At 38.0% G+C, this 121,896-nt stretch overlaps 1 protein-coding gene and 1 non-coding gene across 3 annotated transcripts; one reads left to right on the top strand and one right to left on the bottom strand.

Moving 5' to 3' along the window:
- Positions 1-23,061: 23,061 nt before the first annotated feature.
- Positions 23,062-76,598, bottom strand: EDNRA (endothelin receptor type A). Of its 2 annotated transcripts, XM_063108311.1 has the most exons (7): positions 76,179-76,598; positions 45,512-45,639; positions 33,706-33,904; positions 29,768-29,920; positions 25,986-26,119; positions 25,460-25,568; positions 23,062-23,686 (listed from the first exon to the last, which is right to left on the bottom strand). In XM_063108311.1, exons 1-7 carry the CDS (start codon positions 76,596-76,598, stop codon positions 23,546-23,548), a joined length of 1,284 nt encoding a protein of 427 aa, XP_062964381.1. In that variant the 3' UTR covers positions 23,062-23,545. The 2 variants fall into 2 exon arrangements, with proteins under 2 accessions (XP_062964381.1, XP_062964382.1); XM_063108312.1 differs by lacking the exons at positions 33,706-33,904; positions 45,512-45,639.
- Positions 76,599-94,572: 17,974 nt separating this feature from the next.
- Positions 94,573-94,694, top strand: LOC134386707 (small nucleolar RNA SNORA32). Its single transcript, XR_010024532.1, has one exon. It is a non-coding gene; the product is annotated as a small nucleolar RNA SNORA32 (small nucleolar RNA).
- The last annotated feature ends 27,202 nt before the right edge of the window (positions 94,695-121,896 follow it).

Raw genomic sequence — 121,896 nt, 5'->3', positions numbered from 1 at the left:
CTCTGCTGGCCCCTGAAGCCACATATCTATGTTGCCAAAAGGACAGTTATGTGGTTAGTTATTTGTTCTTTGGAGTACTGGGATGGATAGCATCCCCGCAAAATCCATGTCTACCAAGAACCTCAGAATGTGATCTTATTTGGAAATAGGGTCTTTGCAGATGTGATCAAGTTAAGATGAGGCCATACTGAATTAGAGTGGGCTCTAATCCAATAACTGGTGTCCTTATAAGAAGATGGAAATTTGGACACAGAAACACAGACATACACAGGGAAGAATGCCATGTGAAGACAGTTAGAGGCTGAAGCGATGTATCTATAACCAAAGGTCACCAAGGATTGCCTGCGACCACTACAAGCTAGGAGAGAGACATGAGATGGTTTTTCCTTCAGAGCTTCCGGAAGGAACTGATCTTGCTGACACCTTGGTTTTGGACTTCTAACATCCAGATACATTTCTGTGGTTTTAAGCCACCCAATTCATAGTAATTTGTTATGGCAGCCCTAAGAAATTAATACAAAGCCTTTAATAAGCTCTCCTGGTCCTCGGTCCTCTCCATGATATCCTTTCACTCCTTCCATGAATCCAATACCTCATGCAGTCCCTCCCCTGTCCTCTATCAGAATCTCTTCTTGGTTAAGCCTTGAGCTGGGTCTGTCAGTTTCTTTTTCAAGGGGTCTTGGATATGAAGTTGCATTTCCACTAGGTGAAAGTCATTTCTGACTTCACAAAGCTGTGGGAGAGGTCCATTGTTTAGCCATGGAGGCTTTCTGGTACCCTTCTGAAAATGCCCTGTGGGAGTGGATGCTTTATTCTATGCCTTTATTAGTCTGGCATGGTAGAGAAGGGGCCCCAAGTAAGAAGCCACGTAACTGAGTTTGATAAAGCTTGTGCTATTAGGTGTTTCTTAGGTTCACTAGAAGTATTAAGTATAAGAAGACTTGGGCATGTCATGTGGAAGTGTGGGGTAGCACCTTTGGGAGTAACCCTTAATAACAGAATGGGAGCTGGCAGATAAATACTCCAGCTTCCTGTTCTTTGGGAGGACAATTTACATGGTTCCTCAGAAAATTCACAGTGGGATTGAGCTCTGATTGCCTACCAATTAAAAATGTACCCTTTATTGACTCTTTTTTTCTTTCCTTTCTCTCTCTCACTGTAAGAAAATAGCTTTAGTGATTCATTTTCAAGAACAGTCTAACAAAAGCTACTTAAACAGCTTATAGTTATGACAACCCCAGAGAATGCATGTTCCCAGAAAGTCACTGAAACAGCACATTACCTTTGAGAAATAACTTCTCAAGATGGTGGCTGGTCACCAGCCCTTTGTTCTTTTCATTTCCTCATTCTCCCTGCTCAGGACTTTTTGGTGGGCCTTTTTTGCAGGCTTGTCTTGAGTCCATCCCTTTCTGTCAGCAGGAAGTGAACAATAAATACCTTATAAGGAAATAATGAAACTTAGGTGATGTTCGGGAAGATTGTACATCTCATAGTACTCAGCCAATGAGGAACTGGGGGAGGGACTTGTGCACTAGGGAATAAATTGCTCGGTGTAACTGTTTCAGGCATGCCTGCCATCAGATACCTGATCTTGCAAGGCTGAGATTAAAGTCTTGCTTTGCTGTACCTTGTGTCTCCGTGTCCATCCTCTGGCATTGGATGGGTTAGGGCATTTCTCACATCACTCCATTACTCGGCTTCCTGAGATCTCTTGCCAGATAAACTACCTGGACTTGCACTCAAGTCTATGTCTAAGGCAGAGGGTGCTGGAAGTGGCTCTAGAAAGTCAACAAACAGGCTGAGATTGTCTAGGGGAACTGGATCACTCAACAGCCAGATGGCAACAAAGATCTCATTGCTGGTGGTAGTAACATCATAATTCTCTGAGAAAATCTCAGCTAGGTTGATGGGGAGCCCTAGGGCAAATATTGCCCATTGGAGGAGTTCCATGATGGCTCAGAATAGGCCAGCTCTAGAACATCAGCTATGTTTAGTCTTTGACTAGGAGAAGCCTGGGGGCTTGGAATGAAGGCCTTTGGAATGAAAGGTGTGATAGATCTCAAAGTTGAGGCACCTGGAGGCTGTCAGCTAACTATAATTCCTCACAGTAATTTCTTTCTTCAAAGAAGATCTGACAGAGGTATTCTCATGGCTGGATTCCTAGGGTTCCATTCTGCATGGAACTGAATTCTACAGTGTCATGGGTGATGATGGAATTCCAGAATAGTATAGGTCAGGTGGTAGCGTGTAACCATCAGAGGCACAGTGGACATAAGTATCATGCCAAGCAGAAAGATCAGAGTTGCACACAGGCACTGAGACCTGCAGAGATCTGCAGCAATGTCTGCTATACTAATTCCTGGGGTGAATTAGATAAAGAGTGAGCTAGAGCATTGCTAGAACATTGTCTAATTAAAAAAAAAAATTAAGTGCTGCTGAGAAGAAAACTAATAGCAGCTACCACATTGAAAAATTACTATCTATTGTCCAGTCTCCATATCTTATCAATTCTCATAACCAGAGACTATCTCATAATCAGAGACTATTATGGATATTATGAAGGAGTGGCTGTGCCCCATTAAGGAAGGACCCTTCAATGCCACTGTAAACATATACAATAAATAGTCCCCCAATCCTACCTAAAAGGAAACTATGACTGAGAGTCTAGTTTCTACTCTATTACTATAAAGTAATTGTACACTATAGAAAGAAGATGGCTTTTAAGAGCTGTTGGATAGTGTCTGAAATGATACTGACATCAGGGAATCTGAAAACATCCACATGGCCCCATGATTAGAGTGGAAACATATGGTATCTAGGTGATAAATGAGATGCTGGTCCAGATCTATCTTACAATATGGGTCCATAGACCCAACCTGTGATCATTTCCCCAGTACTCTTGTGCATAATTGGGATTGATATTCTCAGGAACTGGAGGAATTCTCACATCATTTTTCTGACTCATGATGTAAGAACCATTATGGTAGGAAGGGCCAATTGGTTAAGTGCAAGTTCTTGGCTTCTGCTATTCTCATATCCTGTCATCACTGAAGTTATTTCTCCCAGACAAGACAATATATCAGGGCAATATGGAATCCTGAGTGGAACTGCAGAAATTAATGCCATTTTTGACTATTTGAAGAATGCAGAAGTGGTGGTCCCTGTCATATTCCCATTTGGTTCATTGCTGTCATCCCTGAAAAATGTCAGATTGGTCAAGATGGATAATGGTGAACTTAGCCAAATGGAGCCCCCAAAGCAGTGTCTGATTAGAACATAGAATAACACATCCAAGCCTAGCCTCTGGCCCTTGGTATGTGGCTGTTGATCTGGAAAATGTTTTCTTTTCCCATTTGGAAAGAGGACCAAAGCAAAGAAAATTTATACAGGAAAGACAACAATATATATTCCTTGTTGTAAGGTTATGTTAACTCTTCTGCTTTTCATCACAGTGTAGTAGGAAGGGACCTTGAGCATCTTGATATTCCATAGAACATCATAGTATTCATTATATTGATGATATAATGTTACTTGGGATGGTGCATAGGAAGTAGGAAGTACTCTGGATACACTGGTATGACCCATGGGTGCCATAACCTGGGAAATAAATCCTACATTGATTTAGAGCCCTGCCATATTTATGAAGTTTCTAGGGTCTCAATGGTTTGAACTATATAGGAATATCCCCTTTAAGGTAAAGCAAACATTATTGTACTTTGAATTTTCTATCACAAAAAAGAGCACAGTAGCAATGAGCCTTCTTGGACTTTGGAGGCAGTACATATTATACGTGACAATATTGCTCTGACCCATCATTAGGTAAGTTGGAAGACAATGTTTAACATGGAGCATAGAGAAGAAGAAAGATCAGAAACAGGTCCAGACTACAGTGCAAGGTACTTTATTGCTCAGGCCACAAGACCAGGCATATACAATGGAATTAGGGGTAATCATGCTAGGTAGGGATGATGTGTGGAATTTCTGGAAGGCCCCAATAAGAGGTTTACAGGAAAGACCTGTAGAATTAGCACAAATATAACTTATGCATCGGAGAAGTACTGAAGTACTCAACATTTGAAAAGAAGCTTCTAGAATGCTAATACAGTAGAAATCAAGTGCTTAATAATGGGGGCATCACATAACTATGGACTTTATCATGAATTGGATCCCCCAAGTCATAATGTCAGGGATAGGTGGCCCTGACCGTTATGTCACCTAACTTCTCTTGTACCCATCCGCTCCCTCAGCTCACCCCTATGGCTTCTTGAGGAATTCCCTAGGCCACCTGGGAGAAGAGAAAACTATCCAGCCAGGTTCATGAATAAGATGGCTAAGTGTGCTGGAGATACCTGGAAATGGACTGCAGCTGCACCAGGGCCCCACTTGGAGAGTACCCCAGTGGACAGTAATGAGCTGAAATCTTCCTAGTGGGTAGAGCTTTAAACAGCACACTTCTGTCAATTTTGTGGGACAGAAAATGACATACAAATGACTTGGCTGGTTGGTCAGGGCCTGAAAGGAACAAAATTGAAAGCTGAAGCAAAGGCAGTCTAGGGAAGAAGAAAGTGGTTGGACTTATGACAGTGGGCACAAAGATTTTTGTGCTCAGAACAGTGTCTACTAAGGAGCATCCATGGCAGAGGAGTCACTTGGCAACAGGGTGTGGACAAAATGATGCATCTGGTGGATGTCAGCCAGCCTCTGTTTGTGCTTGTGCTATGGGCTCATGAATGGAGTAAACCATGTGGTTCAGTGGTCTATTATGATGTTAACAAACCATACCAAAACTTAGGGGCTAAAAAAACAATGATTCTTTAAAAAACTTTCTCATGATTCTGCGGATTAACTATGTGGTTCTTTTGCACTACTGGATTCTAGTTGGGCTAGGGCTATTGGTTAGGGAACTTTGGAGCTCCTCCACAAAGCTTCTCTACTTAGCTAGCTTGGGCTTCCTTGCAGCATGGTGGTTTCAGAGCAGTTAAGTTAGATCTTTTACATGGTGGCTAGCTTCTAAGAGGAAGCATTCAAACAGCATTAAAACAGAAGCTACAGGCTTCTTGCTGTTAATAAATCATACCAAAACTTAGTGGCTTAAAACAAAAATGATTTATTGCTTCTCATCATCCCTTGGGTCAGGAATTTAGGCCAGGCTGGGATGGGTGGCTATTCTGCTCCACAGAGTGTCAGGACCAACCTTGATGGCAAAGGATGTGTGACCATGGGCTAAGACTGGAAGATCCACTAGTACTACGATATACAATTTCACTTGGAAGCAATGGCCTGATACAATCTGGGAATGGCCTGTTAAAGTCTCAGTTAAGATGAGAGCTTGGAAACAACATCCTGTGGGCTTGGGGCACTGTCTTCCAATTCTGAGATGCATAATACCAGGTTCTTCAGAAGGTCCCCAACAGGATCAGACTCCAGTTACCTACAAATGTGACAGCTCAAAATGGACCCATTAATGCCTTTTCTTTCTTCTCTCTCTTAACCTTCTATTGCTTTTACTCTGTTTCCTAGAGTTACTCTCAAATAAGCTACCTTCCCAAGTCTGTGTTTCAGGCTCTGTTTTAGAGGGAATCCGTACCCAGGCACTTTTTAGGATAGACTACTTTTTGCTATTATGACAAAGATGGAAATTAATATCTTTAGCACAGAACTTGCTTTCAGATTATTTTTTGGGTGGATTTCTAGAATTGGAATTATTGGATTAAAACGTATGAATTGCATTTAAGGCTCTTGCCAAAAATGTTCAGTGAAAATCCTTGCCAAAACTGTTCAATGAAAAAATATGATATTGTTATGTCTCACTTTCCTTGTCAATTTTCATTTCTGGAAGTTGTAAAAGAAAAACTTGTGAAGTCAATGACTTGTTATAAAAGTTACAAAGTAGGAGTGACTTGAAATGATGGTTCTCTTGCCACTTCATTAGTAAAGTTTACTTCTCCCTAATTGACTGAGTATAGCCAAAACCAGCTAAATTCAGTTGTTTTTCACAAAATAAAATTCTCAGAAAAAATATGGTAATGTCCAAGAAAGTTCTAGGACTAGGAACACTTCCTGATAAATTATCTCAATAAGATTGCAGTGGGTTTCAAATTAGCAAATGAAAGTTCTCTTCCCATTTATTAGGCTTTACTAGATAATAAAATATCTGTTAAACATTTCCTCTTTTGATGAGGATGGAATTTGTGAAGATGTGTGTATAGAAAGGATAAAATAATAAGCCATAATCAGAAAATTCCTTTTCCCTTCACAGATTAATACTGTTCATTTATCTTTCTGTATATAAACCACATTCTTTGGCTGAAGAAAAATGGACTTTAGAAAGAAATGACTTTCTTGATAAAGTGATGTTCCTTTTTATAATGGGAAACTCTACCAACTTTGAAGCCTGACAACTTAATTGTTACCAAAGGGTTATTTTAAAAATGAGTTTATATAAAAAATTATGTGAAAAATTTTAAGAGAAATTATACAAGTACTTCACCAGTGTATTATTTTAGTGCTTCTAAACTTAAGCTTTGGCTGCTACTGCTAAGGGTAACACATTAGATGGGACAGTGTAGTTTTAAAAACCAGTATGCCACCCACATATTTCTGATTACTTAAACATCTCCCATTAAAAAAAAAATGACACGTTTTGATTCAAATGGACATCTATTTACTCTTCTTCCCGAAGTCTCAGAATGATGGAAAATGTACCTTACAAAGTAACAAAACCGTAAAATTACTGGAAAGTGAAGAAATGTACCATCAGCAGGCCAGAGATCTGGAGAATTCCTGAATGATAGAAAGCAGAAGACGTGTTTGTGGAAAAAAGCAGAACAATAGACAAACAGAACAATAATAACAGCAAGAAGTTCAAGAGTTTTTGTTGGTAAAAGATCCCCGAGAACTGCCCCATGAGGAGTCAGAACCCTCTTTGTGGGCATGTGACCCATGCAGTTGCACAGGGCCGTGCTCAGTTTAATGCACCGCTGTTGTCTTGAAATTCTAAATAATTTTTGAAAAAGGAACCGTGCATTTTCGTTTTGCACAAAAGCCTGGAAATTATATACCTGGTCCTGCTTCTAATACTACTCTTTTACCCCCTAAATTGGGGCTGCTGGTAGGAGCTGCTTTACCCTTAGGCCCAAGTTAATAATAACTGTTTTTAACCCACAATAGACTTGCATGAGGCGCCTAGAGAGATTGAGCATGCTTGAGAAAAAACTAGCACAGAGTTTAAAATGACTCTAGATTTCTCAAACAAAACAAACAAAAAAAGAGGAGGAGGAAGAGGAGAAGAATGTTTTCTAGGGGTAAAATACAGTAAAAAGCCCTTTATAATCTGATATTTGAAAGGGTTCTTGGCTCCTCGCCGATACTGGCTGTCTGTAAACACAACTCTGTCCACTTATGTACTGGCAGCTTTCAAGGGAAAACCCACTGGCGAAATGGACCTACACAGCTAAAAAGAAAAGCTGCCTCAGGTCCCTGTGCTAATTCACCGCATCCATCACTGATAAATATGGATAGATAACAGAGCACTCAGGAAGAAGACAAACAATGTAAAATAGAAGACCAAAGGTGAAACAATAATTGATCCTGGAAAAAGTGTAATTCAGGACCAGAAGAGAATTTTTAAAATTCCAAATATTATCCTTACAGAGATTTAAGAAAATATTGCATCTGTCAAACAAAACCAGGCTACGATATAAAAGGTGAAGGCGGAGTTCAAAAAAGAACACTCAGAAAAAAATTTTTAAATGGCAAAATAAAAAAGTATGGATTAGGTGAATTATGAAATTTATGGGAAAGAAGATCTGATTAATAACCTAAAAGATAGAATGAGATAATCTTTCATAATTTAGAGTTGGAAGAAAAAGAGACAGAAAATATGAGAGATCTTTACCTTTAACTCTTATACTTTGCTGCCTTGAGTAAAATAAGAATGCAGATAAATAATACATTTCCCTGAATTTAAAAGACTCTAGTCTTCAGATGGAAAGGGCTCAGAGAGGTCCAAGCAGGTAGACTAACAAAACAAAAACAAAACAGAAAACAACAATTTAAGCTATTTTATTCACAGCTATATTTTTTGTTCTGCTATACCACCTGTTCAGCAAAAAGTTTTTGAATGAATGAACTAACAATTGGAAATAATCTGTGTAAAGCCTCAAAATTCCAAAGACATAGAGAGAAATCACACATGTGTGCAGAGAGAATAAAAGAACAGATCATCTCAAATGAATAAGAATTTGATTGTTAGTAGATGTCTCTTCAACAACTATGGATGCTGATGCCACAAGCAATACCTTCAAACTTTTGAGGGAAAATAATTTCCTATCAAGAATTCATTATCCAGTCAAATTATCAATCTAGTATGGGGGAAAATAAAGACATTTTCTGGAGGTTCATGAGAGAAGCGGGCCATGGGCCTCAGCCCCACCACTGCCACTGGCCACCAATGGAGCCAGCCTGTCACATGCCCAGAGGTCCTGAGAGACAGGGGCCGTGGGCCTCAGCCTCACGACTGCCGCTACTCATCTAGGCCAGCAGCAGAACCAGCCTGATGCCCAGGATCCTGAGATGGGGGGGAGGGGCATTGCTGAGCCAACCCCATCCCCGCCCGCAACCTGATCCTGGAATGTACTTATTAACCTTGTATGTTTCTTTGGGCTATGTGACTTATGTGCTCATGTCCTTCACCAAATATCTGCTTAGATTTTTCTAATCCATTTTTAGGAGTTCTCTTTGCAATAAGGATGTTAATCTGTGTGTGTGTGTGTGTGTGTGTGTGTGTGTGTGTGTTTGTTTAAGTAGAGAGTAGAATAATGGTTACCAGAGGCTGGGAGGGGTGGGGGGGGAGGATAAGGGTTGAACTAATGGGGTAAAATACTATACTATCTACCCTAAGTAAATCATTGTGCAGGATATGCATGTATTGAAACAACACACTGTACTGCACAAAAATAAATATAAATAAAATAAAATAAAAAAAAAAGACATGTTCCAATACTTTTAGAATAAAGTCATTTTCTTCCATCTAAAAAAATTATCCAAGGATATTCACTAGAAAAAAATAAATTTAGGAGGAAGATGCAGAATCCAGAAACAGTAGAAGCCAGAAAATGAAAAGCAGTTGCAGGATGACGGTTGTATAAAGACTTATAAAGCAATGGTCCATAACAGAACAGGAAGACAGAGGCTCTGCAGAAGACATCTCTAAGAAACAAATTGTTTCTATCCACGACTTGTATAATTAAAAACACGGAGCATCTTAATATTATGAAAGCATATTTCTCTTTAGTCATCAAAATAATAAAAGGAAAACAATTGGAATGTCAAAAGCTTTATGTCATACATAGTCAACATACAAAATTAAGCAAGGCTCACTGTTCTGCTTTTTCGTATGGAAATTTCTTAAGTTCTGTCTGTTCCCATTTTTGGTCAGAGGATGAGGCTTTTCCATTATGTTACTGTCATTCCACAAAGTGCTCAAGTTTCCAGAGATTGATGAGGATTATTGCAAACTGGATACTCTGATGATGGGTGGTAAATGGTCCTTGGACGGTAACTTGAGTGAGCTTGGGTTGAGTCAGGTTCCACTCAGTTCTTCTTACTGAAATGAAAAGTTTTCTTCCACCTGTTCCTTGAGGTTTGTCCAGTTCTTCTCACCTTTCTGATTGGCCTTTTGCTTTCATCCCTTCCTCCCCATCCCAGTCTCATGTAGTTTCTGGGAGTAGAAAGACAGATACTGCAAGCACACATCTAGATCTTTATAGCTGGCATTTTGTCCAGTGGCTTCAGTTTTACTCTATGAGTACTATAGTCTTCGTGGCTGCTTCCAAAGTGGCAGAAAGAGAACCCCCCCTTTTTAAATTTTGTAGCTGGCCAGTACAGGGACCCAAACACTTGACCTTGGTGTTATCAGCACCATGGCCTAACCAAGTGAGCTAACTGGCCAGTCGAGAATTTTCCTTTTGGCTCAGAATTTTTGCTAAACTCTCAAAGCAAAGGAAAATTGTTAAGTATTCCTACACTCTAAAGGAAGGTGTTAGAGACACATCACCATTTGCTAACGATTTGCTGTAGGGTAGCCAGACTGGTACAGCTACCACTTCCCCCAACAGCTTACTTAAGACTACTTGTAGAAGTGCAAGTGACTGTGGTGACTGCTCCCCATGGGACTCTCCCTGCCATCATCAAGTCTACAGCCATCCTTGACTGATGCTTTCTGAGCTGTAGTTATTACGAGCATGTTTGAAAGCAGCAGGAGAAGAATAAAGAAGCTATTCTCTTATTTTACCCAACAAATTCATCCTTTTAAGTAGACTGATTAATCCATATGGTGGGCCAGGGATGGGGAGGGAAGATAGACTCTAACTTTTCCTTTTATGTATTTTTAAAAAAATTAATTAATTTATTATTATTATTATTTTAAATTCTAAGATGTTGTTAGAGCAGTGGGAGGAGGAGGTGGTGGGGGTGCTGGCCCACGGCCGGCTCCTTCACTGATCTGGTTGTGGAGGGCAGGGTGGTGGGGCTGAGGCCTGTGGGCACCCTCCACTCCAGCTCGGTAGCCTGGGGGTTTTCTGGCAGTGGCTTGGTTGTGGCTGGGCTGGATACGAACATTCTCCTTTTATGTTTTTATAAAATATTTTCTTGCCATGTTCAGTGTATTCCTTTTATAAATCAGCAAATGCCATTGCAATAAGAAAAAATATCTTACAAAAGAAAATAAGAAAAATAGGGGTAGGATCTACATTTTTGTGTTTCCTACTGCAAAAGACTCTATACAAATTGCTATTGCTTACATTTGATGAAACTTTTGCATTTGATCCTTCACTACTATTTGTCTAAGCATTGATCTAACTCTTTGCAGGGTGGATAATAGTTTTTTTCTTTCGTTCTGTTTTCTGCTGTTGCTTAAGAGGGTTTTCAATGACCTAGGTACCATTGTTCACCCTAGTGTAATTGCCCTAGTATAATTTATCATCTTATCATTGGAAGAAGATCTAGCATGACTAGGGTGAACGTGCAATATGTCATCTTAAGCAGGACACATCTGAATGTGAAAGTGAGCACTGTTAATAATTACAAAGGGATGGCAGGCATAGACTGGAACAGTCTTGATCAAACTGAGACATATGTTCACCCTAAGCAAAGCTCTTCTTCAATGGATCCCCATTGTTTTAGGGATAAACTTCTAACTCTTTAGAAAGGCACACAGCCTTAAATGACCTAGCCCTAGGCTGTCTCTCATGTCAGTACATGCTTCCATTTTCTACTTGGGCAGCAGATAACAACTTGTAAGAGGCCTCCTTGCCCCATATACCACCACTACCTGCAAGCTGCACTCAACCCAATGTTTGCTTCTGGGATGTTGTTCATGTGGCCCTCCACCAGGATTGACCTCTCTTCATGTGGAGAATGCCTCTTTCTACTTTAAGATTTGTTAATTTCCTTCAGAAAAGCCTTGAGTGCCCTCATGTGCAACTCTGCAGTACCATGTGCTTATTTTTATTATACTCTGCTACATTGTTTACACTTGTCTACTTAGTTCTTGGTCCTTCCACTACAGCATGAGCTCATCCAGGGCAACAGCTGCCATAGTCTGCTTTCTATCATCAGCCTTGACACTTAGATGTTTGTTGAATGAATGAGTGAATGAATGAATAATACACTCCAGATCCATTTTCTTAAAAGCAGAGTCTTTAGAAGGCAGAATGACTTATTATTGTCCAGAAATTCTTGAGTGTATATATCTAGAATGTCTTTTTATCTTTTTCTTTTGGTTTTAGTTATATGATTAATGTAAAATGTGCTAACCAGATTAATTAATTACTTTGAGAGGATGGATAGTAACAACATTGAGATTTCAGACTTTGTGTTGAAGACCAGTTCTTTCTCTTATATATTTGTGTTTTTTACCCGTTTCACTTTTTTTCTGACAGACAGGATGACTCAGGGCTGAGGCTTTAAGTTTTTAATTTATTACTGTTTTTCCTGACATTCACAGTTTGAATTGTAGTGTGCTTCCCAGAAGCTGAGTTAACTATGTAGACAAATATGAAGACTATCTGGATTTAGAAGTAAGTTGAATGATTCTACAATTGCTGACAGAAGATAAAAAGACAGGAAAGGAATTAATAGGATTGGTAGAAATAAGTTTCTTTGATTTAGAGTAGAGGGATGTTGTCATATTGCCTGGCCTCTATTTTTATGACTCAAAGGAAAGTTTGAATTCTTCTGATGTCATAGAATACATAGTATCTAGAAAAGGAAACAAGTTAGTAAGGCAGTAGTTAAATAAATCCATTAGTAAGACACCAGTTAAATAAATCATAGTAAATCCATAGAGTGGAATATAGAGCAGACATTGAAATTAATGACCTAGATATGTAAGTGCTGACATTGAAATAGGTACAAAACAAATTAAATGGAAAAATGTAGAATAATCCATAAAGAATTGTACAATATTGTTTAAGTATATATAAATGTGACAAGATACAAACATTAAACTATTCAAATTATTTTTTAACTTTTAATTTTGAAATAATTGTAGATTTTCATGCCATTGTAAGAAATAACACAGAGATTCGATATGCCCTTCACCCAGTTTCCTCTGTCTTATATAATATTGTACAATATCACAACCATGAAATCGACATTAATACAATTCATCAAACTTATTCAGCTCAAACTATTTTAAATTAATTTTTATCTTTGTGAAAATAATACATATACATAGTTTAAAAATTAGTACTAAAGACTTAGCATTAGTATTAAAAGGCCTGTGTTCCAGTTATCTGTTGCTGCATGACAAAGCACCCCAATATGTACTGGGTTAAACCAACAACAATGTTATTATATCTCATGATTTTATAGATCTGGAATTCAGGCAGGGTTTGGCTGAGTGAGTTTTCTGTACCACACGGCATTGGTTGGGTATATTTTAACTGCTGGTTGGTCTGATCTTGTGGGTCCAAGATAGCTTTGTTTACATGCCTGGTGTCTTGGTGGGGTGGCTAGAAGATTGGGCTTAGCTGGTTCTTTCTCTTTGTCCAGTCTCTGGGCCTCTCCATGTGGTCTCTTGGGCAAGGTGGTTGGTCTTCTGACATGATGATTTAGGGATTCAAGAGACCACAGTAGAAGCTTCTAATCCTCTTAAAAAGCTCGGACTGATAATGGCAGAGTGTCATGTCCACTGGTGCATTATTGGTAAGCAGTAATAGGCCAGCCCAAGTTCATGTCTGGGGGAAATAGACCCTACCCCCCCATGGGGAGAGTGTCAAAGAATTTGTGGCTGTCATTAATCCACCACCGCTTATAATGAAAAACAGAAGTTCCTTGCCCTGTTCTTTACCTTTTCTAATTTCTGCTCCCCTGAGGCAACCACTTCCAACTTTTTAACTGGTTATGCTGGTATTTAACTCCATGTTTTTGAACAATGTGATTATGCTGCCATTTTCCTGGATTTATCCGTCTTGAACATTATTTATTGGCTTTCTTTCATGGTAAATGAGGTCTTACCTCAATCTCTCTCTCTCTGTCTCTCTTTTTCTTTCTCTCTCTGTTTCTTTTTCACCCTCTTAAACACACACATACACACTCTTTCCCTTCTCTGATGATCTCAATAAAGCAATGTTATAATTTGAACAGTGTTAGATAATCTACTAATTCCATCCCCCCCCCCCCCCCAGAGATCAGATACCCCTTCTGGAGCTTTCTGTCCTCCTGGTCTAAACTGGACTGGCTGCTCCAGGTCTGCTGCTGCTCAGCTGTCATCCTGGGGCTTCTCTTCACTATTATCCCAGGCAGTCCCTTTGCCTCCCTTTTGTGTTGAAGCCCCTGTTACCTTGGATCCCTGTTTTCTCTTTTTTGGTTAATCATTTTGTTTTACTGTAGTCATTACATTTCGACTTGAAAACTCATCTTGGGTTTGTCCCTTCCTTCCTTCCTTCCTTCCTTCCTTCCTTCCTTCCTTCCTTCCTTCCTTCCTTCCTTCCTTCCTCCCTCCCTCCCTCCCTCCCTCCCTCCCTCCCTCTCTCCCTCCCTCCCTCCCTCAGGGCACAACTCACCAGTCTGAGGCTCCTATCTTGTCTCTCTTCTCTGCCTGATTACTGACTCCATACTCAGCCCCTTAACTGGCCAAGTCTGAGGGCTGTGGGGTGGAAGCACTGAAATCCTAAAGGTCCCAGGTAAGACGTGCACCTTCTTGCCTCCTCGGCTCTCCCACTCTCAGTAGAAGAGCGTGCACTTTCCTCCGTCTGGTGGATACTTCTCTCATCATGTCCTCCACTGAGGACTTTGGTGCCCTAGGTGGTGCCTGACATTCCCTCTCCTGGGGTGATTAAGTCTTAATGGTGGGAGGGGCTTCAGAGATTAAAAAAAAAAATCTAGATTCCTAAAAAGGAAAAGGTTCTGAGAGGCATTTAAAATGATTTATCTCACACCTCTTTTAAACCCACTCTATAGATCTAGTTCTATACCTGCTCTGTTGAAATCTTGGGCCAGGTCTGTAGTTTTTCTGATTACTCTTACGTAGATATAATGTCCTTTGTTCAGAGGAACAGTCTCATTAATAATAAAAATGTTCAGGCCAGTGTAATGATCAAAAACCCATACTCTTGGCCAATTGCCATTATATATAGATTTCACCAAAAAATGACCTCCCCAGAGAGGATTTCCCAGACCATCCTATATTAAAGGTAGCCTCATGGAACCCCTAGGTAGCCTCCTAGACATTTTCTATTGTGTCAACTTGATTTAGTTCATGTAACTTTTACATACCAAGGGCTTACTATGTGCCATCCAGAATTATTCTAGGCACTGGGGATGTTATAATAAACAGTATAAGCCAGGTCCTTTATCTAGCGAGAAGAGACAGATAATACACAAAGTATTAAATGAGCAAGAAGAATCTTGTTTATGTGCTATGCAAAGAATTAAAACAGAGTGATGATGCAGTGACTGGGTGACTAATTTATATTGTGTGGTCAGATAAGGCCTCTCTGAGGAGCTGACATTTAAGCTGAAATCAGAATGGCAACTTTTACTTTTTGTACACTGCAATCAACAGAGGCAAGAGCTTGTAAGATTGTATGTCATGCAGCATAATTCCTGGATGAGTGTAACCACAAAATATTACCTGATGTACTGGGACAACCTGGTGGAATGACTAGTGATCCCCAAGAGTGGTCAGACGTTACACCATCATTTTGCCTCAACCAATTCACAGTTGAGTAGAATATTAAGATCCCATGATCCTTCAACATCTTATTGAAAAAGACCCTGGGATACCAAGCAAATTACAAAAGTGGGTGGCTGTACCACCACGCCAAGGAATTTTGCAATTTCAAATACAATTGTTGGATATCTGCAAATGATGCTGAATCAGAGAAACAGAAGGGCAATGTGGAGGAAGTAGTGAACTCAGGAAACTTTCTATCTATTGAATACTGGGCCCAAGCATATTTTGAAATTTAGCACTTGGGGGTGGGGGAGTTAGAAAAGTCTCCTGTTTTATAGATTCCCCATGGACACTCACGGGAATGGAAGATAAGCACATTAGATTGCCTTGGGGCTTTATCTCCTGCAGTCACCCTCACTGATGGATTTGGGACTAGAAAGACTTTTTATCGTAGAACATTATGAGATTGGGAGATGTCTGTAAAATAAGGCTTTAAGGCAAGTTATGTAAACAGTATACATCTTCAGCTTATTGAAAATTTATTTTCTCTGATTCTGTAAGAAAACATACACATATAATGAAATAATTTTGATTTATTTTGGGTATTTATTGTATAACCAATTTTAAATTTAGGAAACGGAATACCATTCTCATCAAAAATAATATATATATATATATTCTAATCACAAGAGCAACACATATTTATTATAGAAAAAAAGCCACACGGTTATGTTTCCACTGGTGCCCAAAGATAGCCTTGAGTGTGGAAGAGACCACTTCTAACTGCAGCTCCAGGTGGGTCTCCCCTGAGTCCTCCAGCAACGAGCTGGCCAAAGTGAGGAGTTTACACAGGTGCACTTGGATGGTTGTCTCTCCAGGATGCTCCTATAACGCAGTATTTTTAAATGGCACTGTTCCACCTGTAGTATGAGCAGGCCCTGTTCTTGTCTTTAAGCCTAAAATGTAGATGGAGGACATGGCACTAACTGGAAATCCTATGCCTGAAGAAACACTGGTGACAGTCAGTGAAGGAGAATCATTCTTCCTTTCCAAGACTGCTGTTTCCTCCTCCTCTCACCTCTTCTGGGACCTCGGTACATATCTTATCTTCTTTTTTTCATCCATATGTGATCTTTTCCTTTCACTGGCCTCAATTCTTCTGTCTTAAAAATGCTGAGATTGTTTTTCTCTTGAAGAAACAAAAGCCTTTCCTTGACCTTGCTTTTTCCCCCGGCTGCCATCTGAGTTCCCTAATGCTCTCGCTGTCCAACCCCTTGCGAGAGTTGCCTGTGTTTGCCCTCTGCACTTTTCCCCACCTCCAGCTGGCTACTCTTGTTACTCCTTCATTGGTTTCTTGCTTCATAAATGACCCAAACCTTCATTTGGCTGCTACTCGGGAGGTGCATGTTCTCTTAAGGGCCATGGCAGCCTATTTCTGATATGAGCAACATTTGGATACACAGAACAGCTCAACAGCCATGCTCCAGAGAGTCTGAAATGGAGTTCTTAGTGGAGTCAACGCAATGGCAAAGCCATGCTCTGTCACAGCTGCTGGCACTGAAGTTGAGCAAGAGGAGGTGTGGATTGCCAATGAGGAGAGAGGTCCCCTAGGTACTAAGATGCCCCAGATAAAGAAATTGAAAGAATGGTTTCAAATAGGAGCCCAAATTTAGTGTGCTGAAGAATCTAACATGTTCAATGTCTGCAATTTGTCATTTCTGTTAAGCAGTGAAATAGAAATGTGTGCTGTCTTTGGACAGGTTCTTCCAGAAGCCGACCATGAGCCAAGGATTTGGGTGTAAGTAGTTTGTTAAGGTACAGTTCTCAGAAGAAACCAGTAAGGGAGTAGAAGAGCAGTCTGGGAAAAGAGAAGCAGCTAAGTAAAGGTGCTATTTCAGGTGAAGTTCCAGATTCAGCCTAATCTCCTGGGGTGCTTAGTGTTGACCCCACCTTGAGGCACAAGAGCTGGGCTTTTGCACTCCCACACCAGTAAGTCATTGGCTACAGGACATGGTGGGAGTGAAGGAAGATGTGAAATTACCAGGGACTTCCTCTTCTCCTTACAGGCTAGGGGCTCCAAGTGTCTGAGGGCAGGCCACTGAAGGTTGTAGGTACAAATAGTTAGCAGCAGAAACACTGAAGATGGGAATGAATGAACAGAGCTGGTTAAAAGGATCCAAGGGGATCTAGTCAGTTCTCCAACAGTATCTGCAATGTGGACCTAAAAGCTACTCCAGGGTGATGGTTCCAGTGTAAAGTGGAGCAACTACAAAGCATACAGAGCTGCTGAAACCACTGAGCAACCTAGGACTAGTGTGGCCATTCTGGAGACAGTCTGGCTCTGCTTAGTGATATCAACTATGCACAAACCCATGATCCAGCAGCAGTCCTACTCCTCCTTAGATGTCCCAGAGAAATCATACAATTCTCCATGGAGACTTGCACAAAGATGTACAGTATAGCCTCATTTGTGGTAGCAAAGAAATGGATAAGTTAAATGTAAGAAATACATATTCCCGTATATAGTGATTTTTTTCTTACATAAATGGATCATTCATTATTTATTGTTCTGCAAGGGCTTTAAATATATTATAGATATATTTTATATATACTTTTTATAATATGAAGAAATAAATAATTTTAAAGAAAATTATAAAAATTGAGCGATTAACTAAGTTACAAATGTCAAAAAAGAGCAGAAATAAAAAGTAGCAGGATATACGGACAATATCCTCGAGGATGAAGAAAGGAAGAGGTGCAGCTGTGTCCCTCCCCCTTTGTGTGGAAAGTCACCACTTCCCCATCCCCAGCTCCAGGAGTTGGCCCTACTGGGCCTCGGCTGGTCAGCAGAATTTCATCCCTCCAAACAGGGTTTTGTTTGGGAAGGAGGGGAAGTATTCCAGGCCTAAACCCAGTAGGTTTAATAACAGAGAAAAAATTGGATGTAGGAGAACAGTTTTTCATTATGCACAAATGTATGCCCCCCAAAATCTAAAAGAGCACATATGGGTTCTCTTTACCTATTCACATTTAGTAGATTTTCTCATTTTAGGATACTTTAAAGCACAAGAACTTAACTGAAGTTAATCCTAATAGTCGTACTTTGACAGAAATAGAGATCTAAAGTTCATGGAGAAATGGCTTTATTCTGAAAAAGCATGTGTAAATGGAGTGAGTCAGGTCTGTGCCTGGTGGTGCCTGGGGCCTGTGATTCAGCTAAACACGTGCTACTGAGTAGACTGGGCAGGGTCATTGCTCCCATGTGGGTCAAATCTATCACGCAACACCAAATATACAACTGTATATACCTTCATACACTCAAATTCAAATAAAAGGTCATTTCCATGTAGTTAAACTAGATAAGGGAACTGTGGTTTAGGACCAAAAAGAAAAAAATTGTGGAATTTTCTATATTCCCCTAGGAAGATTCCGTGACTCTTCTGATTGTATCTAGGGTTGGCACTGCAGTTATTAACTTATTACCTCCAGGAAGAAACACATTTGACACAATCTACTGAATAATATTAATGCTGAAAGCTCAGGACACTAGGAGATATTAGGAGTTCTGCTTCATCAAATCAAAAGTGAACTATACTAGCATGCTTCACGGGGAAAGCCCAGCTTTGCAGGTACAGCGTTATTTTCGGTCCTTGATTATTTCCTGATTTTAAGAACTGAGGCCAGTCTCCTTTCAGTTTTAGAAACAAAAAAGTCAAAGAGTATCGGTGCTGCCCAAATATAGACACTGGTTTGACATTGTTACTACTTAGAGGAAAGCATGACAGAAGCTTTCCCAAATGTAGGATTACTTTAAAACCTACTGGGGTTTTTCAGTGAGAAGACCCCACCGGAATTCCAGAAACAATCAACTACATGTGGTGGATGTGTGCTCTGATGTAACTTTGCTTGTTTGAAGTATAGAGTAAAATCAACAAATACAGGGCTGGACTAGATTGTTTTATAAGAAAAGGAATCAAAGACTCAGAATCACAAGCCTGGTGGGGTTTGGGAAGACTGGTTCTACATTTCCTTCACTCCGTATATATATATAGTTTTCAGTACTTTATCTAGTAATACTGTTAAAAACAATAGAGGTAATAGGCTAGTCAAAGATTCACATTTGTCTTGGCTATTTCCTGGACTTAATCTCCAACTTGTTTCATTTCCTTAATAATTTAAAATGTACTGGGTGGGTTTATTTTTGAATGGATAATAACATGTATAGACTGACATAAAAAATCACAATGTAGAGACAATACTACATTGCTTGTTATAATGCCATTCTCCCAGCAGTGATATCATATTTATGTTGACTTAAATAAGAGTTGTGGAAGTGAGGGTCCTCACACTTTGTCCACTGATGTTCAGTAGCTGAAGATGAAAAAATCCTGACCACTTATTTCCTTTGTGCCTTTACCATACTCTCTGCTGATATCTACTGAGTCACCACCAAGCACTTCACTGCACTTATTTATTTATACATCTGACTTCATGTCCCCAGCAATCCATACAATGTAATATCATGAGTGTTCCCTATATCTGTGTTGAAAGAAAAGATAGATGAAGAGAGGGAAGGAGGGAGGAAAAGGTGGAGCACAGGGGCATTTTAGGGCACTGGGACTCTTCTGAATGGTACTGTATTGGTGGATACGTGACATTATACATGTGCCAAAACTCATAGAGTGTACAGCACAGAGTGAACCCTAATGTAATCTATGTACTTTAGTTAATAATATCACACCAGTATTGGTTCATTAACTGTAACAAATGTACCACACTAGTACAAGATGTAAACAATGGGGGAAACTGTGTGCAGGGAAGGGAAGAAAAGAACACTCTGTAATTTTGGATTAATTTTTCTGTAAACCTAAAACTGCTCTGAAAAACATAAAGTTTGTTAATTTAAGCAACAACATCAAAAGATGAATCAAGATGACTTAGATGGGCTGGTCTGAGAATGTGTGTATTACAAAAACAGAAAACCAAATTTAACTAGCATAGGCAAAAAGGTAAATGTGTTGGTTTCCTTCCTCAAGCTATAGGAAAGCATTGAGGAAAACTGAAACTGGGGACTTAAATGTTCTTTGTCACCTCTGTGACACTCTAGATCGACTTTCTTCATAATACCCGAACTATGGAGGCCAGCAGCTCCCAGGCTCACAACCTCCCAGCCCTGCCATAGTGAAAAATGGTTCTTTCTTGCTTAATTCTTAGTAGAAAAATCCCCAGAGGATGCAGGTCAGCCTAGTCTAACCTAACCACTTATGAGAGAGGAGAGAAAGGTTCCAATCAGAGTATGGCTATTTCAAGGTTGGAAACAAGTAGGCATGATAAGAGCCCACTGCAGTGATTTTAGCAAGAAATGATGGTGCTCAGAGTAGGGAGACAGAGACAGGTACTGAGAAGTGGGCAGGTTCTGAATATCCCAAAGATAGGGCTCTCAGGGTTTATGGAGATGTGAGGTGTAAGGTGTGAGAGAAAGGAATGAGGATGAAGCTGTCTTTCAGCAGAGAAATGTGGTGGTGGTGCAGGTTGGAGCTTCATATCAGGAGCTTCATTTGGGATCTATAATGGTCTATTAGCCACCCAACTGAAGATGTCAATGAAACAGTTGGATAAATAGGAGTCTCTTCTTACAGGTAGTCACCTGACATACTGTTTACTGCCGAACTCCTTCTTCTAGAATGCAAGCTCCACGAGAGCAGGGATTCTGCCTGTTTTGTTTACTGCTAGTTCCCCAATATCTAGAAGAATGCCTAGTGCATAGTAGATGCTCAGTAAAATTTACTGAAAAGGTAAATGAAGGAATGAATGAGAGAGTTAAATGTTTAGTACAACAATTTAGGCTGGCTGAGAATAGAGTACAGTTAGGAAGTATCTGTTTGAAAGTAAAATTGCTTGCCTGGCCATTACTAAGGAGAGGTTTGCAACAGGTGTTGTAACAGACATCTTTTTATGAAGAACTATGTAAAAAAGAAGAGACAGTTGTAAGGCTTCTGTAAACGTTTATTTCGTACTTATGGGCCACTGCCAACTCAGGGCCTTGGCTTCTGGCTCATTTCTACAAAGTTGCTTGTTGAAAAGATGTAGTAAAGGTATAAATTGGAAATATTCCTACTAGTAAACCACAGTTACTTACCAGTCCATAAACAAAATGCACATTAAAGCCTGTGTAGTTATTCAGAAATCTATGACTTTCTGAATTTACAAAATGCATTTTTTCATATGCAATAAACAAAGCATCTTTTTAAAAGAAGACAATTATCTAAACAAAATGGTGTGAACCTATGGCTTATCTTATAGGCATATATCACTGCAAATGATGCACCAGTGGTATACTGGAATTTGACTGCTAACACACAAAGGAGCAGTATTTCTTAGCCCTGCAATTCAAACAACTGGAACCTAATATCATTTTACTTGTGACTGTGCTAAAACATGGCCCAACAAATTAGCCTAGCTAATTTATCATCAGCATTCTGTCTGGTGAAGTCTGATGGAAATATCAGACAATTTGTCAATCTCATGTTCACACTGACTGGAGGATTAGGACAATACACTTCAATGTGTAATGACCTTTGCTTCAGCATGGGAAAATATATGACCCCAAATACTGCTTTATCAAGCCAACCAACCAACCACAGAAACAGTATAGTTGACCCATGGCTGATCCTCCTTCATGCTGCCTCCCATATTCCATTTATAATAGTAACATATTTACAAGATTTATGAATAAAGAAGATTATTACAGGTTAAAACTGTCTGGGGAGGGTTGTCATGATCAGCAATCACCTGGATTCCACTCAGATTATGTGCTTTGGCACAACTACAGGGCATTATTATCAGATTAGATTAAATCAATGCATACCATCACATACATATTTGTATCACACACACAAATACATTCCATAGAAACAATCACAGGAAAATTGGCTAAATTTACAATTGTTTATATATATATATACACACACACATACACACATAAACACACCAGTAAAAGATTTTCTGCTGTACTCACAGTCTGTAAACATCTAGCAAAATGCCCAGCAAATGTCACTGTGGGCCCTTTGAAATGGTGACCATAAGAGGACTGGGGGATGGGGTGGGATTTAGGTTCCTACTGGAAACACAGAGAAGTAAGTGAAGAATCATAAATTCATCATGGCGTTTGGGGATGACTATATTTTACTGACATGATAAACTCATCCAGCTACTTTGAAATTATGTTTTCTAAATGGGAAAGGGAATCACCAAAAAAGTCTTACTGCCAGTTACCATTTTAAGAGAAATTAAGAGAAAACGAGGTGATATGTATAATGTGTATATTACACGCATATACATACACATATGTCACTATTACAAAAAAACTCAGTGAATATTTCCAAATTTTTAAAAAATATTCAATCTCTTAGGTATGCTTTATATTTCTATACATTTCACAGAAAATATCAGGCATAGTTAAATGACACACACATTTCAAATTTGGTACATGATACTGATTTTACATCAAAACTTAACATTAAAAAAGATTGAGCTTTTGAAAAATAGAATTATTTAACCCAATCATTATTTTTGAGCTTAACATAAAAAATATGTTCATGATTTCCTGTAACAAAACACCATTACAAAAAGAAAATACAGGTTCTTAAAAATTCTTTGAATAGCAACTATTAAACTGCCATATGTGGTTGTCACTCTGCTTTAAGTATCTGTATTTGTTGTAGCTTTAGAATTTATGTTTTAAAAATAAAATAGTGACATGAGAAACATTAACCTAGTTACTCACCTAAATACTGCTTTTTTCTTTTGCAAAATATATGTAAATAAACTCAAATACTCAATTTTAGATTATTTATGCAATTAAAAAATATTGGCACTGGATAATGTTCCAAATAAAGATGACTTAAACCCATACTGTGTTTGATCCCCCCAAAAAATCACTTAAAAAAATAGAAAATCTTGTCATAATCTCTAAACTTCCATGGTGACCAGTTCTCATTGAGCATTTGATAGAACTGCCATGAAAGCTAGTCATGTCCTTGAAAACTCTATTTTCATGCAAAAGTAATACATTTCCTTCTGGTTTCATTTAACAGTCTCTGTTCTCCCCCAACTCCCACCATTTTTAGTGCTGAATATAACCTGCAGACTATGTAATTTAGATAAATTGCAGAAATCAGATTCATAGACTTTGTGGGTATATACCAGTCCACCCTCTGCTGTTTCAGAAAACAATTTTTTTTTCCAGGGTGGGACTGAGTTAAGAAGGATCATAGAAGAGATTTCTGGAGAGACAGTTGCTGTGTGATTTTTTTTTTCTTTGATAGGATTGGAAGGAATATTGATTAACATTTCTTAAAATGGTTAGTTAATACTGTCCTTATGGCTGCTCCTGTCGGTATTGTGGTTGTTTTGGTCGTGGTTCTTCCACTGGATGCTTGTTCCATTCATGGGAACCGAGGTCATCAGACTTTTGGACTGGTAACAGCAGCAACAGAGGCAGGACTGGGAGAAAGAACAGACGTTAAATAACATGAGCCTATAAGCCCAATCCCAGCCAAACACTGGGACCTTGGGCTCTCCCAACAAGGGGCAAATGTCCACATACACTGAGGACAGTGAGCCTTAACTTTATGTGGACTGTGGAGCCTGTCATCTCGAGGCAGAAGTTACACTGCACATTTCACTGTCCTCGTTTCTCATTTTAATTCTATTCACCAAGTGCAAGAGGAAGGGAAGGCAGTGTTGGCCAGAGGGAGGGTTCTGCACAGCTTGGGGCAGGTGTGGGTGGGAAGGGCCTGGGGGGGGGGCTGCCGGCTCTTCAGTGTGCACCGCCTGTGTGACTCTCTGCATCAGGTACCCCATCAGATCCTCATAACTGCCCTAGAGGGAAGGTGCTATGTCCCCTGTTTTAGGAATGAGGTCTACGAGGCCCAGAGAGGATAAGAAGAGGCAGACTTGGAATTAGAACCTAGGACTCTTTAGATTGGGCTCCTTTCCTTGGGTACACTGTCTTTTTAGGAAGAGACATCAAAAACTATATTAATTTCTGAGTATTTGTACCTCAATTTTTCCCTTCTCCCATAATTAATATGTAAATTAATTAGCAAGTGTTATCAATTCCAGCTTATATAATGTATGAGTTCTGACCTGCATGTTAGTCAATCCATTTTAGGCAGAACATTTTGTGACTGGTAAACATTTTCAAGGAGACCAAATTTCAAAAACATGGTAGCTAAAACTTCTATACCAAGTTTCATATTTGTGTGATTCTTTGGTTAATATATTTCTGTCTCCTTTTAGATTGTAAGTTCCATGAGGGCAGTTACTGTGTTCTTCCTCTCTACCATCTCCCTAATAATAATCAACTCATGACGAGCACTTATTGTTTCAAGTGCTTTACGTATGTAAACCCATTGAACCCTACACTTCTGAGAGAGATACTATGATCCTCCAATTTTATGGATGAGGAAACTGAGGAAGCAGGCAGGGCACTAACCAGACCTGGGTCACACAGTTAGCAAGTGCAGAGCCGTGATGTCAATTAAGGTTCTTTGCTTCTACAGCCTGTACCCTTAACCTCTACGCTACTCTGCCTAATACCTATCATGAACTAAAGTTAAACATCCTGGCCAAAGATAACAAAAGCCAGTTAGGGTTAAGTGTATGTTAAAATCATACCAGGAACTGGAAAAATAACACATCAATACGACATGCTTGGAGCTTCTGGAGGATGTGGGTGGCTTAGCTAAAAGGAGATTTGAAAACAGAAGGGAATAGATTTCAAATGAAATTATACTAGTTCAGATTTCCAGAGCAGTAAGCATTCACTATCCCTGAAGAGGCTATTACTAAATGTACTACTAAATAGTATTTAGCTAGAGTTTTTTAACAACAGAATTTGTTTTGTTGAGACAGTGGTTAAAGTCTAAGACATTATAAAGTGTGAATAGGTTTAATGTAGTTTGTGTGGCCTGGAGCTCACATCTGAGCATTTCTTTTTAAAGGAGCATGTAACTACATACTAAACTGGCATGTAACTAAGTTAGTCTGTTTAATTTTAACCTCTGAATATGTTGTTATTTGAATAGATACTGCTTTTTTGTTATGCTGACAATCTGACCCTCTTTCTGAGTAATAAAATATGATTTTCACTTCTTTACTGAAAAGGAGTACAGCTGATAAAAGTAATATTACAACTGGAATTGATGTGCCTGTTGGCTACTTAATATATTCTCATTTGGTTGTCCTTAAAAAGTGTTTATAACATAGTCTTACCTGGAAACAATTTTTAAATTTCTTGCTCACAAAATATAGAGCTATCGGGTTGATACATGAATTCATGGTTGCCAAGTTAATACCGATGTAATCCATGAGCAGCAAGAAACTAGAAGAAAAGAAAATAGTGTAGAATAATTAGAACATATTGTTTTAAAATATGTTAACTAGCATTTCTCTCTAGAATAAGCATTTTTCTTGCTCAGAAGCCATTTCTTATAGGTGGCAGTTAGAATCATGCAAAAAGTGCTCATTTAAATGGCAATTTCAGTTCTGCGGGATGGTTACAGATATATCAACCACTTGGTTAGCTCAAACCCTTGCACACAGCCTTAGGAGGGGAGTGGCAAGATAATCGACTTGCCTTGCACAAATTTTGGGATCAGTTATTGGCTATGTCAGCTGATAAAAAAATAATCATTTTGCAGTTTTAGGACAAATGAGAATGTAGACTCATTTTGTAAAAGTATTATAAATGTGAAAATCAGAGAAACTCCAACTTCCTAATGGATACAAAGAATCATACCTAAGTAATTCGCATCGGTTCTTGTCCATCTCATCATACACGGTTTTCTTCAAAATACGGCTTAAATGAAGAGGGAACCAGCAAAGAGCAAAAATTACGACCAAGCAGAAAACAGTTTTTGCCACTTCTCGACGCTAAAGGAAAGTGAGAAAAAAAAGGGTACAGTAAGTTTAGTGTTTTTATAGAGATGAAAGAACTGCTCAACAAGGAGGTGGTAGATATCAGGGAGAGAGTAACTCAAAGAAGAGCCAGGACAGTGGCCTGCCTTACGGTGCTTCCACCTCGTCAAGATTCTGAGTCCAACTTTCTAATCAAGGAGTTGTTAGTGATGTTTTTGGGGAGCCGCTGGGAAGGATGGGGGCCTCACTTGGTCATCAGGGCCAGTACAGAGGTTATATATCAGGATAGAGGTAGGAACTGACTGGAGGTGAGCCAACACTACAGCTGAGTCTGCCTCTGTGTGTGTAGGTGGGTGGTGTGTGAATGTATGGGGGAAAGCTTAGCAACAGGTAACTAACATGCATTCATGATGGCATGGCAGGAAAGGTGTCTGAACATAGCAAGATAATGAATGGACAAATCTACAAAGACCTTTGAAAAACAAGATAAGGGCAGGGAACAGAAATCTTGAAGATAGCTAGCTTTGGATTTTTTATTTGCTTTTTAAATTCATTTTTTAAGGACATATAGTTGCTAAAGATATATTGTTTATAAATAGAGGGATGCAGGTAAAGGATTATCATCAGGATGATTAGAAAATCTGGGACATGCTGACCCTGGACTGACTTCAATTGAAGGTTTACATGCCTTTGAGTCTGCTCAGGATCAGAAAAAACATACATTAGGAATGATCTGCAACCATTCTTTCGTGTGCATTGTGCTTGAGTGTTATACTGCATGCATATAGAAGTCTAACTAGGAACATAAAATGCAGACTGTCTGTAACTGGAATCAGTTAATGTCAAAATAAAACTGATTGAAAACAGGGTTTGGAGGGGTAATGTGGTTCAACCCAAAGCATGTAACATTAAGTCTGGGAAGCTTACAATAAACCCACATGATTAGTTGAGCCATTCAAAAAGATTCTGGGGCAGTTGTCACAAATTGCTGCTCTAGCCCAAAGAATTGGGAGTTCTTTAATCTTTCATAGTTACTGGGCTAGCTGGGATATGCTTCAGATTAGTGACTGAGGAAAGAAATAAAGGATTTCAATCTGTAGTTATGAGGGATCTTTTTAAAGGGTCATTTTGTGTACACAGAAAGACAGTGTGCCCAGAAAAACAGAAAAAGAGTGTAGCAGGGAGAGGCTTCCTCCCCTGAGCACATACTCACAGAAGATGACTCTTAAAAGGTCATATTAATACATTGCCATGATAGTCTGATATTTGCTTAACCAATATCTGTTCTCCTGTCTTCCTCACCATCACTCAGACCCTTGATTTTGTTATGGCAGCAGGGGAGCCTGGCAGAACCATCTCCCTGGCCACTGGACACAGTTCTGACCAATTAGATGAAGTTGAAATTGTTGTGCAGATTTCTGGAAAAGCTACTTTGGGGGGATACTCCCTTGTTACACACACATTGGTGTGGTATATGTTCTTCCCCTTTTGCTGCCTGGAGATCAGATGTAAGAACAGAGCTGCCACTGCTGTCTTCCAAGACTGAAGGAAAGATCAGCAGAACAGCAGACACCTGTCCTCTAGGTTCCCTGACAATTGACCCAACATCTGAACTTTTTGCTACAGGAGAAAGATAAATCCCTACTTGGTGAAATCAGTGTTACTTTGGGTTTTCTGTTTCTGGCATCCAAGCACAATCCCTAACTGATAATGTTGTTGTAATTACAAGGAAGAGGAACGAGAGACAACCAAGCAAGAAACAAGACCATGAATCCTACAGAATTTTTGCCACAGGATGGCAAGGCTGTCTTCTTTACATTTGCTCTCCCACATTCCCACTTGAAAAGCTTCCAGCCAGGCTTGCTTTTCTGTTGTTAGAACCTGCTACAGCTTTGAGTGTGACTGAGGATGACGTCTACTGCATGAGGACCAAATCTTGGGTTCTAATCTCCATCTGTTGAGCAAATCTCTTAACGATCCATATAATATGGATGATATCTGTCCTATCTATCCCACAGGGTGCTTGGAAAAATCAAACAAGAAAAAGACATGGAAATGCTCTTTAAAAACTTAAAAAATGCTATGTAAATGTGAAGCAGCATATTACTATTGTTCCCAATCTCTATTTAATTATTTTCAGAGGTACCACTCATAGCTTAAACAGGTTAAATTATGGTGCTAATGCAAAAATCTGTATTTTAAAACACGATTTTTTCACAAATCCATTCTAACTAATTACGTCCATTGCAGGAATAAAAGGTAATAATTGCTTCACATGTGTACATTTGGAGTATTTGAAACATTCATGCCTGAACAAAGTCATACTAAAGTTTTTCCATGCAATCTTCCTGCATAATGTCAATAAAAGATAATGGCTACTATTTATATGGCATGTTAGATTTTACAAAGTACATGTATGCACATTCATTCCTTTGAGTCTCATAATAACATTGATCCATATATTATTATGTACAATTTACAGATGAGGAGCTGAAGCTCAGAAAAATCTGTATCGTTGTTGAAAAGAGCTGTTGATGAGAAATGATGCTCATGCATGGTAATTATATAGGACAGATTTACAGACTCCATCACCAGCCCACATGAACTTTTGGTGTGGTTGGACGTCCTTATATTCTTTTCTGTTGTGACCTAGAATGTACCTGCAGTCTTAGTTTTACTCTTTGAATTCATATAAGTTAGTATTTGCTGAGTACTTACTAAAATCTGGGTACCATCAGGCACCTTACATGCCTTAGGTAATATTCATGATGTATTAATAAGGACTTTTTATGAGAAACCAGAAGTTCAGAGAGATTAAGCACTTTACCCAATGTCACAGGGCCAACAAGTATGGGAGTCAAATTTTACCTGCTAAAGCCCACAGCTTTATCTGTTCTATTTACTGCCCAGGAAGGACCAACATTAGCTTCCTAATGACATGTTTGAATTCTTTCTAGAACTTTAGGCCCTCCAAATTTTACCTCTTCTTATGTACATGATCCCATTTCCTATCATGAGTCTGACCTTCAATATTGCTCTTATGAGGTTCATCTCTTCTCCCCCACTCCCCAAATACATGGTGCCCATTCCACATTCTAACTAGACTCCCATCTTCCACCTGAAATGCCCTCTGCCTTCTTCTTTCCCATCAAATCCAATTTATCCTCCAGGGCCTGGTTCAATCCCCATAATCCCTGAACAGTTTCTCCAGACTCTGTCTCATATCCTCCCTGGCTTTCTACAGCACAGGCCACTTTTACCACACTTTGTGATTTTATTTTCCAGTTGTTTCATGTTTGCATTTTATTTCCACAACAAGACTGTAAAGCCTGCAAAGGAAGAAAGTCATATGCTTTTTTTTGTCCTGGCACAGTTGCAAGTCCAGTTAACATATAGACATACATACATACATGTTCAATATACTCTTGGCAACATAACTAAATTGTTCCTCTCTATTTGGGCCAGCCTCCAGGACCACCTGTTTCACAGGCAGTCTCCCCATTTCACAAAAGAAATTCCTAACACTAGGACTATAAAGAAAACAGTTTACAAGACAATATTTTGATTTTTAGGACACCAGACTAAATCTGCTAAATACAGTATTTGTAGGCTTGCTGTTGTCAAGGACAAAAGTCTTGGCTAGATTTTCATGATGGAATTTACCTGTTTAAGATGTTCACTGAGGGCGATTCTCAAGCTGCCATTCCTTCTGTTTAACATCTCACAAGTCATGAGGGTATAGAAGATCGCAGTGCACACCAAGGGCATGCAGAAATAGAACCCAAAGAGCCACCAGTCCTTTACATCTTGGTAGAACTATAAAGTGAAGAAAAGAGAGAGAAAGGAGAGGCAGAGTGATGTAAATCAACTGTGTACTGCCTCTGGTAGCTTCAAAATCCTTATACTTGCAGATATGTTTGTAAATTTGTGCTCTTTGGTTACAATAATGGGTTTGGGGGTGGTGCTCAAAACTCATTAAACTTGAAATTCCAAAAATTGCCCTACCTTTATAACAGCAAATGAAGAAACTGCATTTTAAAAAAAGTTATCCCAACAAGGGTACTTTATATAAACTGAAGTTGGTTGCAGGTACACAATGGAAGAGCCCTAATTAATAAAAAGAATTCCCTTCCAAAGCTCATAAAACATGAGTTTGAGACACGAAGAACATATATGCTTATCTTTATTTATGGATGAGCCTCAAAAGTTTGCTAGTGCCTGGTTTACTTTTGACCTTTATGGCTAAAGTGTACTTAACACGAACATCTTGTTTAGAAACAGTGAAGGTTATGGATGGCTTATCTGTGTAGCTTTGGCTAATGGGAGTTCACCCTTTGCTTGGTATGTCTGCTATGTGACCTCAAAGCCAGCCAGTGTGAGCCATCAATAAATATACTCTTTCTCCCTCTTTTAATTCTTACCACCTGGAAATTATTGAGGCAGCACACCTTTTCTGAAGGCATATTTAACATTATCTCCCTCTGGGCGGGATTTGTAAATTCCAAGATTATTCCATTTTATGTCTTTTTAAAGGAGAAAACTTAATACCCTATAAAAATGCAAGTTGGAAAATTATATCTAAATTGTTTTTCCTACTAAATTAATCACTAACTTGGAAGAGATGCTTTCTCTTTCCTTATAATGTTTCTCCAGATTGTTTATTTACAAGGACAGTGAAGGCTCCTGTAATATCTCAGTTCCCACAGTAAAAAATAATCATGCTGCTCTGTGAAAAACTGGACAGTTTCTGAATATAGAAAGAGGCCCAGTGGGCTACATTTATAATACATCTATTTAAATAACCTAAAAATGGCTCCTGAAGACAAAAATGTTTGGGGCAGGCATTTTTAACTATTTTTATGCTGCAGACACTTTTGGAAGTCTGGTGAAGATTATAATTCCTTCACAGAAAAATACTGTACATGCATAAAATGAAAGACTAAGATTACAATGGAAGCCAATTATATTGAAACACATCAATGAGAATATTACAAATAAAATTCTGATATAGTAATATATGTATTTATTAATAAATAAAACTCATGGTAGGTCTAATAACTACAAGAATGTTGATGTAGTGATGAGCATAAATGATATTTTGAGCTTATACAAGTGTTATGTGGTATGAAAATTCTGCTATTTCTATTAGTGAAAAAGTCATAGTACTGTTAAATGCTATTGTGGTTTGTTGGCTACATTCATAATTGAAGAAAATAATACATTTGAGTCAGAAGTTAGTGAAAATAAACATGTCATTTCTTTCCCATCTAAGTTCAGACCCCTGAATTTTATCTTCAGGTTAAGTGCAAACTTCCCAAGGAGTTGGTTTATTTTAGTCTGCTTCTACAAATATTTCCCTATCCCCATCACATTGTAGAAAGATTTCAGTACTGAACTTAAAAAAAAAAAAAAATCAGATGGACTCTTTTTTAAAAAAATTTTTTTATTTTTAAAAAGATGACGACCGGTAAGGGGATCTTAACCCTTGGCTTGGTGTTGTCAGCACCACGCTCAGCTAGTGAGCGAACCGGCCATCCCTGTATAGAATCCGAACCTGTGGCCTTGGTGTTATCAGCACCGCACTCTCCTGAGTGAGCCAGGGGCCGGCCCTCTTTTTTTTTTTTAAAGTGCAACACAAACACTCCTTTTATCACCCCCTTCTTTTGTAGCCCCTTCTTCCCGATGCATTGCTGGCTGGGTGGAAATGACCCAGAAGCAGCTGCAGAGGGTCTGGAAGCTGACCCCTGCCAGAGCTGGATGGAGTCTCTTGGCCACTCCATGGCAGAGGCCTATAGAGAAATGAGCCACACATTTCTTTTGAACTGATGACATTGGCAAGGGTATGGGGGGGGGCATCACATCAGTCTAGGATAGAGCAATGTTAATGAGGGAAGAGTGGAGAAAAGATGGGAAATAAAGTTAGAAAAAAGGGATGGGACTTTAGACTTGGAATTGGAATAAACTCTAAAAATTATTAGTTCCACTCACCCCTTTTACAGCAACCCTCTAGGCCACCCCTACCTGAAGGATAGTCACCTGTAGTGGATTGAATCATGTCCCCCCCAAACTCCTTGAAGCTTTAATTGTGTCCCCCAGGTTTTATGTATTAGAAACTTGGCTCTCACTGTGACTGTTAAGGGGGGGAATCCTATTATGGTAATTGAAAGGTGGAGCCTTGAAGAGGTGATTGAATTGTAGGACTGTGCAGTAGTGAATGGATTGTAAATGGTGGTCAGGGACCTGGTTCTGAGGACTTTAAAAGAAGAGGGGAGTCTCTCTCTCTGCTCTCTCTGCTTCCACCATCTTGCAATGTGAGACCCCTGGGTCACTGTCACCACTACCAGATGGACTTTGGACTTCCCAGCCTCAGAAACTGTAAGCAATAAATTTCGTTTTCTTTATAAATTACCCAGTTCCATGTATTTTTTTTTTATAAGCAACACAAAACGGACTAATACACCACTTGAAAACTTCTATGCATGGGACTCAGTCTTTGTGAAGTAACCCATTTCACTTTGTCCCGCTGTAATGACTAGTAAACTCCTTCTCACATGGAGCCTCTTTTCTCTAACATTTTAGTCTGGAACATCTAGATTGCTTACTCACACTGCCCACATTCTGGTAACCTCCTACCGTCTACTTTGTTATTCACTGTGGAGACTGACCTAATAAAAAAGTCCATTGATAAACAGAAGACTTCAATTTTAAGGTTGCCACTTTGGCAGTTTTCATGAGCATGTTTAATTTTAAAACAAGAATTTCCGAGGATAACAAATCAACTGTAAAACCACTAATTTTGTGAATTTTCCAAGCTAGGAAAACATACCTTGAGATGTCTGTAAACAATTAGATATGGAATCTGAGCTGCATGAAACTTACTTCAAAGCTAAATTATGCTGATTTAAGAGAAATAGTTATCCTTTTGGTTTTCCTCTTCAGTCCACATGTAACTAGTTTTGCAAAGAAAACATGCATTTTAAACAGGTTTCTGAAAGCACTTGGTTGTGTGATTTAGCTTTCCAAAGAAACATTAATGTGATCAAGTGTATTTAAAAAAAACTGAATTGGTTAAACCAGACATTCTTTTAAAAAGTTCTGCAATTTTATATTATTTGTATATTAGACATAGAATCTATACTAACGTAAGTAGGGTACGTGTAAATACTATTCCCTAGTTTAAATTAGAAGACCTATTTTTAAAAAATGTAAGTGAGCAATATACATCTCTCCAAGTGACACAAAATAAACATGAGCATGAGCGTCGCCGTGCTCCCAGCGCCGCACTCTCCCGAGTGCGCCATGGGCTCGGCCCCTCCCTCTTTCTTAATAAGTTTTCCTAAGAATTCTTAGTTGTTTGGTGCAGAACAGCAGTTGTGTCCACAGTTGTGCTACAATGCAAGTGTGAGAAGCAAAATAGTTGTTCTATTCAAGAAGCTAAACCTGGTTTAATGTCTACTTTTCATGCAACCGAGGGATATTTGACTGAACTGACAGAGTAAAGCACACTTGGCATTGTGGAGATGCCAGCAAGTCTTAAGATGGTGAAGTACAAATGAAGACCTCCTCCCCTCCCCAGCTAATTCCTTTTAAGCCATCAGTACCTCCATGAATTTTGATGTGGCATTGAGCATACAGGTCTTGTGCTGTTCACCCCTGTATTCAAAGGGCACCATGACGAAGCCAATAGCTTCAGGGATGGCCAGGATAAAGGAAAGGACCCAGATGGAGACAATTTCAATGGCAGTAATCAAGGGAATCCCAATTCCCTGAACACGACTCCAGGAGGCAACTGCTCTGTACCTGAAACAAAAAGGATGAAACCAAATTGTTGGCTATTTTAAGTTTATTTCAATTAAACAAAAATTTCAAGTTCTGGAAAGCTCTTCCCCTTGGCCAGTGACTGACTATTGGCTTTTGAAGAATTTTCTGAGTCTTGGTGTGAAAAACAAGTTGGGAGTTCCACGCATTTGTAGATTGATTGCCCAGCAGGTGTGAGTCTGCGATCTTTATTTGGGGTCTAGCAAAATCTCAGGAGAGTTTAGAGTGGCAGCAACAGATAAGTGTGCCTATGTTTTTTTAAGCTGGTGGAAGAGGTGGTGAAGGCTGCTGGTACTATTATCTTTTCCTCTTTACATATTGAAAAAGGAAACTTGAAACAGTACCTATGAAGTGGATCTAGATACCCTTGAGTGAATAGTGACCATAGATATTCCATCATTTCCTCCCTTCTTCTACTCTCAAAATATGATCACAGTGGGCTTGTACCACGTGGCAATAAAGGTAAATAGATACATCAAAGAATGACTATATCTCTCCCATTATGGTCCTGTGCTGCAGTATATAAAACCGAGTTAAGATATCTTGATTCCTAATCTTTACAGCTTACAGTCTAACAAAATAATAGTTCATACAGAATATAGGCTATAAATGTAACTGAACAATTATGTCAATCAAGAACTATCTGACATTAGGAATTATGCGTACCTTATTATACCTTATTTCTTACTTTACTTTTTTTTCATGATAATAGCCATATTTAAATGTGAAGTCTAAAGAAGGTTTGGTTTAGAAACTCTATGCTCCTTGACCTGATGTGATGGTCTGATGCTAACTGCTTTCAGACTTACTATAAAGAAGAAACCTGTGATGTGGCATGGTGTTTTTGTGGCTTCGTTCCTGACATTTTTTTTTGCTGTTGTAATGGAAAGGAAACATTTTCTTTTTATAGCTTTTATCAGATAGTGCCAGAAGAAAGCTGTAAAACAGACCAAGGCACTGGAGACAGGTGCACATGGGTTAGCAGGACATGCAACTTAATGTAGAAGATTAATCAATAAAGTCCAGGCAACATACAAGCTACCCATATCCAAGATGAGCCCCTATCACTTATATTTAGTGTATTGTCCCAGCGAGTCTACACAGTACATCTGTGAGCACACAAGTCCTAGATATTACACTGCCTAGTTCTTTGCTGGGAATTGCCTGTAGATTAGAGCCTATAGACTTGGGTATGTTATGATGACACCACATGGCATATATACAGCACAATTTTCTGAAGAAATGTTTTGCAAAAGATTTTTAGGGTAAATGAGATTGGTGTACAATAAAAGTCTCTAAAAAAGTCCAGATTAGTTTGGAATGGAATAAAATACAGCTATGCAAACAGACCAAGAAAATCCTTTTACGATATAGCCAAGATTGCATTTTTAAATTTATGGTTATTTCCAGTGGGATAAAGACTGTGGTTTATTTTGCTTTCCATTTCTGTTTACTTTTCTTTGTTACCTTATTAGACTGGCAGCCTGATGTCCAGTAAAAGCTAAAAGGAATGGAGACGGGATGTCTATATCTCAAGGCTGTCAACTGAATTACATTTATTTCTTTTCTCCTTCCCTCAGTGCATTTACCAGGAACAGTGATTTCAATAAAACACCTTTATTTATCATCAGAGTAGGAAAGCCAGATTTCTTAGCCAGAATTTGAGATGGAAGGTGGTTCAAGTAAGAAAATGTGGTCAGCATGTTCTTATAATGAATATATTCACAGACCAGCTTCATTTTATAATGTGCCACGAGTTCCCAGAATATTACACAGTCATAATCCAATGTAAATTCAACATTTTAAAATAAATAGAAGCATTTTTTTAGTCTCTAGTTTAACAAATGATTCATAATCAGTCTGCTCCATTAACACACATCACTGAGAATTATAATATTTTCCATTTGCAATCATGCTGATGTTGATAATATCTCCATGTTGTAAGGAAAAAACAACCCTAACAGCAATTAGAAATAATCATTTGTGAAGATGGAGGTGAGGAAAGGTGTGGAAAATATGAAATCCCACGTTTCAAAACTAAGTTCTATTTGGAATATAATAACACAAATATGCTCTTTTTACTAGGTGTTATTATAAATAGCCTTCAGTCAAGTCAGTGTATATATAGTCATACGTTGCCTAACAACAGGGATACATTCTGAGAAATGTGTTGTTAGGCAATTTTGTCATTTTACAAACATCATAGAGTGTCCCTACTGAAACCAAGATGGTGTAGGCTACTGCACATCTAGGCTATATGGTAAAGCCATTGTAATCTTATGGGACCACCATAGTATATGCAATCAATTGTTGACAGAAATGTCATTATGTGGCACATGAGTATATGACATCCTCACCAATATCAATTGGTGATGGCTGGATCTAGACTTGCGGATGGAATTTTCTATTGATATTCCAGAAATAATCCCTCCCTTTTGAAATGCGTTCTTCACTTGGCCTCCACCACATTCTCGCAGTTTTCCTCCTGCCCTACTAGCCACTCCTCATTTCCTTGGCTGGACCCTGCTCTGTCTTCAGATTCTTAGCACTGGATTTCTCCTAGTGCTTAGCCCTTGGGCCTCTTTTCTATCTACACTCTCTTGGTGATATCATCCAGTCTCATGCTTTTGTGTCATTTAGACTATCTATATGCTGATAATCTCCAAATTTGTAACTCTAGCCTGGAATCTCACCTCTAACTCTAGACTTGTGTAAACAACTGCCTACTTGACAGCTCCACCAGGACATCCAATAGGCTCTCAAACATCCCAAACCAGACTCCTGGTCTTCCTTCTCCCCAAACCTGTCCTTTCTCCAGTCTTTACCCATTTCAGCCCCCAAAACTTGGCATTAGCCTTTGTTCCTCTTCCACCACACATCCAATCCTTTAGCAAATCTTGCAACTCCTTCTTTCATGATATATTCAAATACAACCACTTCTCACCATCTCGCCTGTTATCCTGACTGGATTCTTGGAATAGCTTCCTAACTGGTCTCCCTGTGTCCACCTTGCCTTGCCACAGCCTACCTTGAACACAGCGACCAGAGTGAGCCTACCAAGTCAGATCACGGTGCTCCTCTTCTCAAGACCTCCCAGTAGTTTTCCACCCCTATGGGAGGACACACGTGTATCCTCAGAGCTGCTTCCTCACTTCTTTCAGGTCTTCACTCAATTGTATCTTTTCATGGACATTGTCCCTGGATGTCCTATATAAAACTGCCAACTGCCCCTCTAGAATTACCCTGTCCCACTCGCCCTGATTTATCTTTCTCCACAGCACTTACTACCATGTGACCAACCACATATTTTATTCATCTATGTAGTTTATTGTCTATGTCCACCCCGCCATTTAGAATATAAGCTCCATGACATTTTGCATTTTGTCACAATACCTAGAAAGGTAGGTGCCAAATAAATATCTGTTGAAATAGTTGTTGTACTTTGTTTGTTTCCTTATCATGTATCTATCTCACTTTATTGGCCAAAGCCAATAGCACACTACATTCTGAACATTTTCCAATTTTTCAGGCTAGTATTAGATTCGGCAACAGATAAAGAGTGAATACTTTGAGAAACCCAGAATCAAATAATTTAAAAACAAGGAGGGACTTCTGGGCTGATCTTTCTCCCTCTTGTGTTCCAGTTGGGGGCTTGAGCACTGGGAACCCAAGGACCAATGTGTTGTCACATCCCTGCCTGGTCTCCAGTGAATACGGCGAGCTTGGACCAGGGCTCTGATCTGCTAATGCTCAGTGGAGTCTTTTCCTATTACATTATTTTGTACCCTGTCACATGAAATGCCAAAATAAAAGTATAAATTATATGTTTTGCTCTTCTGGACAAGATGGCAAAATTGACAGTCCCGAGCATCACTCTCTCCCACAAATCAACCCATTTGCAACTATAAAAAAGCAACAACAGCCAGGCCAGGGCTGCTAGGGCTCAGGGGAAGAGGAGGAGAGACCTACAGAGGGCATGAAGGTGGGAGAAGCCACAGTAAGAGAAAGAAAAAACTGCTCCAACTGTTTGAAGTCTTGGCTACATCCAGGCTGGAGCTGCTGAGCACATGGAGCAGGAGCTGGCAAAAGCCGCAGCTGTGCCCTTCAGATGAAGTTGCTTGGAGGCGGCAGGGAAGAAGAGAGCCTTGGTGAACCCCAGGCCAGCAAGACCACTAATAGGGTTCCTGTGGACCCACATAGGAGCAAGGAGCCACAACAACTGAAAAAAAGGAGCCGCTCAGAGGCCGGTGAATCATAGCAAGGGACTGGAGCATGGCCTGCCCCATGGGAAGTGTTTGGAGCACGGTGTTGGCTGAGGGAGAACTGGGGCACAGCAAGGACAGCTGATCTGACCTCCAATCAGCACAGGACCACTCAGAGGAGATTGGTCAGGAATATAGAATTGCATGGGGTACAGATGGATGAAAAGACTCAGGCCCAGACCAGAGTTTCTGTACAACCCAGGTACACCAGATTTCAATAACCTGGAAGTTCCTATAAAGTCAACCATTAAAACCTGAGCTGCACAAAAAGCCTTCCCTAGGGAATCAGCAGCAAAGCAACAATTTAGCTCAACCACAGAGCTCAAGTACTGGTCCCCACAGGAAGTTCCCCCATTTTAGAAGTAAGCAAAGGACAACAAATTCGTTCCAGTGCACAGTTTAAGTGGTGGGAATAGCAAATAATCCAACACAGAACTGGAAGGAAAAACAAAGTACCCACAACCAGAGACAAAGTTTGATATTAACTAGTAAAGGTCTCATTTTACCAAAGAGCACCTATAACACTGAGAAGGAGTGGAAGTCCCCTGGGCTACCAAGTCAGAAAGCGGGGAGGGGATGGGGGCCTCAGCTATGCTCCTGGACACCCACAACCAGTCCTGAGGGTGGGGGCTGAGGGCCTTGGCCACACCTCCCTGACACACACAACCAGCCCAGTGATGACCACCAAGCTGCAGCAAGAAGGGCCCTGGGTTCACAAGCTAGGGTGGTGGGTGGGGGGAGAGGGCTTTTGCCACAACCTCCTGACATCTGCACCCAGCCCAGCGATGACCAAGACACCACTGGAAGCCCCCTGGTCTCCCCTGTGGGAATGAGAGGAGTGCCATAGGCCTCAATCCTATTCCTCCTCCTTCCTCCTTCTTCCATCTTGTTTCTTTCCCCTTTCCCCCCTCTCCCTCCCTCCCAACTGCTCCACAACAATATCCTACAATGTAAAAAAATAATACTAATAAAAAATAAAAAAAACAAAAGACGTTTTATTTATTTAAAGATATTTGTTACTGTGTGTGTCTATAAATAGATTTTCATACATTTTCAAGGTCCAAGGCATTTAATGAATCTTTAAGGTATGGTCTGGGACAGTCAGTCCAATTTAAAAATTTAATTATTGAAAGAACTTTAAAACACTACAAAATAAAACAAATTCAAAAGGTATAACTTCAACAAAATCTATTTTTTTTCTTCTTTTTGCCCACTGCTGTTTTCACAGGCATAGTTTGATTATATACTATAATCATACGAATTGCTATTTTACTTTTAGCTTTATTTACTTTAAAAAATTGCTCTCCCATGTTTCTATGTAGGCATGGCACTTACGAATTTAATGGCTACATAGTATAACGAGATACTGATATATTAACTTAAATCTTTCTGCTATGTTCACATTATTTCTAGTGTTTCACAGTTGTGAATAAAACACCTATAAATGTGTTTGTACATATATATATATATTTTGTCTTTCTGAATGATTTCCCTGGATTAATAATCTTGAGTGGGCTATCTGGATCAAGGGAATGAAAAGGTAGCTCAGGTACCTTTAAAAAATTTCCACCAAGTGCTTTTCAATGAAACCTTGCCTGCAATAGGATTTATTACTTTTCCTTCAATTTTGCCACTTACATCACCTATATGGTAATGTGGCACTTCTATCTCACCTCTGCACATCTTTAGTTAACAGCAAACTCGACCATTTGTAATGGTTGTTTGTGATGTGTAGCTCTGATGTGATAGACAAACCCATTGCCGTATAGAGGTTTGGAGGCAAAATACTAGCAGGAAGAATTTTATTTTATTTTAGATGTTAACAAATGTTTATTGAATGAATGAATGGTCAATGAATTATTGTTTTATTGAAATCTTGGAATCAACACAAATAGAATATTCAGTAAAGTTTAGATGAAGGCAATTTTACAAAGCTGAAAAAGTTTCTCAATATTATGGCCCAGCTTGTAGCTCATAATATCCAAAATATAAAAATTAACCATCAACAAGAGTGAGCAAGATTTTATTTTGTCATGTTTTGTAATGACTTCCCACTCTCTTGATTTAAACTGGTTTTACACGTAAACTTCCAAGAAAGACTATTCGCAGGAAGAATTTTAGAGAGAAACCAGATGTGGTGGATTAAAAGAGAGCGGCAAATGCACTAACACTTTACTGATCAAGCTTTCAGTTGGGCTGGCCTGTGATGGCTTTGGTCAATTGAGTACAGCTAGAACGATGCTTTGCCAGTGCCAGGCCTGGCCTCTGAAAGGAGTGACAGGTTCCACATTGGAGGCCGGAACCTGCTGGAGCAAACAATGTTGAGAGGCCTGAGGCTGTATGGAAAGGGAGATGGGCTCGGCTGAGCTCAGACTTCCAGCAGTCCCTGCCAAGATGCCAGATATGTGAGTCTCGGACCCATGAGACAAGCTCAGCACCAGCTGACATCCACCAATGATCCCACCTGAAGTGACAAGCAGCGAAAAATTGTCCAAATTCCTGACCCGCAACATGGCGAGATATGATAAAATAAATGGTGGTTGTTTTAAACACTAAGTTTTGGGGTAGTTTGTTATCAAAGAGAAATGAGTAGCAAAAATAATGAATCACCTGACCTTGACAATAGAATAAAAGAATGAATAACCATGTGCAACAGGGAACAGACACCAAAACGAGATCCCAAGTTGCCCCAGCAAGCCTCTGACTTTGTTCTCTGTCCAGTTCCCAGCACTTCTCTTCTGGTTCAGCCACTACTTCTGTGTCTTCACTGTTGTTTTGCAGCAATAGAAAATCATAACACCGGGAGGATTAGAGGAAACCAAGTCCAAGTCTATATAAAAATGAGGATTTTCAGAAAAGCACCTTCATGCTATGGAACTAGATGAATCTTTGCAAATCTCATAGAGATCACATTATTTGAAATGATGGGTTGAAGAACTGACATCAGCTTTTGAGTTCAATGCATACAAAACAAAGCTGCCTTGTTCATAGATCTTTCCAACTTTTCCAGGTATCTGATTACACATCACTCTGGGAAAGTCGTTAAAAGAGTTTTTTATCGTTTTAGAGCCTTCTTCCTCAGGCGACTTTTACTACAAGTTGGATCTGTACGCAGACCTTTTTACTGGTCTCACCCCATCATCATCATCTTCTACTTTAAACATGACTATTAACTTTACAAAGAACAGCATTGAATTCTGCACCCCTGCTCCTGCTCCCTCTCTTTTCCCCCCAACAAAACTCAGAGTGGTGTATAAAACTTGTCATTTATGGCATGCAAGGATACCTATTTTAATTGTTGGTAGTAGCTGGTTATTCACATTTCATTGGGAAAAGTTCATTTATTTTAGAAGTATACTGCTTTAGCATTAAAAAAAATTATTTTACTGATAAAGCTGGATAGGAGTCAAAATGTGTTCTTAAATTTCTTCAGTATTTTTCTGAAATTCCTGCTTTAACTTTTTCTTAAGTGACTAAGGATGTAAAATTAAAAATAAATAAATAAAAGTTAGAGTTTAGGAACAATAGGTAAAAGGATTAAACTGAGGTTAATTTCCATAGTTGAAATTAACAACGAAAGCTCATCCATTCTGGTATAAGTCATATGCTTTCTCTTACCATCTGTTTATCTTATTCAGATTAAAAGCTGATAGTGAGAAGGCTCAATCTTTTCTTTGACCTCCCAGCATTCTGTAATCACTGAGTGATTAATGACATAATAAAAAAACTCTTTAGAATCGGATATATAGTTTCTCATTATTTTCCCTCAAAAACACTCTAAAATGAGAGATAATTATCATATTTTAAAAACATCATATAAATGTCATGGAGACTCTTCTTGGGCCATAATTTGATTCAGTTCATAAAATGAGATCAGGGATTCACAAATTGCAAATTGTTTTGTAACACATTCCAATTTCCCTCTTTTTACTCCTTGTTTTATTAAAAAAAACCTGATTTTCTTTTCATTTCTTTTTTTTTTTCATAGCATGTAATGCACCCAAATGAAGACTCAAAGTAAATGGTATCTTATCTTCAGGAATTAGATGTGAATGATTCATTTTCTAGTGTGAAAGCTTTTGAAATAGAAATGCCAAGTAGATTCCCTACATACAGGGTCCCAAAGCTTAGAGTCAATATCCAATGAAATGTAAAGATTGTAAAGAATGGCTCTAGAGAACAAAAAGTGATGAGTTTATTACCAAGAAAAAACCTTCTGGATCAAGGCAGATTTTTGTGGGAGTGAAATTTAAAGTGGTTCATCTCCTTGGTTTAAAATTCAGATTAAGTTTTAATGAAATAGATTCTTGGCATTCTTTTTTCTTTTTCATCTCTTTTCTTTTTTTGTTTTAAACTAAGAGTGACTCACATTTCATTTATGTACAGCTGACTGTTGTGAGGGAAGACCCAGTTCGTTTTCCTTCCTGCATGAGATGGGGAGAGGAGGTGGCATAGGTGAGGTGACCCTATACCAGAAATGGGCATCTGTGACCTAACCTGTCCCTGCTCCTCCCCAGACACTGGTAAGACTCACACTGGAGATGACTGCAGCTCAGCAAGATGATCCTCTGAGGTTCCCCCAAGGAAGAAAGAAGGGCACAACAGAGGTGGGAAGAGGAACAAGCCCTGCTCCCTGGGCCTGCAGAAGGAGTGACAGATATTTCCCCAGCTTATTGCTTTATTTCTTTGCATTCTAATTTTATGAATGTTTGATCTGAATGTTTTTAAGTTTTATCTCTTGAAATACATTTATAACTTTATTCAAAATTTCTACCATTCCTTTTAAGTTCATGGGTCTTCCTTTTCCTGAGATTAAAAATACATCAATCTGTTTTCTTCTACTACTTCATGGTTTGAGTATTAACAGGCTTGAGTAAAGTGGTTAAGAACATAGACTACCTACATTTGATTACTGGTTTCGACACTTAGCAGCCATGTGTACTTAACCTTTTTCGACCTCAGCTTTTCATTCTGTAAAATGGGGATAATTAAAGCACCTACCACAGTTAAATAAAATAATTTTTGTAAAGTATTTTTAATAGGGCCTCGTACTTACCAATACCAAAGGGTAATAACAAATGTTATTGATATATGAGGTTACTTAAGAAAGCTTGTAGAAAGATTTGTATTATCTTTTAATTGTATTTTTCCAGTAACTTTTTGAAGTATTCTCATCTGGCAGAAGACTTGGACATGCTTTCTTTCCCAGATGGCTAAACAGCACTATTTATTGATGAATCTTTCCTTTCTCCATTCTATTCAAAGTGATTTTAGCTTACATTGTGTTCTTGTGGACTCCAATGCTTATTTTTGGTTCTCCCATCAATTTGTTAGTGTGTTCATGGGTATGTACCACATTGTTTTATTAAACACTGTAGCTTTATAACATTTAAAAATACCTCATAGGAAGAATACATATGTAGAACACACTTTTTTTTCAAAATGTCATAATTACAGTCATCCTTCCACATCTGCAGTTCTGCATCGAGCCAACATTGGAATGAAAATATTTAAGAAAAAAATACAATAAAAAATAATACAATGAAGAAAACAAAGTATAACAACTATTTACATAGCATTTACATTGTGTTTGATATTATAATTAGGTTACTCATATATGCACACATGACACCATTTTATATCAGAGATTTTAGTATCTGTGGGGCTCCTGGAACTAATTCCCCATGAGTACCAAGAGAGGACTGTATTTTCTCATTTCTTTTCCTTACATGGATTTTAGAGTTATATTACAATTGAGAATTTCATTTGGACATTGCAATGAGACTACACAGCTACATCTCTAAATACATAAGTTGATAAATACAGGAAAAATTATACTTGTTTTAGCAATGTAATTGATACAATTTTAAGCCTTTAATTTTTAGATAATAAAACATTTTGGATGAAAGAAGAAATAATGTTGTCGGGATGCTGGGAATGGGAACATTAGAGTGAGTGAGAATTTACTAGTGAATCACATCCAGATTATAAATGCTCACTCAACTTTTTAAGGAAATGGCCACAAGTACCACAATCTACTATTTAGTCAAGTAGAAATTACAAACAGACCACCTATAGTCAGTGTTTTTAAGCAGCAGCCCTTAGCATCTGAGATGATGTACAAGTGACCTAAATAGACATTAGGTTTTCCTACAAAACACTGAGAATCCTACTTATAGATGATGAGATTATTTCTGATCTTTGTGTTTACTATTTTACCGGGAATATTTTCATCAACAATATTACTGCATTTTAAACTACTAATGGAATTATTTTTTGTGTTTTAATTTCAGCAATAAATTCATTTTTAAATAACAATAGTAAACTTATTTGTGTTTCACAGTTATTATAGTCATAAATTTATAGCAAGGATATCATTAGAATTTTTAACTACCAATTAGTGAACATTTTTATGTTTTAACAATAACAAAATTAATTATAAATGAAAAATAAAAGGATATCTGTAAATACTTAAATGTTTTTGAAGATAGTGGGCCTTTTATTACTATGATGATGGGACAGGTTCTCTGATAAAGTGATTGTCAGGATATGAGTAAGAAAAAAATGGAAACCTCTTCCAAATTGGATGTAAGCCAATTAAATAGGATATTGCACACCAATTGCATAAGATTATAAATATAAAAGAGCACCACAGAATATGTTATAAAGTCCCAAATTTCATTCTTTATAATTCCTGCTATGAAAATTAGAAGGCGATGAAAATACCATCTAGAAATCCAGAGAATTCAGAAGGGCTTCTTTACAGAATTCTTCATGGTCATGTGTGAGGAGGATTCTGGAAAGACTTAGAAATACTTGATGGATTTTTCAAAATTAGATAAATGCATCTGTTGTTGACCTCCTTTTTAAAATTATGAAACATTTCATGCATTCAAGAAAGCATGGAGAAGAAGGTAACAATATTGATTACTCATCACTTAAGTAATCAAGCACTACAAGTATAATCGAACAGTATCTTTACTCTTCAGGTGATAAATTTACCAGTTGAAAATACAGGATTTGCATGTCCAAAGTCTCCTTTTTATAACGTTTATTCCATCTAATATGTTCATTTTTCATTTGTTGCCTTAGGGGTGCCAAATGCATATTACTTGCAAAATGCTCTAGGTACATGTAGCCTGAGTCAAAGATGGCTATTTAATAATCAGTAAATGTGTAAGACAATTCCACAGTAAAGACAAAACTGTTAATGTTTAAATTCACTTGAAACTGATTAACAAGTGTCCTGGGCACCAATTGTCTTGGCGTTTCTTTTTTGAGAAAAATGATTTTCCAAACCCCCCAAAAGAGCAGAGGGACATGTTACCTGTCGACGCTAAGAGCACAGAGATTGAGGACGGTGATCCCCACTGAGGACTTCTGCAAAAAGGGGAACAGCTTGCAAAGAAATACGCCAAAGTCATTGTGATCAAAAGGCCAGTGCCCAGCCAGGAGCTGAAAAAAGGAGACAGGGTGGTAAGAAATGGTAGAACTGACATAGAATACATAGGCACTTACATTTCTAGTTATGTGCCCCAGCTTCTAAATGTTATTATTCATTGCGCTTTCCAGTTACACTGTAGCAACAGAGTATTACTAATTGTTACTTTGTCTTTCATAGTTTAAAGCCTCAGCAATTTTTGCTCTGGAAAGATATGGAGAACATAATAATATATATTATCATATATTATAATTATTTATATATTATATATTAAATGAATATTTTATAATTAATTATAATATATAATATGATATATTTAATATATCAATACACTATACTATAATACTATAAACTATACAATATATATTTCATATATAATATAATAACAAAACAGATAAATCTGTGATCTCCTATGAAGTAGTCACACTGCCTACTTTTCAAAGGGGAGCAAAAGTTTGGGGTTTGAGGTGACGTCTTAACTGAGAAGCAGGCAGTGGTTTCTTATCAGTCCTTACTAAACCATGAGTAAAGCAAGTCATTTCAGCTAGTGGCATTGGAAGATTATATTATCCCGGGACAAGTAGCCAAAACAATGAATCAGAGGTTATGTAGAATACTGGAAATTGGTCAACAGACACAAAGAATGATTGCGTATTACGATGATGAATAAGCTAACTATACTGATCTAACTACCACACATTCTACACAATTATTGAAAATCAACGTTGTACCCCACATGTATGTATAATAAAAAAAAAGAAAATAATAAAATAAAATTTCAAACATTAAAAAAAGGAAAAATGAAGTGGTTTAATAGGTATTGATTTCGCCAGCTGGTTAACACCTAAAGCCACTTTGAATTTACCTTTTCCTTGGTGCTTAAAAGGTTGACTGTGCTTCAGTAGATGTAGTGTATGTGGCTTTTCTCTGTTTCAACTCAAACTTCCTCTTATCATACAGAAAAATGTGGTTACAATGACCTGTTTGTAGCATTTGCAGGGAAATATGATATCCCATGTTGACAGTTTGAAATCTTGATTTCAAGGCAAGGGTGGACACCCTCTAGTGGCTGTGGTAAGTAGCAGTAACACGACAGCTAACAGAGTCCCTGTGAGTGGCTGATACTTGTCTAACTAGAGATTTCACTATGAGCATGGGCTAAATAGCAGCTCAGCTACCCTAAAAGGGGAAGGAAGTCTCTGCCAAACATATGATGGCTTTTCAAGAGTAAAAATGGTATTGATTTCCTTTCTAATTTTTGCTTAGTGACTCAGAACTTGAGCTTACTTCACTCAATGGCAAACAGTAGCCTACTAACTTGACATATCTACCTTTTCTTCTTCTTTTTTTGCAAAGTGTATTTTGCCATAGTAACTCAAAGTTGAGCTTTGAATTTCTGTTCTACCATTTCTAAAAGATTATTTGAAGTTTAATTTCATGGTCATTGTGGTCATTGACATGAGTCCCGTGAGAGAGGCTGGGAAACCAGTACCTTATAGACACAAAATCAGAAATTATGCATTTTGAGAATTTAGTAACATAGGGCAATCTATCATTCTATTGTTATGACTAAGACTCTATATGACTTAATTTCAGAGGTTTTAACTTTTTAGTTTTCAAACTTGTTTCCTTTTCTTTTAAATAGTTACCTAAAAGGACCCCTCCTTCAATTCAATCCTGCCTCTGGTCTTTTCTTCATCTCACTATGACCAGTCTTGATCTAAGTCTTAGAATTTCCACATAAGCTTTTGTCCAAGGACAACCACAGAGCTCTTCACAGAAACACTGCCCTAAACTCTGACAGTTTTCATGAAGCTAACAAGTAATTATACCATTGCTGACTGCTGGTTATTATTAATGCTTGGTGCAAGTAAAGACATAAAACACTATTTCTGGAATGAATCACCCTATAAAGACAAGAAAACATGAAAACTACTTTTTGTAGAATGAGCATTTAGTATTCTGGACCAGAATTGTAATTCTCCACAAAGACCACAGACATATAATTGAAATGCATAGAAAAAGTTATGAGATATGCTTTGGAATAGTTGAACTGTTTCTGTTTGCTCATTCCTAGAGACTAAGAGGATCCTGAAATCCATGTGGATGGGTTTCTCAATTCACACATACAACAGTGAGAGAAAATAAAAGGATGTTTCTTGCTTAATAAGGGAGACTCTGAAATCCTGTGTAGGTCTAAATGACAAGTGCTAAGAAAAAAAAAAAAAAAAAGCAAATGGAATAATAAATAAAAAAATTCTCAATTATATTTTACCATTTTTCATGTTTCTTTAAACTTTTAACTAGGGTTAGGTTAGTGTTCGGTATAAAGGAAGGACAGAAAGGCAAAACATCATGGATTTGGTGGCAGCAAAAACATCATGGAATTGTCTTTTTTTGACACAAATAGGTGTGGTGGTGTTTTTCTTTTTCTTTGTTTTTCCCAGGAGTGAACATTGGTTCTTCTGGGGAAATTATAGACAAAGGAGAAGGAAAGAAATCATTGGAGGAAATTTTTAGGTATAATCACAGTGTAAACTTCCCTAACTTATATCTACTTCACTCTGAAAGTGTGCATGGATAGCTACTCTTCCAATGCTGCTGGAGGAAATTAGGCCGCTACCTGCAGGCAACTTTCTTCCTGTCTTTGCCTGTCTGGTTTAATGTGGCTTAGAGGAACTACCAATCTCATTAACTACCCAAACTCAAATAGGACCTGCCTGTTAATTTCTTTCACGGAACCAGTGTTGGAGCATTCCAACATTCAAAGTCTTCCTTCAGCTCACTCTGTTTTAGCAACAAAACATACACAAGTACAAAAGAAGGGGGCATCATGAAGGTAAACAGTAGCTAACTTGTTTTTCTCTTCTTTAGAAGAGGCATTTTGGGGCTTCTGAAAGACTGTTGGGAATGCATGCATTCTGTTAGTTACTAGCATTTAACTTTTAAAATATAATATGTAAAATGGTAAAAATTAAGCTGTGTAAAAATTTATATAATAAAAAGTAAGTCTCCCTTACAATTGAGGCCCCTAAACTCCCTGACCAAAGGCAACCACTGTTAATTGCTAAGTGCATTTTTTCCAGAAAACTTCCTATTTATATAAAAGCATATGCCTGTTTCTTAAAAAAAAAAAAACCAAGCGGGAATATATGGCAATAATACCTCTTAACAGTCTATTATAATCTCTTTTTCCTAAAGTAATTTTCTGGTAAGCAATACTACCGTCTAATTTAAAAGTTTTGATTTTTAAAAGCATGTTGATGCAACAATTTAGACTGGGATAGGAATAGATAAGTAACTGTTTAGTATAACAACTAGACCATAGTTGATTTCATTAATATTAACAAGCTACTATCAGTTCAATGAAGGAAAAGCCAAACTAGTCTGATGTCGGGCCTTAAAAACTAATGTCACCTTAAGTGACATTACAAGCGGTGCCATTATAGGCCCACAAGGGCATATTAACGTGGCAGCCTAAGACGGCGCCGGGAGGAAGTAGGGTGGGGGTGTCTGCGGGAACCTTGCCTTAGCCCTTATTGGCCAAATACGCGCTTCCGCTCTCATGAACACTGCGTGGTTGCAATAGCTAGGCATTGAGACAGGATGCATGCCCTTGACCTTTAAGCTGATAGGATTATGTAAAAAACTCCCTTCCCCATTTGCCTTTAAAAGCAAGTGCTTGTGTGATAATAAACGGGACTGCTCGACAGAACCCCCGCCGCGTCTGAGTGTCCTTTAACCTGGCTGGTTGGGGCCGGCGGTTGTGCTCACCTCTCTTCACGGCTCTCTTCCCTGTCTCCTTCCAAAGGGGACAGGAGGGAAAGAGGAATCCCAGCCGTTCGCTCGCCCACCAAAAGGAACGAGGCTAGGGCTGTTTGGGTCGGCAGGCGGCGGACCTGACAGTCTGACAAACTGACAAGTAAGATCAGTTCAAAGGGTTAATCTGGTACCTTGGAGCAGTTATAACTTATTTTTGACACAAAAGGATTTATGCTATGTAACCCTCATATTTATAACTGCCAAGGACATCTCACAGAACTTAGCACATAGTGACTCCAATTCATTAATACAGGGCAATATTTTAATATTTTGAAATGAGAGAATACCAATTTGGCCCTGAAAATACATTCACCTTGTAATTTATTTTCTATTCAAAAGTTGTTTATCTGTGTCCCAAAGTAGTATTCTCACTCTTTATGTTGAAAGAAACAATGCACATGCCATCTACTTGCCCGAGGACATGGGAGAAAATACTGTTCTCTGGGAGAGTTTAGGTTGAACAGGGTCTGCTGCAAACTCTTTGCTCAGAGATGTCTTGCTTTGGGCTGGTGAGACTATTGGGCTTCTTGAGAGCCACAGAGCAGGCACTTGGAGATGATGCATGTTCCGTGGACTAAATGCACAGCATGTTCTCCCCAAATCAACTGCAGAAAGAATCACTGAGACAACAAGGACAATTTATGCTGAGCATGGATTTTAATGAAGGATTTTTCTACACTTGAAATATAAAGTTTCTGATCACCACCTGAAAACTAAAGCACTTCTAAACCAGCACGAATTAATGTAGAAATTCTTTATTCATGTGGCTGATTTGGATTGTGTCAAAATCAACACGATAAAATTGACAGGCTGAATTTTTTAACCTGTCAAAACAGATTTACTTAAGGACTTGTACATATGATACACTGAAAAGCACCCTGTTTTTAGAATGGCTAGTTCCGAAAGCAGGATCTATCTACATCTTCCACTATATTTAGTACAAACAAAATCTCACTTGCGTGGGACCTTTTAGGTATATGCAATGTACCTGTTTATGTCAGTTGTTTTCTGGAACACACCTGACAACTAGAAAATAAGCAAAAATGTAAGGAGTCAAGTAGTTGATGTGAAATTTATGCCCTAAAACTCACGTACTTTACTCATAGGCAAGCTGCCTGAGCCTTCACAGGTTAATTTATTCTTACTTTACACCCAATGCTATAAAGCTTAGCTTTTATTTTTCTTTAACCCATTGCTCATCCAAAGCTGCTCATTAATAGGAACTCTCCCAAGTAATAGTTCCCAGTCTTGGCTATGTATTAGAATTATTTAGGGATCTCTTAAAAATCCCAGTGCCCAGGCCATGACCTGAGACCAGTGCTTGTCAACCAGGGGTAATTTTACCCCCACCCTCCACCAGGGGACACTTGACAGTGTCTGAGATATTTTTGGTCTTTACAGCTGAGGGTGTGTGTTCTACTGGCATGTAGGGGTAGAGGCTTAGGCTCCTGCTAAACATCTTGCAATGCACAAGGATAGACCCCCTAACAAATAATCATCCAGCCCAAAATGTCAATAGTGCTGAGGTTGAAAAACCCTATCCAAGACCAATTAAATCAGAATCTTTGGATTTGTGACACAAGCATCATTAGTTTTTTTTTTTTTTTTTTTTGTCTTTTTCGCCACCGGCACTCAGCCAGTGAGTGCACCGGCCATTCCTATATAGGATCCGAACCCGCGGCGGGAGCGTCACTGCGCTCCCAGCGCCGCACTCTCCCAAGTGCGCCACGGGCTCGGCCTGTGTCATTAGTTTTTAAAGCTCCCCAGGTAATTCCAATGTATAGCCAAGGCTGTAAATCATCCTCTGCAGCAGTGATTCTCAAGATTTAGCAGCATCAGAATCTCCTGGAGTTCTCATTGAAACAGATCACTGGGCTTCATTCCCAGAGTTTCTGATTCAGTAGGTCTGGGGTGGGGCCTGAGAATTTGCATTTCTAACAAGTTCCTAGGTGATGTTGATGCTGCTGGTCCATCAATCACATTTTGAGAACCACTACTTTAGAGGTACAATGGTTAGCAGAAATGACAGCTGACAGCCAAATAGTACAGGAGAAGCAGAAAAAAGTATGCAATACAGTCATAAGAAATAAAAAACCTTAATAGTTTGGGGCCATGTGGTCTGAATCCCATTAGTCTTGCACTCCAGTAATCCCTACAGGCATCAGTACATACAAGTACAGTTCAATAATAGGTGCTCTAATGTCCCGGGCCTCACCAGCTTGGCACTACAAACTCAGACAGTTCTTCCCCCATATTCAAGTTGGGTTGTAAACTTATAAGACTTAGGCTCAAGTACAAATTGAGCTGTTGCTGACTGTGTGACCTTTGGTAAGCCCCTTACCCACTGTAAGTCTCTGTTTCTGTATTAAGGGGGGGTGGTTCTCTTGCCTGCCACAATGGGACATTTGGAAAGCTCAAACAGGAATGAATGAAAGAATTCTGCAATCTGAATGTGCACCACACAAATGTTCCGTTATTTTAAATTGCTATAATTTGTAATCATAAACTTAAACGTACCATTTATGTACGACTTAATAAAAAGAAGGATTATATAAACAAATTTATCCTTTACTCATTCCAGATGTTAATATTCCCTGCTACTTAATCCCATTATTTGGACATTATTTTTGTTATTGTCATGGTATCTTAAAATGGTACAAATAAAACTAGTGGTGCATTTTTCTCTGTGCTAATTTTCCTTCCTCCCCATCCAGCGAGGGTGAGGAATTCTCTTCCTCCCCTTCGTCTCACTCCACCCATCCTAGACAGGAATGAGGGACTTATGACTACAGTCTGTACTAGTAGAAAACCTCAGAGCAAATAAAATGCCTCTTCCCCTCAGCATGAATTATCACAGGGTCACTTGGAGTTGGACATGACTGACCAGGTACCAGTCTTCAAAAGTGAGGTTCTGAGGTTTTCTTTCTTTCTGGAGGAAGGGCTGGGATGTAGTAGTTAGTACATAGTTGAATCAGTAGTAAACAAAAACATCTTTTAGGAGCACAGACTGAGATGATTATAAAGCCTGGGATGGCCACGACAGGCCTTTGATGTCTCTGGCCATTGCAAATCTCAAATCAGATACTATAAAATACATAAATCACTTTGCATGACTGAGAATGGATTTTGCCCTTCTGTTATGCTTTAATTGCTTCAGGGTAGAGGCAGAGTTTTTCATACAAATGTAGAAAAGACTGGTTTCTACCCTATCCATACACTTTTTCTTTTGAGAGGTTCTTTTTGCTTCCTGACCAGTCCAAGGATTTGGAGTGTATGACAAATGCAGAGCAGAGCAGTAACCCCATGAATGTGCTCAGCTTTGGCTCTAGGTGCCCTCAATGACCTGGGGGGATGGGGAGGCCCTTCTTTTAATTAAAGCAACTGACTTGGCATAGCAGTTAAGAGCATGGGCCCTGAACCTGGACTCCTTGGGTTGGATTGAGCCTGAGATCTGCTGTCTTCCTGACCCTGTGACTTGGCATGTTGGTTAACCTCTCTGCTTCTCAGTTTCCTCCTCTATGAAATGAAAATACTTAAGGTAACTACTTCAGAGGATTACTGTGGACAACAGAAGAGATGATCCATATAAAGGGATTAGCAGAATTATCTGGAAATGTGAACCATAACCATTGATGCCCTGTGGTTATCAATCTCTACTTTTTGTCCTATTTTGCCAATAAGATGGTGAAGAAGGAGTATCCAGGTCACCAGGTGCAGGTGGTGGCAGGCTTCACAAGCACAAAAGACCCCATTCTCAAGGAACTCACTGCCTAGAAAATAAGCAGAAACAATGGCTCCTAAAGACGCTGGTAAGCAGTACTCTGTGGGAGCTCAACAGAAGAAGGCGATATGGCTGCTCTGTCCCCTGGCATGGCTTAGATGCGTTAACTGTTGCTCACTGGAAACTGCAGATAAAAAGAGCACTTAAGCCACATGGCTGATGTGAGCAGTAAATGAATGAGTACATGCAAAGCACTTAGAACAGGGCCTGTCCCATACTAAACCCTAAATCCTAGTTCCTATAAGAGATGGATTCTGAGGAGGTGCTTCTTGCTACTTTGCACTTAGCTTGGAAAACATGGAATTGTCACTACTACTTGCTACCTACATCTTTCACAATTGGATAGTCAGTGTTTCAGTTTTTGCTGAGGTCTTAACTTTCTAGAATCTGAAATATGTAGATGTTAATAACAATCAGGTGAAGGAGAGAAAAAAGAGAAACAAAAACTTTTTAAAGCCAGAGCTCCAGAGCCATGAAGGTTTTTTTTCCTTAGAGAAAAGATTATTCACCCAAGATATGGGCTTATCATCCTGAGAGTCTCAGTCACCTGAAGGCTGGGAATCAAAAGAAATATTTCTTTTTAAAATAACTCTGCTGTAAATGCGGGGAATTGAGACTTCTACTTATTTTACACGCATAAAACCAAAGGATCATTGGATGAAGAAGAATTAAATTTTAAAGCAGAAAAATTAGATGTCCTCAATATTGTAATTGCATAGTTTAGGGCCAAATGCATGTGTCAGTACTTTAAGGTTCAATTCAAAGATTTATGAAGATTTGTGTTGGAAGGTCCGAACCCTGGCTTTTCCCAAATAGAGAAGAGACATCATATATATGTCATGAGTGGAGCCCTACTTTCTGTCATAATGAAGTGCAAGTGCAGTTAATTATAGAAAATGGGTACTCTGACCTGGACACACAATAAAGCCCAAAACCTAGTGGAAAAGCTTCATAGTTTATTTTAATAATCTATGGCGGGACATGCTAGTGCTTATTTAAAAGAAAAAGCAGGCAAAAACAAAGCAGAGCAAAACAAAATAAAACAAAGTAGCAGAGATCCCCACATCCAGATGTATGTAGTAGTCCCCAAAACTTAACAGCGATGGTGGTGATGAATAGGAAAAAGGGAAAAATCATGGCATGTTTTAAAGCATGCCGCTTATTTAGTGATTTAATGTATAAATTCTTAAGAACTTGAATTAGTTCTTTATTGTGAAGTGTGTCATGTGGTCACAATTACCTTGGGTGTAGATGGAAACAATGAGCCAACCACGATATGGCATGCAGCGTGAAGAAAATGATACCAGATGTGTGTTTTGGGGGGAAAAAAAAAGAGTACAATTGATGCTATAGCTGACATGTGATAGTAAATAAGGTTGAGGTGGTTTTGAATATTTAAAAACTGATTCAGTAGAAAATAAAACTTCACAATTATTAATAGCCAAAGCATAAAGTGAAATAGAAAGACAAACTCAGCGTTACTAGTCATGTTAAGACACTTCACATAAGAAGGATGTATATATTTTAAAATCTTTTTCAATTTTATTTTAACATTTACTATTACATATTGTTGGGTCCAGTGTGATATCTCAATACATGCACATATTGCACAATGACTCACTTAGGGTAGATAGCACTGTTTTGTACCCATTAGCAAAGTTTTAGAAGCCTTGTTGTCTTCTAGGGAAATGCTAAGTCTGGTAAGTATTAAAACCACAAAGTTCTGTTTAATGTAGAGAGAAAAGGATGGAACATACCAAAAGGGAAGTCAGAAATCCCAGCCTCCAGGTCTAGCTTGTCAAAAATCTTTGAGCCCTGGTTCTCTCCTCTGCCAAATAAGAAACGTTGGGCTAAAACTAGACTATCTTTAAATTCTCTTCCAGCTCTTAAATTATATGATTATGTTCATATCAGAACTCCAGTCTGTAACTGCTGTTTCTGAAGCTATTATTAACTGCATTTATCCCTAACCTAATCTAACTTCTATCTTTCTTTCTAGTCTGTATGATTAATTTTTTCTTAATTTCTCTTTTATTCTTCCCGTCAATGAGGGTTTTAGTCCCTTTTGCCTTTTTTTCCTTCCTAAAAGGGTTAAGGATCTCACAACTTGTGGAATCTCACAGATTGAAGCCTTCAGATTATTTATTTACCTTGAATGTATGAACAGTATTTTGTTACTGTCAAAGGAAAAGCTAAAATATATAGCAAAATTTCCCAGGGAGCTATAAGACTCATATTGTAAATCCTGACTACATATAAAATGCAGGAAAAAATATCAGTTAACTCACAATTTTAAACTTTCAGTCAAGGATCTATTATAAATAATAACGTAAAATTAAAGCTTTTTCAAAAAAGCTTTGAAAATTAGTTTGATATTAATATATCTCTTATTTACGGTCATTTGGAAATGAGATAATATTAGGCTGTACTAGTCAAGAACAATAGATTTTAGACTAGTTTTACTTTTAGTCTTGATGTTTGATACGCATTACATCTCCATTATAAACATCTTACTTATTTTTAGTGCCACTTAGAACAAAAAACATACAAATTTGAGGTCTAATGTCATTAGCCTACATTGTTACCAGGATTCTTTTCCTAAATACTTGCATACTCAGAGAGACTTCTTGTACCACTTCCTTGAATTAGGGACAATGTTCTATTTCTTTTTCATCTTTCTCAAAGGACCTGGTACATTGTTGCACATGCAGCAATTGTTTAAGGCATATTTACTGCCATGAAAATTGACCATTTATGCAAATGTTGTAAAGACAAATATGATTTCTCTTAGGTTTTTCAAATTATAGCATTTTAGACTTGGACAGGAGCTTAAAGACCATCTAGACCAGTGGTTCAGTGTTGTCTGTGGACCTCTGAGAATTCCTGAGAACCTTCCACAATTGTCTGCAAGATCAAGATAGCACTCAGAGATTATTGCATTTTTCACTGGTTGACATTTGTATTGTTGCTACAAAAGTAATGTACCTTAGCATGAATCAAGGCAGTGGCACCACACTGTATAATAGTCATTGTATTCTTTACCATCACACACTCGAAGTAAAAAAGCTGATTGTGCAAAACCAGTGGGGAGGAGTTCAGTAAGGTCAAAGGATACAAGATAAGTATACAAAAAATCAACTGCATTTCTATATTCCAGCAATGAAAAATCTAAACAAAATTAATAAAACAATTCCATTTAAAATAGTGTCAAAAAGAATAAAACACTTTAAAACAAATTTAACAAAAGAATCAATATTGTTATGACTGCAATTTTCTCCAAATTCATTTAAAGGGTCAATGCAATTCCTATCTAAATTCAAGGAAATTAATAAGTTTATCTTAAAATTTACATAAAAATGTAAAGGATCTAGAATAACCAAGAGAATTTTGAAATAAAGAACAAAGCAGAAGGACTTATAGTACCTGTTAAAAACTTACGATAAAGCTGATCAAGACAGGATCATATTGGTGTGACAATAAAACACAGATCATTGGAACAGAAAAAACATCCAGAAATAAGCCCTATATTTACTGTCAATCAAGTTTTGACAAAGGTGCCAAGGCAATTCAATGAAAAGAGTATAATCTTTCCAACAAATGGTGCCAGAACAGTTGACTTTCTTTTGGCTGTTCTGATAGGTGTATAGTGATATCTCACATGGTTTTGGCTTACATTTCCCTAATGGTTAATGATTTTGAACATCTTTTCATGTGCCTATTTGTCATCTGTACATCCTCTTCAGTAAAATTTCTGATCATGTCTTTTGCCCATTTTCTATTTGGATTATTTGATTTTTAACTGTTAAGTTTTGAATGTTTTCTCTATATTCTAAATAATAATCTTATATTGGACATGTGGTTTGCAAACATTTGCTGCTAATCTGTAGCTAGCTTATCTTTTCATCCTCTTATAGTGCCTTTTGCAGAGTAAAAGTTTTTAATTTTGATGACATCCAATTAATCAATTTTTTCTTTTATGGTTCATAATTTTGTCATCAAATCTAAGAACACTTTCCCTAGTCCTAGATTCCCAAAGATTTTCTCCCTCTTTTCCCCTAAATTTTTATACTTTATTCTTACATTTAAGACTGTAATTCTTTTTAATTTGATTTTAATTTTTAATTTTGGTGAAATATACACAACAAAATTTACCATCTCAACCACTTTTAACCATACAGTTCAGTAGTGTTAAGTATATTCACATTGTTGTACAACCAGAATACTTTTCATCGTTCAAAACTGAAACTCTATACCCATTAAACAATAACCCTTCATTACCCATCTCCCAAGCCCCTGGCAATCACCATTCTACTTTCTGTTTCTATGAATTTGTCTGCTCTAGATACCTCATATAAGTAGAATCATACAATATTTGTCTTTTTGTGACTTTCTTATTTCACTTAGCATAATGTCCTCAAGGTTAACTCATGTGGTAGCATATGTCAGAATTTCCTTCTTTTTTGAGGCTGAACAATATTCCATTGTGTATATATACTACACTTTGTTTATTCATCTGTTGATGGGCAGTTGAGTTGCTTCCAACTTTGGTCTGTTGTGGATAATGCTGCTATACACATGCGTGTACAAATATCTCTTCAAGACCCTGCTTTCAATTCTTCTGGATGTGTACCCAAAAGTAGAATGGCTGGATCATATGGTAATTCTATGTTTAATTTTTCGAGAGACCATCATACTGTTTTCCATAGCAGCTGGACCATTTACATTCCCACCAATAGTGCACAAGGGTTCCAATTTCTCCACATCCTCATCAACATTTTTTATTTTGTTTGTTTTCTTTTTTGATAGTTGCCATCTTAACGAGGGTGAGGTGATGTCTCATTGTGGTTTTGACTTGTGTTTGCCTAACCTAATGTTCAGTGATGTTGAACATCTTTTCATATGCTTGTTGACCATTTGTATATCTTTGCTGGAGAAGTGTCTATTCAAGTTCCTTGCCCATTTTTTAACATCGGGTTTTTTTTTATCATTGAGTTTTAGGAATTCTTTATATATTCTGGATATTAACCCCTTAACAGATATATAATTTGCAAATATTTTCTCCCATGTGATTCATTTTTAATTGTTTTGTATAAGGTATCAATTTTTTTTTTTTTGTCTATGGATGTTTAATTTCCCAACACCATTTGCTGAAAAAAGGCTATCCTTCTATTGAACTGCAGTTGCACCTTTGTCAAATACCAGTTAGGCATATGTGTGTGGGTCTGTTTCTGGGTTCTCTGTTCTGTTCCATTTAATTGTGTGTCTATTCCTCTGCCAATACTACTTTATCTTGATTATTATAGCTAATAGTAGATCTTGTTGGGTAAAGTGATCCCTCCCATTTTATTCTTTATTGAAAATTGTTTTAGCTCTTCTAGATCCTGTCCCTTTCCATCTGAATTTTAAAATAAACTCGTCTATGTCTACAAAAGAACCTTGCTAGAATTATGATAGAAGTTTCTTAAAATCTACAGATCAGTTTAGTATTAACACTTTTGAAACCAGCTTGATAGTTTCTTAAAAAGTTAAATATGAATTTACCACATAAGCCAGAAATTCTACTTCTAGATATCTACCCAAGAGAAATAAAGATATATGTTAACACAAAGACTTCAATGTGAATGTTCATTGCAGCATTAATCATCATAGCCCCCCAAACTGCAAATGACCCCAATATTCATCAGCTGGTAAAAGGATAAACGAATGTAGTGTATCCATACAAGGGAATACTATTTGACAATAAAAAGGAATGAATTATTGATACATGAGATAACACAGATGAACCCAAACACATTATGCTGAGTAAAAGCAGCCAAATGCAGAAGAGCACATATTGGATGATTTTGTTACTATGAAATGCACAGAAAAGTTAGGAAACAGACTAGTAACTGCCTGAGGTTGAAAGTGGGAGCAAGGATTGACTATAAACAAGAATGAGGGAACATTTTGGTAATTGAAATGTTCTAAAATTGGATTGTGGTAGTGACTGTACAACTCCCTAAATTTACTAAATACCATTGAATTGCATATTTACAATGGCATATTTTATAATCTATAAATTACACTCCAGTTAAACTGTTAAAAAAAACAGATGATGCCAACCATTCTGGTCTGACTCCATAAAACAAAACAAAGCAAAACAAAAAGTGACAGAGTAAAACTGCTGGTGCCTTAGCCTGAATCTCGGCAGTTGCACCACCTGTACAAGTAGTCGACACTTGCATTCTTCACCACCACATACATGCAAAGAAAAGGTCACTTTCCCTCAGCATATTCATGATGAAGCAATGCAATTATAAGTTTGTGATATATCTCAAGCTTGAGTACATTTCTTTTAAATATTCCGTGGGACAAAAGAATGGTTGTGATAGTAATGGATATTTTCTTTGATATTACATAATGAAATAAGTCAACATTTAGAAGTTCTATATAAATCAGTAAACCAATATTTCCTAATGACCAATGTCTGATGGTACAAAACCATGCACACATAAAATATCTATGCAAAGTACAAGAGGGACCAATAGATTTTACAGTAGTAGTGTATGAAAAGTTCATTAATGTGGCTTCAGATTGCACATTGTAACTAATTTTTAAGAAACTGCCACTAGGAGAGGTTGATGTAGCATCAAAGAACATCAACAATTATCTGAAAAGACTATTAAAATTTTCCTTCCTTTTTGAACTACGTATCTGTGTAAAGCCAGATTTTTTACAACCAAAACAACATAGTACAACAGATTGAATGCAGAAGCTAATATAAGAATTCAGCTGTCTTCTATTAAGCCAGAGATCAAAGAGATTTGTAAAAATGCAAAATAACGCCACTCTTCTCATAAATAATTTTTTTGTTTTGGGAAATATTATTTTTTTGCAAAAGTATCATTTAAGTTAACAGTTAATGGGTTTATTTTACTTTCATGTGAATTAATAAGTATGTATTTTATAAAATGCTTAGTTTTAATTTGTAATGTGGTAAGTGTCAATAGATAGGACACACATAGACACAAGTTTTGGAGTCCCCAATAATTTTTAAAAGTACAAAGGGGTCCTGAGACCAAAAAGTTGGAGAAACACTGATCCAGATCAATACTCTTATTTTAAAGATGAGAAAACTCTGAGGGACAGAAATATTGCTTGATTTACCCAAGGTCACGTGGCTAGTCAGAAGCATCTTTGTAATATTTTTAATGTTTTATTTTCTTTGCTGGTATGGTAAAAAATTGTGATCTATATTACAATCTATACTATAAACTTACAGTAATCACTTCTTTGAATGTGATTAACTTTTAACATAACAATTCCTTTGGTTGAAATATCTAAAATGAACAATATGGTGGCAGACACTGGGATGATCTACTACAGAGGCAGTGGAACATTTTGTTTCCCTGAATTTAGAGGTGTTCTACAGAGGGGACTACGGGGTCTTTTCCTTCTGTTTCTTGCTTCTTGCTCCCTGTGATCTGTGCCTGCCCCAGGACTCCGCCTAGATGCTGGAAGGTCAGTAGCCTGGGATTTTCGTACTTAGCTCGGTCAGGTATTCAACCAGTTGAATGGATTATCTATTACCTGCATCAACTCAGAATTGACTCTATTGTTTTCAGCTAAGAAAAAAAGGTGTGTATATGGGATGAATGAATTTCAACAAAGTGAAGCCTAGTGTCCACAAACATTTTGTCCAAAAAGTAAGAATTTTTAACAGCCTGAAAAAAATACAATAATGATTTACATTTCTTCCAATATTTAAAATAACACTCCTTTTTCCTATCAAAACTAAAGCTCTCAAAACAAACTAAGGGCCAAAGAAAATAAAACTGAAAAAAAAAATTTTATTGACTGGAAAGCCATGTTTTCTCCAAAAAACTAAACCTATGAATTTAGGTACAGTAAACAAAACTTAATTTTTTTTTTTTTGTCAACTTTAAGCCGAATTCACATAATACCAAATTATAAACTAAATAAGTAAAAAAAAAAAAAAAAAAAGCAGTCATACCTATTTTTTTAATATATAAAATGTTTCAGCCATTAGACTATATACATATTTTTAAAAAGAGCCTGCCATTCTATCATCCCAGATATTTCCAAAAAAGTTACAGACATGCAATCACTGAAATCATCCCTCAGTTGTCATTTAGGACTTCCACCTTAGTCAACTACTGCCTGACCCGTAGCCCAGTAGAAGGGTCTGGGGCCGAGTATGGATATTGGCTTCTGGGATTTTCATTCTGATCCATGTAAAAAAATGGAAGTGAAAATTGGATGAAACTTAGCTACTACAATTCTCAAATTAATTTTCAAAACTGTTGCGTTTGGAAAAAGTATAGTCCTTCAGCCCCGCTGCACAGGCTCATCTTGGTTTCAACCTGAAACATCAAAAAGCTCTTCAAGTTAAGATGAAAATAATTTTATTCCATTTTGAATATTTTTATGATATACAATATACTGGGAAAAATTGCCATAAATTCTCTAGAATTCCTTTTCCTAATCATTAACAATAATGGAATAGTTAGGATTAATGGTGGCAATTTTCAAGTGAACAAATTCTAAAATACTTTAGTGTATAGAATTCACTGACTTAGAATATATGTTAGTGATTGCCTCAGAATTAGGAAATGTCTAATTTAATTTTCTACTATATTTTCTTGAATTTGTATCTTCATTTTGGGTAAAAATGTATACATCTATGAAAGTACACAGACACTTGAAATTATCATTGGGCATTTGATTCAGTAACCCAAAACATTTTCCAAAGTTAGTTTTCTATTTTTTCCACCATTATTATAAACAATCTTAATGTATAGGAAAAAAAGAGACTCCTTCCCTGATATTTTCTACTTAAAGATAATCTAAAGGAAAGACAAAGAATACCTTAATTTAAAAATATGTTTAGGTGGTGAGGAAATAGGAACTATAGGAACTCTTATACATTGCTGGTGGGAGTGTGAGATAGTGCAACTATTATGGGGGCCAACTTGACAATATCTATTTTTTTTCTTTTTTTTTGGCAATATCTATTAAAGCAATTAATATACACACTTAACCTCTGACTCAGGAGTCCTACGTCTGGGGATTTCTCATATTGCTATATCCATACATATGACATCCATATATGTTTATATTTGTAGCATTGTCTGTAAAAACAGATCAGAACAATTGATTATATAAATAAATAAGCTATGGCACTCTCCCACAATGGGATACTATGAAACTGTAAAAAAGAATGAGGTAGCTTTTTATATATTGATATTCAAAGATCTTCAGGATATACTGTCAGTTGAAAAAAGCAAGGTGCAGAACATTTTATAAGAAATAAGGGAGAGAACAATATTATCCAAATATATATTTGGGTTTTTTATGTTTACACCAAGAAATACTGGAAATATACAGAAGAATCTCATAAAAGTGATTCCCTGTGGAGGGTGAGGTGTGGAAATTGGGTGGTCAGAGACTGGTCTAGGAGGAAGACTACTCGTGAGTACCTTATTTTCTTGATTTTTGATCCATGTGAATGTATTCCCTATTCAAAAAATGAAAACTTAGGATTTTCTCTGATTTACTGAATGCCAAGGGCATAAATGCCTGAGACTCCACCCACTAGCAGCATAGGATCTTCCCCTACAAAGGCATGTCTTCAGTAGAGAAGAGGTGGTCTGAACAGTCTGTGGGCATGCACCAAGGATGCCAGAACGTAAAAAGTGATCAAATGACAAATTTTGAGCCCTAAGACATTTACATGTCTCCACTCATTCATTTACCCAAAATTTCTGACAAAGAACTAACCACTTTATTAGACATCTTCAATTCTAGTACCAGCTTTCTCTTCTGGACCATTTCCACAAAGAAACTAAATGTTTATCACTTTAAGAGAGTTCATTAGAGTTACTGCAGACCAGGAAAGAATTTCAAAACCACAGGAGAGGTGGACTCTGGTATAGTAGCTGAGAGGCTGCCTCTGTTACAGAGGCTGCAAGCAGGGCTGATTCAATTTAATGCCTCTGTAAAATTATAAATAGCTCAATGTTCTGGTTCTTCAAGCTACTTTCATACAGTTGGAACTACAGATTTTGACTCTACACATTCTGAGAGTCAACATTCTCTCCCTCCCTTCCTCAAATGTATATGAAATTTCTTCTGTGTGTTGGCTGAGTGCCATTGTGTGCAAGAGTCTAGTGCCAAATGTGGATCTCCATCACCCAATGCTGCTTTCTCTTCTCCATGCGCTTTTACTCTCCTTTCCTTTCCCCCAACATTTTAGAAAGATCTGATGTACAAGGAGAGTATCTGTGCCACAAAATCACATATATACATACACCCATACACAGTGTTAAAAAAAAAGAACATGGGGGTATTTCTTGTCTTTTCTCCCATCTTTCCTTTCTCTGTAACATAGCCTTCCTGTCCACTATCAAAGAAATAGTCCCCAACTCTAATAGCATAGAAGTCAGAAAATTCATCTTTTTTTAATTTATGACCATGTAATTTAATTTGCCCATCCAAAGAAACATAAAGTTTCTGTAGTGGTTTTCTGATCGAATAATTTCAAAGTTTTTATCTTTAAGGTCTTTAGAGAGTAACCATTTTTTTTCGTATGAGATTTCCCTAAAATAAATGGAAAAGTCTTCTTTATCCTTTCCCCCCTTTTCTTCTTTTTCTTAACTGAAACATGAATGGCTACCCAAAAAGTCTGGCCACTTGGTTTAACTCTGCTCTTAGTTACTTGAAAGAAAACGTAATGAACACTTCTAAGTGTTTAAAACTTGTCTGATTGGGATCAGAAAAGCATGATTTGTCCAACAGGTTTCGAGGATTCCTGGTTGCTAAGACCCCCTGCAATGAGATCAAAGTTCTGATGTTTGCTAACAGAAATGGAGGAGACAAAGACAACAGGAGGCCTTGGCTGCTGTCACTGATGTTAGCTGTCACCTCAGGAATAAGCCTACTTAATGTCATTATGCTGACGGGACCCTGTGAGATGGGTTCTTCATTATTTTTTCATAGAATTTATTCAAGATCAGTGACAAACCATTTTAAAAAAGAAAACCCATTTTCATTTCTCGGGATTATGCCCCTTTACTTTCTGGGGTTGAAGCATCAGCCACTTAAAAATATCAAAGTTATGAAGCCTTAACCACATTTTTGAAGTTTGGATCTTGAGCTCTGATTCCCTATGGGATAAAACAGGGGTGGGCAAGAGGCAAGGATGAGAAGGCAGGGCAGGGCAGTGGGTGAGATGCCACAAGGATTGACAAACTTTTTCTGTAAATGGCCAGATAGTAAATATTTTATGCTTTCCAGGCCATATGGTGTCTGTTGAAACCGCTCAAGAAAGCTGCCATAGAAAATACGTAAGCAATGGGTATGGCGGTGTTCCAACAGAACTTCATTTGCAAAAACAGGCAGTGGCCCAGATTTGTCCCACAGGCTGTAGTTTGCCGGCCCCTGTGTCTGAGAATCAGACAGGAGGAAGCAGAAGTAGTGACCGCTCCGTGCTTGTAAACTGGCCCTGGAATACTGCCGTAGCGAATCCCACTGCTTGACTGACTTCTCCTTTACGGTGGCTCAGTAGCTGGAGGCAATCTTGAAGTCACTCCATAAAATCAATGAAAATATTACGGTGAAGCGAAGTATTTCCTCAGAACAAAAAGCAGGAAAAATTTCAATGTCTCACCCAAGTTTAAACTACTGTTTACAGGATTGCAAAAGCCAGTGGTCAGATATTTCAAACAGTTCTGAATGCCTTCCTGAAGTATGTATTATTTGCATTTTAAGACAGTTTTCCATTTAATATGTGTTCAGTAGTTTTGATAAATAAGATTTCTGCTTTGGGATGCTGTTAACGCAAATTTTGCTGATGATATTAAGAGGGGTTTTTCTTTTACAACTGTCCTCATGTGTTACAATTTGGCCAATTTCTATACCAACCCTCCCTATCCTAACAATCTTGTGTTAGTATAATGTAGTAACCAGATTAGAGCAAAGCCCCAAAGTTTTTTACCTAGCAACTGGGAAACTCAGGATATGTAATTTCACAAAAATAACCTGAGCGAGATTGTCTGGAAAACTTCACCAATTCAACTTTGACTCTTAATATTTACTGTCTATAATCAGTGCTTCTTAATCTGTTTTACAGTATGTCTTAGAGTTTTAAAATAAGTAACCATTTATTATAACAGTAATGGAAAATGCTAAAACCTAATTTTATTTCTGTATCTCTTGAGCTTAATTCAATTAATTTTCTTTTAGCTGTATATATTACTCTGGGAGAAAGAGAGATGACAGTTTTTCTTTTCTAAAGAAAATATTTATTGGTGTGTCACATTAAAAACGCATTTTTTGTGTGTTCTGTGGTTTCAAAAAGTTCAACAAAATACTTGAGTATAAAATTCCCTTGGTAGTCAGGCTAACTTTATTGAATATTTACTTGTATCCTCAAACAGAATGTGAGCAGCTCAAAGGCATGGTTATCCTAAATTTCTCTGTGTTTTCTATAGATGCTTAGTCAATGTGTAAGTTCGTTAGGGAATTAGATTTTCTTGAAAGGCAAAGAAGAATCATAATAGACAAAGTTCATACATAGGCCACACAGGTCTTTAAAGCTTTTAGAATTAGAAAAGAGTTCTGTTGCGGAAATTCTGCCTAATTCCTAATTCTGTACCATGCCCTGGTATAGTTCCCCCAAATTACTAATTAAAATATAGTAGGATTACGATAAAAATAATTATATTAAAAATATATAGTTACTATGTAACTATATATGTTGATATATAAATATTACATATATATATATTCATAGGTATTTTACATATATTTATATGTATGCCACATACATATGCAAGAGAAATGCATGTATATGCACACAAAAAGATGCATATTAGAATGTTCATAGATGCCCTATTCATAATAGCTCAAAACTGGAAACTATTTAAATGCCCACCTATAGTAGAATGGATAAATAAATTGTGATATATTCACATGGTGAAATACTATACAATAATGAGAATAAATGAACTATAACCAAACACAACAATGTGAATGACCCTCACAAACATAATGTTGAGTAAAAGAAGCCAAACACAAAATAATAGACATCATATGATTCCACACATATGAAACTCAAAAATAGACAAATTCATGCTGTTAGAAGTTAGGAAAGTGGATGCCTTAGGAGTTAGGGTAGTGATAGGAGGACTTATTTCTTGATCCTGTTTACACCTGTGTTTATTTTGTGAAAATTCACCGAGCTGGCACTTACGCACATTTTACTGTAGGTATACTATACTTCAATAGCATGTTTAAAAGTTTAGAAAGTATTAACGGTTCTTCAATGATGTAATACAACCCTAATTTTTACAGGTTTAGCTTCTATAAGCAAATAAAATTTGTGAAAAAATGTAAACATTCAGTGAAACACCATATTTATGACATAAATGACACCATTTTAAAGGAGAAAAATTGCTGTATTCTAGACATTTTTATTCTGTGAAACTAAGCCTTAAGCCTTCCTTCAGGCTGAATATTTACAGTGGCCAGTGGTTTTTTTTTTTTTTTTGTACAGACATTCTGCAGAATTGCTTTAGCTGACATAAAACTCATGTAAGATGAGGGTATAATGTGTCATTTAATATTTGGCCAAGAGACGTATATCCATTACCTTTCAGATTTTGACAGCCAATGATTTTGGGCATTTTGAACATGTTCAATATTGTTTTCTTTATTTGGTGCTTTTAAAGTTAGAAGGAAATAATAAAGTTCCTTATTCATTTGATTTAATGGAACTATTTCACAAAAGGTATTCTTTATATGTAAGTATTAAAAAATTGAGGATTTCTGGATTCTTTTAAATGATCAGTTAAGATATATCCCCAAATATCATCTGTTAAGCTTTCACATGCCCTCTTTAATTCCTATGCATCTGGTAACCGCCTACAGAGGAGCGTCTAGAAATACAATATGTAGCTTTATCAATAAAGCCTGATGATTCTACCCCAACTGAAACTATGAGCTAGCCATAGACATTCATTTTTCCTTATCATGTCCACAGACAAATTGCCTACCTTTTCAAGTGATAAGTGGATGAGACATTAGTTTAGCAAAAAGCATTCCTCTGAGCAGATGTGTCTAGGCCATCAGTCCATCAAAGAGCTCAGTCTTTCTTCTCGGTTTATTTATTTTTTATTTCCTGGCTCTCCTTCTGTCAGTTGACCTCAGTAACATGACAATGAGTATAGAATACAAAAATCCTGTTTACAAGGTGTTCCAAGGCAATCTGCAAGACTTATAACATAGATGCTATTTTGGAGAGCGATCTCTGTATTGAGCACATTTCCCTTTAGAATGCTTTACTTCCGTCTTAAATAAGGAACGAAAGAAGCTGGTGGATTTAATAAAAAGAGAAAAGGGAATGACTTTCATCTATGAACAGTCTTTGAAAATATATTCCTGGGCTAGAGATGACATTTTCATAATTATAAAGTTTGTCTCACGAGATATATGGAAGAGAAGTAGTATGGCCGTTTAGCTAAAACCATAGCCTCTGGGATCAGACTGGATTCACATCCTGACTCTGACACTTGCTAGCTGTGTGACCTTGAGGAAATTACTTAACCACTCTGTGCCTCAGTTTCTTCATTTTAAAATTCAGGTAACAGTGGCACATCATAGGTTTGTTGCAAAGGTCATGAGTTAGCTTGTGGCATACAGTAAATACTAATTAAGTTTTAGGTGATATTAGTCTCATATTATATATTAGTATACAAAACATATTTTAAGATTGTATATTTTTCCTTCATTGATTAAGGAAATGCTTCTTGACATAGTAACCAGAATATTCTTGTTAAGATGTAAACCAGATCATATCACTCATCTGCAGATAGCCTTCCAAAAACTTCCTGTCTCATTCAGAGGAAAAAGCCAAAGGCTTTATAAAGGTACATAGGTAGGGTGACTGTTTTTCCTGGTTTATACAGGAAAGTTCTGGTTTAGGCCTATTGTCCACATGTCATTATTGATTGTGTCTCCTTTCACTCTCAAAGTGTCCTGGTTTGAACATAAATATATAGTCATCCTATTATTACACTCTATGTGAGCTGCCTCTTCCCCACTCTTGCCCTACTTTCATATCCCTGTGACCTCATCTGCTACTTTTCTGTCCCTTCCACTCAACCGTCATGGTCTCCTTGCTATTCCTTTAACACTCCAGGCATATTCCTACCTCAGGGCCTTTGCACTTGCTGTTTCCGCTAACTGGGATGCTCTTACCTTAGATAGCAACATGGCTTGCTTCTTTGTCCCTTTTAAGTTTTCACTCAACTGTCACCTTGTATTGAGGCCTTCCTCAGCTATTCACTCTAAAATTAATATATCTCCCTTTTTTCTATTCTCCTTCTGCATCTTACTTTTCTCCTTAGTAATCATCTCACATAATATATATTTACTTATTTATCTTCCTTTTTGTCTTGCTCTTCTACTGGAGCGTAAGCTTCATGAGTGCAAGGATGTTTACTGTTGTGTTCACTACAATTTTCCCAATATCTTCATTGAATAAAAAAGTGAAGAGCATTTAGAGAAGAAAGACTTCATATCAATGAGTAACAAATGGCTAATCAGTTGCCATCTCTATTGCTTTCTAGTATAAATATGATCTGAAATAATAGAAATACCATGCTAAGGGCAAGTATTATGAGAAGCATGATTTGACTTGCTTTCATTATTGGTACTAGCAAGTTGTTTTAAAAGTTAGAATGTCAGTTAAATTCTTAGAGCTGTTGAAATTCTGAGAAACAACCTCTAAATTTGCACATCCAAAAATAATACTAAATCTATCTGAGGGCACATTTGATCTGAAGTTCCTCCCAAGAATAACGGGGCATCAAACCCTTCAGATGTAAATAAACACTTCAGAGTCTGATTTTGAATAATTTTTGACGTTCAAAGTTAAACACGTTCAGTTTTATTACTGACTTCAACTTCAACTATTAACCTTTTAACTTAGGATGGTTCTTCCAACAAAAACTAGACCTTGTTAAAAATAAAATTGTAGCTATAGAAAGCGGTAATTCTAATTCCCTAGAGAATGTGGCAGGCAGTTGTAGAATTTCTGGCAGTCTATCAGATTTATTTTGATGGCATTTCTTAGAACATTCTTTATTTAACCACTCTAGTCTTAAAACCAACTTCAGAGAAAGAAAACTTGATCTCTCATCCCCCTTCATCTTAGTTTGCATATGCTTTATATTCACTGTATACAATTTATAATAATAAAGCAACTCATAAGATTACATTACAGAAATACTTCAGAATAAAACAGCCAGAACATATACTTTTAAATCGGAATTCTGGAATCAGGGAAACATTGACATTTACACACACACACACGATGTGTATCATGTGAAAATTCTTTTCTCAAACCTAAAACTTTTCTACATCATTATTATCTTATGTTAAATTTAGAATACAGCAAACTCTTCCAATGAGCTGAACTCTTTGATGGAGGAATATCATTAGCCATGAATCTGTTTATATCTCAACACCTTACTAACAAGAACGGGATGGAAACCATCTCTCCCTCCTCAGCCATGGGAACGATCTTGCAGTCACGGATGATTTCCACCCCCATCCCTGAAACAGGAATAACTGTGCTGTGAGCCAAATGCTGAGGGCTAGCAGAGTAGCCTCACATGAGAATAATTACTTAACATGATCATGAGAGAAAGCAATGAGGTTCCCAGACACAGGAAACGAAAAGTCAGAAGGGGAGGCAGGGCTGGACAGGGTTTTGAAGACTTTCCAGACAGCAACTTCCTTATAACATACAGCAAATGGGCTAGTAAGTTTATCAGTCTGTCATTTCATATGTACATATATTCTTAAACCAGCTAAATAGCATTCGAATTTTTGCAACTTGCCTATGTCATAGCAATGCCAGAAATCCACCTATTTCCTATCCTCAAAAGAGCAAATAAAATCTTTTGTAACATAAGTGTTCATTTTGATATTCCCAATCACTTGTAGGTTTAATATTTCAATGGAAACCAGAATTACAACCATGTTCAAAGAAAGAATATTGAACAGAAATCTTGGAAAGAAACTCTTTACTTGGTGTACCAAAGGAGAGAGGAAATTAGTTAAACAACGTAGTGACTGAACATAGGAAAAGAACTCTTGACCTCTAGAGACAAAGGGAAGGGGAAAACCATCCTGCTGTTATGTGCTGCTCTGCTTCTCATAAGTTTCTCTCAGATTTATGGACCCTGAGATATTCTGGTTTGTAGGAAAAAAAGTATAAATTCAATAAATTCAATAAACAAGTCTGTTTTTAGACCTGGAATTGCATGGGAGAAAAACATTCTAATAGAGGCAACTATAGTATGTTTTCTTTTTTTCTTTTTAAAGCTGGGTACAGGAGATACGATGATAAGTGAGAATGATGGAACTTGCAGACAGGCAAAAGAATTGGCAAATATGAAAGACAGTGTGTTAAATGCTACGATACAGTTAAAAGAGGGTGTCGTGGGAGCACATGGGACAGGCAATAACCCAGTCTGAGTTGTGGATACTTGCCAGGCAAAGACATGCTTAAGCTGAGATCTGTAGAATAGAGTGGAGTAAGCTAGAGGAGGCATGAGGGAAAAATATTCTAGGTAGAGGGGTCATCTTGATAGATAGGGCAGGTTAACTAGAGTAGATAGAGGTAGAGAAAAGATGTAGAGAGAGAGGTGCCAGGAAAAGAGGCAGGGTGAGAGCTACATAATGGGAAAATGCCTAGCTGGGACAAAGATCTTGGTCAATGGATACATTTTCTCTCTTAAAATTTAGGGAATAAATTTTCCATAGCTAATTTTATGATTATAGCACTATTACTGTAGTACATGAGAAAGGTCTGTTTTTATTTGCTTGATGGTGTAGTAAAAGGGAAGAAACACCCTTATCACACACAGAATGTGGTGGGTAATTTGATTAACTTGGGAAATAGAATGTGCAGACCACGGATAATACCTTTTGCCTTTTCTGTAAATGAAAAATCCCTTTGACAAATCATCATCATTGTCATCATCATCATCACCATCATTTTAATTTGAAGATCTCAGAAAAATAGGACTGGAAGTTAACTTTAACAATAAAGGCCCTAATCAAATCAAATCATAACAACATCTACATTTATTATTGAACATCTACATTTTAGGTATCCAGTCTATAAATCATGACAATTTATTTTTGAGACACAAATTGTCTTGGTGATTTGATATGTCAAGAAACAACTTTTGTATGGCTGCCGCCAAAAGATGGGTCTCAGTTGTGCAAGATGTCAAAGGCTGCGTAAATATGGAGATAACTGGCTCTGTGTAAACATCTCTGGTTTCCACATTGCTCAGATCCTTTGCCAGGGCAACGTTTTGGGAGTCTTGACTTTTCCTTGCAAAATATTCCTGATAATTTCATACAGAAATTGTATTTGTTTATTTCTCATTGTGGTCCTCAATAAAAAGTGGTTGCTTAGAGTGGACAGAATTAGTAATCAACAAGGGTTCTATCAAGCGGTTTTGAGTGATCCACTTTATGCTACATGCTACATGGGGATACTTCACCTGTAGTGTTACCTGTGGCATCACTCATTTCAGCTCCTTGCAATGCACACCAAAAGTTTCCATGCCAAGCCATACTCAATTTCTTGTTTCTTCCCACCATTTTAATCCATTCTAATCCTTTTTATTCTATTTCTCTCATATATATATATATACACACACACATACACACACATATCCCCACATTCCTTTTTTTGTTTAAGAGGTGAGGTACAGTGGTTTATAGGAATGTCTACGAGTGCATATGGATGAGCAGTTATCCTGAAACTACTTAGTGCCAGGCCTCAGCCCACGCACAAAATCACTTTTAGAGTTTCCACTCTATTCAAAATCTCCCTATACACAACACTTTATGGCATAAAAATAATCTCATGAATTATTAAAAAATAAAGTTATTAAATGTATACTTCTAATCTATCTGGCCATTTAGTAATTAGGGATTATTTTTCATCCCCAAACACAGACACAATGTTTTAATTATTTCGTCATTCTGACAAACATAAATGTTTTATATACAGATTAATTTACTTGACCAAGATTTGCATTTCTTGAAAATTTAAGATATCAGAAAATGTAATTTCTTGACAAATTGAATCCATCACCGTACAGATTATAATCTTGGGTATATAAAAGAGTCTGCTAACTCCTTTCCCTTCCTCCCTCCTGTTTTTGTTATTCTTCTCTTGCAATTAGTGACATTATCTGTTTTTTGAACAGAGTTATCCTTTGATAAACTTAGGAATAGCTTTTCTCCAGCATTACCATATGCAAAAAGCCTTTGTACGTTTGGAAACCAAGAAGGCAACTGGCATTCATTTGCTTTCTTTGGTTCCTTCTGCTTTACATTTTATTTTTTCAGAATGATTTTCTTTTGTCACCAGATTGTGTGTGTGTGTGTGTGTGTGTGTGTGTGTGTGTGTGTGACACAGAGAGAATGTGTGTAAGCAAGGGCCAGAGAAATTTCTGCTCATTTTTGGTTTATTTCTTCTTGATGTACCCTAACATACATAATCCCAGAAACTGCTGTTTCAGCAGCACAATTCAATGACTACATCCAGCTCTCTGAGAATGTTCTTCAGGACAAAGACTGCTCATTAGGGGTAGTGATGGCATTCCAACAAGAGCCGAGCATGCATGAATTGGTAAGAAGTAAATAAAGTATGGCCAGGGTGTGGTGTCCCTCACTGCTAAACACTGGAGGCAGTGGGTGCAGGTGGGAGCTCCCAGGTGTTTTTGAGGGAGCAGTGGCACTCGTTAAGTAGAAGCAAAGGCTAGGATAAGTTGCATGGGGTGAGGGGTGGGGGCGGGAAGAAACTCTGAAGATATGAAGCCCAGCTAAGAAACTTCTGGAAATTCAGGTGTGGAATCACCTCCTGCCCCATGCCCACAGACCATCCAAAGCCAACCAGCACTAGCTGCATGAGCTAATGACAGACCAGAAATAGCCCAGCTGTTTGATATCCGCTGCATTGCATTTCAGTTGTGTTTATATCACATCAGTATATGAAACAGTCTCAGTAAATCTCTAAGTGAGAGAAGGGAATACAATGTTAACAGAAAGAACATTTTATTATGCCTTCTCCTTTTCCTGTAACTTTACTAGTCTAACCAGCAACTCTAGCTTGCCCCAAGACACGATCTTCACACCATCTCCTTCCACTTACGCTGACTCTGATATGACTCAACGCAACGTTCTTTGTCTGGACACACCTTAGAAGTTAAGTATAAAGGCAACCGTTAAACACAACAGTATGTGGGGTTTGGAAACTCATTGTTCTTTGAAGAGCATAGCAGATCCTTTCAACTATTCTTCTTTCAACCTAATTCTTCTAATAGTGGGGAGATAAAGAAGGTTCGAGCATCCCTTTAATAGAATGTTCTCCAAGTGTATGCATTATTTTCATAGGTACCTAAATATAATGGTAAGGTGAGATTTACAGCTGCTACCTTGCCCTGCAATACAGAGGTCATGAACTTGACATAGAGGAATCCGCAGGTCTGATATGTGGAAGACTCCAAAGCATCAGAATCTTATGGCAGGAGGCAGCTGTGGAGAGAAGGAAGGGGGGCCTGGAACTTACACTGCCTGGATGGATTTCTCTTGACTATTCCAGACAGAAGTCAGAGGAAGAACAACCTGTTATGGTCTCCTGACCAAGGGTAGAGGAAGACTGAAAGACGTAGATCACCCCTAAACATTGTGAGGCTTTTCAGCTCACTCCCATGCTTTTCTCTTTTCTTCTGAAAGAAGATTGAAATGACTAAAGAATATTTTTTTTTTCAGTTCCAAATGTTTACTTTCTGAAATCAGTGTTGGTTAAATGACTCATTACATGAGTTTTAGAATAACAGGAATTACAGAAATGAACTCCTGTGATGTAAAAATACCACAAACTGTCCACATTATTTAGAACTACAGTAAAGTAAATAAAGTATTGAATTCCCAGAAGGGGAGAATCATATGGCTGAATAAGAATGGGTTAATTTTTACCCATTGCTATACAAATGTAAAACAAAGTTTTGTTTGGATTTTTACCAAATTTGGAGACATTCCAGATGATCCGACTTAAAATGTTGCTATGGAATAGAAATGAAGTTTTGTCTGGTGATTGGCAGGGCACCTCAAAGAGATAAGCAGTTCTTCTTCCTAGCAGTTACAAATATTGATTTGCCAAGAAGCTGCTTTGCACATGGTCGGATCTATGTAGTGCGTGCTTCAGAGTGAAGAGCAGGGAGTTATTAATTCACTGATGGCTAGTTATTCTCTTGAACACTGACGGGTTGGTTAACTGGTGTGTTAAGTAAAAATAATCAATGTTTAATACTACACGCCGTGACTGCTAAAGAGTCAGGTCAACATTTTCAAATCTATCATTAAGGAGAAATGTCATGGGAAAGTCAAATGTTGTGTACACATAACATTTCATAAAGAGAAAATTAAGAGCTTTTTAAAAGAAAAAAGTTCCGTAGCATATGTTAAACATTTAGAATTAATTACACATTTTCAATTTTGCATCTCAGTTCTGTTCTACAATCCCATTTTAAGTTTAAATAGAAAACACATGTTTTTAAGCTGTTCTGTGGAAATAGATGGTAATATTTTTTTGATTATTTGTCTTGTAATTTGCCCAATTTTGCAAACACCGTATCAGTGTAATTTTGAAAGGGTTTTTTTTTTTTAAATGTTCAATATTTTAATCATTGTTTTCATCTTTATTGTTAGATCCCTGATTTTTCTTGTAGGCTAATATAATTTCACCACAGTTTAAGCGTATCTGTTGGAAACTGAGACGCTACTGTTCTACTTAAAATGTATCATATTTTCAATTAACAAAACCTGTCATTTAAAGTAATATTGCAGAATATCATCACTTAGAATAGTTTTTTCCTATGGATAATACATAGAAAGGGAAAAAAAGCTGAGGAAAGTGCTTGCCCTGAGCTTAGAATAAAGACATTCCTCAAAACCTGGGATAGATCATTCAATTTCATTTGAATTTCAGTATATTTGAATTCTGGCAGCAATTCCCCGCCCCCCCCCCCCAAGCCACTAGACCAAATATGGAGTATCCTTTTGGCTTTAGTTTGTTCTTGTACTAAATAGTCTCGAAAGCAAGGGGATCACAGTGATGGTTATCTTCCTCTCCCACTGGGGCACTGACTTTGTCTTATTTGTCTTTGCATTCTTATTGCCTATTTAGGGACAGGCACAGAGCAGGCACTCAATAATTGCAAACTGAAGAAAAGAAGGAGACAACAGTAAATCAAGGCCTATTTTAAATGGTGTTAGTTTGTAATACTGCTCACGAAGGCCAATACTGGTGTGCCGTCACATGGACCCCGTTGTCTCTAAGTCACCCAGTTGACTAGAAGCCAGAATGCCCTTTGGCTTCAGTTAATCCAGACAGACAAAATAAAATAGGCACTTTTCATTTGAAGCCGTACTATGGATATCAGGCTCCTGAACAGCACCTCATTAAAAAGGTAACTGAAACTGAAGATCTATTTATTTTAAGTAGTTTTTTGGGATCAGTAGGTCTCATTCTGGAAACTGAATCTCAGAAAAATCCAGTGATTTTCCCAAGACTGACTATCTAACCAGCAAGCTCAGGGCTAGCGTGAGAATCCAATTCACGCAACACCATATTTTTGAAGTGTACATCCCCAGAGTATTATTTTGTTAATAATCAAGTTAGAAAACAAGTGTAATATATAACAAATAATAAAATTTAAAATGCCACCGAGTTTTAAAATAGCAAAAATAGCCCTCAATAAAAACACATAAAATTCCGAAGTTCAGAAAAGTCTGCTGTGACTCTCAATATGGAATCTTAGCATGTGTTCAAATACATCTGTGGTTACTTCCTACCTTAAATACATTGATAGGGAGATCAATGACCACATAGATAAGGTCTCCAAGGGCAAGGCTGGCTATCAGTGCGTTGGGGCCATTCCTCATACACTTGTTCTGGTAAATGATCCTGAGCAGGGTTGCATTCCCCACCATTCCCACGATGAAAATAGTACAAGATATCACCGTGTTAATGTATTTGAAAGCTGAAGTAATTTTAGTCTGCTGTGGGCAATAGCTGTGCGTTGAACCATTGCTGGGCAGGACCAAATTAGTGGGTCGGTGAGTGGTAACCAGGAAACTGAGCTCTGTGCCAGGAAAAGTGGTGAAATCGTCCACGTGATTGCTGAGATTTGTGCTGTATCCCTCAGGATCATCGCTGATTACATATCCAACCAGGGCCAGCCAAAAGGATGCCCTGAGGCAAAAGGTTTCCATCTTGATGCACATTTGAGGAAATGTCTTTTACCGTGTTGCTTTTACACCCTCACTTTTTTTTTTTCCACCTGGAAAAATAAAAGGGGAAAAATAATTTTTGTTACAAAATCCAGCTGCCAGAAAGATTGTAGTCAATGATTATTCACTGCTTCAATTAAAATGCAAGATATATTCGGTAATTAGATAAGATATATCTATGTCAGATTACCCCATGGCAGAGCAAAACCAGAAAAGACCAAAGCTCTAATAGGGCAAGATACGTTTCTATGTACCTCTGTCTCTACCTCATCTCTGTCTCTACCTCTGTCTCGGCTCTATCCATAGCGAAATTTCTATCTGGAGCATAATATGTATGAACGTATGTCAGTTTTCCCTTCAAGTGGTAGTTACTTTTCTTCTCTCCACACAGGCCGATGAGACCTAAATTACATATATCTTCAAGAGTTGAGATACAACATTTTGCATATTGATGAAAGAGAAAAGGTATTATATGCCGAGAACATTGTGTAGTATTGAAGTATAAAATAAAGTTACCAAATTCTGTAATTAAAAATTCAGTATTCCAAAATGTGTGCTGTTTTGCACATGGTGAATAATGAACATAGATAGGCATTGAGGGTGGCACACGTTGCCATCTAAAGTGTTACAAAGTGTTAATTTAAAATTGAAACTCTGGTTATCACCATCAATACATTTAACAATCTTAGTTTCAATAACAAATGATATAATTGATAAAGACAAAATATTTATTTTGAGAATCTTGATGACTGATGTGTAAAATCGATATCTTTAAAAAATTGTATTTATTTCTACTCTTATCTTTACTATTTCTTTCTTTCTTTTTTTTTTTTTTTGGCAGTTTGCCAGTACAGTGATCTGTACCCTTGACATTGGTGTTACAACACCGTGCTCTAACCAACTGAGTTAACTGGCCACCTCCTAAGACCTACATCTTCCAACAGGAGCTTTCTGGTTTTCCATTCCTCAGAAATTATCATCATGCTATCTGCCAATAAGTGAAATGGGAGAAATGGACTTTCCCAGTCTAGTCATACTATTCGATTTTCCATGGGATATCTGTCTCCACGCTATTTTTTAAACATCTTATATAGCTGCATTTATTATGTGCCGGTCACTGTGCTGAATGCTTTATATGTGTGATGCCCTGCAATCCATACAATGGTCCTGTGACGTAGATACATAGTTCCGTTATGAAGATAGGGAAACGGAGGCTCAGGAGGGTGAAGGAGCTTGTCAAGGCCACCGGTGGTGGGTGGCAGTGCTGCGATTCTAGAGCAGGTCAGTCCAACTCTGAGCCTAAGCTCTTAACCACCGGACAATCCTGTCTCATTCTTGTGCCTTATTTATACCTAAAATGTTTTAAGAAGTCTCCAGAGTTTAAATGAAGCAATAGACTTGGGAGGGTGGTTAGACATTTTCAAAAGACCGTCTGGTATATGGTTTTTTTTTAGTCACTTGCAGAGAGCAAGTGGTCTCTCTTGTCCAGAAAGTCTAGGTTTCTCCTTTAATCCTTAAGGAAAACACATTGGAAAAACAAGGGAGGTTGGCAACAGAATACTCAAAGGTAAATAAAAACAGATTCTCCCATTTCAATATTTTGTATATTTCCTTTTCTGTGGGCTTTTATGAATCTTTATTTATTTATTTGTTGGCTGGCCTGGTATGGGGATCCAAACCCTTGACCTAGGTGTTATATAATACTGTGCTCTAACCAGCTGAGCTAACTGGCCAGCCTAACTTGACCATCACCTTGTTTATGCAACGGTTTGTGTGTGTCTATGATGTGTACACCCAGGTCATAATTTAATTTTTAAAAATTGTATCCTTTTTCTGAGTCTATTCCAGATTGGTATGAACCACGTTTAGGAATTTTGACAGTTATCTTGGGAAATCAGTAAAGCTTAGGTTTAGTCAATATATGGACAAAATAAGAACTATGCAAGTTGTACAGAAGATATAAGGTAAATACGAAGTGCAAGCCTTGTGCACTTCTGCCTTCCCCAGAAATTTCCTCCAGGAACCTGAGATGATAATAATAGCATTTTACATATAATAACTTACTACATATGTATGTGTTATCTGATTTGAGCTTTACAACAGTAGATAGAAAGAAGTGATATTCCCATTTTACTCAAGAGGAAACTGGGTGTTGAAGAAGTTAAGTGACTAGGCCAAGCTTTCATAGCCAAGAAGTAGCAAGACAGTTCTAACACCTCACTTTTCTTACAAGCCTTGACCCACTCTGATTCAATGATAAAAATATTAATTTTTCAAAGCCAGGGGCATGCCATGTACCTGTCAGTTCTGCCTAGGCTTAATTGTACGTAGTTTGCAGCTTTTTCTCTGCTTCTTCTGGTCTGGAGTGAGTATCTGGCCAAATATTGATAGACCTACAAAATGCCACCAGTTCCATTACAAAGTGGAGACCATGACTCCAAGAACATAGCTTATTGTCACCTTCCTCTTCAGATCACAGAGATGGGGGAAAGGAGTCTCGTGCTGTTTAGTGACTAACGCCTCCCCATCTTCTAATTGGAATGGAGCCTTCAGAAATAGTTTTCTTAAAAAATGAGAGAGGGAAGGCCTTTTCCAGAAATGCAATGGCTCTTTGCCCATTAGTCAGCCAGGAGGATGTCATGAACTGACCTAGCTATCATGGGTGTTATGCCACTCATCAAAGGTCCCATTGGTGCTTTGAACATTAGCATGCTGGTTTGCTTGGTTAGCTGTTTACAGCAGGAGCTAAGAAGGCCAAGGCTGTGGGTTCTTATCATGGTGTGAGCCAGCTACCATTAAAATCACCTTCCTTCCTCCTCCAACAATGATACCACCACAAAAATCATTTCTGATGATAGTTCTGTCAGCTCTTCACACAAATGAATCTGCAAAGCTAAGCTAAGTATGGCAAAGGCATGTGGATACCACAGTATCATTGGGTGAAAAATGCAAAACCAACTGAAAGAACCCTCTCACGGGCATGTTCTTCCAAGGATGGGTCTGTAGCTCATTTCTGTGGATCTGAGTCAAACTATGCTTTGAATCATCAGGCACGATCAGTCACAGCTCTAGTGAAGCAACTCAGGTTCAGACGTGAAGGACATGGTCTATAGATTCAGCATTCTTCCTTTTTGGGGTATAAGAGTTTGCTGGAGTGCAAAAGCTATTATTAAGGAAGAGGATTGAATCCTTATTTTTACACTTTAACAATTTAACATATCAGACTCTCAGGATCAAAGTTCACCTGTAATGAGTAATTTGGAAATTCTAACCTTGCCAAAATGGCATGTGTATAGAGCAGGTAATTTACATGAAATGATTGCCAAGGTGTTTGTCAATTAGCTAACACTTAAAACAGAAGGGATGGGAGGGGGGAAAAAACCATAAACAACTGCAAGTGGAGAAAAAACTTGGAAGTTCTTACAGGTTTTCTGTGGTTTTGCTCTCTGGGTAGAAAATTAGCAACTTCTTAGTGACAAGCCTGATTTTAAAATGCCTCGCAACCCCAACTCTATCAGGGGAAACCATTAGGATGGTGTAAACAGAGGCTGGTTATCTAGAGACAGCCCTTGCTTTCTGCACGTGAAAGGCAACAAGTGCCCTTTAAAGGAGAGCACAGAACAAAATGCCCAGACCTCCACGGGCAGGTTTCCAAAACTAGTTAGTACACCAGGGTTTTCCAGAACGCATCAGTCCTTCACACCGAGTGCCCTTGGCTACCCTTGGCACACCCAAGGTGTGTGGGGAGGAGAAGCAGCAAGCGACTAAGAAAAGGCTGCGGAGCCCACTTCAGAAGCAGGCTCTGGAGCCCGCAGCAAGGGCGTGATGTTCCCCAAAGTTCTTGCACGCCTGGGGAAAGAGGGACACTCGGAAAACTGCTGGCCTTCCTTCCACTAAAAGTCCGAATCCCGCCTGGGGAGGTGAGGTGCCTTCGAGCAGTTCCCCAACCCTCAACGTTGCCGCAGCGCACCCCTCCCGGGAAGGCGCCCGCCCCGCCACGCGCCCTCGGGCAGGTGGGTGCCAGCCCCGGCTGCGGCGCGTCGCCCCGGCTGCCCGCTCCCGTCTCCTCCACCCCCGCCCCGGTCCCCGTGCCCGGTCAGAAGAAAGACGCACCGACCGTGGAACTCGGCGGGCGCAGACAGCCACCGGGGCCGCGCGGCGCCTGGGCCGGAGGAAGCCCGGGCCGCCGAGGGCGGGAGGCGCGGAGCGCGGCGGGTGTCCCGGGGTCGGCACGGCGGCGGCCCCGGCTGCACGGCTGCCTCGGCTTCGGAAAACTTCCCCGGCACGGCTGCTCCAGCCTCCGGCGACGACGGGTGGGATGCACGGAGCCTCTCCACGGTCGCCAGACCAGCGGGACGACTGCACGCGCGCGCGAAGGCTCGCAAGAAAAAGGAAACTCCAGAGGAACGCGCCTCCCTCCTGTCCCCGCGTCTCCTCCCCAAGCTCGCAGCCCTGCTTCGCTCCAGGACCGCAGGAGCGTCCCGACCTCCCAGCCCTCCCGGAGGCAGCCGCTGAGGGCACAGAGCGGCCGCCCCCTTTCAAGCCCCGAAGGGCAGGATCTTTTAACTATTTCCTGCCTGAATGAAGGCTGGGTGGGGATGGGGGGTCGAGGAGAGAGGGTGGAGTCTAGTAGGCAAGGCCTCGCGCAGGAACCCTCTCCTCGGTCACTTAGTGCAGGCAGACTTGACCTGTGACAGAGCGAGTGGAGAAGAGCCGGGGTCCAGGGGTGCGCTCTCCCCTGTGTTCCCTGACCCCCCTTAATCTTCTAGGAAGTAAAGGAGCCAAAGTGGACAGCAGTTTAAAGGATCAGGTAGGTTTGCTATCTTGCCCCTTGAAGCCAGCGCCCCAAGGCTACACGTACTTCTAGCCCAGGACAAAGACGGAGGCCCAGGGGAGTCTGTGGAGGGCTCCAGCGTGCAGCTCAGTGAAACCTGTGGTTCCTCAAGAAATTCAAAACATGAGGATGCAGACCCTGCAGAAAGTGGTCTCTTTATCATGTCAGGGACTTTACCCTAAATTGGAGGTGGGAGAGGAGATAAGGGACACAGGCCACTGCCTGTGACATGTGAGAAAAAATTGGGAGGTCCTCAGTGTACTGCTGATGTCAGCACGTTGTGAAAATGTGAGGTGGACACTGGTCACAGTATCACGCTTCGACTGTTCTGGTTACCTATTGCAGCTAAATCAATCACCCTACAATGAACTGGCTTAAAACAACAACGATCATTTGCTTTGCTCGTCAATCTGCAGCTTGGGCAGGGCTTGTCTGGGACAGCTCAAGGCTGGAGGATCTTCTTCTTGGGTGTTAGTTTTTCTCCACATGCTCTCTTCACAGACTGGTTTGGGCTTCCTCACATCATGGTGGTTGGGTTCGAGGGTGAATGTCTTAAGAGACAGGAAGTGGAAGCTGCCAGTTTCTTAAGTTCATTTCTGTTCAAATCTATTAGTCAAGCAGGCACAGATCCCAGATTCTAAGCAAGGGCATATATGTCACCTGTCAATGTCAGGAGTGTCAAAGAATTTGAGAATTATTTTGTAAAACCATCAAAGAGGTTCACAGAATACCACCATTGAAAGGAGCCTTAATAGTTATCTGGTCCTGTTGGACTAGTATTACCCTGTGCATTAATCTATTCTATCTATAGCTTTTCTATGAGGAAGAGTCAGTTCATCAGAATAACTAATAACTTTTATTAGTACCTTAGTTTGCATTTAAGAAAGTTGGCTTGCCAAGCTGACAATATTTGGGGGGAAGAAAAAGTTATTGCCTGGTCCCAGAAGAGGCAGTTCACACCGTGGCATATGAAACATGTGCTCGATTTCAGCCCTTATCCTGTAACCAGACACACTTGGACAGTGTACAATATGCATAACTGAACATGTCAGTCTGTCCAGTCTTTGTTAGAGCACATCCATCAGCCCCAACATCTTGGGACAGCTGATCACACAGTGGTGCAGGACTAGTTATTAAAAATTCTTCCTTCACACCCATTAGGATGGCTGTTATGAAAAACAAAAAGAGAAAATACCAGGTGTTGGCAAGGAAATTGGGAAATTAGAATCCTGTGCATTGCTGATAGGAATGTAAAATCGTGCAGCAGCTGTGGAAAACAGTATGGTGGTCCTCAAAAAGTTAAACTTAAAATTACTGTATGATCCAGCAGTTTTACCTCTAGATATACACCTAAAATAATAGAAAGCAAAGACTCAAGCAGATATTTGTACACCCATGTTTACAGCAGCATTATTCACAATAGCCAAAGGTGGACACAGCCCAAATGTTTACTGATAGAAGAATGGATAAACAAGCTGTGGTATATACATACAATGGAATATTATTCAGCCTTAAAGAGAATGAAATTCTGATACATGCTACAACATGGATGAACCTTGGAGACATTATGGTAAGTGAAATAAGCCAGACACAGAAGGACAGGTATTATGTGATTCTACTTAGGTGAGGTTCTTAGAATAGTCAGACTCATAGAGACAAGTAGGCCTGTTTCATAGAGAGGGAAGGTTGAATAGTGATTACCAGGGGCTTGGAGGGGAGGAAGAGGGAATGGGGATTTATTGTTTAATGTGTTTCAGAGTTTTAGTTTGGGAAGATGAAAAAGTTCTGGAGCTGGATGGTGGGTGATGGTTGTACAACAATGTGAAAGTACTTAATGCCACTGAACTGTACACTTAAAAATGGTTAAAATGGTGAATTTATGCTATGTGTATTTTACTGTGATAAAAAATTCTTCCTGACAGTAAGATGAAATTTGCCTCCCTATGTTACCTGTAGATCTGCCCTCTAAGTTCATAAAATGAGTCTACTGCCTCATCTAAGAAAGATCTTCAAATATATATAAATGTGTTTATGTGAATCACCAGCATAGACCTGCGTTTGTAAGAGATTAGGGTTGCTTCATTCTAGGTGAGGACAAAAATAATGTTCCTTTGTTGTCAGAGATTTATATCCTCATCCTCTCTGCTTTACTTTGGGAAAAATGACTTCAGTGGACTAGAACCAGTTTTTAGTAAAGTTAACTTTACCTCCAGTAACCCCTCTTCCTAAAGCCAAGACTTTATATACTTGCCCCACCTCTATATCTCTGGCTTAGTACTTTCAATGAACATGTAATTAATATATTTGATTAGTTTTTCAACTTGACTTCCAAAGGTTATTTTTTTTTCCCCTGAATGGTGGGTTGAATGCAGATTTGCAGGTCTCCCAGTTTCTGGGAAAATTCTCGATCACACTTGACTTCTGGTTCTAGCAGCTCATCAAGTGGAGTATTCCTGTAATGGTAATTTCAATGACTTCTCTGTGCATCATATTATCATATTGATTTCCTGAATGATGATTGCTGGAGATTAAGAAGTACTTACGATAGCACTTAAAAACTATTTTTTTTCTTGTATCCTGGAGGCAAAATGTTCTTCTGAATTTAAGTTTCTTGATTCAGATTTGCAAATCCATTTCACAATTGCTAACCTCCAAGATCCTCAAACTTGAAATGCAATAAAGGATCTGAGTCTCTCAGTATTTGCTAAGAATGTTGTGTTCGTTTTTGAGCTCCCTAGGGGAAATAAAACATGAAGGATTCAGAGAAGAACCACAAGCTAAAGAAAGGCCGGAAAGCTGGCTGCAAGAGGAAAGAGAGATGTGGACTGGGGAAATGTACATCAGGGACTTGAAACTGTCCCTGCAGCCTTTGAGCAGTGCCATCCATGGCCAAGGCTCTGTGGTGGCAGCAAATGTTACTGGCCTGGAGATGAAAAGACAAAGCCTTGTGAATTGAAGCTCCATTTTTAATTAAAACTGACTACAGGCAATTTGTTTTCAAAAGGAAATATTCCAAAATGTTAGTCTGTGGATGGGTTGCTGAAGATTCTAAAGTGTTTTCTCACTGCAACAATGTTGCATGAGGTAGTCAAGACAGAAACAGCAGGTTAGTTATCCCATTAAAATATATTTAATGCATAATGTAGCCCAATGTTTTGTAAAATGCTGGTGGCCCCATTGGAGAGCTGAGAAATCAATCTTAGCATCACTAATGATGGGGTAGCCAGATATTAATTGTCCTCTGATTATATATTCCATTTGTCCAGAGATGTTTCTCTTGAATATAATCAAGTCTTTAGCTGTAATTTATAGTTTCCAGCAAAGACAGGGATTAGATGAATAAATTAAACAAATATCATGAAGAAGCAAATATACAAATCCAGAAGATATGACATTTTACAGGGCAAGTAGGCCTGTTTCTTCAACACGTCAGTCAATGAAAAGGGGATTTCTTTTTTTCTCGATTGAAAGAGATTTAAAGGAACACAGCAAAGAGTTGTGCTGCCCTGGATAGGACCCTGGCTTGAATAAACCAATGGTAAAGGTCATTTTTTTTTTTTGACAACTGGGAAAATTTGGAGTATGTATTAGATGCTATTAAAAAGTTATTAATTTTATCAAATGTGAAAATATTATTTTGGATATATAGAAGATAGTCTTACATTTTAGAGATTCCATTAGGGAGAGATATAATTTATTTTTAATTACCAAAAAAAAAAAAAAAAAAAAAGCGAGAAACACAAGGAAATACAATGGTGGACAGCATAGGATAGACATTCCCATTGCAAAAGGGGAGGAATCAGGACCATAGAGCTATTCAGCTGCAAACATGCAGGAAAGGGAATAATGACCCCAAAGGTGGTCCAGAGATCATCGGGGCTGCCACTCTCACCACAGGCCCAGGGGCAAGGCTGTTTCCTTTTCACATTCAAAGGGTAGAATTGCCTCTCCAGTTTCAGAAGGACAGGCTGACACCTTCATGCCACAGGGGTGGGGTTGACCGCAGAGCCGTGGAGTGACCCTGCCACCGTAGCAGGCCTGGAGGGCAGAATATCAGAATACCAGACTAAAGAGGATTATTCTCCAGCCTTAAGAGCTAATGGAATTTTCCTTGCTAGGTTTTGGACTTGCTTGAGACCTGTCATCCCCTCCTTTCTCCTGATTTCTCCCTTTTGGAATGAGAATGTCTACCCTATGCCTGTCCGGCATTGTATTTTGGAAGCACGTCACTTGTCTGGTTTCACAGGTTCACAGCTGGAGAGAAATTTTGCCTCAGGATGAATTGTACCTTTAGTTTCACCCATGTCTGATTTAGATGATATTTAAATGACTTTGGACTTTCAACTGTAGAGCTGATGCTGGAATAAATTAAGACTCAGGGCCATTGAGATGAAATGAATGTATTTTGCATGCAAGAAGGACATGAATTTTGGGAGGCTAGGGGCATAATGTTATGGCCTGAATGTTTGTGTCCCCCCCAATTCATATGTTGAAGCCCTAACCCCCAATGTGAAGGTATTTGTAGAGGGGCCCTTTGGAGGTAATTAGGGATAGATGAGGTCATGCGGGTGGGGTCCTTGTTACATGAGATTGGTGTCCTTATAACAAGAGACACTGGAGAGATTGGTTTCTCTCTCTCCACTAGGAGAGGACACTGTGAGAAGACAGCCATCTGCAAGCCAGGAAGAGGGCCTTCACCAGAACCTTACGGGGCTGGCACCTTAATCTTGGGCTTCCAATCTCTGGAATTGTGAGAAAATAAATTTCTATTGTTTAAGCTGCCCAGTATAAGGTATTTTGTTATGGCAGCTGAGACACCAATTTGGTATGTATTTGTCAATTCATTTCAGTGTTTCTGATTGCTTATATGCATGTGGGTTTACTGAATTTTCCTTTGAACTTTTGGTGGGAGTATTCTCTGTGGCCATATTTCTTCTACAGACCTGTTACTTTTGGTTTGAGAGCCTTTTCCTAGTTTGCATAGTTGTTAAATAGTGACAGTCGAATGATCCTTTATAAATCATTGTAATAAAAGTTTTCACGTTTACCACATGTAAACATGGTGCTGAGTGCTTTGCATGTGATCTCATGGAATTATTACAACAGCTTTGCCAAGTAAATATTGTATCACCCCTATTTTACAGGAGAGAAAACTGAAGCTTAGAAAGGTTAAGTGACTTGCCCAAGGTTATAAACTCAGTGCTGTGGTTTGAATGTGTCCCCTTCAAAATTCATGGTGAAACTTAATCCCCACTGTGGTGATATTAAAATGTGGAGCTTTTTGAGAAGTAATTAAGTCCTGAGAGTTTTGCCCTTATGAATGAATTAGTACTCTTATAAGTGACATTGGAGGAGACTAGCCATTGTCCCTTTTAGTCCTTCCATCCTTCTGCCATATGAGGACCTGGCATTTGTCCCCTCTGGAGGATGCAGCAACAGCATGCCATCTTGGGCATAGACAGCAGCCCTCACCAGACACTGACCTTGCTGGCACCTTGATCTTGGACTTCCAAGTCTCCAGAACTGTGAGAAATAAATTTCTGTTTTTTATAAATTACCCAGTCTTGAGTATTCTGTTAGAGCAGCACAAATGTACCAAGATACTTAGTAAGTAGCAGACAGGTGGAAACTGTATTTTTGAGCTGGAATGAACCTTGGCAATTTATACCAACTCTCTCATTTTATGATGAGGGGACGGAGTGCAAGTGACTTAAGTTTTCCAGTGGTGACAGTGGCTGCCTAGTAATTAGGTTTCCTAATTCCTGGCAAGCACTTTAATAGTCTATTAACAAAATGTTATGCAAAGTTATTGTTTTGTAGTGTCTGTATTTGCAGTAAATTTCCCATAAAGTCATATTTAATAGATTTCTATGCTGTGTTTACCATGAGCTCTCTTTTCCCATGCCACATATTGCTGCCTCTTTATTATCCTTTACTATGCTCTCAGAAAACTACTTTTTTAAAATTCTGCTGATTTATTTTATTTTACCCACAAGAGTAGAAATTTTATTTTTCTTCAGTTTTTAGGAATATATGTGTAGTAATTCGAAGCTCTTTTGAATCTTCAAAATCTTATTCTTGTGATGGCTGTAAATCTTTAAGGAGCAAGTAACTTTAAAATCTACAATCTACATTCTTTTCCCATGTAAATAAAACATAATGTAGTATCTGTGGCTGGCAGAAAGATTTTATTATAAAATTAATTGCTCCATTTCAATTAATAGAAGAGATAAGAAGTTTTGTCTAGACATACGGAAAATGGAATCCAACCAAAACACTGTATATTTAAAAAATCATGTTGGCCCTTAAAAAAATATATATAAAGTGAAGGGAAAGGTCTTTAGGCAAAAAAACCACACACCCCCCAAACCCCCCCGCTAAAAACTAAATCCAACTTTTTTTTTTTTTTTTTTGTCTTTTTCGTGACCGGTACTCAGCCAGTGAGTGCACCGGCCATTCCTATATAGGATCCGAACCCGCGGCGGGAGTGTTGCCGCGCTCCCAGCACCGCACCCTCCCGAGTGCGCCACGAGCTCGGCCCTAAATCCAACTTTTTGATGTGTATTTTGCTGTTATCGTGGCAGTTAATTGATTAGAGCGTAACCTGAGTAGGGTCCGTCATGAGTCTGAGCCTATTACATTTGTCCTTGTCATTGTTCTAGAGCAGGAATTGGTAATCTTTTTTTGTAAAGGGCCAGATATTAAATATTTCTGGCTTGGAGAGCCATACAGTCTCTCTTGCAACTATTCAGATTTGTCCTCGTAGCTCAAAAGCAACAGTAGACAATCCATAAACAAATGAGCACCGCTGTGTTTCAAAAACTATTTATAAAAATAGGGGACAGGCTGGTTTGACCCAGGTACTGCAGTGTGTAGACCCCTAATAGGGAGGACCAACCATTAGGAGGCTAGTTTGCAGATAGAGAGCCATCAGTAAGAAAACCCAAAGACCATTTCTGATGTTCTTTGTGTTTTCTCTGGAGCGATGGTGGTGATGGTAGTGAATTGTCTCCCCCCAAAAATCATGCAAATAGTGCATGGATATATTGTCACTTCAAACCATACGGAAATGTATAAAGATATTTTCATTCAAAAAACTTCAAAAATACAGAAATACATAAAGCAAAACAAGAAAGGGCCTTTTCACCACATTTTTCTATTCTATTCTCCTCACTAGAGGTTACTGCTTTTAACCATTTAGTGCTTTTTCTTCCAATCGTTTTACTAATTGATAAACACACTTGCACACACAAACACACAAATATATATATATATACATGTACATTTTTTCCTGTTTGTTTTTGTTTATTTTACATAAATGGGATCATACTATACTTTATATGATATAGTATGGGATTTGCTTTTCTATATCACTACATCTTAGCAATTTTTTCATGTCATATATACAGAACTCTATTAAACAGTATTTTGTAGTATAGATGTACCATCATTTATTTCATCTTTCCCCTACTCATGGATGTTTAGGTTCCTTGTAGCTTTTTACTTTTACAAATAGGGCTTTGATGAACAACTCTGTGCATTCTTTACCATGATAACGTGAAGGACAGTCCTCTAGGATTGATAGTTACAAGTGGAAGTCGCTATCTCCAAAGAAGAAACAATTTATTCTCCTCAGAGAATGGTAAGCTCTAAATGTGAGGTGACAGCTGACAGAATTTGAAGTGAGACTGAGGATAAAAGTTGTTGGGTAAAGAAAGAGAAGCAGTCTTGGTGCATTTCCCAGCGGACACCATGCTGTGGCTGTAACTTAGAGTAATGGAGGATCTAGTCTTCCAATGGGTGAGTCCATTCAATCAAAAAGTATCTTATAAGTATTTACAGCATTTTACAATTGAAAGAGAACTAGACTAGAAATTAGAGAATTCGATTCTAGTTCAATACTCCTATTAAGTAGCTGTGTGATCTTGGGCAAGTTACTTTGCCTTCTGGAGCCTAAGTTTCCTCATATGTAAAAGGAAGTTGTGAGATTATATTATCCACAGGCTTTTCTGTGCTTTGTGATTCTGTGATTCATTTCTCATGGAGCTTATCTTATTGTGGTTTTAGGATCAAATGGATATTTTGGATATGAAAATAGGTAATTAGGATATAAAATGGACTTTGTATTTAGAAAATAAAGTGTCCTTATTTATCATTGATAAAGATACAGTGCAAGAAAAGTTTTAGAAGAATTAATTTGGCAGAAGTGTTTTATATACCTTAATAGAAACTAGAGGCAAGAAGACAAGTTGGTGTGTTATCCTAGTGTGGAGCATGAGGGTGGAGAGTCAAGTGCTGATGGACACTGCTTTCGTGGTTTGGTGGTAAAGTTTAAGGCACAAATTCTAAAGACGTTTAAAATGAGGAAGACCGATGTAGCAGCTAGCTTATGCTGTATAATAACCTTCCCTGCCCTGTTCTCCTCTTTCCACAACATTTTGGCTTAAGACAACAGTGGTTTATTAGCTTATGATTTTGTGAGTCAATGATTTGGGATAGGCTCAGCTGGATGGCTTTTTTTTTTTTTTTTCTTCCTGGTCTTGTCTGGGCTCTTTCATGCAGTAAGATTTCCTCATGTATCTGCAGTCAGCTAACATTCGATGGCCTCTTGCATATCTAGCTCTTGGCTGGAGTAAGGGGATAACTGGTCCATATCTTTCATCGTCCAGCAGGCTAGCTTTGGCCCATCCACCTGGTGGTATCAGAGTTCCACATGCAGCAAGGGAGAGCAAGCCCAGTGTCCAAGTACTCTTTAAGTGTCTATCTACATCATGTTTGCTATTATCTCATTAGCCAAAGCAAGTAACATGCTCAAGTCCAGAGTTAGTGTTAGAGGGGACTAACCAAGGACATAGAAAGAGAGAAGAAATTATTGCAGCCATTTTTGCAAATGATCTAATACAACAAAGAATTATTTTTTGGGAGGGAGCAGATAGGATCCAGGGGATAAAGTAGCAAGAATCAAAAGATGACTCTAAAATTTCCTATAGGGAATTCAAAATAGTTCATCAATTTTTTAAAAAATAAATTACTGTGTACTAGGTGCTGTGCTAGGTACAGACATTAAAAAAAAAAATGAGTAGGACGTGACCCTATTCTAAAGAAGCCTAGAATCTAATGGGAGGAAGAGATATGAGAAGTTAGTGATTAAAAACAAATCACTAAGTTTTAGGACAGAGTTATCTGCTAGATAGGGAGTCAGGAAACATTTTCTGTAAAGGGCTGCCTAGTAAATATGTTTGGTTTTGCGAATCATCTAGTTTCTGTGAAAACTGTACTCTGCTGTTTTAGCACAAAAGGAGCCACAGTCAATATGTAAACAAAGTGGCTGGGTAAGGAAGATTGGCAGTGAATTCATTAGTGCAGTTTGAAAGGGAGGCCAGGTTTGGAGGGGTAAGAAGAATTTATGTGGGAAGGAGAGAAATTCAATTTTGAAATAGTTTGAAAACATTCAAGTGGAGATGGGTGGTAACTGGGGGCATATGGAGCTATAGGCCTTGGTCTAGGTGAGGACTTCAGGTTCAGAATATGAGAGCGTTGTAATTAGTAACTGAGGCCATGAGCTGGATGCATTTGATTTAGAAACAGATTGTGAAAAAGAAAAGGGCAAAGAGACCACGATGAGCTTTGTACAAAACGTTCAGTTAGGATAAGCGACGATTAGAGGCTTGTCAAAAGGGGACAGAAACATTGGGAAAAAGAGTCAGGGAAGGGCAGTGTCTGTGGCAGAAGAAAGAAGAGAGTTTCAGGGATGAATGTGTGGTCAGGAGAGGAGAAAGCTAATGAAGAGCGAGGACAGGCCATGGAGATGGGCGATGAGGGGGACATTGTCCAAAGAATGTCAAGCCTAGCCTTTAGGCACACTCTCCTGCTTTACACACATTCGAAATTAACTTAGTAATTAGAAACAGTGCAAGGAGACATACAAAAACATTGCTCAGCAGTGAGTAAACATTTTTTTGCTAAGTTTATTTATTATTTATTTTTACTGTAAATTGACAATTTATAATGTATAAATTTATGAGGTAAAAAGTAATGTTATGATTTGTGAATGCAATGTGGAATAATTAAACATATTCATCACCTCAAATACTTAACATTTCTTGTTGTGAGAACACTTAAAATTTACCCTTTGCAATTTCGAAGTGTGCGACACTCTGTTATTAACTGTATTTATCATGCTGTGCAATAGAATTAAAAAAACCCCACACCCTTTGACTTTTTTTGTGATCGATCACCCTTTGAGATTTTGTACCCTTTGACCCATCCGCCTCACCCCCCAGCCTTCTAACCACTATTCTACTCTGTGTTTCTCTGAGTTCGATTGTTTTAGATTCCACGTGTAAGTGAGAATATGTAGTATTTGTCTTTTGTGCCTGGCTTATTTTACTTAGCATAATGTTCTCCAGTTCCATCCATGTTGTGGCAAATGACAGAATTCTGTTCTTTTTAAAGGCTGAACGGTATCCCATTGTGTATATATACCACATTTCTTTATCCGTTTATCTTAGGACACCTAGGTTGATTCCATAAGTGGACTATTGTGAATAATACTGCAATGAACATGAGAGTGCAGACATCTCTTCAACAAACTGATTTTAAATCTTTTGGGTATATACCCAGGAGTGGAACTGCTGGATCAGATGGTAATTCTGTTTTTAGTTTTTCTATTTGTCTAAGGAAAATCAACATCTGTAATTAGCATGTGCTACATTAGGCTTTTTCAAGACTTGTTGATAACTTTTGGAAAAGAAATTCTGTTCAGAAACAAAACATACTTCTAGTTTTATATAGAGGTCAAGGATGTAGTAAGATAAAATCATGAGGAAAAGTTTGAAGCAATAACTTTTTCTGATTCCGAATTTATATTTAAAAAGTTTTTGAAGATGTTTTCCATTATCTTATCTGAATTCTAAGATTAAAAAACAATAATTGAGACTTCTAGCTCTTAAAGTATATTTATTGATTACGCTTAAGTTATGTTTAGTGAAGAATTTTTTCTGGAGTGAAGACTTCAAAATTTTTTTCATCATTAGTTGGCAACTAAGGCTATAGTTCTGAAATCGATGGGGTTTGTGCTGCAGAGAATGCAGAATCTGGATTTCAGAATTCTCTTTTTAGCTTCTGATCAAGATGGTGGAATAGATGGTCGCCAGTGTCAACCTTTCCCACAGTTGACCAATATACAACTATTAAAAAGCAATGACTGCCAAGCTGGGGCCACTAGAGCTCAGAAAGGACCATTCAAACCATTTCGAGCCCCAGCCACTTCAAGGCTGACCCTGGTGAGCACATGGAGTAAGAGCTGACAAAAGCTGCTGCTGTGCCCTTTGTGTTATGTTGCCTGGAATCTGCAGGGGAGAAGAGGGCTGTGGTGGCCCCCAGGCCAGCAAAACCACTAACAGGGTTCCCATGGACCCACATAGGAGTGGGAGCCACAGACAACTGAAAAAAGGGGGCACTCAGAGGCTAGTGAGTCATCACAAGAGACTGGCTCATTGCCCATCCCAAGGGAAGTGTTTGGAATGTGGGGGATGGAGGGGACAGGCCCACCAGGGAAACATTAGGGCATAGACAGCTGATCTGCCCTCCAGTCAGCACAGGACCACTCAGTGGAGACTGGTCAGGAATATAGAACTGCAGGGGGCACAGTTTGCTGAAAAGACTCAGGCCCAGATCAGAGTTTCCACACAACCCAGGTGTATAGGATCTCACCAGACCTGGAAGTGCTTAAAATGTCAACAATTGAAACCTGAGCTGCACAAAAAGCCTTCCCCAGGGAATCAGCAGCAAAGCAGCAATTTATCTCAACCACAGAGCCCAAATACTGGTCCCCACAAGAAGTTCCCCCACTTTAGAAGTGAGCAACATGTAACAAATTAGTTCTAGTGCAGAGTTTAAGTGGTAGGAATAAGGAATCAACCAACAACAGAACTGAAAGAAAAACAAAAAACTCATAGATCTGAGACAAAGTTCTGATATTAACCAGTAAAGGTCTGACACCACCAAAGAGCACTTATAAAACCCAGGAGAACCAGAAGCCCCCCGGACTCCCGAGCTGGGGCGGGGGTGGGCCTCAGGCCTTGGCCACACCGCTCTGACATCTGCATCCAGCCCAGTTGGAAGTCCCCCGGTCTCCTGAACGAGAATGGAGCATGCCCGGGCCTTGGCCACTCCTCCTGTCCTCTGCAACCAGGCCAGCAAAGGAGCCAGACATGGGCTAGCCTCTTCCTCTTCCTCCCACTCCTCCCTCTTCCTTCCCTCCCCCTCCCCTCTCCCCCCAACTGCACTGCAACATCGTAGAATGAAAAAACGAATAAATAAATAGATTGATTAATTTTAAAAAAGACTTCTCTTTTCACTGTATCAACTCAGTGATGCAGCCCTCTCCCGTGGACATCAGATTTTCTTCTAAGGCATTCTTTTCATCCCTTAACTGGAAGACTTAGAGGTGGCCTTGCCTAAAGGACGGTGGACAGATCAGACAATCTTAATGACCTTTATGATTTGAATATATTTGGGAGGACATCTATGTTAGTTTGCTACTACTGCCATAACAAAGTACCACAGACTGAATGGCTGAAATAACACAATCTTATTTCTCACATTTCTGGAGGCTACGAGTCCAAGATCAGGGTGTCAGCAGGTATGGCTTCTCCTGAGGCCTCTCTCTGTGGCTTGAAGATGGCTGTCTTCTCCCTGTGTCCTCACACCGTCTTTCCTCTCTGAGTGCACATGTCTCTGTCCTGGAAGTGTCTGCATCCCAATCTCCTCTTCTTATAAGGATTAGGGTCCACCTATATGAACGCATTTTACCTCTGTTCCCTCTTTTACGGCATTATCTCCAAGTACTGTCACATTCTGAGGTACTGGGGGTTAGGACTTCAACAAAACAATTTTGGGGGACAAAATTTACAACATCTACACTTGCACTGTATAGCCTGAAATGACATTTTGCAGATAGTTTAGCACACACCACTATATTCCAGGCTCCATAGCTCTACTCCAACTCGCTGCCTCATGTACTGCCCTTTGGGCTTGAACAATTTAAAAAAATGTTTACAGTTTGCTTTATGTGTTACAAAAAGGTATATATTTCTGAGGAAATATTTTAAATTATAATGGTCATTACCAAGGCTTTTAGAATGCAATTTCTCATTTGTGGTGGACATGACAATAAAATAAACTTCCCACTAGGATTTCTATCTGCTACCTTGCTCGTAATCAGCCTTTTGGGAACATTTATTAACCCTTTATTAAATTATTTGTTTTACATCCATTGCCTAGATGAACGCTGTCCAATAGAAATACAATGCAAGCCACATGTGATTTTCTAATCGATTGCCACATTTCAAATTCTCGCTGACAACAGTGCACACCTAGATCTCTGGAGCCTTGCAAAAATGATTTGCCTAGTTCAGGGAGGTGGGTTCCGGAACTCTAATTCTTTTTTTTTTTTTGGCAGCTGCCCAGTACAGGGATTGAATCCTGGACCCTGATGGTAACAGCACCACACTCTAACCAACTAAGCTAACTGGTTGTATTAGTCCGTTTTGTGTTGCTATAACAGAAATACCTGAGACTGGGTAATTTACAAAGAACAGAGGTTTATTTGGTTTATAATTCTGGGACAGCTGCATCTGGTGCGGTCCTTAGGCTGCTTCTATTCATGGCAGAAAGTGGCAGGCAGCCAGCAGGTACAAGCAGATCACATGGCAAGAGGAAGCAAGAGAGAGAGAGAGGAGGTGCCAGGGTCCTTTAAATAACCAGCTCTCACAGCAACTAATAGAGCGAGAACTCACTCATTAGTCCCCCCAGGGAGAGCACTAATCCATTCATGAGGGATCCACCCCCATGGCTCAATCAGTTTCCAACACTGCCACATTGGGGCTCAGATTTCCACATGAGTTTTGGAGGGGACAACACATCCAAACTCCTTCACTGGTCAACCTGAGAACTCAAATTCTTGACACTGTATGACCACCTCTAGAAACGTTAACTTAGTTTTATATTAGTATGTAGGGTTGAAAGAACAACTGTGGATAGGCATCAGTTCTTTTAAAAAGGGCTATCTCGAAGATAAATCTTGACCGAAGCTTTAGAGGTGAACTTGATAGGCAGTGGAAGGAATCACAACATGTGACATTGCTCAAATAAAAACTTATTGACTTTAGAAAAAAGTAAATTATAGATATCATGACATTCTACCCTAAATATTTTATTATATATCTCTAATATTTAAGAACATTTTCACACTTAATTTGTTATTTTATTCAATGTTTATTCCTTCTCAAACCTATGAATTCAATTTTGACATTTTCTTGAAACATTTATTTTTTTGCTGTCTCCTCTTAATCAAGTGTGTGTAATATCTTCTAGGTTGGTGTTCAATCAACATTTTCTAATTCTTAAAGCATTCTGTGATTAAATAACATTAGGAAATGCTGATGTAGGTGAGTCTTGAGGATGTGGTTATGTGATATTACTCATCAGTTTAGTGATACTATGATGATGTTAGTCACTGCAGGTAAAGTTTACTCATACTATAGTTTGTGATTTCTATGTATATGAGACCAAAAAAATCATGCCTTGAGGATACTAAATTTTAGACATTGTTTTAAATAAAATTTTAAACTCTTTTATTTTGAGATCTTACCTGCTTTGTTCCTTGGAGATGTTCTCTTTTTTTTTTTTTTTTTTTTTTTTTTTTGTCGTTTTTTCGTGACCGGCACTCAGCCAGTGAGTGCACCGGTCATTCCTATATAGGATCCGAACCCGCGGCGGGAGCGTCGCCGCGCTCCCAGTGCAGCACTCTACCGAGTGCGCCACGGGCTCGGCCCGATGTTCTCTTTTTTTAGTTCTGTCTGTGGTAGTGTTTCCCCAACACATTTATTTTCTTTATCCTTAATATCTCACAGAAACTACCTTAAGAGTTCATATGTAAGACCCCATTCCTATCTCATCCTTCTAATTTTGTTCAGAGCCAGTTCTATAATGCATAGAACCACTGCGTGGTTAGCTTATGTTTTAGTCCATTTGGACTGCTGTCACAAAATACCGTAAACAGGGTGGCATATAAACACAACAGGAATTTATTTCTCACAGTTCTAGAGACTGGGAGGTCCATGATCAAGGTGCTGGTAAATCTAGTGTCTGGTGAGGGCCGCTTTCTGGTTCATAAATGGCCCCTTTTCTCTGTGTTCTCAGATGGTAGAAATCTAAGACAAGTTCCCTCAGGCCTCTTTTATAAGGGCACTAATCCCATTCATGAGGAGTCGGCCCTCATGATATCTAATCACCTCCGCAAAGGCCCCACCTCCTAATAATATCACCTTAGGGGTTAGGATTTTAACATCTGGATTTTGGGGGAACACAAATATTCAGACCATGCAGCTTGCATCTACACTCCCATCCCAGAATCCTGCTTTGTTCACTTTATTCTACCTGGAACTACATTATTCACTTTATTCTACCTGGAATTACATTAAACAAAAATTTCGTATAGTCATATCTTTCCATCAGCATCCAAAATTGAAATGCTACTTGTCTGTTATTATTATCCATTATTAGTAAGGGTCTGTCTTGAGTCCCTGTGCTCTGAGTTTAGTTAGATAAACATATTTGACAGCTTTCATGCAAGTGCTACCCGGTTTCACCCTCTCCTGCTGTTGAGCTTTCACAGATGCCACTAGCTCTGGCCAAAATATCCTCCTAATTCCTTTTCAGAAGCACCCTTTCATCTTTCTTTCACAACTGTGATTCACCTCACTTGTGGGCTCTTTCCAGACTCAGCTGACTGAGTCCAATTGTACTCATCACTCTAGGGGTTAGAAGGTATCCATTCTCTCTGTTTTCTAGATTACTTCAATGCTTATTTAATTATATCCTTTATTTCCCCTTATTGCGGCTTTATAATGGAAAATAATATAGTAGGCATAGTCTCTGGTCTCACAAATTTTAAAAGCTAAAACGATAGGCATGTGTAGCAATCATGTTGGCCACCTTAGAATGGAATGTTTCCAGGGTATGGACTGTTCTTTTTTTTTCTTTTTTTTGGATAATAGTTTGCACTGAGTTCACTTAACTGTTTCAAATGCATTTACAGCCAACATTTTTTTACATTTCATAATAATCCTGTGAGAAAGGTAGGGCAGGTACAGGCAAATCTCATTTTCTTACCAGAGTGCCTCTGGAAACTGCATCATAAAGTGAATCATTGTAAAACGATCCTATTTCTTCTCCAAAGGGACAATGTTAAATCTGAGGGTTACGTACCTTTCTAAAGACTCCCACTTACCTTAGAGTTGGTTTAAAAACAGTATAGTAGGTGCTCAATAAAAAACTTGACAAAATGCTTTCACTTTTTTTTCTCACTGGCAATGTTCTTGGCATGAAAGTTGTCAAGTATGTTTGTTTAACTAAACTCAGAGCACGTTGGCTCAAGACCCTTACTTATAGCAGATACAACATCAGGCAAATAGGGTTTCAATTTGGGATGCTGATAGAAAGATACCATCAGAAGTTATAGTTTAATGTCATTCAGAGTTTCATGTTTACCCTTTCCAACATCCTCAATTTATTCAGTTATAAATGTAGTTGCTTGATACCAGATAAATGAAAGCTTACCATTCCTTCAAAGACATTAGACCTCCAGACACTTTATTGACAGATATCAGCTATTAGAAATCTTCACAATTCACTGGCAATCTATAAATATCATTTCTAGGCTATAAAGTCAGAATTTTAAAATGGGACATTATTACAGTATTGCTGCAACTGGAATAAGATAGTGTCTTAATTTAAGTACATGTACTTTAAATGGTGGCAAATATAAAATACTAGTGGTATAAAATTAATGTATATATTAATTATCATTACATGAATATATCATCAAAATCACGAATTTCACGAAATTTTATTTTGTTGTAGTCATGAACAATATATTTGCCTTCATGGAGCTTATATTCTAGTGGGGGAGACAGTTGACAACTGAACAAAATATCTATGTGATATAATTTTAGTTAGTGATAAGTGGTATAAGAAATTAAATCAGAGTAGGTAAAGCCTCTGTTGGGATGAGAACTATGTATAAAGAGTGGTCTAAGAGTGTTTTTCTGTAGTTGTGGCATTTGAGCAGAAACTTGGATGAAAGAGAAATAAACCATTCAGTGGTCTGGGGTGGGGCATTCCAGGAGAGGAATCAGCAAGTGCAAAGAGCCTGGGCAAAAACACTTGGCATGTTCAGGGGACAAATGAAGGCCATGCTGACAGACTGGTTGCAATGGGTTACTTGCGTCCCCCAAAGGTTCATGTATTGGAAACTTACTCCCCACTGTAACAGTGTTAAGCTGGGTGGGAAATCCTATTATGGTAATTGAAAGGTGGGGTCTTTAGGAGGTGATTAGAGCGTGAGGACCGAACCCACATGAATGAATGAATTCATTGATGGTTTAGTGGGTGGTACTGGGCATGGTTCTGATGGCTTCAGAAGGAGAGCAAGTGAGGAGGTGAGCTCATTCTTGCTCAGCCATTCTTCCCACATGGTACCCTGAGCTGCTGTGGAGAGTTCTCACACAGAAAAAGGCCCTCACCAGATGTGTTCCCTGGACTTTGGACTTTCTAGTCTCTGAAGTTGTGAGAAATAAATTTGATTTTTTAAATAAATTACCCAGTTTCAGGTATTCTGTTATAAGCAACAGAAATGGACTAATGCAGTACCATTTGTGAGGGAGAGAGAAATAACAGCAAGACGGACAAAGCAGTCAGGAACCAGATCACATGGAGTCTTTCAGACCTGTATGTTAGTCTGGGTTTTTCAAGAATGAGACATGAAGTTGGGATTAAATGTGGAAGGATTTTATGAAGTGAATACATGGATGAGATGAAATGGGGAGGACCCAGTGAAGGCTGGGAGAGCCATGAGACTGTGATGTTGTCACGCAAGTCTACCTGGAGGAAAGAAGAGAAGAAGGAAGATTAGGTGAAAATGTTGCAGACTGCTGTGCAGAACAGGAATTTCAGCAAGGTCATTGATGAGTTCTTGAGGGCAGCTGGCTATCAGAGGAATCTTGTGTTTCCCAGGAATGAGTCTGAATTAATATCAGTCCCTGGCTGGGAGCAGCTGGTGGAAAACATGGCCTTGGTGCAAATGCAATGATGGATTTCAGAGTGCAGCAGCAAGTGTCTTTGGTTACTTGTGCTCCCTTTAGTTGGAGGTGTGTGTGTTGTGTTCTATGGCAGACATAGCATGATAGAAACTTTGGCTTTTATTGCTAGTTGGAGGGAAGTCTCTAGAGGGTTTCCAAAAAGGGAGAAAGATGATATGATTTATGTATAAAATGTCACTCTGACTCCTCTGTGAAAAATAGACTATGTAGAAGGTTAGTGTAGGAGTAGTAGCAGCAGAGATTATGAGATGTGGTAAGATCTTAGAAGAATTTTGAGGCAAAACTAAGGTGCTGCTAAGGGACGTTGGTGGTGAAGAGAGAAGGGTGACCTCCGAGTCTTGGGACTAAGTAACTATGTGGATATTGCTCTCTTTCATTGAGATGGGGAGCACCAAGAGAGGCAGGGGTTAAATCAAGAGTTCAGTTTTATTTATGCTAAGTTTGAAGTATCCATTAGACATCTAAATGGTGATATCTGGTTGGCAGTTGGGCATATGAGTCTGAACAGCAGAGGAATTGTCCAGAGTAGAGATATAATTGGTGGTGGTGGTGGGGGTGTCATTTGTGTTATTTAAAACCATGAAACTAGATCAGATGATCTAGGGAGACTGTAGTAGTAAAAAGAATAGAGGAAGCTAAAGATAGAGCTTTGGGCACTAAATCTTGGAGTTCAGGAAGAGGAAGAGGTAGGAAAGGAAACTTCTAAGGAGTAGCTACTGACAAGGGAGGGGAACTGGAGGATGTAGTGTCCCAGAAAACATGGAAAGTGTTTCAAGAAAGAAGCAATGAACTGTGGCAAGTGCTGCTAAAAAATTGGTGAAGACTCTAAATTGGCCTTTGGATTCTGCAAGATGAAGCTCGTGATGACTTTGCCAAGAGTGGGCTCATTAGTGTAGGAGGAAAAAAGGCAGACGAGAATGGATGTCGAGCAAGTGCTGACAGTGAGTAGAGACAGTCTTTTGGAGGAAATTGAAGTAAAAGAAGCAAAGAATGGGGTTTGCAGTTTGATGGGAATGATTCAGAGGGGAGAGAGAGAAATTAAAGATGCAGAAGAAGGGTTATGATTGCAGGAACTAACCTTCAAGCAGACTTCTGGAAAAGGCTCCAGCACAAGTGGATGAACTGGCCTTACCTAGGAGCAGGGTGGGGTCGCTCATTGTAACAGGAGGAAAGGTTGAATGTAGAGGTACTGACACATAAATGCTGGTAGATTTTGTGGTACAAAGATGAAGGAACTATTTTCAGATTGCTTCTATTTTCATAGTGACGTAAAGGCGTTAGTTGAAAGTGAGGATTGGGGATGAACTGGTGAAGGTTTGAGAAAAGAAGGCATAAAATACTTGTCTCTAGTCCTGTACTCCAGGAGAGTGGGAGAGTGATTAACTAGACTACAGTGTAAGAATGCCTGACAACCTAGAAGCCCCGTCTGAGATTGTGCTGGCAACACTGAAATGAGGCCATGTACACTGTTGAGTGTTCTTTATTTTTCAATTGTTCTTAGCAGTGGTTCTCAACTGAAGGCAATTTTTCCCCCATGGGGACATTTGGCAATGCGTGGGGACATTTTCTGTTGTCATAACTGTGAAGGGGGGAGGGCAGTTCTACTTGCATTAGGAGTTGGAGATCTGTGTGGTGCATTCTTCTGGCAGCCGCAGCACAGTACAGCATTTGGATTTATTTTAAGTTGGTGGTAAGTCATTGGAGGGTTTTGAGTAAGGGAGAGAGATAATCTGATTTATTTATAAAAGTGAGGCCAGGGATGCTGCTAAACATTCTGCAATGCATAGGGCAATTCCCCACAACTACAGATTAGATGCCCCAAATTTCAAGAGTGTCAAGGCGACAAACCCTACTCCCCAAGTTCATGGTGCAAGTATTTTCTCAGGTCTTGATACTGGGTCAGAATTCATGTATGCATGAAAAAAAAAAAAAAAAAAAAGCAAACTGTGACATATAATTAAAAATAACTAAATGTGTACCCTTAACCACATTATCACTATTAAAATTTATATATAATATTACTCAGAAGTTACAGGCATTTAGTTTTTTTTGATACTCCATAGTACATTTAAAGTGTTCTTGAATTGAACAATCTCATTGACTTCTAGCTTCTAGTGGTTTCTCTGGCTGATCCTGATGCATGTACTGAGGAAATGAGGCTCAGGAAGACTTCATTTATTTCTTTGTTTCATATATTTTCTTCTCTACTGTTGATACTAGACATATCCTGGAGGGTTGTGTGTGTATATCTATATCTGTATCTATATTTATATGAGGGTACTTCAGAAAATTCATGGAAAGATTCATATTCTCTTTTAATTCTACTTTTTCATGACCTTTCTGAAGTGCCCTCATATCTATATCTGTAACTATCTATGTATGTATATTTTTAATGTGGATTCTGTATTTTGATTAGCATGGCATCATAGTTTTATTTTGATATTTGCTAGGGAAAATCTGCCATCATTACTCTTTTTCGGGTCACATTTACTATTACAAGTAAACTTTAGGATCCACTTTTCCAATTCCATTGAAGATAGTTAGACATTTTGCCTGAATTGTGTTAAATTTATACATATCAATTTGGCAAAAATTGATAGCTTTACCAACAGAATCTTCTTTTACACAGAGAAATAATGGATTTTGGTACTTATTCAGTTTTTCCAAAAGGTTTCTCAGAAATATTTAATAATTAGACTTTTTTGGTTCAGTTATTCTTATATATATGTATATATAAAATTTTAAATTATTGTTATTATAAATATGAGAATTATTGCATTTAATGGGTTATCATTCATTTATAGTAATGCCATTGTTTTGGTATACTTATCTCATGTCTTAACTCCTTTGGAAACTCTCTTACTAGTTTTAATAATTGTGAATTGGTTATCTCTAACTGTTAGAGCCCTTTTGTGAGTGTGTGTGTGCTTGTGTGTGTCCATTGTTGGATGTCTGGAGTTACCTCACACTCTGCTGTGCTTCTCTTTCTTGCCCTGTTTTAGGAGTCCTGCCTAGTTAGATCTTCTGCAAGCAAATATCCCAGCAAAATGATATTCATAGACAGGGAGAAGAAGGGACACGGCTGGCTCAGCTGTTCTTTAAGCGTTTCGTAAATTTATTATCCCAGTGATCGCTGGCTCATCGGCTCTGCCCATCACATTTGTGGGTTCAGAGCTTGCAGCTTCTCTCTCATGGAGTCCTTCCTTAGAGATAAATGGCTCTTTCACAGATGTCTTTCCCACACCTATTGTGTGCTGCAGTTTTCTCTGGTTCGGATTTTCCATCAGTCTGATCCCATCTGCTTTTTATTTCCTTAAAATTTCTGGTCTACTGATTAAACTTTTCTTGTTTCCACTGCTGTTAGGAATTTATTTTTGAGAAAATATCTTCCTCATGTTTTTAAATGGGGCTTAGGAAAGAATGAGAAGTAAACACATGTGTTTAGCCTGTCACCTTGAACCGAGAGCCCTATGAGCTCTGTACAGCAATTACTATTACATTATCAGACTCTTGCTTGATCTCTTTTCTACCAAACATATGCTTTTTTCCTGCTGCTATTGATGAGGTAATATTATAAAGAATTATTTTTTATTGTTTAACATTATGGTATGAATGTAGTATTGGCTAGAAATATTTCTTTTAATCACTTCTGAATCTTTAGACTCCTTACTATGTTTGAAAGCATGAACTTATTTGAGCATTGAAAAAAAATTTTTTAATAAAAATGTTATGGACTTTATGGAAGCCCATTTAGTAAGGTCAGTCTGGAATTCAATCACTAAATCAACTGACAAAGGATTCTCTCAGAAACAGACACAGGGGCTGAGCCCGTGGCGCACTCGGTAGCGTGCTGCGCTAGCAGCGCGGCGACGCTCCCGCCGCCGCGGGTTCAGATCCTATATAAGGATGATCGGTGCACTCCCTGGCTGAGCGCCGGTCACCGGAAAAAAAAAAAAAAAAAAAAAAAAGAAACAGACACAGTACTGCGGGATCTGGAGTCTTATAACTGGGTTTTGCCTTTGGCACTAACTAGCTGCAGGACCGTGAGCAAGTCCCTTAAAATTTCTAAACCTTGTTTTGCTCATCTGCAAAATGGCAATGGTTATACCTGTCTTTCCCTATCCCAAAGGTTTCTTGAGACCACCAGATAAGAGACAATGTGAAGGTCCTTTAAGAAACCAAAGTTAGGTAAATGTTAGTATTAAGTATTCTCATACCCTACCAATGACTGTCTTTAAACAAGGATTAGACTTAAAAATTCTTGACTTCCTTAGAGATGGCTATTTGAATTCAAATATTTATTTTTTATTATTAAAATAAGACTTTAATGTATGAAAAAAGACAAATGCAGAATAATAAGTTTTTTTGTTTAATAATGTAGAATAGTTCAATAGAGCTGATGAAAAGTAGAGGTTTGTTTTCAAAATCGTGTTTCCCGAAAGGAACCAATTTGGAGATGTTTTAATAGAAACATCTGGATAGTGGGCTAAAAATGTTTAGAATGTGCCTGGTCTAAGCACACTTTATTTTGGTTGAGTGAGCGTTGTCTCTAGAATAGATATTTAGGGCTCACCTTCTTGGCTTGTTTAGTTTCTTACAACAGCTCGTGTCACCTGAGGAGACTCATTCTTTTAATCAGAATGCCTAATTGGGCAGTCTGTGTGAGTCAGTCTTCAATTTGAGAATGCTGCCAGGCAGGGAATTGTAAAAGAAAAATTATTGAAGTTAGGCCACAAAAACTCAGGATTCATCTGTGCCCAGCTAATTTGCCAGGAAAAATAACTTTGGGCGTATTTATTGCAGAAGAAAATTAAGTATTATAATGGATCAGGATGAAACCTTTGGAAAAAGAGAAGGATTCATTCACAAAAAGATCCTTCTCTCCTATTCTACCTTCCTGTGACCTGAAGTTATGGAAACAGAATGAAAACTTGCAAGTTTGTTTGTGGTGGTCGGAGGGGAATGTCATTTCATAGAACTGGAACAGAATAACAAATGCTGAATGGAAAGCCTGAGACTCTGTCTTGTTTCCCAGTGGCTAAAATTCTAGAAGTTTAAAAACTGATATATTGGTCTAAATATACTTCCTAATTTACTAAACTATTTGGGATAATAAATAGATTGCATATATGCACATTCAAGGGTAGAATATAACAGATTAAGAATGTGAATTTATTGAAAATACCCTAATGTGTTTTTGCGCATCACAAGCTCTCAATTTTTTGTGTGATCCTTTGGATGTATTGGGGAAATATTAAAAAAAAAAAAAAAAAAAAAAAGGGAAAAAAGACAGGAGGATTACTTTATTGACTGCCTGGAAAGAATGCAATAATCTTTCTTGATTTCACTTTCCCCTCCAGCTTATATAGCCCCATGTTTCTGGTCTCTTTTACAAAAGTTTTAAAAGCAATTATCTGTATTCACTGTGTCCAATTTCTCTTTTCCCATTTTCTCCCTTTTTTAAAATTGAAATGCAATTGGCTGTACCTATCTGTGGGGGTACAGTGTTGAATATCAGTACCTGTGTGCAATATGTGATGCTCAAATCAAGATAATGTGTATTCAATCTTACACATTGTAATCATCTTTGACAGCTCTTTACCAATTTCTTGCTAACCCCCTTCCACTCCCCCCTTTCCCACCTCTGATGGCCTCAGTTCAGTTTTCTCCTTTTGAAAGGTCAACCAATTGTTGTGATTATTGTATCTTTATTTATTTAGCTCCTATTTACGAGTGAGGACGTGGTATTTCTCTTTGTGTCTGGCTTATTTCACTTAACGTAATATTCTCCAAGCTCATCCATGTTGCTGCAAATGGTAGAATTTTATTCTTTTTTATGACAGAGTAGTATTCTATTGTGTAAATATACCACAGTTTTCTTATCCAGTCGTCTGTCGATGGACATTTAGGTTGGTTCCAACTCTTGGTTATTGTAAATAGAGCTGTGAAAAACATGAGAGTGGAGGTCCCATTTTCTTTCACTTAATGTGAACTAGCCCAGGCCAATTTGGTCATGTATGTCTGTTAGATTCTTTTTGGTAGAACCTCACCACCAGGTTATAATGAAGAGCAAATTCTGACACTTCCTTCATTATAACCTGGAGATGAGGTGTTGAAGGAATGGCAAACCTCTACTTACCTCTCTTGATGGCTACCAGTATGCTACCACGTACAATTTTATTTATAGCAAGCAGACACAAAAAAGCCACAAAAATCTCAAATCTTTGTCTTTTCGATCTTCTGAACACAGCTTGTTTGAAAATGTCATTAAGGCAAACATGACAATATACTAGGGACACCATTCAGGCAACCAGAGTCCCCTGAATTCAAAGCTGGACACAGGACCAGTGAGAGCTGCTAATGTGCCGTCATGAAGTGCGTAGGTTACAGGGCACAGCACAGTTTTATACTATTTTCATGCAGAGAGGGAGCAATTATACTTCAGGCAATATGCATTATCATGACTATCACCAACTTCACCTATGAAAACCATTCAAACATGCATAGTGATCATATGCAAGATCTCTAGTGTTAGTTAGAGATCCAAAGAATGGAAATGGTTTTAGTAGCTTCCTTTGTAGGTGGACTTTATAGTTTTAGCTGCACCAGAATTACCTGGAAGACTTGTTAAAACACAGATTGCTGGACCCCACCCCAAGTTTCTGAGTCAGTAGGTATGGGTGGGGTCTGAGAATTTTCTTTTCTGACAAATTCTTAAGTAATGTTGTTTCTGGTCTGGAACTCTCTTTTTGAATTCTTTGATTATGGTTATAGGTCAATTCAGGTTCAGTGTTTCTTCTTAAGTTAATTTTGGTAGATTTAGAAAATGGTATATTTCTTCTACGTTTGAAATTTTAATTCACTAATTTTTAATTCTGATCTTTCCTAATGTACATATTTAAGATTATAATTGCCCCTTTAAATATCAGTTTATCTACATTATGCAAGTTTGATATGTAGTATTTTTGTTGCATTCAGTTCTAAGCATTTTATAATTTCCAGTATGATTTTTACCTCCTCAATGAATTATTTAGAATTATAGTTTTTAGTTTCTAATTTTATTTTTTACAGTTTTTTTTTTGTTATTGATTTTTAACTTCGTTGCATTACTGTCAGAGAATACTATCTTTATGATGTCAATTCTTTACTGTTAGATGAAACTTCCTTTGTGGTATAGGATATGGTTAATTAATAAGATTTTCATATGATCCTGGAAACAATCTAAGGTCTCCAGATATCCTCCTCCCTACTTAGGTCCTCTCCTTTTGTCTATGCTCAGGGATTCCAGACCAGTGGTTTTCAAACTTTAGTGTGCATCGCCACTAACTGGAGAACTTGTTAAAACACACATTGCTGGGCCCCACCACCAGAGTTTTGGATGTGTCAGGTGCAGTCCAAGAATTTTGTATTTTTAAATTTTCAAGTGATGTCGAAACTATTGGTCTGGGGGGTCACACTTGCAGAACTTCTGGCCTAAACCATAAAGCCTCCTCTATTTCTCATCACTTTTTTGTCCAATACCCCTGATTTTGACTTGGCAACCCATTTCTGATCTTTTGTGTCTCTGATACCTCTACATATTTGCTGAGGTTGTTCCATAAAAGAACTGAGCTCTGTTCTGCAACCTGACTCTAATTTCTGACCGTTCTATTTGCTTTTCCAGACATTGAGCTGTAGCTCTACTCATCATAGGTCAGTGATATTCAACCCTCATTTTATAATAGAAAGACCCAAGGAGGTTTTCATACATAATTCATGACCCTCTCCTAGAGATTCTGGGGTATGGTTGGCCCTGGTGAATTTTAAATGCTTCATAGTTTATTCTATTGTATATAGCCAGGATCAAGATCTACTGCACATATGGGTATGCAGTAAAGATTTGCCTTCTCTTCGTTGCCCGCTGTGCCGTTACTTCACTTATTGGAGAACGTGTTGATATGAGATGGTAGATGTGTCTTCAAGAGGAAGCATTAGCACACCAGAGTAGATACTGACTAGGAGATAGGCTAAGGTTGGATATAGATATAGAATTAAGGAACCACGAACATAGAAATGAACATTGATGCTATGATAATGATGAACTGTCTACAGGGGAAAGGAGGAGAAAGAAGAAAATAGGGTCAAGGACTAAGCTTTGGGAAATACAAACTTGGATTTTTAGAGACAGAAGTCATACAGTGAAGAATCATTGGCGTAGGGGAACCGATGGCTTCAGGGAAAGGATCGACTTAATTCATCATTGTCTTTGTAAAACCAGCTCTCCAATTTCTGTCAAGAGTGATATCATATTCCGATCTGTCCTACTTGTTCAGAGCCATATTTGATTTTTCATTTTTCTCTGAGCCTTCAGGTTCATTCAGTGGCTGAGATCTGATACTTCCTTTTGTAATATTTGTCAGTCGTTTCTTCCTTCCCATTGCCACTTGTTCAAGTCTTTATATTTGCAGATCTGACACTTATCATGAAGGTCTGCTAACTAGTCATTTAGCCATTTCAATTCAACTTGCACATTATTGCCAGACTAATCTTCTTAAAATGTCATTTCTATTTGCCTATTTATTGCTTAAAAGTTTCAGTGGTGTTTTGTTTTTGTGGTTACCAGTAAGATATGCCAGCTGACTTTCCCAGTCTTACGTTTCTCCTCTCCAGGCAAACTTCTCACCTTTTTGGTTTTGCTTATACCTTTCCCCACCAATCTACTCTGCATTTAATGAAATATCCATCCTTCAAGACACAGACCAAATCTTTCTTCCCTTGGGCTTCCTTTGGCTTTATAATCTGGAGCCAGAATGTCTGGATTCAAATTTAAAATCTGCTACTTGTTAGTTGTGTGACCCTGGACAAGTCACTTAACATTTCTGAGCTTCGATTTCCTCATCTGTAGATGAGAATAATGTTACCTATCCCACAGGTTGTTGTAAACGTTAAATGAGTTAATGTATGTAAAGAACTTAAGCTAGCCTGTGGCACATAACAAGCATGTTAGACATGTTAGGTGTAATGGTGCTAATGATAATTATGACAAAGATGGTGATGTAGGTCTTCCTGACCATCTTACTTCCTTCTTCTTAACTCAGTGTTTGTCTTAGTCTGTTTTCTATTGCTTATTACAGAATACTGAAACTGAGTAATTTATAAAGAAACAAAATTTATTTCTTACAGTCTGGAGCCTAGGAAGTTTAGGTCCAGGGGCTATATCTTGTGAGGGTCTTCTTTCTGGTGCAGATGCTCTGCAGAATCCTGAGGTAGCACAAGACATCACATGACAAGAGAGCAAAAGTGTGTTCACCTGCTCTCTTTCTGTCCTTATAAAGCCACCAGTCTGTTCCTGTTATAACCCATTAATCCATTAATTGATTAATGAATTAATTCATTCAGAGGCCATAGCCCTCCTGATCTAATCACCTCTTAAAGACCCCACCTTTTACCTACTGTAGTTGGGTTTCCCACCCTCTTTATACCATTACAATGAGGATTAAGTTTCAACATGAAATTTGGAGGGGATATTCAAACCATAGCAGTATTTATTGACTAAGTTACTCATTTAGTAATTTACTCATTAAATGAGGCAGAATGATGTCTTTTCTTGTCTTGGTAATTATCTTTTAAACTATTTAAATATTATCTCCTTCTTTAGATGTTAAACTTCTTCAGGAGGATAGGAGAATCTGTCTCATATTTCTCTGTAAAGATTTAAAGGGCCTAAAAATATGTAGCTAGTGTTTGCGGAGTGAAGTGAGATTGCTAGTGGTAACCAAGTGAAAAGCCAAGAAATCTGGTTAAAAAGCAGAACCAAATACCTTTGAATTTTTCTTAAGATGTAATTGACCTGAGTAGATCTATTTGCATATGCTGATGAAAAAATAAACACAACACATCCCATTCCAAGTATTTTTTTTAGTGATTCAAACTCTGCAACAATGAAGGAAAGAACTGGAATATATTTTTACACTTTCTGCAAATTAACACATTCAACAATGTGACTCATTGGTCTGAATATGTAATTTCTTTACCATAGAAAAAAATTTTTTTTTCTTTGGGAAATACTCTTTCCAGCTACATTTAAAAAAAACAACCAGGGTTTAGGACATTGAAAAGGATCTCTTTGATTATAGCTGCTAGGATTTGCCTAGAACAAGGAAAAAGGTATCAAGACACTATGACTGCCAAGAACTAATGATTCTGGTATTAATTGACATGTCTGGGCTAAACTGTCTTCAGAGACAGTGGTTAAAGTAACAAAGGGCTAATAATTACTTACTCCAAAGAGTTACATGCCCGGTCTTGGCAATCTTATAATGAACAAAATGTTCAATTGATTCTTTAAATTTATATTAAATTTAAATAGAATATAAAACACTATTCATTAAATGAGGTGAAAGTCCTCAAGTGACTAGATCAAAAAGAAGGTAGAAAAATTCAGGTAATAATTTTTGGAAATTTAGGCCAGCCGAGGTTAATGCTCACATCCTATTTATGGCCACAAAAAAATCACCTTTTCTTTCACTTCCTCATTCCCTTCCTTCCTTCTCTCTCTCTTACTCCCTCTGTCCCTGACTCTTTCAGTGCCCTGTAAATGCAGCAATAATCTTCGTGGAAGACACTGTGTTAGGTATTTTTCAAATGATTCTATTTAACTCTTCTCATAATTCTGTTGTTATCCTCGTTTCGTAAATGAGGACACTAAGGCTCAAAATTTTGTAACTTGTCCCCTATCATAGGACCTGTGAGTGGCAAAAAAGGATTCACATCCAAGGGAGTCTAACTCCAAATTCCTGCTCTTCCTAACCATGCTCGTGCTGCTTTTCACCTTGTCTCTCTCTCGTCTTTCCTTATTTCTGTACTGAATCACCTCTAGGATACTGGTCCTTTCCACTTTATTTGGCTGAGGCAGCAATAGTCACAAGCCTTTAAATCCTCAGGTGGGTGTAATTACTCCTGCTGTCACATAGTATAAACATGCTATATATTCTAAAATTATGCACGTTCCTTACACCCTAAGGATCTGCAGAATTCCTGTAGTCTCTGTAAGTTGTTTTTTCTATTTTTTTCTTGAGTTCTGCTTTTAAAGCTGAATTTTCAATCTTTTCTTTCTAAAATTCACCTTTCCCCTGAAAATGTCTGTGTCTCTTTCCTGTGTCCTTCATAAGTGTCCATTGGCACCCTTTTGTTGACATCTGTATCCCCTTGTTATGTCCCTTGGCATAAGTCTTGATCTGACACTTCTTAATGGCTTTTATAACCTTTCCCATGTGCCAGTGTTGTACTTCTGCAGAGACATCTCTCTCTATCATTCCGCGGAAGAAGAAACCCAATCCCTTACTTCAGGCATTAAAATGGAAACACACCCACAATACCCCAAAAGACTTTGAACTATAGTAAAATATCGAAGCTACTTAAAAATCCCATTGACATCAATCTTTTACAATGGTCACTTATTTTTGAAGGTAGTAATAATTGCTTATGTTCATTAGGTGATTTGAAGATGAAAACTAATTCTATTGGATGCCACCATCGACCACTATCTGGCTTTGGTTAAAATGGTGAAGTTTGCTTATGAAATAACTCAGAGAAAGTAAGACTTTAACATACTGATCAAGTTCTTATACATTTTTCTACAACAATGCAATTTTAGGATCATTAGCATATACATTAACCTCTCATAAGTGAGAGCTGAATAATAAATTTAAGTCAAGACGAAATATAGTAATCTTTAAGAAATACAAATGCAAGCAACTTCTTCCACAAGACCTCAACTGTTATCAATTATTATTTAATCTGGTGATAGATGCTTTTTGGAAAATTTACTACCAGAAACAAAGGTTTTCTCCTTTGAAGCATTTGTATGCTTTCTTTTATTGGCATTATATAACTCACTGTGTTTTCCTTTTGGTCCTGACTGCCAAGAAGGTTGGGGCCATGCGTGAAGCTCAATCACAGTAACTGTCCTTTCCTTTGTGGTTAGGATATTTGTTTCTTTCTCCTTTTCTGGTTTTAATTTCTATTTCTATGGTTATTTTATACTCTGATATAACAGAAAGCTATATCAAATTCCCTCTCTTTTTCTTTCTCTTTTAAATAGGCGACAAGTAATAAAAAATAAATAAAAATTGATTTACTTCTCTGGATAAAATACAATTCAATTTCACTTTTTTTTTTAGAGCCCCCAAATTTGCTTCTAGGTTCTTTGTGTCTGGCAGTAATTTAGAACTTGATTTCATGTTGTATTAAAACACATACATGTGTGCACATACTCTACACTTCAACCCTGTAACTAAGTTTTTAATTTTTTCCCCTCTATCAGAAAGGAGGCAGTAGTTTCTGTTTGTTCTTTTAATCAGCCATGGCTTAACTTCACTTGCTTCACTTCCTAATGGCTAACTTGAGGGTGGCGGGGTGGGGGTGGGTTAGGGCAAGGTGCCACTTTAAATAGTTCCATACATCTGTCTTCTTGGGCCAGTCAGGAGATAATTTTCATAGCAACCTAGTCACTTATTCTTCCCAACAATTTATCTCTTTAGCTAAATTATTATTCTGTTTGGCCTAGTGAACCCAATGTTCACAAACCGCTTAAGATCTCTAGGTCTTTGCCAGTGCTCCTAAGAAAAGTATATGCTTGTACATACTTTCGTATATAACTATATTATATATATAATATATATAAATATATATTATGTATAAAGTCCATCTATGAAAACCCTACAGCTAACATCATAATGAATAGGGAAAAACTGAAAACTTTTCCACTAAGACCTGGTATGAGGCATGGATGCCTACTCTTATCATTTCTATTCATTGTTACTGGAAGTACTATCAAGAGCAATCAGACAAGGAAAAGATAAAAGGTATGCAAGTCGGAAAGAAAGAAGTAAAATCATCTCTATTTGCAGATGACATGATCCTGTATGTAGAAAATCCCAAAAAGTCCATCAGAAAACTATTAGAACTAATAAATGAGTTCAGTAAAGTTGCAGGATACAAAATCAATATGCAAAATCCATGGCATTTTTATACAAATAATGATCTAGTTAAAAAAGAAGTGAAGAAAACAATCTCATTTACTACAGCATCAGAAAAACAATAATAACAACAACTTAGGAATATATTTAACCAAGGAGGTAAAAGATCTGTACAATAAAACATTGATCAAAGGAGCTGAAGACAAAAATAAATAGAAATATATCCTATACTCATGGATTGGGAGAATTAATATTGTTAAAATGTCCATACTACCCAAAGCTATAAACAGATTCAGTACAATCCTTATCAAAATATCAATGGCATTCTTCACAGAAGTAGAAAAGCAATTCTAAAATTTGCATGTAACCACAAAAGACCCTTAGTAGCCAAAGTAATCCTGAGAAAGAAAAACAAAGTTGGAGGTATCATGTGTCCTGATTTAAAATTATATTACAAAGCTATAATAATTAAAACAGTATAGCACTGGCATAAAAACAGATATGTAGACCAGTGGAACAGAATAGTGAGCCATAAATAAACCCAAACATATGTGGTCAACTAATTTTTTGACAAGGGCCACCAAGAAGAAAGGATAGCCCACAGTGGGGAAAGGATAATTCCTTCAGTAAATGGTGCTGGGAAAACTGGATATCCACATGCAAAAGAATGAAATTGGACCATTATCTTACACTTACACAAAAATCAATTCAAAGTTGATAAAAGACCTAAATGAATGACCTGAAACCATAAAACTACTAGAAGAAAACACAAGGGAAAAAACCCTTGGCATTGGCCTTGGCAATGATTTCTTGGCTATCACACCAAAAACTCAGGCTACAAAAACAAAAATAATGAATGAGACTACATCAAACTAAAAAGCTTCAGGAGAGCCAAAGAACCACTCAACAAAAATGAAAAAGCAAACTACAAATTGGAAAAAATATTTGCAAACCATATACCCGATAAGGGGTTAATATTCAAAATTTATAAGGAACTTGTACACTAGGGATATTGGTCTGTAGTTTTCTTTTTTCGTTGTGTCTTTTTCTGGTGTTGGCATGAGGGTAATGCTGGCCTAGTAGAATGAGGTTGGAAGTATCTCTCTTCTTCAACTCTTTGGAAGAGTTTGAGAAGAATTTGTATTAGTTTTCCTTTAAATATCTGGTAGAATTAGGCAGTGAAGCCATCTGATCTTGGAGTTTTCTTTGTTGGAAGACTTTTTACTACCATTTCAATCTCATTACTCATTATCTGTCTGTTTAGGTATTCTGTTTCTTCATGACCCAACCTTGGCAAGTTGTATGTGTCCAGGAATTTATCAATTTCTTCTAGGTTTCCAGTTTGTTTGCATATAATTGTTCATAGTAGTCTCTTATGATCCTTTGTATTTCTGTGGTATCAGTTTTAATGTCTCCTCTTTCATTCCTGATCTTATTTATTTGAGTCTTCTCTTTTTTTCTTCTTTAGTCAGCAAAAAGTTTATAGATTTTGTTTACCTTTTCAAAAAACCAACTCTTTGTTTCACTGAACTTTTGTATTGTTTTTTAATCTCCAATTCACTTATTTCTGCTCTGGTCTTTGTTATTTGTCTTCTGCTGATTTGGGGTTTGGTTTGTTACTGTTTTTCCAGCTCCTTGAAAAGTAATGTTAGGTTGTTTATTTAGAGTCTTTCTTCTTTTTTGATGTAGGCATTTATTGCTATAAACTTCCCTCTCAAAACTGCATTCACTGTATCCTATAGGTTCTGGTATGCTGTGTTTTCATTTTCATTTGTCTCCAGGAATTTTTAAACTTCCTTCCTTATTTCTTCTTTGACTCATTCATTGTTTAAGAGCATATTGTTTAATTTCCATGTGTCCATATGGCTTCTAGTGTTCCTTTTGTTGTTGATTTCTAGTTTTATTCTGTTGTGGTCAGACACAGAGAATGTTCCATTTGGTGCTGAGAAGAATGTGGATTCTGCAGCTGTTGGATGAAATATTCTGTGAATGTACATTAGGTCAACTTGGTCTATAGCAGAAATTAATTCTGATGCTTCCTGTTTAATTTTCTGTCTGGATGATCTGTCCTTTGCTGAAAGTGGGGTATTATAGTCCCAACTATAATTGTGTTGGAGTCTACCTCTCCTGTTAGGTCTAATAGTAATTGCTTTATATAACTGGGTATTCTGGAGTTGGGTGCATATATAATTAATGTTCTCTTGTTGAATTGATCCCTTTATCATTGTGTAATGACCATCCTTATCTTTTTTTGCTTTCCTTGGTTTGAAGTCTATTAATGAACACAGATGCAAAGATCCTCAACAGAATGCTAGTAAACAGAATCCAACAACACATTAAAAATATCATACACCATTATCAAGTAGGATTCATCCCAGGGATGCGAGGATGGTTCAATGTACACAAATCTATAAATGTGATACATCACAACAACAGAACAAAGGAAAAAACCATGTGATCATTTCAATAGGCACAGAAAAGGCATTTCATAAAATCCAACACTGCTTCATGAGCAAAACACTCAACAAATTAGGTATAGGAGGAATGTAACTTAACACAACAAAGGCCATATATGACAAACCCACAGCTAATATCACACTGAATGGACTAAAATTGGAGGATTTTCCTCTAATTTCTGGAGCAGGACAAGGATGCCCACTTTCCCATTATTATTCAACATAGGACTGGAAGTTCTAGCCAGTGCAATAAGGCAAGAGAAAGCAATAAAGGGCATCCAAACCAGAAATGAATAAATCAAACTCTCCATACTTGCAGATGACATGATCATATACACAGAAAACCCTAAAGAATCCACCAAAAAATTACTAGAACTAATAAACAGTGGCAGGATACAAAATCAACACACAAAAATCAATAGCCTTCCTATATGCTAATAATGAAATAGGTGAAGAAGAAATCAAGAAAGTAATCCCATTCACAACAGCTACCAAAAAAAAAAAAAAAAAGAAATACTTAGGAATAGATTTAACCAAAGAGTTGAAAGACTTCTACCATGAAAACTAAAAGACATTGGTAAAAAATTCCATAAATAAATGGAAAGATATAACATGCTCATGGGTCAGAAGAATAAGCATCATCAAAATGTCCATATTACCCAAAGCAATCTACACATTCAATACAGTTTCTATCAAAATACCAATGATGTTCTTCACAAAAACAGAAAAAATGATCTCAAAATTTGTATGGAACCACAAAAGACCCCTGCATAGCTAAAGCAATCTCAAACAAATAGAACAAAGTTGGAGGTATCACATTTCCTGACTTCAACATATACTGTAAAGCTGTAGTAACCAAAACAGCATGGCACTGGCATAAAAACAGATGAATTGGCCAATGGAATAGAATTGAGAGCCCTGAAATGAACCCACATATGTACAGTGAACTTATATTAGACAAAGGTGACAAAAATATACCATGGGGAAAGGACAACCTCTTCAAGAAATGGTGCTGGGCATACTGGATATCTACATGCAGAAGACTAAAACTAGACCCCTATCTCTCACCATGCATAAAAGTCAACTAAAGTGGACCAAAGACCAATATTTGAGACCCCAAATTATGAAACTACTAGAAGAAAACATAGGGGAAATGCTATATCAAATGGGAGTAAACAGTGCTTTTTTGGAATGAGTCTACAAAGGCACAGACAACTAAAGCAAAAATCACAAATGAGACTACATCAAACTGAAATGCTTCTGCATGGCAAGGGACATTATCAACAAAGTAAGGAGACAACCTACAGAATGGGAGAAAGTGTTTGAAAACTACACATCAGACAAGGGGCTAATGTCCAGAATATATAAGGAACTCAGACAACTCAACAGCAAAAAAAGAAAAAAAAAACACAAAAAAACCCCCACAAAAACCCAAAAAACAAATAACCCAATTAAAAAATGGGAAAAGGACTTGAATAGGCATTTCTCAAAAGAAGACATACAAATGACCAACAGACACATGAAAAAAATACTCAAAATCACTAATGATCAGGGAACTGAAAATTTAAGCCACAATGAGGTATCATCTCACTCCAGTTAGAATGGCTATTATCAACATGACAAAAAAATAACAAATGTTGGTGAGGATGCAGAGAAAAAAGAACTCTCCTACACTGTTAGTGGGAGCATAAATTCCTTAGAAAACTAAAAATAGATCTACCCTGCCACCCAGCTATCACACTACTGGGTGTACACACAAAGGAAATGAAATAAATATATCAAGAAGACACCTGCACTCCCATGTACATTGAAGTACTATTCACAATAGCCAAGAGATGGAATCAACCTAAATGTCCATCACTGGGTGAATGGATAAAAAAACTGTGGCATGCATACACAATAGAATAGAACTCAACTATATAAAAAAAGGTATTCTATCACTTGCTGCAACATTGATGGAACTGAAAACCATTCTGTTAAATGAGGTAAGTCAGGCACAAAAAGACAAATGTCACATGATATCACTCATATGTGGAATCTAAAACAAGAAAAAGCAGTTCTCATAGAAACAGAAAGTAGAATAATGGCTACCAGCTTGAGAGTTGGGGCTGAGGAAGAAAAGTGGTGGACTAGTGGGCACACAACTATGCTATCTTATGCTATCTACTCTAAGTGAATCATTGTGCACTATATGCATGTATTGAAACAAAATACTGCACCCCACAAATATGTATAAGTAAATGTTCAAATATCTCAAATAAAAAACTCATTCAATTAAAGAAAAAGAACTTATACAACTCAATAGCAAGAAAACATATAACCTGATTTAAAAAATGGACAAAGGGCCTGAAGAGACGTTTCTCCAAAGTGACATACGAACTGCCCACAGGTACATGAAAAGGTGCTGAACACCACTAATCATCAGGAAAATTCAAATCAAAACCACTATGAGACATCACCTTACACTCATTAGGATAGTTACAAAGAAAAAAACCCAGAGATAATATAAGTGTTGGTGAGCTGTGGAGAAGAGGGAACCCTTGTACAGTGTTGGTGGGAATGTAGACCAGTGTACCAATTATGGAAAAGAGTATGGAGGTTCCTAAAGAAATTAAAAATGGAGCTATCATAGGACCTATTAATCCCTCTTCTGGGTATATATCCAAAGGAAATGAAATCACCACCTTGTGAAGAAGGCGGTACTCGCATGTTCAATGCAGCATTATTCACAATAGACAAGATACGGAAACAATCTAAGTGTCCATGAATGGACAAATGGATACAGAAACTGTGGTATGTTCATGCAGTGGAATATTATTCAGCCATTAAAAAGGAGGAGATCCTGTCATTTGCCACAACATGGATGAGCCTGGAGGACATTATGCTAAGTGAAATAAGCCAAATACAGAAAGAAAAATACTGCATGATCTCACTTATATGCACAATCTTAAAAAAAAAAAAAAGGCCAAACATACAGAGATAGAAAATAAAACAGTGATTACCAGGGTCAGGATAAGGGTGAGGAAATGGGGAGATGTAAGTCAAAAGATACAGAATAGCAGATACGTAGAATAAATGAGTCTGAAGATCAAATGTATAACATAAGGACTATAGATAATAGTCGTGGATTGTATTCAGAGCTTTTTCTGAATGAGTAGATTATCATTACTCTTTGCATAGGGAGAAAATGGGTAACTATAGGAGAATATGCTAATTTGTTTCATTATAGTAATTCATTTTACTATGCAGTAATCCACTCTTATTTCTCAGGGGATAATTTCCAGGACTCCCAGTGGATGTTTGAAACCAAGAATAGTAACAAATCCTAATGAGTATATACTATATTTTTTTCTATACATACACACATATGATAAAATTTAATTTATAAATTAGACACAGTAAGAGATTAACAACATAACTAATACTAAAATAACACAATTATAAAAATACACTATAATAAAAGTTATGTGAATGTGGTCTCTCTCTCAAAATATCTTAATGTACTGTACTCCACCTTCTTCCTGTGATATGAGATGAGAGGAAGTCAGGTGAATGACAAAGACATTGTGAAATGATGTCATTAGGTAAAATAGAGGTGATTTGAATACAAGCACTGCAATACTGAGATAGTTGATCTGATAATTGAGACGCCTACTAAGTGACTAACAGGAAGGGAGTGTATATATTGTGGAAATGCAGGACAAGGGTGTTAATTCACATCTCAGACAGGACGAAGTAGAACAGTGTGAGATTTCATCACACTGTTCAACATTATGCTACGCAGAATGGTGTGCAATTTAAAATGAATGAATTGTTTATTTCTGGAGGTAACCAAAGTTGTGGAAGGTGAAATCGTGGATAAGGGAGGACTACTGTATACACGTATCTCATAACATCATGTTCTATACCTTAAGTATGCACAATAAAATTTATTAAAAATAATACATATTATTTTATGCTTTTATATATAAATATATGTGTGGATGTACATATAAATACACAACATACTTAAACATATTCACACATACATATTTCAAACAATATTAAAACTATCTATTCTTAAAAATTATCCTAATTCCCACCATCCCAATAAGTTAACATATTTTAATTTTCCTATTTAAAAAGCAAAATAGAATAATATTTAAAGTAAACTTACGAAATGGTGCTTGTCTTAGTCAATTTGAGTTGCTATAACAAAATACCCTAGACAGGATAATTTATAAACAGAAATTTATTGCTCACAATTCTGGAGGCTAGAAGACCAGGATCAAGGTACCAGCACATTTGGTGTGCTGTGAGGGCCCATTTCTCATAGATGGCACCTCCTATGTGTACTCACATGGCAGAAGGGGCAGACAAGCTCCCTTAGGTCTCTTTTGTTAGGGTTCTAATCCCATTCATGAATGTGGGACCCTCATGACTTCATCACCTCCCTACAATCCCACCTCTTAAACCACCACATTGTACATTTAGTTTCAATATATGAATTTCGGGGGCATGTATTCAGACCATAGCAGCACTCTGACAACCTAGGTTAAACAGTCAAAATGTCTTTATGATGAGCAGATATTCATATTTGCAGATCCTTGCTTTATTACCCCACTCTCAGTATTCACTCATTTCTTTATATCATTTTGTTTTGCTTTTTTCTCAGCTCTATGCTTTAACCAACTGATCTATCCAGCCAGCCCTGCTTTTTTCTTTTTGTCTCAAACGTAGGGATTTCTTAGACTCTTCTTCCAGTTCATCTTCAGTTTTGTATTTTTCCTTCACCTATTCACTGTGATGATATATTCAGCAGTATAAAAATCTTATGTAGAAATAACATGTATTTTCTCTCTCACTTCCAAATGTATCATTTACTTCCATTACATCTGTTGGTCTAATGTAAATTCTCTTCCATTCCCCACCTTTTCCTACCAAATGCCAAAAAATCAGAAAGGTTTTTTGAATAACCTTGCCTTGTATTTTGACGTATCTTTCCTATCTAGCCTATCATTACCTCATTACTTTATAACCATAGTATTTGGGTGATTCCCATAAAATGTCACAACGTTGAATTATGCATACTTATAAGCAAGCTTGTCCATGAAAAGTGTTTGCTGTCTGTGGCTGAACATTCCTGGATTTTAGTCAAGAAACAGTACTTCCTCTCAAGGCCAAATGTCTCAAGGCTGCATATTTTGAGAGCTCAAAGGACCCTGACTTTTTCTTTCTCACTGAGAAGTGGACAGTCTCTTCTCCACCTTTGCTGGAGCAATGACCCCTGAATGGGTTCCAGGAACTCTCTCATTCCTGCACAGCTGCACAGAGTCCTTCACTTTTACTTATCTTTGGAGGGTTTGTCTTAAAAGAGCAAAGTTTCTGCTTCTAGAAGGAAAGATTCTATGCTTCTATAGAAATCTGAACTTACCTGTCACATTGAATCCAATGCCCAGGGCTTGCCCTCTCCCCACCTCCCTCGCTCCTTGCCTTGCCTGAGCTTTCCCTGCCTGCACAAGTGGAACTTCTTGCTGCCCCTCTCACTGCAACTGAAAATGTCTGGAGTAGAAATAGTAAATGGTAGTCAAGCCTTGGAAATTTCACTCCTACAAAAGTGAGAGTGGAGTTGGGACCTCTAATTCTGAAATAGGAGTCAAAAAGGCCTGAATTATAGTCCCAGCTCTGCAAGAAACTATAAACCTATGCAACTTCAGGCAAATTATTTAATCTCTGAGACTCTTTTTCTTTGTCTAAAAAAACAAAACCCATACCAAAAACAAACAAAACCTGCTCTGCCTCCCTAACGGTGTACTTAAGAATGGAATGCAATAATGTATATGGAAGAGCTTTAAGCATGACTTATTATTTTGTTATAGTACATAGTTGGGGAATAGTCATGGTTTACCAATTCACATTCAAGTAGGGCAGCTACAGTGGCAGAGTTAGTAGATTCTTCTTGCAAGAATAGGTTATTTGAGGCAATTCTGGGAGAGTGAGTGCATACTGGTTCTTGCTAGAGTGTGCCTTGACTGGACCCCATGTCCTTTTATACTTCTCTAGTTCATTTTTCTACAGACATTTCCTCGCCCTGTGTTGGGGGGTACTGTGGGCTTGAGACATCATGCCGCATTATAGAGACAATCACTGGCCTTTGGAAAAGCTGTGTTAGCAGCTTAACCTTGGCCTGCAAAACGGCCCCTTTGTAGCTATATCCATTCCTTTCCATGTATTTGGGCATGCAGTGTATTAGGTACTGGAAGAGAAATAAATATGATACACAGTAAATTTTTGAGTCTGAGCTCACAAATAATGAGAAAGATACACAAGTAATCCCATCTGAAATGTGATAAAGTCTCTAATTCTGGTAAAGATAATGTGTTCTGAAAGTACAGAGGAGGAAAGATTAATTCTAAGTGATTAGCTCTAGAAAGGCTTTTGGAAGATATAGGATTTGAGTGGTAAGTACCTAGCAGATAGGATTTTTGATGGGTCTATAAATGGGAATGAGTAGAATTAATTCAAGGGGAAGGATGAACCTGAGAAGGTGGGAGGCAAGACAGGGTCGTGAGGGTAGCAGGAGATAAGTCTAGAATGTGGAAAAGTTGGATGGGGTCAAATTGTAGAAGGGGCGTATTTAATTCTATGTTTTCACTCACATAAATGAGTTTATTAGTTTCATTTCCTGACTATATGCTGACTACTGAAAACTAAGTCACTTCAATTATATGCAATTTTATGCTTCATATAATATCCTGTTTCGATGAGATTTGGCCCATGGAATCTTTTGAAGTCTGCATTGAGTGAAAATAAACAATACTTTTATGGCTTTAAGTAACTGCACTTTTGACTATCTTTTCTCTTCTTGTCAAGAGCTGAGAATAA

The sequence above is a fragment of the Cynocephalus volans genome, chromosome 9 (genome assembly GCF_027409185.1).
Source record: "Cynocephalus volans isolate mCynVol1 chromosome 9, mCynVol1.pri, whole genome shotgun sequence".
NCBI classification, from domain to species: Eukaryota; Metazoa; Chordata; class Mammalia; order Dermoptera; family Cynocephalidae; genus Cynocephalus; species Cynocephalus volans.
This window is presented reverse-complemented; position numbering and strand designations above follow the sequence as displayed.

Bases quoted from the DNA above. Each gene is read 5' to 3' on its own strand.
- EDNRA (XM_063108311.1), bottom strand. From the start codon at position 76,598: ATGGAAACCTTTTGCCTCAGGGCATCCTTTTGGCTGGCCCTGGTTGGA. The intron at 29,921-33,705 runs GTACTGATGGCT...TTCACTTTATAG, and splicing joins CCACATCAAAATTCATGGAG to TTCTACCAAGATGTAAAGGA. The intron at 25,569-25,985 runs GTATGATTCTTT...CTTTTCTTCTAG, and splicing joins AACCGATGCGAATTACTTAG to TTTCTTGCTGCTCATGGATT.